At 36.6% G+C, this 104,632-nt stretch overlaps 1 protein-coding gene across 1 annotated transcript; it reads left to right on the top strand.

The window, feature by feature from the left end:
- Nucleotides 1-39,587: 39,587 nt before the first annotated feature.
- Nucleotides 39,588-96,620, top strand: LOC149083931 (uncharacterized). Its single transcript, XM_089234307.1, has 17 exons — nucleotides 39,588-41,018; nucleotides 42,407-42,497; nucleotides 52,065-52,171; nucleotides 55,074-55,157; nucleotides 63,697-63,784; nucleotides 66,379-66,528; nucleotides 77,508-77,565; nucleotides 77,663-77,734; nucleotides 78,201-78,317; nucleotides 80,771-80,801; nucleotides 83,594-83,622; nucleotides 85,656-85,715; nucleotides 86,711-86,776; nucleotides 87,621-87,651; nucleotides 88,681-88,726; nucleotides 90,027-90,104; nucleotides 92,329-96,620. The coding sequence occupies exons 1-17, from the start codon at nucleotides 40,971-40,973 to the stop codon at nucleotides 92,364-92,366; spliced, it is 1,194 nt and encodes a 397-aa protein (XP_089090433.1). The 5' UTR covers nucleotides 39,588-40,970; the 3' UTR covers nucleotides 92,367-96,620.
- The last annotated feature ends 8,012 nt before the right edge of the window (nucleotides 96,621-104,632 follow it).

Raw genomic sequence — 104,632 nt, forward strand, 5'->3', positions numbered from 1 at the left:
TGAAAGAACATTTTCTGGATATTTGGAGTGAGTGGACTACCCCCTGAAGATATCATGGAGAAGCCTAATGCTTATAATTACCTTCGAAACAAAACGAGCGAGATCCAATGTGAAAGGAAGAAGTTGCAGTCCAAGCAACATGAACCCCCTGGGTCCTGACTGCGACAAAGAGACTTTCATTCTAATCAACATGCCAATCCGGAATCGGAAGATGTAGGACGTCATCCTATCTTAAGATGTTATGGTTGTGGGGAACCTGGTGTTATCAAGTCCCGATGCCAAATTTTTAATCCTCCAATGGATAAACCTGGACCCACTGTCAACGCTTTGGACATTTACAGTTTCTCCACCAAGAGACCTCAAATAAATGCTATCGAAGTCATGATTTGTCATAGGCGTGGAGCAGTGTGTGCTGACACGGGTGAAACACATTCGGTGGCAGGGGAGAAGCTATACCATCTCCTACACGAACATGGTTTGCCCTTTTCCCACAAGACTATCGTTATCAGACTAGCAAATGGATATGCTCGTAGAACAGAAGTCCTAACTACGACTGTGGACATCAACGTCCAAGGCAAAGTGATTCTCACAGAGATGATGGTGCTACCACAGTCCAAAGAAAACCGAACCCTTCCCGTTACCGATTTTCTCAGAGATGATGGAATTGTCCTGGATGCACAGCAAAGAAAGTGGTAATTCTCTGAAGCTCCTGAGAAGCGACATCCTTTCGTCGAAAGCCCATCTGAAAGCAGTGCCCTCCTGACGCTACCTGCTGAGTCATCATCATGTCGACTTCGTGAAGATGAAGGTACCCACCCTACTTCTCAACAAAGAGAACCTATTTTTATAATATTTCCCCTATTTTTCTTCTTCTTCTATTTTTTTTATGTTTTTATGAATGGAAGAATGAAAAATGATAGAAAAAAATGAAAACAAGTTTAATTAAAATTCTTATATTAGGGAACTGTTGATAGGTTTGATACGCAATATCTACCTTTAACAATTTTAACCCCCCCCCCCTCCTTATGAAGAACACTCACGGCTTCATGCCAACTAGGTACATGCTATTTCCCGCATGTTTTGGTCGACTTAATTCGCTTAAAATTTGATTTTCGCGATGCCAGATGATGTCAACAGGATCTAGCCATGTCCAATACTTTCCTTCCTTCACCATAGTGGAAACTAGTACATCTCCTTCGTCGTGTCTCTTGCTTGGAAAAAAAACCTTCAGTCCTGGATAAAACTTTCCACAATATTTCCCAATAAAGTAAATATTTTAATCCTCTTGTTGTGCATCATCTTGTACACTCTCCTCTACATCATCAAATAAGTGGACACTCTCAACTTCATCTCGGCTTTCAACCCGATCAGAGAAAAAAAAAAAAAAAAAAGAGATAAAAGTATGAAAATTTGAAAAAAATTGGTGGCACGAAGTTGTAACACAAAGTTCTGATTATTGATAACAAGTGATACTACTGGTAAACAAAAAACATTTAGAAACACCCAATGCATCAATTTGTAGTAGATAACATAGAAACAAACATATACACTTACCAAATTTTTTCGGGCAGCTTTAAATGGTCTAACCAAAGGACTCTTTTAAATTTTTCATGAACACCAAAAACTTGCATATCACCATTAATTTTCTGATAAACACGCGGGATAACTGTGGGAAGGTTATTCTTACCCAACATTACCTCTAAGTACGAGTACCTTCCTACCAGTATTTTTCCGAACTTCTACTTTCGCAACCATTTACCGCTAGAACGCGTTGACGTTTGAAAATCGTGTGTAACCTTGGCATAAAGTTCTACCATTTTACGGTACGTATTGAGCTACTGGAGGACAAAGAACATCTAAAACGAAAGTAATCGTAAAAGTCGTAAATATTAAGATGCATTATTAGTTAGTAGTAAATAATTGTTAACATTTTCTTAATTAAGATGCGAAATTGTAACAAGTGTTGAAAAAAAAATTGATTCTGTGAGTAATATTGAAATACAATATATCATCGTTAAATTTGATTCTCAGTATCATGACAAAAATATCTTAATAATCCCAGTTTTTTTTTTAATTTATTTAAATAATAAATATTGCGTAGTTAAAATTCAATCATCTGAGCCTACCAATAATTTTATTTTCAATTAAAAATAACAATTTTATTAATAATTGGGATAAATTTTAAGAAAATTTTTATAAAAGTTTGCGAAAATAGCCAAAAAAATGTTTACACATAATTAATTCATCCATCAAGGAAATGCCTCTTCTGCTGAAAATGTTCTGTGGATTCACTGCAACTATTTTCCATTTGTGATAAAAAGTTCATTTTTGTGTTCACAGAGGCCATTAATTTCATTTTCAATACATAGACTCGCACACTGTTTCTTCATCTACAGCAAGCTCTACAGTTTTCAATATTTGATGCAAAGTGTTTCTTCAAAGGAGCAAAGTTGCCCTCATTTTGCTCAGAGTGTAACTGTCAAATTCCAATCGATCATATAATGATAAGTAGTTGGTTAATAAAGATTTAATTAATAACTGTAACAGGCAAGCTGTTGACAAGGATGTTCAGTACTTTTATTCACGAGACATGTGAGGATTAAGTTTGTATCGAGAGACGAAAACATTCTCGGGGAGTTCGATTTTAACCTTCATGGCGAAGGGTTGTCGGTTTCTCATGTGAACGTAGAGTTGTCCGGTATTAACGTATATGGAATAAAGGAATTTTCCATGTTCGCCGCTCCGTATACACCTCGCCGACCGTCACGTAATTAGTTTTTGCACATAAACAGTATTACCTCTGTGACCCCAACAGAGGACTTGTAACAGAGTGAATATTCCTTATCTATGTATTTGTGTGTTTTTTGTTTTTGTTTATGTCTTTTTCTACCAATTTTTTTATTCTTTTTTGCCTTTTGTATCAGTTTGTACTTATTGTGTTTTTGTCAAAAAAACTACCTTCTAATTAAGTTGTTGTGTTTCAGCAAACTCCCTCGAGACAAAAATTCCAGCTGAAAGCAAACCAGCATGGATATGTTTATCTAACAATATCCAAAATGGCTGAGACATCAGAAAAGCAAATATATGATACCAATAGGCTTTCTGGCTATTAATGCCGAGGTGAACAGGAAAAAAAGTGTCGTTTCTCTCCATCGGGATAGAAGCCAGGACCTCATGCATAATATCCATAAAGCCTATTGATCTCATGTATCTATTAGTCGAACGAAAAAAATTATCATCTTGAATATATGAGTTGACCTACAGTGTCTCCTTTCAGGCAGGATTAAAGTTGTATCACTACCTCTGAATAATTATATCCTTGAATAAATTACCTCGTACTCTTGAATATTTATTCCAATAGCCGCTATACGTAACGTTGATTCGTTTTTCAAGCCAAAAACCTATTTTTAAATATTTCCGTAAAAAAAAATTAAAATATAGAAAGAAAATACATTTCAATTTCTGCTAATTTAAATGCTTTTTGAAATTTAGTAACTGAAATTTCTCTGGAAGAAATTATATGTGCTTCCCCTTCCCCCTTGCGTACAAAAACTCTGCTGGGATCCCAGATTTATTCAGCGTGTAACCAAGAGCATCTGTGTCCAACTCCAAGCCCTGGTATGTATATGGCACATCACTTTCCCAGTCACGGGTAATATTTTTTTTTTCTTTACAGCCACATCGATATCACCCCCATACTCTTGAACTCGTTAAAGGTAGTTTTCGAACCAGAATCAGCCATAAGGTGTCCCATAAGTGGCCGTCCACTGCTAGGAATTTCCACGAACCTCTTACAAATGAAAATATTTATTTTTACGTTGTGGCATTCACTCGATATAAGATGTGGTGCCCTCGAGACTAAACTAGAAAATGATAGTCCTTCTTAGAAGAAGCTGACACTATTTTCCAGCCTGGTTCACAGCTATATTTCCCCGGCTTCCTCCATTGCCACGTATACACTACTTTCACCAGTGATTCCTTAAAGTGAACCACCTCACAACGCTCAACTTCTCTGGAAGCCTCCTGCTCAGAAGGAGGTCTAACTCACTGTAACCGACTGCAGCTAGTCACTCATAAAGACGCATGAATTAGGATGATATGTGCTGCTGCTGCCTCTCTTGTGCTGTAATTTATGGAAAATGCTGGTCATTCTTGTAAAATGCAACAATACGCAAGTGGTAACAATGAGTCACTTTTATTCGTATATATAAATTGTCGCCTACAGTTTCAGTTGCTCATCTTGTTATCCATTGTTATTCCTTTCGAGAACTGGCCAGTCTTCGGACGTTGGCCAATCAGTTGTCCATCTTATTAATACAAATACAAATACAACGCCACAACAGGCAAATTGCCCAACGAGGTGGCTGACTTAAGAACATCATGGATCCCCGAGCCATTTTTGGAGGCCCTACCTACTACTACTACACCACACATGCACCCCGCGCGGAACCCCCCAACGAATCGGTACATGCGGGAATGTGCGTGTACGTGTAGTGAAACCTGACGTGAAGTTTTGTTGTTTCTCTGTAATGCTTGTTATGTGTATTAATACAATACAAATACAAATACAACGCCACAACAGGCAAATTGCCCAACGAGGTGGCTGACTTAAGAACATCATGGATCCCCGAGCCATTTTTTTGGAGGCCCTACCTACTACTACTACACCCCCCCCCCCCGCGGAACCCCCAACGAATCGGTACATGCGGGAATGTGCGTGTACGTGTAGTGAAACCTGACGTGAAGTTTTGTTGTTTCTCTGTAATGCTTGATATGTGTAGTGCTACCATCTGCCACCAGTTTTTCTAACTATGAGTGAAGTGTTATGATTGAATGATTTATCGTTGTAGGACTGTTGCTCTCTGTGGCGAGACTTTTTAACGGGCAGATCGACTCGCACTTGCGCCTTGAAGTTGGGAACCACAGAAAACCAACTTCAGCCGACCACAGTATTATGTCATTATATTCCACTCTTTTTCACGTAGTCAGAAAAAAAAATCCAGATTGAGTTTTTAGCCAAACCGCATCCTTTAGCATTCCGAATGTCTACAAATTTATCCAGCTTGTTGAACAGTTTGTGGCGACGGCTGAAGTTGATTTTATGTGGTTCCCAACTTCAAGCCGCGAATTCGAGCCGATCTCCCCCTTTAAAAAGTCTCACCACAGATAGCAACAGACCTGCAAACAGTACAAATGTGATTCAATCATAACACATCCCTCCCTTTACTTCTGAAATATAGATGGCACTAAAAAAATCAAACACAACACTACATACGCACTCAGACTGTTAGGTACACGTACAGTTACACTTCCGGCACAACTCACTTGGTAGTAAATCGCCCGTAGATGGTGATAGACCTGAGTTGTGCTCAGTTTGAAAGAAAGAAAGAAAGTTCGGAACGTCTTCAGAATCAACTATACGGCTTTCATCGCAGGAGTGATTTTAAAGGGTTTTATTTATTTTTTATTTTTCGCATATGACGAATACAAATTCGGTATCTTGTTGCATTGTACCAAGGTAAATGAAATGAGAAAATAAGTCATTTCATTTCTAGTCAGTTTCTTTCGATTGAAAAGATTTTCTCAAGAGATCTATGGAACGTACCATGTGAAAACAAGTATCGCAATCCACGTTATAAAATTTTATTCTAACGGATGTGTTCTTTTAGAACATTACGTGTGTCCGAAATGAGGAGGGCGAGATGCAGCAGCACGATTGAATACTTCGCAACCATCAGGAATTTTCAGGAATTAATGGAAAAATTTCTAGAATTGCATGCAATTTTCTCAATCTTCAAAAGCCTCGTAACAGTATCAGAAAATCTGCAGGGTTTCAGATTAATTCAAAGTCCAAAAGTTCATTGGAAAAACCATGCCTATTATGATCCTTTGCGTTAAAAAAAAGAAAAAAAGAAAATGGTGCGCTGCTCCGGTAATGTGTGAAGAACAAAACACATTAGCATCTGCATTTTTCGGATGCAGTAATCAACTGGCTATTGTTATCAAAACACTGAGTTCCGATGTGATCACATTAAGCGGTGTGCAATGTATAAGAGAAGGTAGAAAGATTTCAACCTTTTTTTTTTTGGATTTGGGGAACTTTGGAAACGAGTAAAATTTGAATTTCCAAGTCAATATTCTGATGGAGAATTTCCAAACATAACAGTCAAGGACGGGCGCCGGAAGGTGATCATCAGATCATCATCATCCAACATTAAATAAGGAAACAAGCATACTACTAATTTGGAGATTCGATTAGCCCAGCGCCAAATAAACAAAGGGCCTGGTGGTCCTCCAGCGCAGAGAAACTTCGTGAAAATGATATCTGGCTAGAATTTTCCAGAGCAGCCATGTAAATTGGTAGGCAGACATTTCTAGCCTGCAGAGACCTAAGAAAAATCACTTTGTTCTGGTACCCATTATGCTCTTACTAAATTCTTGTCTATGTGGGCACCCACGTACAGTAGCATCCGATTATCCGTGCCTTGATTTACTGTGTTTAGGATTGCCCGTGGTACTTCTCATGAATTGATTATTAACCACTTTACGATCAAGGTCATAATATTGCGTCTAAACGCCAGTGGTACAATAAATTCAAACAAGTTTTCTCTGTTTTCTTTATTCTCTCCACATCTTCGCGAAGCTTTCTTGCAACCCTATAATTTTTTCTTGTTTTTTTTTTATTCCTTGATAGCGAGTTTTTTAATGTATATTTCTTAAAAGAGTGAAAGAGAACGGGTAGGGTGAGGGTGAAAAGATAAATCTACTTTGTGCCTACATTCTTATCAATTTATCTATTATACTGTTTAGCGCTTTCATTTTAATGTTGTTTTTTTTCTCTTTTTTTCCTAATGTGCGGTTAGGTTATGGCAAGGTTACCATGTTCAAAGTTATCACCGATTCGTCAAATATGGATCATCCAAATTTGCTGCCAATCGCTGCCAAGCGAAGGGATTAAAACTCAAGGGCAGTGTATAAAATTCCTTCGTCACGACGATCTGGTTCAACAAATGCCCCAGCTTATAACGAGAGCTTTACAGGTTCTAAAGGTAGAGATTTGAACCAGTGTTCCCCGAAATGGGCTATATCACCAATTCTGAAGCTGTTCATTTCAGCCTTCTGTCAATTTATGTCTTTGTTTGTAGCATTTCTTGGTGTTTTAAAAGACGTATCTTTAAATTTTGAGCCGTGTCAGGAACGAATTAAACGATTTTACATAAAAACCTATGGGAAACCGCGTTTCGGCTAACGAACGTGATTCCGGAACGAATCATCTTCATTGGCCAAGTTACCACAGTACAAATATATAATATGCAAACACGGACATATAATACACAAATGCACGCATATAATACAAGCATTTGATAGACACGACAAGAACCGTTTTTTAATAAATGCTTTTTTCTCGGCAAGTATAATAAAGCATTAGTTAACAGCAGGCGGAGCGTAAGATTCTTAACTTCAGCGTCTCCCCCGCTGGGTATTGCAAATAAGAAATGTTTTGTTTCAATGTTCGATACATTTAGAGGTCATTAAAATATCACTTTTAAGCAGAATTCTAATCCTTTTTGGGCTCCCTACCCCTTGTGAAGAAAAGTAGGCAGAGTTCTGCACCCCCCCCCCTCCCCTCTTTCCATCCGTCCGTCAGAGAAATAAGTAAACTGGGGCCCCATCTCATCTTCCGCTTATTGGAAGCACCCTAGAAAAATAGACCTGGCGAGTGAGCACCTGTACTCGAATAACGATGAAAAAGTTGGCACAGAGTATCAGAAATCAGAACTTGGGTAGTATGATCACGTTGCAACGAAAGTTAATAAAATACTGCTGCGGCCGCTCATGACGAGGTAGGAAATGGTGACTGCCAGATAAAGTGCGTGGAGTTCTTCCTACATCACACCGTATCGGCAAGGATAGTGGTGTACGGCAGTAGTTGGCGTGGGGCTGCTCTTCAGTCTACACTGAACGGGACCGTACAATGGACAGCGACAGTCAGACAATAACACTTTTCACTCAGGAAAAGCAGTCAACGTGATTTCGGTAGATTTCATGCAAAAGTTTGTCTTGGATGTACGAAACGGACATCTTTTAAACAGACGCACCCATCGTAAATCGATTTTGTTGAATTGCAAAGTTGCCGATGAAGTTTAAAAAAAAAGATTATTATTGAAGAATGTAGAATTTTCATATTTCGAAGCCAACCTCGTAGTCTTCAATATCTAAGTAAAGGCCGAAACACACTACACTGACGTGATGTGATTTCACATCATGTCAGGGACATTGTGAATTCTGATTGGTTGAAATTTTGTGACGTGGGAATTCCACGTCACATAATTTCTACGACTACATAATAACTACCTACAACTTTTTTTTTTGTTGAAATTCCAACTTCAAGAGTAGTGCGCCGTAAAGGGTTAGCATTCCGAATGTCTACAAATTTATCCAACTTACTGAACAGTTCAGAACGTCTTTAGGATCAACTGTACGGCTCTCGTCACTGGAGTGATTTTCTATACAGGGTATTCTGTTAATGGACCGACAAACTCAGAGGGTTGTTAGTAGGGATCAGGAGGAACAAAAATTGCAAAGGAACATGGTGTCGCAAACGAAGTTGAGAGGGTGGAAATCGCGAAAAACCGCATGAAGGTTTCGACGTCACGCTGAAATGACAAAAAGTACAATAACAACTACAAAAAGATTTATTTGATTAATTATTGCAAGAGTTGTTGGAAGTGGCGGCCGCTGACGTCATTGCATAGTCTACAACGACTACAAAGGCTCTGAGTCCAGAGGAGGCGAAAGGTGGATGTCAATTGATCGCTGAATGCGTTTGTGGATTCGCTCACTATATCTGACATAAGCAGCGTCGCCAAAACGGGAGATCCAATTCGACAGGAAAGCGAATGCCACAGTTTCAGCAGTCTGATCGGGTACAGGAATAGCTTCCGGCCATCTGGTGAATCGGTCACTGCAAGTCACAACGTAGCGATTTCCTTTACTTGGTGGAAGTGGACCCACGATGTCAATATGGACATGCGAGAACCTTGCGGAAGGTAATCCGAATGCACCAATAGGAGAATGTGTGTGACGACCAACTTTGGATCGCTGGCAATGGATGCAAGTTTTGCACCACTCTTTGCAGTCCCTTTCTAAAAATTTCCAGATGAATCGTCTGCGAACCATTTCAGTAGTAGCTTTGGCACCAGGGTGGGAGAGGTTGTGCACTGCATCAAAAATAGCGCGGCGAAACGTTGACGGTACGTAAGGTCTAATTGAACCAGTGGAAACATCACACTCTAGAGTGACTTCAGGAGAACCGAAAGTCATTGGTTTTAACTCGAGACCTGAGTCCATTTCACGAAGTAATCGCAATTCTTCCTCATCCTGAGCGCGAGCCATCTCGGCGAAATCGATACTAGGAGGTATTTCAATTTCCGATATTCTTGAAAATGCATCGGCTACTGCATTTCGATCGCCTGAAATGTGCTTGATACGGGTTGAAAATTGACTAATGAATTCTAGATGACGAATCTGCCTAGGTGAACATTTTTCACTTTTTTGGGAAAATGCATAGACCAATGGTTTGTGGTCTGTGAGAATTTCGAAGTCAGATCCCTCCAGCATATGTCGAAAATATTTAATTGCTGAATATATCGCTAGCAATTCTCGATCGTACGCACTGTATCTGCGTTCAGCTGAAGTTAGCTTACGCGAGAAGAATCCTAATGGCTGAGTTTGATCATTAACTGCTTGATTCAAAACTCCGCCAATCGCGAAATCAGACGCGTCGACAGCTAGAAGGAGATGCGCACTTGAAATAGGATGAGCCAATAGAGCAGCATTGGAAATCATTTCCTTGCATGACTCGAATGCAGATTTTGCTTCCTCAGACCAGACGATTTTTGTTTTATCCCGTTTTTGTTTGCCTTTAACTAGATCATGTAAACATGCTTGCGTAGAGGCAGCGTTTTTCATGAAACGATGATAAAAATTTATTAGTGCCAGAAAACGTCGCAGCTCATCGATTGTGTTGGGCAATGGATAGTCCAAAAGTGCGGTAACACGATCCGGCAACGGGGAAATGCCCTTTTCTGACACAAGATGACCTAAAAACTGAATTTCTTTGAGTCCAAATTGGCATTTGTCAGGATTGAGAACTAAACCGTATTCGCTTAGTCTCTTGAACAACACATCGAGATCTTGTTCATGCGACTTCTCATCAGCTGACGCAACAAGAATGTCGTCTAAGTAAACATAGCAGAAGTCGAGATCCGAGAGGATGCTGTCAACGAATCGTTGAAATGTTTGTGCGGCGTTCCTGAGCCCAAAGGTCATGAAAACATACTCAAAGAGACCGTGCGGTGTAATCACAGCCGTCTTGGGAATATCACTTTCTTTCACAGGAATCTGGTGGTATGCCTTTACAAGATCGAGTTTAGAAAATATTCTTTTTCCAGCCAGACCGAAAGAAAAGTCTTGAATATTGGGAATAGGATAACGATCAGGAGTAGTTACGGCATTCAACCGACGAAAATCACCACATATGCGCCAACCACCTGTCTTTTTTGGGACTAGGTGGATAGGACTAGCCCAAGGGCTTTTGCTAGGACGAATGATGCCTTGCTTCAAAAGCAAGTTAAATTCTTTCTTGACGGCAAAAAGTTTTTCAGGAGAAAGACGTCTAGCCTTTGCGAAGACGGGAGGCCCTGATGTTTCGATGAAGTGGATAATGGCATGTGGTTTGGGTTGAGAATTTAAGACCGAACCAGTGAGATTTGGGAACTTGGTCAAAATTTTATGGTATGTAGTGGCACCAGAAACTGTAGTTAGACCGAGAGAAGGACCAGTGGTAACGACACCAAGAGAGTATAGAGTTGTCAAATTATCAACCAACCGGCGATTCTTGACATCAACAAGTAAACCGAATCTCTCCAAGAAATCGGCACCCAAAATAGGACTTGTGACGTCGGCCACTAAGAAATTGAATGAGAATATTCTCCTCAGTCCGAGATCAAGTTCAAAATGCTTAGTTCCATATGTGTGAATTTTAGTGCCATTAGCCGCATATAACGAAAGGTCGTCAGGCTTGGAAACTTTGGCAAGTGATTTAGGAAAACAGCTCACAGCTGCACCACTGTCAACAAGAAAACGAATTTTCGATTTTCTATCACAAATGAATAAGCGACTTTGAAAGTGGCAATCTCCGGCCGCCGCTGTAACAGGATTGCCCACTAGTTTTCCGAGTGTTGGCAAGGTGAAATGCAACGATGTGCTTTTTCACCATATCGAGCATGATACCAGCACAATTTGCGTCGATCGGAGCGATCTGAAGATTTTTTCCGCTCACGAGTTTTCGAATTGTTTCGCGACCGACCTCTGTATTGGTTTCGAGAACGAGAGAGCTCTTCGACTCGTGTAGCGAGCGATGCAATTTCTTTTTTAAGCTCATGCAACTCTGAAGAAGGCAGAGGAGGTTGAGACACCTGAGAAACGACAGCGTTGAAACTCGAAGCTTCTAATATGCGATCAGCTATCTGAGCTAAAGAGTCAAGAGGATCCCGACAAATCGACAAAATTTGTTGAACACTGACGGGTAATCTTTGCTGCCATAATGTGCTCAAAACATCATCACTGATTGTGTTATTCGACAAGTTTCGCATCTCACAAAGTAGCTGGGACGGTTTTTTGTCGCCTAGCTCGCACTCATGAAAAAGAGATTTCAAGCGAGCAGTTTCAGATTGAGCAAATCGGGAAAGAATACGTTTCTTTAGAGTCTCATATAAATCGTGTGAGGGAGGATTACGTACTAAATCACTCACGTAAGACAAGATTTTTGTGTCGAGAACGGAAATCACCGAATGAAACTTCGTCTTATCCGCGGTAATGCCTGCCGTGATAAACTGGGATTCCACTTGAAGGAACCATAAATCAACGTCGGCTTCCCAAAATGGAGGCGCACGGAATGAAACACGTGAGACTTCGGTTCCCGAAAGGGAAAGTTCAGTCTGACTAGCAGTTGCTTGCGGATTTGCCATAGCGAAAGAATGAAGACGGCAATAGTCCTACGAAAGAGAGAAATATTCACTCACCACGAAACTGAAATTAAAATCCACATTGCAGAGAGGTATTCATGATTCGTTGTAACGAATCCGGTAGTCCTGAGTCACCAGTTTGTGGACACCATATGTAGTTGCCGGAGGTGATAATGACATTTAAATTGAAGTAGCTATTTATCCATTGTTAAATTTTATTTGACTCCACTAAGACTGTTCAATTCTAGATACGGTTAAATATACGGTTTATTAATTAGAAGAAACACACGGCACGTTAACACATATATACGAAATAATAATACACGGACACACAGTCAAAAGACATCTCTACTCTGCAAGAAACCAAAGCCTTCTATCCGAAAAGCGGAAGAGAGGCTAAGAAAAGGCGCGCGCACATAACGAGGTGTTGGCAGATTTATGCTATTCGAAACCAACACCTACACACTCTTGCCGACAGCATCGCCACATTATCATCATTTTTTTGCTTTTTCACGCTATAAATTAACTGCAGAAGGGGCCCGTTAAGAGACTGACCGAGGGGCCCGCAGAAGATCCCAGCCTAGGGGCCACGCTACAGGATGTGGGGGCCATGATCAGTCAGTTGTCTGTTTCAATGAGTATGGTGATGGCTGACTACACGAACGAGGAATACGCTGATATGCATCTGATTTACGGTCGAGCAGATGGACTGCTTAGCACATCGGATGTACCCACACCAATATCCGATGAGACGTTGTGCGCACCATGCTATCGTCGCCACGATCGATCGACAACTACGGGAAACGGGGACCTTCCACCCATCACGGCGTAATGCTGGGAGAGAGCGCAATGCGACGCCTGTGGACACACCGGAGGATCTCATGGCGCGGATTGTCGTCGCTGAGGCAGACATCAAAAGCATTTGTGGTATCTTCGAGCGCGACTGGGAATCGTTTTTACGTCGTTGTAGATTGTCCAATGACGTAGCGGACGCCACTTCCAACAGATCTTGCAATAATTAATCAAATAAATCTTTTTGTAGTTGTTATTGTACTTTTTGTCGTTCCAGCGTGATGTCGAAACCTGCATGCGTTTTCCGCGATTTTCACCCTCTCAACGTGGTTTGCGACACCATGCTCCATTGCAATTTTTGTTCCTCTTGATGTCTATTAACAACCCTTTGAGTTTGTCGGTCCATTAACGAGCACCCTGTATACTGCCAAGTAAATAACAATCACGTCATCCTAACCTTTCAAAGTAGAATTTATAATTGCTCCTTCAATTATACCAATATTTACATCAACTAGTTCTGTCGAGCCTTTGCTGCCATTTAAAGTAAAAATTGGCAGCAATTAATGAGGTATTTCACCAAGACATCAACCAAACGTCCCAATTTTCGGCATTCGAAACCTTTGTTCCGTGTTAGACACATACGAATTTTATCATTTCATCGGTCTTCATAAGAATGACTGGAATACTCTTTATTTGCGTATCCTTTGTGTTTTCTAGGATATGAAATGTAAGATGATGGTCAAGTAAAGATCTTATTTTTCCCTTTTCAATTAATTACTCGATTACCGTTGATGGAAAAAGTTTATCAAAATTATCAATTGATTCCAAAAAAATAATCACAGTAAAACTCCTCTAAGAAGGCCGCTCAGCGTTCCGCAAAAAAGTGGCCGTCTGCCGGTCCGTCTTAAGAGCATCATGGGTCCCCGGACCAACTGATTTTTCTGAGACTCTACCAGGCAAATTTTCGAAAATCTCAAAAAGATCCCATTTTTGTGAGGCCCCATTTTTCTTGAGGCCCTCGGGCCGTGCCCGGGTGGGCCCATGCCTTAAGACGGCACTGGCCGTCTGTGGAGGTGACCGTCGGATAGGGGTTGTATGACAGGAAAAGCACATTTCAGGGGGCGTGTTAAAATAACGGTTTCCAATGTCACAGAGTAATCTTATGCTCAATTTACTTATAATGCCCACAAAACAGATACATACCAACACAGATACATATCAACACAGATACATACCAACACAGATACATATCAACACAGATACATACCATACAAACGGGATAAATCCCTCTACAACGCTATTTTTTCAAATTGTATTGTTTGGAACAGCCTATAGTCTGTAATGTTAAACTTCTCTCGATACAACGATATCCTTTAGTATGATAAACCCCTCTATAATAACATTTTTTTAGGAGGACTTTGAAAAAAAACCGCTACAACTTTTATTATTTCTATTTATTTTTCGCTCGAAATATCCTTCAGTATATTTTTTTAACTCATGTCACATGTTTCAGTTCTTCTGAGGACGTCTAATAATAATATCGGTGTGTTGGGCATCACCTTATCACCGAAGGTGTTCGGTATTGGTATTTTTTATGCGATGCACCAAAGTGTATTGCGATAAACCCCTTTACACACCGAGCAATACACATCTAACTGAATTTCTCTTGTCAGCTATTAAAAATTTTGTCAGCTATATTTTATCACTTAAAATATTTTGCAGCGAATAAATACTCAAAAGTGCATTTTTTGTTGATACCGAAAACGTCAATTTAGAAAAGTTGCCAACCGCAACATAAATTTGATGACACGTGATGATTATTGTTGCCTCTCCATATAACGACAATTCCTCTACAAAGATATGTTTTCTTGGTTCGTTCGGTACCGTTATGCATATCGAAGTTTCACTGTATCAAATCCGAACTTGAAATACCAGATCATCCGATCAATTCCTGAATCTGTATATTATCCGGAATCTATTCTTTCTTTATAGCAGGTACTGTACACCAGGGGCGTAGCCAGAAATTTCGTTCGGGGGGGGGGGGGGGAGACCAAAGTGACAGAACAATAGATTTGGCCACCTTTTTTCCTTTTTTCGGCCATTTTCTCACATTTCGGGGGGGGGCAGACCCCCAATCCCCCCCCCCCCCCGCTACGCCCTTGCTGTATATATGTACACATGCTCTTTCATCACATTTCTTTTACTCCCTCACTGTTGTTCAACTGAATCTCTCAACAAAGTATCAAAGCCTCCTAGATACTACTAGGAGGCTTTGAAAGTATCCTCAAAGCCGAAACTTCCACATCTTTTTACCTATTCAGTAAAGCTGATGTATGTTGATGTATAAAGATAATAAGGTTGTACAAAGAGAACTGCCAGCTCTGAATGCACTAGGAAAAAAAAAACTTGGTTTTTTTTAAACTCTTTATCTACAAGGAATATATTTTTCTTTATATTTTATTCTATATTGTAATCTTTATTAGGTGTCGTGCCCTGTGCGGCCAAGATGTATATCGACGAGCCCTGAGCGGCTAAATCCTTTTCCATTCTTAACTTGGACAAATCCTTTCTTTTGTGATATCTTGGTGATTATATAGAGTAATCTTTCGATTAGATTTCCTTTCTTCCTTTGTATTGAAACTTCCCTCATATCAGCAATATAGGTGGAACTATAGAAATAGAGTAGACACCGTTTATATGACTTTCTTGAATATATCTTGTATGGGATTTTCACATTTATATGACGCATAGTGGGGTATTTTACACATGAAACCTGGTTTATTTACCCTGTCAACCCGGGAGCAAATTTTTAAATTGTCTCACCAGCTAGCAGAAGCCGTATAGCATTAGCGAAAACCTGGCCAAAATTATTTTTACAGTTTCAGTGCATTGTCGACTAATTTATCGTTAAAATACTAAAGAAATAATTTTGCGGGGTAAATTATATAAAATATGAACATATGGCAATATATTTTGTGGGGCCGTCATTTCAACTTTTGGGGGGGGGCGGCGGCAAAGAACATGTACTGAATGTATGTATATATATATATTTGTATATATGTATATATATATACCATTTTTAGTGTATTTTCAAAACCCGGGTATTTCAAAAGTGACCCCCCCCCCTAAAAAAAAAAAAGGCCTGATAATTTAACATAAATTATATAATTCCCTCAATGATGAGGGAAATTCCTCAATAAAGAAAAAAAATCCAATTGATGTAAAATTGTTATAAAATTCTAATAATAAATTGAGGGGGAGGGGGGGAGGTAGTCATATCTAATCTTCCTCTCTACACAAAATTATCCCTTAAAATTTTGGAGAGGAGTGAAATTACTCTTGGAAATTATTCTTTCTGATGACACTGGTCACAATTCCTCCCTGTAGATTTTAATACTAAAATTTTTCATTTATACCAAAAATAACTTCAATTATGCCGACTCTGACTGGAATGCCCACATGACTGGAGACACGGGGGGGGAGCGTGGAGGACAGTTTCCGCTCCCCCAACTTCAATGGAGGAGCTGATTTGACAAGGCACCTTTCAAGTGCATCTCCGCTTATGAACACCAAATCTTTGGAAAACAATATCAGTACTATTCATCGAATCCGCGTAATTTTTGTAGATTTTAAAATTGTTTTTCTTGCATATTGTCACTACAAACATCACAGCCGCCTGACTGGTCGTCATTCTGGAGAGGAGTGACGATAAAATCGTTCTGAGAAGGTTTAAAAAAAAATTGCAGTGGAAATTTTTAAACCTGAAAGTGATAATTATAGCAAAAACACTTGAGTTTAAACCAACGGTTACACTATTTGAATTTCCGACCCAGAGAGCACAAACGTTGGGAAGGTAGTGTTTTATTTCGTTTTAGATACTCTTTTTAACCTCAGTGAGTTCAGCCCTGGCTTTTGAGCACGGTTGAACAAGGTTCCATCTAGTTTTATTGTTCAGTTCTTCATTTAATTCATAATTTTTGAGTCCACTATTAACTGACAAATATTCAGCAAAATATTCTAAACTTCACTGATCAAGAAGTTCCATAATACACAATTTTCATAAGTTTCATTCCAACTTAGATGTTATTATTGACATGGATTTCCAAACATTAAATTTATAAGTAAAAATTAACTTTAGAATTAACTTTTGATTAAGCTTCAGTGAAAATACGGGGAACAAAACGGGACGTTTTCGTGAAAAGTCGGGATGGACAAAATTACCGAAAAATATGGAAATGTCCCGGAAAATACTAATCATGTGGTCACCATATTGTTTACACGATAAAACAAACAACTTCGCTTTACACTGGGTTGTTGACGCTGCCTTAACCTTTCACCGGCCGAATTCAGATTCCAACTGATTTTCATTATTTTTTTGTTAATTTCTCCTTCTGATTTTTTAGTTAAAATGCATAAAAAACGGGACATTTTCCAAAAAGTAGGGATGGTAAAAAGTGTGTGTGTGTGTGTAGAAGGTTTCATGGCGACCATGGAAATATTATTGAAAGTATAAATCGCGTTTTTCAACTTTACACTAATCTATAGCATATCATCAGTAGGGTAACCACTTGTCCCTTATTTTACGGGACATTCTCGTACTATCACGTAAATTTAGCCGTTCCGATCTTCTTTATACAATTTTCCTATTTATTTCAACAATGCTAAAATTTTAAATTAAAAATTTTTACTGAAATTGTGAATGAAGGTAATTTTCATAATTTATAAAATATTTTGGTAATTACGGCTATAATTATTAAATTTTTCATCTCGTGTATTTCCCATATTCAAAATTTTTCGGTTAATTAAGAGTTCAATTCGCTGCGATTTCTAGTATCCCGTCATTGATCAGAACATGCTCAAAACTGATCAAAAACATCATAAGAATGTTTGAGATTTAAGAAATGTTATGTCAATCTTAGCTCTGTGTTTCGAGTAATTCTTTTCTTGATTTTAATTTTATGAAATACGATTTTAAATTACAAAGTTTTAACTTTTGATTTTGATTTCCCTCGGGAAATTTTACGGAAGAGGAGAGGGGGGGGGGAGGGGGATCACGTTCAATTAAGTTTCAGTTATACAATTTTTGCATTTATCCAACGCTTTGACCCACTGTTTCGGCGGCGTGATTAAAACCTACGACGGGTCGTATAAATGAGGTTATGTTGCATGGGACCTGAGCCCCTCCAACATTTTCAATAACTTTACGCCTATGACGGCAGTCACGTGACACAATGTTTGCGGAGAAAAAATACGGGGTTTTTGTCCCTCTCTCTCTCTCTACCCTTATTTCTTCTATAAGGTTGCAGCCGAAAAGTTATTTAGAAAGTTAATGAAAGCGTTAGCGTCTGAATCAGCTGGCAGGGACCAGCAGTGCTCATGAAGCTGCCAGACGCTTGGGCTTACCACCATCCTCGATACGAAACATGTTTCATGGAATCCTTGACCTGTACCCGGGGCCGCAACTACTGTAGATACTTGGTCACCCTGGGCAAGTGCGCATTTTGGCGTCCCCTTGTAATGTTGGAGAGGTTTGAGAATAAAATTTGTGCTCCCCTCTGGTCCGGCGCCCGGGGTACGGGAACTGCCCCCCCCCCAGTTGTGGTCCTGCCTGTACCCATACAGATTGCAGTCGTCGTGTCATGAACTTTTACCAGCGGATACCGTACGCTAATTTCGCAAATGCACCGCTATTCCGCGATTACATGATTTCAGCTAATCACGTCTCTTCTTGGTTTACGATAATTCCCACTACCTTAATATCGTACCGTACAGAGGGAAGCATTTGCGAGGTGGACTTTCTCCAAAATCGAACAGAATCCCACCTGGGTCTTTAACATGTTATGGACAGATGAAGCTCATTTTTCGCTTCATGGCGACGTTAATACCCATAACTGTCGAGTCTGGGCGACGTCTAATCCATGTGCGTACACGCAGAAACCATTGTATCCCTCAAAAGTGACAGTGTGGTGTGAGTTCACAGGTTCGTTCATCATAGGACCTTTCTTCTTTGAAACGCAGTGCCCAGTAAATGGGAGGGAAACAGCTACGGTGAATGCGCACCTTTATTTAATGCTTCTCTGCGAGAAGGTCGTGCCATGTTTCGTGAAACAGATGCGCTTTCTACCGTCACGTTTATACAGGATGGAACAACTAGTCATACTGCTACTCCGGCCAAGGAATTCCTGATACAGACAGACAGACATGACCGCCCAGAGAGACCATCTCGGTACAGACCATCCAGATACAGTTGTTCGGGGAAGACAAAATCATTAGCAGGCGTTGTAGTTTCCCATGGTCTCCTCGGTCTCCAGATTTGACACCAGCAGACTTCTGGTAATGGGGATATGTGAAATTCCGGGTGTATCGATCCGGTACATCCATTCTGTCGGAACTGAAAGATGCGATCCGCCGAGAGGTGTCATGTATACATTTGGACCTGCTGCACTCTGCCGTTGCTGGATTTGTGACTCGCCTGCAATGTGTTATCCCCTGTGGTGGTGGCAGGGCCGTCTTAAGAGCATCATGGGCCCCCGGGCCAATTGGTTTTCCTGAGGCCCTACCTCGTAAATTCTAGAAAATTTCAACCGAATCTCCTTTTTGTGAGGCCCCTCTTCTCCTTAGGCCCCCGGGCTGTGCCCGGGTGGGCCCATGCGTTAAGACGGCACTGGATGGTGGTGGTCATGTGGAACACATATTACTGTAATAAACGATTTGGAGGCATTCTGTTCGTTATTTGCGTATCTTTTATTTGACTTTCGTACATCAGCGCCACCTATCGGCTGTTTTTGTTATTTCCCCCCGTCTTTTAAAAAAATTCTCGGGACCTAGCTATATATATATACATATATATATATATATACTAACCCCCCAAACCGTTTTTTCAGTTATTTTTCCGGTTTTTATGAATTTGTAAAGTTTTTACGGACTTTTTACCCACTCTGTATAATACTGTACTATATAATTGTTTCCAATATGTTCTAGAAGGCATATTTTTGATGATGAAATTTTATAGTTACCCCTTTATTGGGTAATGGACCAAAGTGTCAAAGAAAGGCACCATTTTTTCATGGTGAATAAGTTTACAAAATATGGACGTTTAGAGTCTGAGAATGCGTCCATGTATACAGTTTTTTTTTTGCTGAAAAAAATTTCCCTGTATAAAATAAGGCAACATGTTATTTTATCATTCCGCATAGATAACGAAATTCTGCGAGCAAAAGAAACGGATCTGTACAAGTTAAATAAAAGGCAATGTGCCCCCCTCCATCTGAAAAAAAAAATTCCTCTGTAGGCCCCCAGGTCAGACTCTTCACCCTCCCCAATATAAATTTGTAGTCTGAAAAAAAAAATAGAATCACATCTGATGAGAATTATCTCTGATCCCTGGGCTTCTGCCAGACCCACTCCCTTTGTGGGACCATGCAGTGACCTCAGTTGAATAGGAGCTTCCACGATAAGATCTGGTACAATGATTTATGACAACAAATATGTAAATTAAGAGGTGATGCCTAGGCCCTCCTTCATTTTGCCCTGCGGCTATGATGTTGTTGGGACATACTTTTTTTTAGATTAAATATACAAAAATTTGTTTGAATTCTTCTGAACAGTCTCATTGTCATCAATAGATCAGCCTCAGAACTATCAAGGGTTCCGTGAGAAACTTCACCCTGGGATAGAGAACAGATATAGGTATACAGAAATGGGCAGTCAGAACATTCTGGAGCTAAACAGCACTACACCAGACTATTCTATTATGATGTTGGTTGAAAGAGACGTTTGTCGAAAAATGAACAAGGAATTCAAACTTGTGTTGGGGGAATTCAAGTAAGGAAAGAAAAGTCAATTGGAAAAATGTTAATAAAAAGATCCTTCACTTTAAATAGAATGAACCTAAATTTTTTTCAGGAGCAAGCTTCTCTAGAGATAGGTGGCACTTTTTTGGAAGTGCAACAAAGACGTTTGTTGAGATAAATTAAGCATTGAATAGCAAAGAGTTGAATAGAATTTCAATACTGAAAAGTATTGCATTTACCTGAGCTTATTCATCCACTCGTGCTTTCCCTTCAAAATTATTTCGATGTGTAAAAATTTGAGTGAAAACACCGTCATAATAAATCCGTCATGAAAAATGCCGCCCCTGCAATCATGCCGCCCTAGGCAACCACCTCGTTGCCTCATGCCTTGACTTTAGTAAATACTATCACCATCATCTTCTATTTAAAAAAAAAAATGCAGTTTTTTTTTTCTTCATTATCATAGGTTCATTAAATCAAATTTTTATCAATTTTAGTTAGTTTTCATTTTGAACCTGCTATTCCATATTGCCTTCTAATAGCATTTTCGGCGACCCATAGGCGGTGATAGACTTGGAAGTCTGGTGGGGGGGGCCCACGATGATGCCAATTCATATATGCATTAAATCAGTCGAATGCCCCTTTAACGCTGGGGGGCAATTCCCCCACCCCCACCCCCACACGGACCCCTTCCTCCATACTTAACTGTTGTCTTATGCAGTTTCATTTCGAAATCTACTTGAAAATGTTAGTTTCCAGTAGTTCTTACATCATTCATTCAAAATAATTTGAATTATTGCTGGTGACAACCATATCACCGCCGGAGCAGTAAAATAGCGCTTGGAATTTTTTTTAAACTCCCAATCCAGCTCTATTAATTGTTTTTTTAATACGAGAGGTAAAGAGCATTTTCCCATATCTTACCAGCTAACTATCACGATGTAAATCATTGATGGTAGCATAAGTTGTTGAAAAGGCATGAACGAATGAACGCCAGAATTTTGCCACTGGACTTATCCCGGTGCCGAGATCTCTTCCAATCTAGCTTTGTGGGAGGGTCTGGGACACTAGTTTGAGTCAAAAGAAGAAAAAATTAACAAGCAGACAAACTTTTTGCAATATATTTTCCCCGGACAATTGGGTACTGCCGCGATTCACAGATTTTGTGGTGATAACAGACGAGAATGGGGTTGAGAGTTCTTGGAGAAAAGTTCCGGGATTTAAGAAAAATGAATGCATATTAATGAGAATTTATATTTTAGAAGCCATTGGTGGTAGGGGCGGGCATGCCATCTAATCTATTATCTTACACTTACCATATTATATACAAATATACAACAAACAAACGAAAGAAAATCTTATTGTATAATATATTCATCAGAGCGAGCCATCTCGCTTAACGCCTTGTTGGTGAGAGAATGGATTTGATTGGCCTTTTTAACTTGTGGGCTAGAAACCAGCATCATTTTCATTGGGTTAAGTTCACTCGTTCTGGTGAATGAAAATACAGAAAATATAAATATTGTGTGTGGGGATGTTGAAAAGGCAGTAATTGCATGGAATATTCACCAAGTCCAGCTTAAAAACGGCCGTTAAAAATATACAATCTCAATTCAATGAATGAGCGGTTTTTAGATACATTTGAACGGGAACTTGAAGGAGAAGTAACAAAAGAGACGTAGTAAACGACTAAAGACTATAATGTCTGAAAGACTAACCGAAGAACAAATCCGGTATTTCAAGGATGCTTTCGCCTTGTTCGATTATAACGGTAATGGCGAGATGTCGACCAAAGAACTGGGGTCTCTGCTACTCACAATGGGAGTACAACCTACGGAAGAGGAAATAGAACAGATGGCAAATCAAGCGGACCGTGGCAACACAGGCATTGTCACTTTTTTAGATGTCGTCACCCTAGTGAAAGACCGAACAGATTTTCGTCACGCTGCAACCTCGCATCTCGATGAGGTACTCCAAGTTGAAGAGCCAGAAATTCCAGGTTAAAGTTCATACTCATTTTCGTAAAAAAGTTTTTGACTTTTCCAAGTTTCTCATAAAATTACAGGAATTTTTGAATCAAAAATTTGATACAAATTAACAAAAAAATTAATTATAGTATAAAATTATTCACATTAATTATAAATTTAATATAATGGTAATTAATTACAATATCTTAATGGCATCATAATCGTACATCATAATCGTTTTCAAATACGCCTGATGGAAAAATGAAAAACAATTAAGGAATGAAAGATTTCCTTTTTCTGCAATTTCAATGCCCACAAGATTTAAGCCTTTACTGTAGCTTCCTTTAATTGTGACATAATTAGTCAAAGATATTGTTAATTTCACTGCATCACAATTCCTTACACTCGTTTGCACTCGCGTAAACGCTAGAACCGAGAAGTTTAGCAATCGACAGTCAGGGCCGGACTTAGGGGGTGCGAAAGGTGTGGTCGCACCGGGTCGCAAAATTTCAGGGGCCGCAAGTTTTCCAAAAGAAACCCTTTCCTTTCTCAGAAGATGTTTTGGAAATTTTTGATTAAAATTTCATTTTTTTCTCCGTTAAACTATTACTGATTTTGAAAGAAGGCTTTCAGTTTAAAGCTCCTAATAGAGTATCATTTTTCGTGTTACTAGGTATGGCATTAGCTTATTTCAAAGAGAAAAATAGTGTATATATGTAGGTGGTGGTCGCATTCTGTATCACTGAAAAAAAGTCGGCCTTACTTTTTGCGATTAAAGAATAAGACGGTTATATTAACCAAGAAAATAACATGCTTAGAGCATCAAAGGAAAGGGGACATCATAAAAGTCCCTTCGACTGTCCTGTGAAGTGATAAGGGGCCGTTCAAGCGTACGGCGTAACGCTTGAACGTTACGCAAACGTACATTATTACGTAAGCAAATTTTTAGACATTTTTGACTCCCTCCCCCCCCCCCACTTGTCAGCAAAATTTCGTCATCACTGCCCCCTAAATCCTAACGCATATTGGTGGGTGGTATGATCAGAAACGTACGCGGGAGGGGGCATTGGGGCTCGTGCGCCGTCCCCCAGACGAAAAAAAAAATATTTTTTTAATGCAAAAAATATTTGAAAAAAAATTAAAATTTCAGAAGAAAATACCTTTATATATGTTATTATAATCGATTTCTGTTAATTTCAATGCTATTTGAAGGATAAGAACTCAAAATTTTTCTTTAAAAAATTCATTGCGCGTCCCACCCTCTAAGATATACATGGTAAACCCTTGACCCGCAGACTAAATGTGGCCCTGAAGGCAGGGCCGTCTTAAGAGTATCATGGGCCCCCGGGCCAAGTGGTTTTTTGTAGGCCCTACCCGGTACGTAAGCATCATCCAAACCCCCCTCCCTCCTTGTCATCAAAAGTCAGCAAATCGGAAACCCCCCTCCCATCGATGCTGACGTAACACTTGAATGGCCCCTAAGTTGGGGAGCGACTGCATAAAATTTTTTTTTTTTGGACCGGGCCGCGAAATTCCTAAGCCCGGCCCTGTCGGCCGTTTACTGATTTCACATGCTTGGTATGGCTCTGAATAGCTTATCTGTCAATGTTGCTCAAATTGAGTTTTGCTGCAAAGCTGACACAACGCTTTACCAACACCATTTATAGAACAAGGCCTCCGCACAAAGGTCGTGACGTCACTGAAAGCCATCTTACCTGTTCATCTGTCGCTAAAGACTGGTTTTCATCGTCGATGCTTAAAAGCGGTTCCAAAAAATTTTCAAAATCTTTTGGAAACGTTTAAATGTTGATAAAAGTTTGAATTCCATAAACAATTTCATATAGGGGATACAGTAATGTAATGTATACCCCCTCGTGACTTGCAAAAGCTAAAAATTGCATTTAAAAATTTATATGCAAATAATTAAAAAAAATGAAATGTAGAAAAATGTCTATGTACTGTTTAGATTAATTTCTGTAAATTTAAAATGTTTTTGAAAGCTTGTTATGAAGGAATATTTTACCCTGTGGTCCCGGGGTCCCTAAGCCCCCGGGCCCTCTTTACTTCTCTTGTTGATCTGAAGCGACCTAGGAGAATAGATCGGGATTTCATGACATTGCACTGCTGAGGTGAGCACCTCTACAAATCAACAAAGCCATATTGCCATTATGCTTTATAATATTTTACTAACATCTTTCTAGAAAAACTAAAAATATAACTCTTTTTTTATTCCTTAATAGTGCATGTACATTTTTAATGCCCAGAAAAGCATCGATCAAGTTGGTTTCAACACCCCTTTGATCTAAACAATAATCTTCAATGCATGGTTTGCTGAGCTGTTTACTAATATGTGTAGCATATCTTAGTGTCCTGTGAGTTTCATTAAAATGTGTGGCTATCACCTTGATCTGGTCCAAGTATTAAACCATCATTTTCCAAATAACATATCAATGCTTTGATTAAAAGGTGAAGAATGATTCTATTAAAAATCGATATCAATGCAATGAACGCTCATTAACAGGAAATTGTTGATAATTATGTCTTTAGTTATATGAGATACTATATTAGATTTGGTTGGAAATAAGGACAAGGCTGCAACTGGTGGGGGAGAGAGGGGGCAGGCAGGTCTGGTGCCCCGGGTGCTGAACCAGAAGAGGCACCGAATTCACACTTTAACTGCTTCCTCTGCATGCAAGGGGAGCCAAAATTCCGGCTTGTCCTGGGTGACAAAGTATCTATTAAAAAAAAATAGTTGCGGCTCTGAATGAGGATACAAATACAACGCCACAACAGGCAAATTGCCCAACGAGGTGGCTGACTAAAGAACATCATGGATCCCCGAGCCATTTTTTGGAGGCCCTACCTACTACTGTTACACCACACCAGACTTGGCAGATATGCCCTGGTCTTCTCATTAATAAAAGTAAAATTCTAAGGATTTTAATTAATAAAAGTAAAGTCGTAGGATTTTCCCCTTTGCAAAAATGCGACATTGTGCAAGCTATTACTGATTAGTGCTAAGTCACCAACCATCTTCATACAATACCGTATGAAGAAATTCGCTCCAGAATCACTTTTGTTTGTTGAAACACAATTTCCCATAAGTTTCTATGGAGTTTCTAAGGCTCTGCTATTAGATAGCAAGAAGTCCTATGTAAGAGGCACCCCAATTTTTATGTTCATGCATCCCCTTTATTTAAGCGTAATTGCCAGTTACTTATAATTTAGAATCTTGTACGCTGTTATAAAATTAAACATAATATATTTTTTTTACAATTTTAGTCTCATTAATACAAGGTCTTACATGCGTCTGGGGCTTCCTGGTCATAACCCAGATGATGCATACATTGAGAGTAGCCATCGAGTATGGCCAATTTGACTCCAAAGTTTGCCCCTTAATTTTTTTTTATATCACAAGAAATTTCTTGGTACATATTGTCCTTTCAATTTTGTATTTTCTCTAAATTTTGAAAACTCCACTTTTTTTTCCTTATCATCAAGAAAAAAATCACAAAAGTATCAGTTTAAAATCTTTGAAAAGTGAATGCAAATTGTTTTAGATCGAATTATTTTATTCCGCTTCAATACATTTTGATATGTCCTGATCTATTTTTTGTTATTACAGTATTACTGGGATAGTTTTTAGTACAAGAAGTCTATTGCTTATCTTCGGCTGGAAGGTAAAATTAGGATAAATATAAGAAAATCCAATTAACTCATTTAAGTACTCCATGTGTAAACACTCCGGTGTTCACATCAATGGAATCAAAGGTCCAGTTACGGAAGGATGTGAATGTCACGTCATACGAGTTGATTGGGTTGATAATTAAATTATAAAAAATTAATAAATTTCCAAGATATATAAATATCTTAAAGTAATAAGTTTCAAAGACTACTCATTTGAATAAAGAGAAGTTGGTTTTATGTGCATGAGTACATCAATGGGGGAGAGGAAATAGAACGAGATCATGGCTTAATCTGTTTATCGGGTCATTTTGCTTACGGGTCTTATTTTCACTCTGTAAAGAGTGACGCATTAACAAATATTGATTGTATAAAGAAAATTTTCTTGAAAATTTAGTTCTCAAATTATTTTTATATTTAAAAAAGTGAAAATTGGTAGAGGCTGTATCACGTGACAGCCACGAGTTTTAGACTTTTCTTATAGACCTCGTTACAATATAATACAACATATTTAGAGAGATATAGATGGCTTTTTTCTCAGCCAGACATATCAAAGAAACAGTTATTTTCCGGATATTATGCTGAGGTGAGCTCGGAAAGAAAAGTCATCACGTCTCCGCCGGGACTCGAACCCAGGCCCTCTTGCATACCGGGCAAGCATGCTACCATCTACACCACTGGAGACACATGAATCTGCCTTCCAAATTTCACGCACTGTGTCATGAGGCGCTGAAGTAGAGGCATTAGTAGCCTCTCTTAACATATTTAGTCTGTAACTAAATTTAGAAGAGGAATCTTCATATGCGTAGTCTTGATTTGACATGATTTGTTTCCACGAGATCATGTTGATCTTGTACATCCTAAGATCATTGATCATTTTTGTTGCACCACGGTCATTTTCTTCACACGAGGGCTAATTAGACCGGGACCTACAATTTAATGCCGATTCCGAACGGCAGGCTTGCTTTTATACTTATCGAGAGGTTGGTGCGCTAACCCCTCGATGGGGATTCCCTGCGGTAGCAATTTTTTGCTGTGGTCAAGTCACCGTTTTTTGTTGTGCCCCTGTGTCAGGAAAGTTTCCTGACAAGGACGAACCGGGTATCGAACTCGCGACACCTCTAAACATCCTTTGGTACTTCAGGCGAGTATCTTATCGACCGGGCTACCGGCGCGGTATGACTATATATGCGGCAAAAATGATCAAAAATGATCAATGATCAAACATCCTAAGACATAGCGTATATATATAAAGCAGCGTTTCTCAATCTTTCTGTACCCAAGAAACAGTAGAATGTCTGAAACAATTTGACGGACTACTTGTGTCCCGCATTACAGAACATTCCTTTAATTTTGGTTGTTCTGATTTTTTTATACAATAAATATTGAATTTGTAACATTTACTAATTTCACACGTTTTCATAATATGTAAATTATATTGGGATATAATTATAATAACAAATATTTATGTTACATACTTTTTCGGTTCAGTATTTTTTTCGCAATGTTTCAGCAATTTTTGATAACTGATGATTGTGCCTACTGCTGGCAATATCTTTGATGCCAATTGGCGATGTCCCGTATAATACCCTATTTAAGATACCAGTTTATCAAATTTTATTTTTCTCAATGAAATATGGTCGTCTGATCATTTGAATATTTGTTCATCATGAAAAATACATTTTTTTTTCACTGCAATTTGTAGCAGTCCTTCATTCTCTCCCCTCCCTCCCCGCGCACCAATTAGCAAATTGCATTTGAGGCAATAAGTTGCTTTTAAGGTAATAAATTGAATTTTTTGACTAAATTTAGTGACACCCCGTATTTATTGCATCCCGTAGGATCTCCATTCCCAACATTTTCCAAGATGGATGATATGTTGAATCCAATTAAGAAGGTATAATTTTTATTTGAACCCATATGGAAAAACTAGCATATATGAAACTACAAAAGTTGAATAATTTTTCATTCAGTTAGAATTAAGTTTTATAAGAATTAATTTTATCAATTCTGCTTGCAGATCACCTATAGCATCTTCTCGGACCCCTCTGGTCCGCGTACCACAGATTGAGAAGCGTAAAGCAATTCCATTACAAATATGGGCAATTTCCCTGGTGCCCAGACAGGATGAGGTGTTAACCTAATTGACTCATATGATGTTCACCTGCCCTTTGTTGGCTATCCTGGAAATTACATGAAGATATACAACTTTATATTTTGACATATTTCTGAAAAAATGTTGAATGTATATTTTTTGAGGAAAATTACCCCTATTCTATTAAGTTGCAGACAGACACTGGCTACAACATTTATGAGGGCCATGAGCGACAAAAGTTTGAGAGTCACTGTTAAGCAGAATGTTAAGCAGTTTGTTATGAACTGTGGATTGTATTCCCTGTTTAGGCAAAATCAACACCGATTGATTAAAATCGTGAAATCAATACTGGTTTCATGGCAGCAGTTTTGTAATTTGTTTTCAATATAATGATTTTATTGTTATATATATTTAGATTATTATTAGATTATATATTATTTAGATTATTATTAGATTATATATTATTTAGATTATTATTAGATTATATATTATTTAGATTATTATTAGATTATATATTATTTAGATTATTATTAGATTATATATTACTTAGATTATTATTAGATTATATATTATTTAGATTATTATTAGATTATATATTATTTAGATTATTATTAGATTATATATTATTACTAGGGGGGCTCTGCCCCCCTGCCTCCTTTGGCGGCCAACCCCCCCCCCCACTTCTCTCCCGGACATATCTTGTTTAATTCGTCCCACTTCATCAGCGTGCTATGGAAAAGGGGGAAAGGGACGTGTGAAAGCACCAGCCTACTGAAGAAGCGAATTTTAATGAAAATAATAATAAAGCAACAAAAAACAAATGAGATTCATCAAGTATCCCCAGAAAACTTCCCCATGGGGGTCCCCAGATTCAATTCGCTGAATTTCAGTGGGGCCCCACACTGGATATATCTTGGGCTACCGATGTGTTGCAAATTTTACAATGTTAAACCACAAAAATCAATGAGATACATTCAGGGGCACCGAATTACAACCTGCCAACATTTCCATGAAGCCCTGACCTGCAAGCTTGTCGGACACCCCCCTGTGAGAATTTTTCATTTTTATCAATTTTACAACGAATAAAATCCAGGGCCCCACATACAGTAGCGGGGACACAATACGCAGATTTTTAGTGGGGCCCCAGACTGGCTTTATCTCGGGCTTCGGCTGTTGCAAATTCTACAACAGAAAAGAATGAGATTCATCCAGGGCCCCCAAAACGAAACCTGTAAACATAGGGCCCCCGACTTGGAAGCTTGTCGGTCATCCCCCGGAGCGAGTGCCATGAAAAATTTTCATTTGTATTCGTTTTACCAACGAATAAAATCCAGGGCCCCCAACCAATTACCCGGGACACCAATTCGCATACTTTTGGTGGGGCCCCAGACTGGCTTTATCTCGGGCTTCGGCTGTTGCAAATTCTACAACAGAAAAGAATGAGATTCATCCAGGGCCCCCAAAATGAAACCTGTAAACATAGGGCCCCCGACTTGGAAGCTTGTCGGTCATCCCCCGGAGCGAGTGCCATGAAAAATTTTCATTTGTATTTGTTTTACCAACGAATAAAATCCAGGGCCCCCAACAAATTACCCGGGACACCAATTCGCATACTTTTGGTGGGGCCCCAGACTGGCTTTATCTCGGGCTTCGGCTGTTGCAAATTCTACAACAGAAAAGAATGAGATTCATCCAGGGCCCCCAAAACGAAACCTGTAAACATAGGGCCCCCGACTTGGAAGCTTGTCGGTCATCCCCCGGTGCGAGTGCCATGAAAAATTTTCATTTGTATTCGTTTTACCAACGAATAAAATCCAGGGCCACCAACAAATTACCCGGGACACCAATTCGCATACTTTTGGTGGGGCCCCAGACTGGCTTTATCTCGGGCTTCGGCTGTTGCAAATTCTACAACAGAAAAGAATGAGATTCATCCAGGGCCCCCAAAACGAAACCTGTAAACATAGGGCCCCCGACTTGGAAGCTTGTCGGTCATCCCCCGGAGCGAGTGAAATGAAAAATTTTCATTTGTATTCGTTTTACCAACGAATAAAATCCAGGGCCCCCAACCAATTACCCGGGACACCAATTCGCATACTTTTGGTGGGGCCCCAGACTGGCTTTATCTCGGGCTTCGGCTGTTGCAAATTCTACAACAGAAAAGAATGAGATTCATCCAGGGCCCCCAAAATGAAACCTGTAAACATAGGGCCCCCGACTTGGAAGCTTGTCGGTCATCCCCCGGAGCGAGTGCCATGAAAAATTTTCATTTGTATTTGTTTTACCAACGAATAAAATCCAGGGCCCCCAACAAATTACCCGGGACACCAATTCGCATACTTTTGGTGGGGCCCCAGACTGGCTTTATCTCGGGCTTCGGCTGTTGCAAATTCTACAACAGAAAAGAATGAGATTCATCCAGGGCCCCCAAAACGAAACCTGTAAACATAGGGCCCCCGACTTGGAAGCTTGTCGGTCATCCCCCGGAGCGAGTGCCATGAAAAATTTTCATTTGTATTCGTTTTACCAACGAATAAAATCCAGGGCCCCCAACAAATTACCCGGGACACCAATTCGCATACTTTTGGTGGGGCCCCAGACTGGCTTTATCTCGGGCTTCGGCTGTTGCAAATTCTACAACAGAAAAGAATGAGATTCATCCAGGGCCCCCAAAACGAAACCTGTAAACATAGAGCCCCCGACTTGGAAGCTTGTCGGTCATCCCCCGGAGCGAGTGCCATGAAAAATTTTCATTTGTATTTGTTTTACCAACGAATAAAATCCAGGGCCCCCAACAAATTACCCGGGACACCAATTCGCATACTTTTGGTGGGGCCCCAGACTGGCTTTATCTCGGGCTTCGGCTGTTGCAAATTCTACAACAGAAAAGAATGAGATTCATCCAGGGCCCCCAAAACGAAACCTGTAAACATAGGGCCCCCGACTTGGAAGCTTGTCGGTCATCCCCCGGAGCGAGTGCCATGAAAAATTTTCATTTGTATTCGTTTTACCAACGAATAAAATCCAGGGCCCCCAACCAATTACCCGGGACACCAATTCGCATACTTTTGGTGGGGCCCCAGACTGGCTTTATCTCGGGCTTCGGCTGTTGCAAATTCTACAACAGAAAAGAATGAGATTCATCCAGGGCCCCCAAAATGAAACCTATAAACATAGGGCCCCCGACTTGGAAGCTTGTCGGTCATCCCCCGGAGCGAGTGCCATGAAAAATTTTCATTTGTATTTGTTTTACCAACGAATAAAATCCAGGGCCCCCAACAAATTACCCGGGACACCAATTCGCATACTTTTGGTGGGGCCCCAGACTGGCTTTATCTCGGGCTTCGGCTGTTGCAAATTCTACAACAGAAAAGAATGAGATTCATCCAGGGCCCCCAAAACGAAACCTGTAAACATAGGGCCCCCGACTTGGAAGCTTGTCGGTCATCCCCCGGTGCGAGTGCCATGAAAAATTTTCATTTGTATTCGTTTTACCAACGAATAAAATCCAGGGCCACCAACAAATTACCCGGGACACCAATTCGCATACTTTTGGTGGGGCCCCAGACTGGCTTTATCTCGGGCTTCGGCTGTTGCAAATTCTACAACAGAAAAGAATGAGATTCATCCAGGGCCCCCAAAACGAAACCTGTAAACATAGGGCCCCCGACTTGGAAGCTTGTCGGTCATCCCCCGGAGCGAGTGAAATGAAAAATTTTCATTTGTATTCGTTTTACCAACGAATAAAATCCAGGGCCCCCAACCAATTACCCGGGACACCAATTCGCATACTTTTGGTGGGGCCCCAGACTGGCTTTATCTCGGGCTTCGGCTGTTGCAAATTCTACAACAGAAAAGAATGAGATTCATCCAGGGCCCCCAAAATGAAACCTGTAAACATAGGGCCCCCGACTTGGAAGCTTGTCGGTCATCCCCCGGAGCGAGTGCCATGAAAAATTTTCATTTGTATTTGTTTTACCAACGAATAAAATCCAGGGCCCCCAACAAATTACCCGGGACACCAATTCGCATACTTTTGGTGGGGCCCCAGACTGGCTTTATCTCGGGCTTCGGCTGTTGCAAATTCTACAACAGAAAAGAATGAGATTCATCCAGGGCCCCCAAAACGAAACCTGTAAACATAGGGCCCCCGACTTGGAAGCTTGTCGGTCATCCCCCGGAGCGAGTGCCATGAAAAATTTTCATTTGTATTCGTTTTACCAACGAATAAAATCCAGGGCCCCCAACAAATTACCCGGGACACCAATTCGCATACTTTTGGTGGGGCCCCAGACTGGCTTTATCTCGGGCTTCGGCTGTTGCAAATTCTACAACAGAAAAGAATGAGATTCATCCAGGGCCCCCAAAACGAAACCTGTAAACATAGAGCCCCCGACTTGGAAGCTTGTCGGTCATCCCCCGGAGCGAGTGCCATGAAAAATTTTCATTTGTATTTGTTTTACCAACGAATAAAATCCAGGGCCCCCAACAAATTACCCGGGACACCAATTCGCATACTTTTGGTGGGGCCCCAGACTGGCTTTATCTCGGGCTTCGGCTGTTGCAAATTCTACAACAGAAAAGAATGAGATTCATCCAGGGCCCCCAAAACGAAACCTGTAAACATAGGGCCCCCGACTTGGAAGCTTGTCGGTCATCCCCCGGAGCGAGTGCCATGAAAAATTTTCATTTGTATTCGTTTTACCAACGAATAAAATCCAGGGCCCCCAACAAATTACCCGGGACACCAATTCGCATACTTTTGGTGGGGCCCCAGACTGGCTTTATCTCGGTCTTCCGCTGTTGCGAATTCTACTACAGAAAAGAATGAGATTCGTCCAGGGCCCCAAAATGAAACCTGTAAACATAGGGCCCCCGACTTGGAAGCTTGTCGGTCATCCCCCGGAGCGAGTGCCATGAAAAATTTTCATTTGTATTCGTTTTACCAACGAATAAAATCCAGGGCCCCCAACCAATTACCCGGGACACCAATTCGCATACTTTTGGTGGGGCCCCAGACTGGCTTTATCTCGGGCTTCGGCTGTTGCAAATTCTACAACAGAAAAGAATGAGATTCATCCAGGGCCCCCAAAACGAAACCTGTAAACATAGGGCCCCCGACTTGGAAGCTTGTCGGTCATCCCCCGGAGCGAGTGCCATGAAAAATTTTCATTTGTATTCGTTTTACCAACGAATAAAATCCAGGGCCCCCAAAATGAAACCTGTAAACATAGGGCCCCCGACTTGGAAGCTTGTCGGTCATCCCCCGGAGCGAGTGCCATGAAAAATTTTCATTTGTATTCGTTTTACCAACGAATAAAATCCAGGGCCCCAAAATGAAACCTGTAAACATGGGGCCCCCGACTTGGAAGCTTGTCGGTCATCCCCCCGGAGCGAGTGCCATGAAAAATTTTCATTTGTATTCGTTTTACCAACGAATAAAATCCAGGGCCCCAAAATGAAACCTGTAAACATGGGGCCCCCGACTTGGAAGCTTGTCGGTCATCCCCCCGGAGCGAGTGCCATGAAAAATTTTCATTTGTATTCGTTTTACCAACGAATAAAATCCAGGGCCCCAAAATGAAACCTGTAAACATGGGGCCCCCGACTTGGAAGCTTGTCGGTCATCCCCCCGGAGCGAGTGCCATGAAAAATTTTCATTTGTATTCGTTTTACCAACGAATAAAATCCAGGGCCCCCAACCAATTACCCGGGACACCAATTCGCATACTTTTGGTGGGGCCCCAGACTGGCTTTATCTCGGGCTTCGGCTGTTGCGAATTCTACAACAGAAAACAATGAGATCCATCACGGGCCCCTGGAAATGAAAACTTTTTACTTATACGTGAAATCTTCCCCGGGTACCCCGACCCTGTGTTGGGAGCACTGCTGTTGTGTGTGTATATTACACATATATATACCTCTCGGCATGGACCTCCCCCCCCCCCCACAAAGGAAGGGCTGACAGGGGCCACAACGATTCTTTTCACTTTTTGATTTTTCACGCTATAAATTAATCACAGGGGGGCCCCTGAAAAGCTGGTTTGGGGGCTCGAAATCTAAATTCCAGCCTAAGGGCTCTGCTGTAGGATGTAGGAGCCTCTTGGTACATGCACATAACATGGTCCCGATGGGTCAAATGGGTCCCGATATGTGAATATCGACCCAATATCGATATATGATATCATATCGATATATGAATGTGAATATCGATATATCAATCGAACCCACTTCCGTAACAGACTTCCGTCACTCGGTTGCTTAGCAACAGGCCCTTTTCGAGTTTGTTTGTGATTTTATATTATAGATCGATATATGAATGTGAATATCGATATATCAATCGAACCCACTTCCGTAACAGACTTCCGTCACTCGGTTGCTTAGCAACAGGCCCTTTTCGAGTTTGTTTGTGATTTTATATTATAGAATAGATATATATTGAGATTATATATCATTATATATGTTCAGATTATATATTATTAGATTATATTACGGCTGTTGAATAGTCGTTACTAGGAGAAGACCCTTCACTTGCTTCATTATGAGGACAATAAGCCTATACTCCTAGTCGATTCTTTCAATTCAATCTGCACCTTCTCATGGTGCAGCCTGTAAGTAGCCATGTTTAACCCATGGTGAACGGACGCGGATGGGCATCATCCAACCCTCACTGGCCAGCGTGGAGGATTACAGCCAAAAACCCTCTAAACAGAAGTATGAACTCTATCTGTAACATCAGACAGAGCAAAATGGAAAAATATAGAGGAGACCTTCATCCAGCAGTGGATTGAAGATGATGATGATATTTAGATTATTTTTATTGAGATGACTTTTTTTACTCATCTAGAGCCTACATTGAAAAGGAAGATGATGTCAACACCATTTGGAGCCTCTTTTCGATTTGCTGGTGATACTCATTGGCAAGTAAGATGACATTTATATCTATTCGAAAAAAATTATCATAACGCATCTTAAATTTAACTAAATTCTAATACATCACACATTACAAGCAGCAGACTGAAATCTCAGTCCGTTATATGTGAGGTCAAACAGTAGTAATATTACTGAAGTAAAGGGTGAAATTCAAAGACACAATTTTCTGAAGTATAGTAAATGCATGGCATAAGATATTGTATATTTTTTGGACAATTCATTTGGTGGGAATTCCAAAAAAAGTTTCCCAAAAATTTTGATGTAGGGTTATGATGAACAATCAAAAACACTCAGAATTATTGAAACTGGTAAATGCATAATATTAGTGGGGAGCAGGGGTCCTCAACCTTACTGACATTGTGTACCAAATAAGAAATTTCAATGATGTTGGCCAACTACAAAGTAATATTTATGGGATTGAAATATTATAAACAAACTTAAATATTAGATTAGTTTCTTCAAAGGTTGCCATTATCAGAATAGTGTTGTGTATAGTGAAAAAAAGGCATGAATTGAAGGATACCCATACAATAACCGTTATTTAGTTTATGAGTGAAAATAAATTTTGAATTAATATCCAGAGTTAACCCTTGAGTCCATGCACAAATACAAATACAAATACAAATACAAAAACAACGCCACAACAGGCAAAATGCCCAACAAGGTGGCTGAGAAAAAGATGCCCATAAAAATATGGATGTCATATATTTCAAAAATACAGCAACTCAATTAAAAATGCTATTAACACAAATTATAAACAATATATATATGCATGATAGAATACTATACAATGCCCATAAAGAATATTATGGTTGTCTTAATCTAGGAATGGATAGCTTCTCGATTTACCCCAACATGTTTATCGTTTTTCTTTTTAAACGTGTCGATTGTGTTACAATTTACTCCTCCGGGGGTAAGCTATTCCCTTAATTAACAAGCTTATTAGAGAAAAATTCCCTGCGACACCATAACCTTGCATTGTTCCTCACCAATCGATACTGGTGTCCCCTTGTAAAAGCAGTCGATTGGCGGTGTACTAAAAGTTCATGGTCCATTCCATTGAAAATTTTGAACACTTCGATCATATCTCCTCGATACCTGCGTTTATCCAATGTAAACATATTCAAAAAATGAAGTCTCTCTTCATAACGCAAGCCCTGTGTGCCAATAAGGACACGCGTAGCTCTTCTCTGCACCCCTTCAACCAAGTCTATGTCCCTCTGTAGGTATGGTCTCCAAAAGCAAGAAACAAGCAACAAATTTGCAAGAAATTCTATCAATGCTTTTTACTGCAACTAATTTGAAGATAAAAATTTAAAAAAATCCTTTGTACATAAGGTGAAGTCTGTTCATCTAATTTTATATTATTGTTAAGTCGTTGTTCACCAACAAGTCTTGGTTTAATAACCGAGATTTTAATCTAATTTCCCTCTGAAATAATCTTCCCAAAGACATTTGGCCTGAGTAATTTATATTATTACTACTTTACACTCCAATAGTACATTGCGTTGTTAAAGAAATCAATAACCACAGGCCTGTGTGAATGACGAGTCCAAAGAGACAAAGTTAAGACAATTAAACATCTTTAATTATTAGACTATTCTAAATACTGACATACATATATGATGTACATTAAAAGTTAGGATTGTGCATTAAATAATTCAATTTTGTATATGGAGAGTGATTATTTAACATTGTTTTGGAAAGGCGGAAGTGTGACTTACCCCAATTTCGGTCCAGTGCTTCTTTTTTCAAATTATTCTAACTCTCATATCGTACTTTTTGACAAACCTTCTCTAAGTTCTTACTTCTGAGCTCACTTTATCGCCCTCACTTTCTTTTTCGCACCTTCCCCCCATTTGACTCTCTTCATAACTCCTTTTAACTTTTTCTCGGCTATATATGACTACTCCTCCATATATATTCAATAAACTTCATCTCATTCACAAATTCCGATTTTCTTCTTTCCTAAATTTTCTTTACCAAACTTCTCTTCACTTTTCATTGATAGATAAAATTCTCCTACAGACGTGCTACTGCTATCCTTTTGGTTCGGTTGACGTTCCTATGCGAACTATTCCCGGACTTCACAAGTCCCCTTTTACCTATACCATCTGTTCTGGCTCCAGACTTTCTCACGCTTTAATGTGTGTACAAAATTCTGACCAGCTGCAAATATTATTGAAATATGAGTGCGGCCACTGAATTTTATTACCATATTCACCCTATACCGATTTCTTTCATAATGTCCTGCACCCTTTATACGATTTATTTCAGTCCCCATATTTATATAGATCTGTTTATCGCTACTTTTTTTATATTATTTCTTTGGTTCTGTATTCCTTACGTGCTACGTATGCGTGCGAAATATTTATAGGTTTTTTTCATGATCTACATTCTTTGGGACTCGTAACTTCTAACTATCACCTGGATAACACCTGACTGACTATTATGGCTTTGAAATACAAAATTTCAAAGTCCTATCCTTTCATACCAGTGTCCCTTGTACGTTTCTATTTTTAACTTTTGCTCATTCCTTTACAATATAACATTATTAATTTGCTGGTGATATGACAATTGACTACAACAACTCTGCTTGTTGCAGTGCCAGGTGGCCGCTACTATGTTGCTGAAGGTGGTTAGCAGCATATATAGTTTTCTCTCTTTACCGCAATATCAAAAAACCCTGAAAAAAACCCAGTGGGTTGGATTTTTCCTAAAAAAAATTTGGGAATTTGCCAACCCTGTCTGCATGCCAGAAAATAAGAGTATTCCCAGTATGCTGGAAAATGCAGAGAATACACAATTTATCTGCAGCAAAAGGTTCTAATTGATTAGTGGGTGCATAAAATTCAAACTAAATGTTCTATCCTGTAAAGTAGTTTACCGCACAACACCTTTGTGCGCCACACAGAAATTTCTGTGTAGCGCAATTATATCCAATCACCGATGGATGGCAGCATACATTTCGGAATGTGTGGGAAAAGTTTAGTCAAAAGGGAAATTTCGCTTGAGGTTACCATCACTGATGAGCTGTCAGCTGATCGTGTCAGACCAATACCTTCTAAAGCAGAAATCTTGCTCAGAGCAAGATTTCTGCTTTAGAAGGTATTGGTCTGACAGTGATGGTAACTCGTGGGAAAAATTGGGCAAAATTCACCCAAGTGGGAAATTTCTCAGCATTTGTGGGAAATTTTGAAAGTTCATCAAACAAAAGAATTTTTGCAAGAAATACAAAAATTAATACAGTGCAATACATTTCTATTGTAAAATTGTTGATTACGTATATCCCCCGCTAGATAACAGCACATTTTTCTGAATGCGTGGGAAAAATTCAGTCAAAAGGGAAATTTTTGAGGGAAATTTTACTGGAAGAGGTTACCATCCAAGGTTTCTAGAATATATACCTAGAATATTACCATCATTGCTTGCTCTAGGTGTTGGTCAGACTGTCCATTGCACCAGTGATGGTAACTCGTGGGAAATTTCACATATTCGTGGGAAAAATTGCCCAAAATTGGTCCACATGGGAAATTTCTTGGCGTTTGTGGGAAATTTCGAGAGTTCACCAAACAAAAGAATTTTTATTAAAAAAAATATATAGATGCAAAACAATGCTTCTCTATTGCAAAGTACTTGACTGCGTATTTCCACCGATAGATGGCAGGACACTTTACGAATGTGTGGGAAAAATTTAGTCAAAAGGGAAATTTTCGAGGGAAATTTTGCTTGACGAGGTTACCACAAGGTGACCATATGTCCCGTATTTCCCGGGACAGTCCACGACCACCTAGATAACCTCCTAGGTTATATAGGAGGTCGCGGACAGTCCCGGTATTTTCTGTTTTTTTGGCTGTCCCGACTTTTTGGCAAAAGTGTCCCGGTTTCTCCAGTATTTTGCACGAAGCCTACTCGAATTTTTATTCTTTATTGAAGTCAAAGATTGAAATTATTGTTCAACTCATAAATTATATTATGATAATTACAACTATAAATGAGAATATTAATCTCCCACATTTGCCTTGGTTAACGTTTTTTTTTTCGTGGAATTCATTTTAATCCACTGTGATTAGAAGTAATGCTACATTAACCGCCATTGTGATTTTTCCGTTATTTCAACAATATTTGGCAACTTTGTTCGGTTTTGGTGTCATTTTTGGCAATAATTGGCGATGCCCAGTATTTGGAATCCCATATTTCCCATATTTCTCTCTAGGAAATATGGCTTTCTATAAAAAAAAAGGTTATAGGTTATAGGTTACCATCACTGCATTGCACGGTTCCGTTCGTTATATATACGCTCTAGCGAAGGAAAATATCTCCTCTGTAGTGGTCAGTGTGTCGCAAAGCCGCTTGAAAGATGCCACTTAATGCAGCTTTGGTGTGTTGGAAATGAAGTGATGTATAATAATCGGATCGGGTGAAAGGGCCATGGAGCCGAATAAATACACAACGTTGAACGTGGGGTGGGAGCATGTTGGACGCTCTGATTTAGGCATGTATGTAAATAAATGTGAACATTGATTATTCTCGTTAGCTGTGGCATATATTGAAATCGTGATATGTCTAGGAGGCCGAGCGAAGCATGGTGGCAGCAACAGCGGACCAGGAGAAGTGCGATTTGGTTACAGCGACATTCGACGGGCATTTCTTGCCCAAGAAAAATGTATACGAGCAGGTCAAGTTCGACACTCCGGAGAATTAGTGTGGAGGAGTTCATCTCTTCTCTCCGTGTGCTAGCGGAGTCATGCGTGTATCAAGCTCTCCGAGAACATGATCCGCGACCGAAGATAGTCCGAAAAGCTTCAGTTGGAGCAAGCTACGCCCATGGCAAGACAATACGAATCGGTCAAGAAGCAGCCGGAGGAATTACATAACCCTGCGTTAAACCAGTTCAATGCTAGCCAGGAACCCGGCCAGGGTCACAGTAATCCACGGGGAAACCATGGCTCAGAGTTCACGAAACAAGAGCAATTATTGAACGAAAAGCAGGGCCAGACTCGCAGTAGGAATGAAGTTTATCCTTCTTGTTTTTGGTGCGGACGAACAAAGTTTCATGACAAGAATTCCTGCCCGGCCAAGAATGGTAATTAGGGTAAGGAAAACCACTTCGCTAGAATTTGCAAGTCAAGGGTAGCTGCAAACATTTCGTCAATAAAGTCATAAAGTCGGGGTGAAGATGTCGAAGACATTTCTTGGCAACTTGGTATCATTTGCATCATCGTGCAAAAAGATGGGAAGAAGATGTCTTAGTCTGAGATGTCCGAATTTACTTTCTGCTGGATTCAGGAACAGACATGAGAGTCATTCTAGAAAGCCTCTACAGACGGAAGAAAAACCAATTTCTCTGAAACTCAAGCCTCCTGACCAGAATCATTTGAGTCCCGGTGCATTTAACTTGAACGTCAAGGGAATGTTCGAGTGCCAGCTAACTTTCAAGTCACCCTCTACGTCGGCGAAAGTCTATGTGATCAAGGGACCCAATCGTCCACTATTGTCAAGAGAACATTGTGTTTTAACTGAAGTTGATTCAACAAAAAGTTGGTTGGAAATTGCTGTATGGCGATATATGACCGGAGTTGGTGTGCTGTGAAGTAGTAGCCTAATTCAAGTCGACTCGGAAAAAGAATTTCCACAAATTTTCGATGGGCTTGGAGAATTGAAGGGAGAATATGAAATGAAGCTGAAGTCCGGTGCCGTGCCATTTTTCAGTTCACGTTCCAAGGTGAGTTCCTGTCCCATTGATGGATAAAGTAAAACAGCATCTCGATGCGATGTTGAAGGATGAATTAATTAAATCAGTGACAGAACTGAGCGAATGGTGTGCTCCTCTGGTGTTAGCAGCAAAACCAAATGACCCAAAGCAGAATGTGCCAAAATCTGCAACGTATGTCGCAGAACAATTGCCACTACTGCAGAACAGTTTGGAAGAATTTTAAGAAAAAGTGCAAAAAACACTGTAACATGTATGGGGATTTTTACCGTATTTTCAGTCAGCCGAAGGCTTGTCACAGAACAGTCCTAAACATTCTGCTTTGGGGACCAAATGGAGATAGACTCGGCGTCGATCTGACCAATTGGCAGCTTTTTTTCCAGCAATAAGTTGCCATCGGTGGCACGCTCTGGCTCTTTGTTGTTCTGCTGGGTTGTCGTTGTTCCAGAATGTTCGAAGAATTCTGCCAGGCAGTAGCGCTGGTTGTTATTTTTCCCGTGTTCTAGCGTCCTAGCACGTCTTTCAAAGGGGGTCTTACTGCCATTTTCAAACTGGTTTTCTCTCTCTCTCTATTTTTTTTTCCAAATGACATTACTTTATAGCCGCAGCGTTTTGAAAAACCGTTGGGATAATTCATTTTCTCTTCTTTCCCCATCAAAAGTCGCCAAGGCCGTTAGACACATTACGAGCGCCAAAAAAAAAAAAAAATCGCCAGCATAGAAAACAATATGAAAAATATCATGAAACACAAGAGAAATGGAAACATAAATAAGAACTGGATTGAGCGAGCATAAAAATGCTAAAATCAACAAACATAATTACAATAAAAAAATAATTATAAATTAAAACCCGGACTCTCTTTCCGGGAATCCAGGTTCTTATAAATAAATAACGGTCTTGCATGTTGTATAAATAAATATATTCTATGTATTATAAATTAAAACCCGGACTCTCTTTCCGGGACTAGAGTCATTGAAAAAAAATGTGTTGGAAGTTAAATGAAGTGATGTATAATAATCGGATCGGGTGAAAGGCCATGCAGCCGAAAAATATACAAGGTTGTTGACTGTTGAATGTGGGAGCATGCCAAATGCTCTGGTGTAGGCGAGCATGTAAATAAATGTGAATATAGATTATTCTCGTTGGCTGTAGCATATATTGAAATCGTGATATGTCTAGGAGGCCAAGCAAAGTAGTCGGAGCACTCTTTCGGCAATCGAGGGACCTGGGTTCGACTTCCGGTAGAGGCAGAGATGGGTTTTTTTCCTTCCTTAAAAAAATCAACATCTCAAATAATAAATATCTTCACATCATCCAGTTTTCTATGTATCTTGCATTAATAAGTGGAGAGCGACATCATGTCATATAATTAAGAATTGCTGTATTTTTTTTTTTTTAAGCATAACATCGTGATTTTGGTTGATACGTGTGTTTTTCTGCATGAAAAAGGAGAAAGCACACTAAGAAAAATAAAAGAAAAGGCTCATCAAGGCAAGTTTTAATTCCTTATAATTATCCATTCTTTTTTCTAGTTTTGATCATATTGTTCAAGCTATATAATTTCATGCAGGGATGGCTTAAGCGAGGGTGGGTGCAAGAAGTGCTGTGCACCCAGGCAACAGGTTGTAAGATTACAACCTTTAGGCTTTTATACGAAAAAAATTTTTAAATTTCCAAAAGTAATAATTCACATGACATCATGCTTTTCAGTCACGAGTTTATAATGGAGGTAAACAAACTTGAGAAAAAAAAACAGGCCCTGGGACGTAATACCAGAAAAAAATATGTACTCTACCACAAAGAGCAAATGCTCTCAAGCACTAATTTTTCCAGAACAGCTAAACAAATGCAAAGAAAATAATTTGGCTATTCAATTGCCGGGGGGGGGGGTTCCTTTAGCATTAAAACACCCTTGAAATAAATTTCTTAACAGAAATCGCCTCGTTATAGGACATCTTTACAGGATAAATGTAAGTAATGATGGCTCATCAATAAGTGCTGTTCTGTGGATTGAGTTATCTGACATAATCAAGAATGGCAAAATAATTTTGGATAGAAAAAGAAAGTAAGACAACTCTGCATGTTTTTGAAAAACTCAGAGTGGGATGTATGGTAATGCACATTTTTCAGTAAACAATGATATGGGAATCTCTTCTAAATACAAATGTTAAGGTTTCACTGTTGTTTGTCAGTGAAACAATTTCTTCAATAAAAAAAATACTTGATTTTTTATCATACCGGCGCACTGTACTTTTGTTTCGAGGTTTTAATAACTCAAATAACACATAACAAAAAAAAACTCATGTACACAAAAGTTTTGTCCACGTCTGCCCCTTGGCAGATCCAGACACCAACTGTCTGTTTTCATTTGTCTCTTTTCTTTTTCCCTTAAACACACAGGGGTTCAGTTCCTTCCACAACCATCTCTCTCCTCTCCAAGGTCGGGGGAGGCTTCTTTCCCTCATATCTCACATGCCGCCACCAAGACAGAAACTTGCCTTGCAGAGGCTTGTTTCTCAAATACACCACACAAAACACAATGTGAATACACATGGTGTTTTTGTCACTCTTCCTCTCTCTCCTTTTACAATTGTAGACGGCCGGCAATGGAATTCAGACTTTTCTAAACATTTTCTGTACAGCAAGATTCTCTCATTGTGGAATTAAAAAATTGCATTTAAAATATGCACCACAATACTATCAAATCATATTCAAATTATCATTTCACTTAGACCATAATCGAGTATTAGACACAATGCAAACAGCTCAACTACACAAATTAATAACATGTAAACAATTTTTTAAAAAAAACGGAACATAGAATGCAAAACACATATAAAAATAAAATAATTTCCACATCACGATATGTCTGTCATCGCTTGAACTTAAAAGGGACTCCAATTTCTGTGACCTTCGAAAATACGCTGGCGGTGCCATCTAGCATAATTCTGGCTTCTTAAGCCTGGTAGCCATTTTTTAAATCGCCCGTCCCTATCTCCCAGACAATCATATTCAGTGTTTTTTTCTACACCATCTCGAGGAGAAAAGGGAGCTATGTTCTTTTAGCTGCCCCCCCCCCCCCCCCGTTTGCAGGTTCCTTCCTACTTGCTGAATGAGCCGATTTTGGTGCCTCTTCGGTTTTTTTTGCCGAACCCTCTTTACCAATCAAGCTCTACCACTGCTTTTCCTTGACCGTTGTATTTACCCAGGATAACTCATTTTGGAACCTTCCTTCTGGTTCTGTCAGCCCTTTCTTGCTGTTGACCCTTCCTAGCTCATTCAATGACCTCTGGGCTAGTTCTATTTTTGTTTTTTTTTATCCAGAATGTTTCTCACATCTAGAGGCAATAAAACGTCTTCCTCCAAAGTACTGGCTATTGCACACAATACTTTCTGCTGTGCCACGCTTGATTTTCTCCCACCCACCATGCCTAATGGAATGCTCACCACTGGACATTCCACTACAGGATTGAAAATTCCTCTCAACAAAATGGTCGGTCTCCCCTTCATCAGATTTCCTGGAGCTAAATCTCGTCTCACCATCATAATTTCAGTGCAAGAATCTACAAGTGCCTTGACAACTTTTCCATCTACACTAACAACTGTCCTTTTTGACTTGCTGAGGTGCACTGCTTAAAACTGTCAGAAATTCTGTTTCTGACCGAGCTAACTCTTGCAACCAATGTTATTTCCTGTTCATCTCATTTTCTTTGGCCTGAGCGGGGGTTTATGCCTATTCTCCTGCGACATTCTTTAACCTCCAGAGAGTTGTGCTTCGCAATGACTGGACAGTTGTTTTGAAAGTGAAATTTTAAGTTGCACTCAAAACAAGTAGGTTCCTTCAGCCCCTCCCTTTCACTTGCGTTTCCCTTTTATCACCTTCAAACAGCTTGTTTCATGTTTGTCTATCGTACAGTCATTCCTCCCCCAGATTCAACCGCACGTTACCCTTAAATGCGAAGAATGTCACATTCTCTCCCCAGATCCCTCTGTCTAAGAGGCCTTTCACACGGAGCTGATGCGGGTCCGGAAGAAGTTTTAACAATTAGAATATACTGAGCCTTTCAGACGAGTGGAAATATCTCCACACCTAGGAAATGTTCATGCGGGTCTGGACGCCGTCCATATGTGTCAAAACCTAAGTGCGGGCTCTGCATCCGCACGTAGAAGTTTTGGCAATTGAGTTCTTCGGGGCTATTCACACAATGTGGATGTGGAGCGAATTCGTCCGCATCTTTGGATACTTTTTAAAGATGATTTTGCACGGAATTTTTTCAATTATTTGCCATAAATACACTTAAAAACACCATATGAAGGTCCCTGTTCATCAATAGGATGTACCCACATACGTCTATCCCTCCGTTTCCTTCTGAGATATAGCAACTTTAACTGCCTTTTGTCCATACTTTACAATTTTATACAATAAAACCTGCCAATAACGGCAGGTACCAAAATTATATGCCGTTCTATAATTATACATTACGAATATTTAATTGACTACATACTTTAATAACTTTCAGATTTAATTTAAAACTTTTAATTTTTTTCTTTTTAAATTTTTAAAATTATTTAAAAAAATATAAATATTTGAAATATTAGGCCTATTTTAAATATTTGTTATTTTTTTAAATATTTAATCTGTTCATTTTTTTAAACTTTAAAAAAAATACTTTTATTAAACAACGTTATCCACATACGGTGTTCACTCAGGGCCGGATTAAGTCGCTTGAAGACCCTAGCACTTGAATATTTTTGGTGGTTCCCTCGATACCTACAAGTATATTTTACTCGATATTCAGTCTATAAACTTAAAAAAATGGAAATTTTATATTTCAGAAGTGACTAATCTAAGGATGGGATTTCACTATAAAAGGTTTATGAAAGTTATTTTATAAAACTTGAAAAAAGCAACCAAAAAATTTATCGGTTGCATTTGCTCGAATGCAATCGATAAATTTATTGATTAATTTTTTTAATATAATTATTATAAAATTTTTATAGTGTAATCCGGACTTAAGGCCTGGATTATACTATAAAGTTTTATAAAATAACTTTTATAAAAGTTGAAAAATTCAAACAGTGATCTTATTGGTTGAATTTTTCATGTTTTATCAAAGAGCTTTTACAAAACTTTTATAGTGTAATCCCGGCGTAAGGCTGGTATTACACTATAAAACTTTGATAAAAATTCTTTTATAAAACTTGAAAAATGCAACCAATAAACACATCTGTTACATTCGAGCGAACTTAGATCGGCCTATTGGTTGCATTTTTCAAGTTTTATAAACAAACTTTTATCAAAATTTTATATTGTAATCCCGGCCTAAGACAGAATTGTGATGTGAATATTTCTAAGCACAGGCATTTTGGAAGTCTCCACCCCTCCCCTTTTTTCCTACTTGCAAATTCTTTGATATCTCCTGAATTTTTTTTGGAGCATTGAATGTTTTGGATTGGATTTTTTGAACATTGGATGTTTTTGGAATTTTTCTTTCATATTTTTCCGGAAAAACAGATTTTTTTTTCAAAATCTTTTGAAAATATTTTAAGACATTTTATCCCATCGACTGCTTGTGAGGATCGGAATGAAGACATCTTTAGACCCATATTCTATGGGGCTCTAGACTAAACCACCAAAGAATGCCTTTAGGCACTGAATCAGGGGTGAAGGAGAAAAATAATTACAAAAATTGGGAAAAAATAGTTTTTATATACGAATTTCCAACTGAAGATGCGGGCGTTTTGCCCGCATCTTCAGTTGATGATGCTCGTGTGAAAGGGTATGCGGACCCGCATACGCTCCGTGTGAAGGGGCATAAGCCAGTCGAGTCCCTGCCGGCCAAATTCCAATATGGGAGGCTGTCTCCTGATCTAACATCTGGAACAATTTGTTGGCCATCACCAGTGCATTTATACCTTCAAAATCCTTGACCCTTCCCAATCTTACATATTGCTCCCATTGTAACATGAGCCTCATCGCGAATTAGGGGAAACGTCTCATCTCTGTTCCATTTTGCTTTCCAGAAGTTTTCCATGTGCGTTTGAAGAGAAGGCTGATATTCCCTCAACCCAATTGTTTTCAACTCTTCATAATCATCATATTGATCACTGCTCAAGTAGGTTAGTAAATTTGCTGCCTTTTCTTCCAACATGCAAATCAAAATCTTTGCCCTTGCTTCCGTGGACATATTTTCGCTATGTAATGCTTTTCCTAGACTGGTGAAAAAATAATTCTAGCCTTCAGGCTCTGAGGGAACTTTTACTGTCAGTATCTTTATTGCCCTCAAAACCTCATCTAGGGCCCTTGTCCATCTATTTCCCGTCTTGTTCTAATTGATCAGATTAGCTGATTCGATACTCAACTTCTCCATTACTAACCGCTTCTCGCTTTCCAGCCTAAACTGACGTTCCATCTGCTCAATCCCCCCTCTAGATTTCCTCCCTCTCTACTCTTTCACTTTTTATGGTTTCTAAAAGTTCCCTAACGGTTTCTTCCTCGTACACTTTGCTGTTAAAAATTGTTTCCTGCAAATCCAACACCTTTGCATCTGGTGCCACCTCTTCTCCTAGATCTGTAGCCAGCGCCCTAAGCTCTTCTTTCCAATACTTCAATAGGTAAGGCATACTGCTATAATATATGTATTTCTACGTATATATTTACCATTCATGTACACAAAAGAAAAGAATAATAATTTTTTTACGGCAGAAAATAATAGCCAATAAACAATCTAAATCATACGAAAACACTGTGCTTATCTAATTATAAACCAATCAAATCACTGGGGGCAAACTTTGCATTCGCCAACAATGAAAGAAACACTATCTCATTTCATAAGTGCTTATACCTGTATTACTGCTCTTACCTCATCTACATATTTCAAAAGGGGAAAAAAATCGTGCCAAAAGTCTTGTGTATATATATATATGTTATATACACAAGTCTATCTAGATATATCTTGTGTATATATTAAATATTAATTTTTTTTTACCTAAATAAAATAATAAAATGTCTGAATCCCCACTTCTAATTTCTAAGGAGAGATAGAGGGACAGAAACATAAATAACTCACTTGACCAGCATTCCTCTACTAAACATTCGCTCCTTTGTCGCCTTCAGGAACTCACTGCCATACTGACTTACTTTACCAACGTCCACACCACTGAATATTGTGAAGTTTACAAAGTTTAATGCCAAACAACTTTCACACCAATGGATACTGCGATGTTCATAAAGTCTGATGCTGAACAGTCTCTTTAGATGTGTCACCACTGTTAAGGTTTCCACTTTTGTTTGTCAGCGAAACCTTTTCTTCGATAAAAGAAAATACTCAATTTTTTATCATACCAGGGCACTGTACTATTGTTTTTGAGATTTTGATAACTCTGACAACACATAAAAAAAAAAAAAAAAACTTGTGTACAAAAACTACCAACACATTTTACCACAATTTCATTAACTATCACCTGTCTTTTTCCTTCGCCACTTCCAGTGGCCTCTCTTTTTTTGTCCACGTCTATGACAGATCCCGACACCAACTGTCTGTTTTCATTCGTCTCTTTTCTTTTCCTTTCTTTCTTCCCTTAAGCGCACAGGAGTTTAGTTCTTTCCACAACCATCTCTCCTCTCTAATGTCGGGGAGGCTTCTATCTCATGTATCTCACAACAAATTAGATTTATTCCACAGTTCCCCTGGCTTTCGCCCTGTCAGCCTACCACCAGGGTTGTCTTTAGAGGCAGCACATGGTGCTTTCCTGGGTGGCAGGTAAGCTTGAGCTGCCCCTGATTTCATGTTCACTAGGGCGCTTACAGTTTCATAACTGATTCTACATGTAGACAACTAAACTTCCATGCTTACCCGCTATAAAAGTTGTGGCATATTTACCATTGTTCATAAAATAATGCTATGAAATATGATAATAAAATCCCAAATAAATAACCATTAAACTCGTATTATGTGCATCGTTTATCATATTACCATATACCTAGGCTACTCACCATATTTGAATCCATGACAGAAAAATACGTGTCAGGAAATAGCATCGCTGACAATAAAAAAACTATCATATTTAATAAGTACACAAACACATAATTGTGTCTCGGTGTCTGTCATATAAGAAATATATAATGGGTCTTAAAGACAGACAAGAAGACCCTTAAAAGCAAGATTAAAAGAGCTTGATGTGCTATTTGTGTTAAAAATCAGGAATATGAAAAATCAATCATCGACGCTCACTGTTGGCAAGAGGGCCATAGATTTAAATTTCGGGAAGAAAGAGTTTTTCAAAAAGTTAAGTCCACAGTTGATTTAGATTTCTATGAAGGCACATATATATATATTCGGGCCTAAATATATTAGTAAACGATAATAAATCTACACCACCGATCGCAACGCCATGGCTTAAATTCATTATGAGCAGGAATTCTAAGAAAATTTGAATAGACCAATCAGATAGCTCTATTTTGCGAGCATCCAATCAGGATGCTTCATTAGTATCACACACAGGCACTTGGCTTCATTCTCACCACAACATTTGAAGTGAACAGACACATTGTACTTTCTTTTCACTGAGCAACCGAAAATAATTTGATATTCAACTCAAGTGGGATCCTCGGAAAGAGTGATTAATGATTATATATTTTTTCCTCTGAAGGTGACACACAATGTGTGCAGAAATGCATTAGGATTTTTTTGTATTTTTCATGTATTTACCTTATTTGTTGATGACATCTAAATACTAAAATACATGTAAGGAAGTCACCTTTTAAAAAATATCTTTGCCAGAGCTCTAAAAATTTTGTTTTTTCCCCCCATGGAAAAAACTATCGAGTTAAAAATAACATTGCATCAGTAAAAATATCCAATTTCAATCGTGTTGTTAACCAAGCTGTATTACAATGGTTTCATGATGAAAGGGCCAAAAATCCATTACAACAATTAATGTAACCATTTAATTTTTGACAGCATCGTAATTAAGCAAAAACTAGAAAATCACCAAAGAATTTTAAAACAGTAAAAATTTGAAAAACTTCTGGGGAAATTCAAAGGATGATTATACACAGATGGCAGAAAGGGACAATTTAATGTTTAAGATAATCCACAGAGAATCACGTTGGGTAGATGATATGATTTGTAATAAATGGTTTCATAAAACTTTAGCTCCAATTCTTAGCAAGTATAATCTGGAGGACTAACTCCCAAATGTCCATAGCTTGGTAAAACTTAGTTTTATCAAGCTTTACCAAGCTATGCCAAATGCGATTAAGCTATCCCTACTGCTGGGAGGAAAAAAGATTCATGAATTCTAGAAGAATAAAGTTTACTTAATGATGCTTTCATGTGTAAACAAAACGGGTCAAGAAAAGCTGCAGCCTCTTTTAATTGACAAAAGCAAAATATCTCAGTTATTTGATAAATGTAAAAACTACAGTTACATACACCCATTCTAAAGCATTTTGGATGACAAACATTTTCAAAAATTAGCTTATCATTACTTTTTTTCCTAGTCAGGAAAAAACGGAATAAAAAAATTGCTTTATTTATGGACACTGCAAAAATCCACAAAATTGAAGATGGTGCTATTCCGCCAACTAATATTTGAGTAGAATTTCTGCCTGACAAAATAGTTTGTGGATCTTTAACTTAAGTTTATCTCCTCCTAACCAGATCATGTCTCAAGGAAGATATAAGCATGTGGTCACTTAAGTTTACCAGATATTTTACATAAACTTCAGTCTCTGACAGAATTTCCCAAACATTTTATTCCATCGCATCCCATCTAGAGAATTTTTTTTCCTCTCATCGTCCCAAACTCAAGCCCACACATAGAATTTTATATTATTTCTGCAGCTTCAACCGTACCACCTACTGAACCATTCCATCACCCCTCCCCCAGGGGCTGATATGGCCCTCTTTGAAGGAACACTAGTCTAGGATGATTTATTCAATCGGTAGTGTTTGTTATATTTGTGCGCACTAAAACATGAAGAAAGCCAATATTGGAAGAAACATTGAAATTTTATTCATATCTCCTTCACACTTATTTTAATTCAATTTTTATGACAAAATATGTGTTGAATGTATCAAGCACTAGCAAAACTGCCAAGTAGTTACATGAAATTGAAATTTCCATTTAATTCTAGGCATTTTTTAGTTTGTTGTACCTGCTCAAAAACGAAAATACCAGTAACAAAACGACTTGACCGCAGCAAAAAATTGCTACCGCAGGGAGTCCCCCATCGAGGGGTTAGCGCGCCAACCTCTCGATGAATATAAAAAAAAACAAGCCTGCCGTTCGGAATCGGCAATAAATTGTAGGTCCCGGTCTAATTAGCCCTCGTGTGCAGAAAATGACCGTGGTGCGACAAAAATGATCAATGATCAATGAACCAGTAACAAAAGAATTTAGACACACTTTCTAAAAAAAATTTAACACTTTGACATACCTCTAGAAATAGCCTTACAATAAAACAATTACTATTCGTAAAATACCTGGAAAAAAAACAGTTATTATGAAAATATTATGAACAATATTTATTTCAAAAATTATTTTAAAAAATTGAGTAAGCTTTTAAATAAACCTTCAAAAATATGCACTTATACCGAAAATTATTTGATTTTATGCATTTATATGCATTAATGCTAAAAAAAGGCCAAAATATGGAAATGCATATGCATGTACGCATTTGTATATAATCTGGGCTCTACTCATCATGTAAGCAACGAAGTTACTTTTGCTCACGATTTTTCTTACATAGCTAAACATTAAAAGACTCGTCTATATTGATGCCTAGGTCAGAGTATATGGCTATTCCTTTTATTACACAATTATTTAGAAAATATTGACATTCGGCATTGTTGATCCCTGTTTAACACAAACGTTTTATCTATTGATAGCTAGTGAATTCTGTTTACGCCATATCAAGGGGTGATCACATGGCAGTTGAAGATTTGTTTTTAGAATATGTGTAGGAAATAAATTTTATACAGTGTATATAAATAACATGTGCAGTAATAAGCTCTCTGAAGTGTTAAACTTATTTTGATTTTTTTTTGGTAGAAAAAATTCCATTGAGGCTGGTGTTTCCGTTCATAACTTTGGATGAGCTCCAGGTATTAAAAGATTTTAAAATGCCTGGAGAAACAAATGCTGTAATTAACATCAAGGTAATTTCCTTTCAAAAATATATTCTCAAAAATTTTCATTTCCATTAACCAGTCATCTGGCTAATGACAGAATATCATGCCATGCAGATTTTTGATGTATTAGAAAACTCAGAAAACAAATTTAGGAGATTATTTTAAAAAAAAAAAAAAAAAAACATTTCCAAAATTTTTTTTTTAGAAATTTATTTTTCAACAGTTTCTGAATCTTTGTAATGAGCTCTATGGAATTATGCAACAGGCTTTATTCCAATGGAAATATTTTTGGTGAAAATTACAATGTAAAGTAGTTGTTTCTACCAAAATGGAACATATCCACTTCATTCACTTATGTATTTCTTGGTAGAACCTCTCGTTCATAAGTCATCCATGGGACCTAAAATTTTGTCCGCTAACAAAGAGTGTTAATGGGTAGTAAAATGCATTGATTCCTGTCAAAGTTTTTCATAAAAGTATCAGAAAGTATCCACTAACAAATACTTTCTGTTAGTGGAGGTGTCCACTAACAGGAGGTCCATTATGGAAGGTTGCACCGTAGAATGATAATATTTCTTATGCTAATATGAGAGGGCAGTAAGGGTACCTTTCTGGGGCTAAGTAAAACCTTGTGAAATCAACATGTGATGTAGAAATTTCTAATTTTTCAGAATTGAACTAGCTCCAATTTTAATCAAAAAAGGTATAACATTTCTATTAATTTTCTTTCAAAGAAGAGCATTTCCAAAATTCAAATATAGATACATCCTTGAATGTTGATCAAGAAACATATTTAAATATTTTTCTACTAATTCCTGCATACTTCTTGTTGGCTCCAAAGCAGAATATGCCGAAATGTGCAACGTACGTCGCAGAACAACCAGTGCTGTTGCAGAACAATCTGGAAGAATTTTAGGAAAAGTGTAGAAAAATGCTATTATGTATATGTGAATTTTTACTGCAGAATATTTTCAGTCAGCTGAGGACTCATTGCAGAACATCACAAAACATTCTGCTTTGGAGCTTGTTGGGCTATTTTCTACTTTTGTAAAGCAAACTTATTCCGGAGGAATATGTTTTTTACTTCTACTTTAAATTTAGCAAAAGTGGAAATGTTCGTTTTGAAAATAAGCTCCTCAATAAGTAATTACTTCAATTATTATAATTCTTTTGTTAATTATTAAAAAAACAAAGAACATGATGAACTAAGTTTCAAATGTATTCACAAAAATTTTTAATGGAATTTTTTTTTTACTAGCTTTATAGTTAAAAAAAAGAAATTAATTGGTCAAATGACTGATTAACAGGCAAGTTTTTTTATTAAGGGCCTATACCTCCCCACTGCTAAGAATATTATTAGCATTCCTGACATTATTTGCTTTGTTTCTACTCCTTTTTACATACACAAAAATTATATAAAAAGCTATAGAGATTGTTTAAAAAAAAAGTTGAAACAGCTCCATGCTCAAGATTAGTATTATTATTTTAATATGCTTGAATAAGGTTTTTGCCCCTATAAAATATTTTTCCAATAGTACTTCATCAATTTGGGTATCACAGTCATCATAAAACTGCCTTTCAATTAAAGGATTGAGACACTAAATTTTGAAACATGTGCTATTAAACTCATAAAGAAAATTATCCTGATTTGAAAGAATAAAAATGCAGTGAAACTCCTCTTTGCAGGCACCACTCAGATGCAGTTACCTCTCTTTTATGACCGAATAATAATTTTCCCTTGTATCATAAAGGTGAGGAAAGCATGCATTTCAAACACCTGATTAACGATCACCCTGTTTTATGGATGAATTTTCTGACCCACCGGTGTCTGCAAAAGAATGGTTTTACTGTATGAAGACAAAGGCCACAACAGGCAAATTGCCCAACGAAGTGGCTGAAAAAAGATAGCCATAAAAAATAAGGAAAAATTAGCTAGACATTTTTTAAATTATTTCTGAATAATAGCACATATTTAATCTGTATTTAAATTAAACTATGTATATTAACCCTAGCAATTGCTAAGAACCTTACAAAATGCCATATATTTTTAATGGAGTAGCTAAGCTTTTTATTCTGAATTTCAGCACTCGCAAACTAAAGGGTGTAGGGAAAAGTGTTTTATTAAAAAATCAATGTTGCAAAATATATGGGTGTGTCAATGTCAAAATAAAAGGCTTTAAAGAAGGTGAAATATCTCGTCAATGCAGCTTAACCTACTTTTGACTAACAAACATTTGCGCAACGCTTCGTATGAAAATTTTTTTCAAATACTTTACATTAAAATTTTTATATGAAATTAACATTTTTGGGAACTAAAAGGTCTAATGATTGTCAGAGTATTTTTTTAAAATTTGTTTACAATGAAATTTGATTTTTTATGATTTTTCAAAAATGAAATTTTCAGAAATTTTATTCCGATTTTCCATTTGAAATTTTTTTGTTTCTGACCATGAAGAGAAATTAATTTTTCAAGAATAGAAAAAAATAAATTTTAAATTTTTTATCAAATGGTACGTAAGGCTTTCCAAAATTTCAATTATTAATTATTTTGATTAAACTAAGATAATTTACATTAATTAAAAAGTTAATTAATAGGAAATTTACATTAATTATATAAAGAAAAACATGCTAAATTGATGTCAAATTTTCTGAAACTCAAAAAATTTGTTATTTAAGTAGCCAGTCATCATATCATGGGCGGAGATACGGGGGTGGGCAGCATCAAAGGTGGAGTCGACTGATCTAATGTATATATGTATATGTGAATTGACATAAAAAACACCTTAAAAAACATTTTTAAAAAAACCACTAGAAAAATTGAAATTTACTAGGAAAAAAATAATTAACTTGAATTATTCATGATTATTAATCCAATTAATTGGTTCAATGGAGAATTTAGTGTTTTTTTTTCTCTTTTTCTTTTTGTCAGCAAAGAACATGTAAAGATGCCTCCCACTATATATCTGAAATGCTTGAAGAAACTAAGGATTTCTTTCTTCAAACGTACAGGATGGTAAATGCTTTTTTTTTCCTTCCATCTCAGTCAGTATTAAATTCACTCTGTATGTTATTATACATGAATGGCAACACATAAAATCAAATCCTAATACCAAGAAGAACTTGTGATAAATGAATGATATTCATATAGTGTGCTGTCAAAATTTGTTAATGTGAAGAGGGAAAATATACAGTGTTTGCTCATTTCAACAATTACTCATTAAATATTTACAAGAATAAAAATAAAAACATGAATATTATCCTAGAAATTGACAAAGTCTAAACTATCATAATTACCACATAATATACCAATCAAGTGTGAAATTGCACTGCAGTGTGAATTTTTCCAATTAGTCATGCTACTATCATTACTAGAACATACATCGCCTCATAAGCATTCCTCTGTAGAATTACTAATGAATTAGTACATACCAGAAAGTGGCACACGTAAGTTACATGCATGTTTTGTGATCTTGGTGCTAACAAACAACTATCTCACAAATTAGAAGTGAAAGTGACAAATGTCTGAATTTTTTGGTTTTATAAGTATCACGTTGTAGGTATGCCAGCTCACAGTTGCAAAGGTGGATATTTGGGGGCCTACAACCCTATCTGCCAAGCCAGTTGCTACCTCCACAATGGGTTGCAACTGGACAAACCGATACTATTAAGACAAGTGAGAATGTGGATATTCTCTTTGTCAAGGAAACATTACCATTACCCGGCAAAAGCAGTCAAGCGAATCCCTCCCCCCATGCGATCAGAAGAACTGCAGGATTTCCCTCGAGGGTAGAATGTGGTCTCAAAGGAAGTCTGCAGTAGAGGCCGCCGGGTAGAACGGGCGCTCAAACCCTGTCTAACCTTCAGGGAGGCTGTCCTATCTACTAAAGAACAATCTTGCTCGTCCTGCATGTTGAGGTGATATATTAGCCCCTTGATGTTATTGCCTTCTCAATCGAACACTCATCATTTCAATAGTAACCAATTACTTTTATTCATTACTAGCTATAATACTCGCCGCTGCCCGGGTTTTCTTCAATGAAGCTTTTTGGATCACTTGATATCTCCCGCTTTCTTTGAGGAACATACAAACCATGTCTAAGTTAACAAACATGGCGACTTCTTGCGCGACTCACGAAAGAAATTAATCTAAATTTAAAGAAACATAGAAATGAATATATTTTTTCCTTTCTTAAGGGGCGCTAGGTATTTTGATTTTTTCTAGGTATTTCTGAGATGCAGAGTTAGTACTCTAGGGTAAAAAATCAATTTGAGAACTGTGTTCCACAGGTAGGTCCTACTTATGCCCCCGGGGCAGAGTATAATAATGAAAGACATTTGGCTCTCATCTTGAAAAAGCAACAACTTTTGATATGAAATCATGAACAAAGACCATCAGAATTCCTTAACTTTCCGATAAGAGGCAACTGTGTTTAATTTATTTTCAATTTTTATGGTATATCTGGGATGTCTTCACATTTTATTCTCAATGCAACCATATCAGGACAGCTTTATATCATGCAGTCAACACGCAACAGCGACTGCATATGATATATATAGTGTAGTCCCATATCCATCTTGGATCTATGGCAGCTGTAAAGTAAAGCAGAATCCAGACTATGCTGTGCCATGTTATGTCAAACCACAGTTGGGATTTTGACATGACAAACATCCAAAACTAGTTTAAACTGTCTAAAACCTAAATGAATATTTTTGGATAATGTTTTAAACACGATAGGTATATAAGATGATAAAAAACTTACTCTTTTGCATATTACAATGTTCTGTTTTTAAACGCTAATTTATTATAATAATTAAAAGAAAATATTAATTATAATTTGCAATTTAGAATTTTTTGCTATAAAAATAGTCTAGAATAAATAAAATATAATTTTATGGTTTATCTAAACTACTCATTTCTTGTGTTGAATTTGCTAAGTAGATCTGTCAATTCAAACAGGGTTAGGTTTCTGACCTCAGAAACCAACTCAGTATTAAAACAATCAAAAACTTATTGTCAATGTTGTCAAATAATTTAAAACCTTATAGATATGTTAAATGACAAAACACTTACTTTAGTGTTTTAAGTTTTGAATTGTATATAATTACTGAGAAAAAAATTTTGATACTTTAAATTTTTTAATGTCTAAAATTTTATCCCATATTATAAATTCTTGCACAGAATCTGTTAAAACAATAATTCAACTTATTTATTCTCCCCTAAAAATTTCTTAGCTTCGGTTGTATAAATTCAAAGTTTTAAAGAGTATTTTCAATCAAAGCAAAGCTGGCATGACTTGATATCCAAAGCATTGCTTTCATGTTTAGATGCAGCTTCAATTGGAAAAAAATTTCATTATATAAATGCTAGTAAATATACCATATGGTAGTCCAACTTAATTGTTCTTGTTTTTGCACTAAGAATAAGTTAGAGGAGTTTGTTATGCATAATATACAAGCAAGCACTGCCAAAATTAAAGGACAATTTAGCGCTACAATTTAGTATTTTGATTGCTGGGTAGGCTATATTCTAATGTTATGCACAATAAGGGCATTGTTTTAAGTACCAGTGATTATCTAAATAATTTAATAACTGCAGGGTCTGGAAGCTAAGGCCACAGAAGTGGTCAGCTGATGTTGGTTTACTGTGATTTTCCAATTTCCAGATACAAATGCAAGCTAATCTCCTATTTGAAAACATCTCTTCGCAGAGAGCAAACAGACTTCAGCATGACAATTCTAACATTTACCATCTTCACTTCAAAATATGGAAGCCAGATGGCAGAAGACCAGCAAGAACACAAAATAAGTTCAACATAAATACATTAGGGGCCACACACACTTAAGAGGACACATGATGTTGAAATCATCAAAAAATCGGTTTTTACTTTTAAGCTTATAAAAATAGTTCAATTTTCAAAGAATCTGACAATTCAAAACGCATCGAAATCTGTATAGTAGTTTTTTTTATAATCATCAATTTTGTGTTCGTGAAATTCTTTGTTTACATCAGTGATTCCCAATGTGGCCGTTAACACTCCTTGGGGGCGATGGAATGTTCCAGGGGGCGGTAGAAGCTACGGATATAACATAGGATCCAATGGGTTAGATTGCATTGGGGGCGATGGGAGAAAAACATTTCTGAAGAAGGGGGCGTTGGGACAAAAAAGGTTGGGAAACTGGTTTGCATCAACACTACCGGCTAAAAATCCGACATTCCCTGGTGAACTTGACCAATCACAGAGGAGTGGGAGTGAGTTAGTCTCGAACCGGTCGTTACTTCGTGTACAATACTTCGGAAACTGTTCGGAACTTACAATGCACAAGCGTGTTCTCGTAATTTTTTAATATTCTGCGCTCTTTTCTCATTTTTTTCTGGCTCTCATCTTTATTTTTTTTTCCATCAATATTTTCTACATAGTTCTTTTTTTCATCAATTTCCTGTTGGTTTGGGTTTATGTATTTGAGGTTAATTGATTTTTCTTTTATAATTATTTTTCCTACATTGTGTATAATTCTGTTTTTATTTTTCCTGCATTAAATACATTTTCCTGTTATTATTTTTCCTATGTTAAATGTGTTTTTATTTTTCCTACATTAAGTACATTTTCCTGTAATTACTTTTCCTACATTAAGTACATTTTCCTGTAATTACTTTTCCTACATTACATGTATTTTTCTGTTCTTATTTTTCCTGCATATTAGGTACATTTTCTTGTAATCATATTTTCTACAGTAATATACTTTTCTGCAAAGAAGGATAAAAAATCTGAAAACCCTCTCCTTGAGAAAATTCTACATACGCCTATGCTTTCCTGTAATTAACTATATGTTTAATTTCTGTCAACCCCTTTTAAATATGAATCAATAGAATTAAAGAAATCTTTGGGATAAAATAAAATAGAATTTACAATGTCTTAAGTCTCTTTGCGCATGCTGTTTCCATGATTTAAATTCCATTGATTGCTGTTCCATGTTGAGAAAAAAAAGGAATAAAAAAAAATAAAGCTGTCTAAATTCATTAACATTCGAGCACTTTCAAAGTGGTTTACTACAATTTCTGCTTGTATCGCTGAACTTTTGTGACAAGCTTATGACTTTTGAATTTAGAAAACTAATCATTTCCACAACCCTTAAGGTTTTTCTTGACTTGGTACACACTGTGGATACAACACATCCTCAGACCAATATTTTGGGATTAGCTCATGATTAGTGGTAAGTTATTAAAAGTACAGAGCACTATTCGAGGGACCCGGGTTCGACTCCCAGTAGAGGCAGAGATGAGTTTTTTCCTTCCTTAAAAAATTAACATCTCAAATACTAAATATCTTCACAACATCCAGTCTTCAGTATATCTTGTATTAACAAGCGGAGAGCGATGTCATATATATAGCCATCTGGTGGCTCGTCGTCCATGAGCTATTGGCTGATCGGTTCACCGTCCATTGCACGGTTCCGTTCGGCACATATATACGCTCTAGCGAAGGAAAACCTCTATCTCCTCTGTAGCTTAGTGGCAGAGCACTCGTCCGGCAATCGAGGGACCCGGGTTCGACTCTCGGTAGAGGCAGAGATGAGTTTTTTCCTTCCTTAAAAAATTAACATCTCAAATACTAAATATTTTCACAACGTCCAGTCTTCTGTATATCTTGTATTAAAAGTTGTTTTAGCCCCACTGTTTGGGATGGTCAGCTCAAGTTGATTTTTTGATTTTAAGGTGCAAATCTAAGCCAAATTCCCATTTAACCCTTTAAGTGATTTTTGAAATTTTCCTGATCAGCATTATAATTGCCACATTTGAAATTGCAAAACCTTGCCATTACGTGTGTGGCTTTCTATGAAGAGAAACCTTTTTGTATTATTTATATATTGAGCATATATTTCTCCTTTTTTCTCCTTATCTAACCTAGAACAGTAGCTAACTCTGCCCACTGACAGTTGATTGGTTGGAGGGGAATGGAAAACATTTTATTGTAAAAACAGTTTCACTGCATTTTTATAGAAGACAAAATATTTCGGGGTGACAGAAATAAAGCAGATCAGGTTTGACACGATATCTCTGGATTGCTGCTGAAAGGGTAAGAAAGGTCTCTTTGGGCAGAGCAACACGGTCTATAATATTAAAAATTTAATTCATGATCATGTTTATTTTTAATATTGTAGAATTGTGTCTGTAATGTCTTATTGATGGCCTTATCCTCTCGGCTGTTAGAATAATTATTTATTTTACAGTTTATATCTGTTTATCTACTGTATATATATGTTTATCTTCAATGTTATAGAATGTCTGTGGTCTCATATTGATTTTGATGGTCTGATCCTCTCTGCTATATTAGGAAATTGCTTATTCTATAATGTATAAAAATTCAAAACACCACGTACATCTGCACAGTATTACAGAATACTATGAAAAATAGCATTTTCAATCTATGGAAATACAAGCAACAATTTAAAAAAAATTTTAATTTCAAAATATATAAAATCATGTTTATTTCTAATTCCCTTTGGGACTATAACATAGTGTGTGCAACTTTGTTTATTTATGTTGAACATCATTCAATAACATATGACTAATAATAAAAAATTTTGTGTTCAAAATTTTTTTCCCTCTCACTGTGTATAATTATTTGTACATTTCTATTATTCTCACAACCGTTCAAATATTACGTAAGCACCAATAGGGAAAAATAGGGTTTTATATTTGCTTTTAATAGCAAGGAAGGGAGGGATTGGAATGAAGATAATCTAAGCATTTGGATGAGAACATATTGGCATCATCAGTTTATCGAGGATATATAACTACAGTACCTTGGCTAACAGTTTTTTTTTTTAGGACATACTAATTAGGTACCAAGTGAGTGAAAATTGCCTATTTAGCAAAATATCGAAAAGACAAACTCTGTCGCCTTGCCGAAGAGATGGGCGAACCTACCGAACCTGAGATGAAAGTGATACAGCTGAAGAAACTTATCACATCCAGTAAAGAATACGACGATGTCTTCGCAGAAGGACGGCTACAGGCCCTCGTAGAAGAGAGAATTCAACGGGAAGATGCCCAAGAGAAATAAGTACTTAGACGAGAAAATGCTGAAGAGAGAATTTGATGAGAAGAAGCAGAAGAAAGAATTTGACGAGAAGAAGCAGAAGAAAGAATTTGACGAAGAAGAAGTGTCCTCTGCAAGTGAAAGAAAATTTCATCGATGTATGAGCCATGTTAATCTCCGCATCGGAACTAGCTGAGAAACTCGACGCGTATGAAGATGCCAGGAGTACTTTCACAAACAAATTCAACCAGCAGAATGATGCCGAGGATCATCGAAAGCACACACAGAGGAAATATCCATGAATGTCATCAAAACCAGTGATTCCTCAGACCTTTCGTGCAGATGAACAGACACTTCCCATGATCACCCTGGATGAACAGCGACCTGTAAGCTGCTATGGATGTGATATCCCGGAGTACTTAGAGTGCATTGTCCGACCTGTAATCCTGAAACCACAGCAACAACCGCTCAGTTTGGTCAGTTGGAACTGAATTTATGCTCTTCTGTAACAAAACCTGTAGCATTGTTAAAAATTCATGTAAAGGGCAAAGTGGGAACTGCCTGTGCCGACAGTGGTGCTACGCACTGTATCACAAGTAATACTCTGCATCGTATTTTGAAAGAGCAAAACGCCAAATTCCGTCAAGAAACTATCGAGATGTGTCTTGCAAATGGACAGCAATCAACGGTGAATGTGTTGACCACAACGGTATTGGTCAACATCCAATGGAAGCGACTAAGGACGAAATTTCTGGTTCTTCCTGGAATCGTCGGTAACAGAACTCTTTTGGGAATCGACTTTCTAGAGAAAGCTGGTATCATGGATCTCAAGCGAAGGCAATGGTTCTTGGGGGAAAATACTCGGAAGCGATTTGTAGTATAGCATGTCAACTTGAATTCTTGCCAACTTCGACAAGTTGAAGGAGAGCAATGGAAACAAGTGCTGAACAGGTCGTGGAAAAAAAATGAAATTTTTCTCAGTCCAGGGGGAGGGGACACTCCCGAAGGTGAACTTCACCATGGTGATATTAACATCTGAACCTCAGCGCTGGGATCAGTCTAGACGTCTCAGGAACCAAACAGATCGCGTCCGTGACTATCCACGTCCTGCTGTCCATAGCGAAATCCACGATCCGCAAGAAGTTTCATCACCAACCGGTGCAAGGGCAACCACGAATTACTCTGACAGGCAGGCAAGTACTAGACTTACGTTTCTGCAGGAACGAACGAGTTGAACTTTCCTGTGTCAGGAGACGCAGTCCAGGATCACCAGGATATTATCACATAGGGCATCGTTGTAAAATGCCAAGCCAAACAATAACGTCTAGCAATAGCTTCCATGAGTCAAGAACCCAAACAAGTATAAGCAGTGCTGGAGAGGGGAACAATAAGTGCAGGGGGAATGGCTTTAAATATTCTGATTAAACTCTTACGCACATCGATCAGAAGGTCGCAGCCATGCCCAAAGAAGTAGTGAAAACAGGTTGACTCCCATGCGAAGTCTTACAAGAGGTTCTGTGAAGCAGAAGGTGGAACAAAAACAGAATGAACACAAAGGTTATGTTGAAATGGTCCCAGGCAGATTTTTTGAAGGAAGAACTGGTCGACAAAGTTCACGCCACAATGAGATGGACTGTACCCTGTGCTTGCTCAGAGGTCGCCTACGAGGTACATAGTCTCTGATCCGGCCAAGTCGGGTGTCATAAAAGTACACAAAACTTTACATATAACATTGATTTTCCTCAAAACAGACATTCGGGTCACTGATTGATATGGAAAAAGGCCCTTGCGCATTAGTTTTAATCATATTTTCTGGAAATTTGGTAGATTTATAGATTTTTATGTGCTTCATAACCGTAAGCATCTATTTTGCCGTGTGATTTTATTTTCATGATAATTTTGGTAAAAAAAAATTGAAAATTATGAAAAATTCGCAAATTTATGCCATAAAAACAGGTTTATATTTTTTATTCATTAATGGTTTCTCCGAATATAAAATGCATCCTACAAATCATTGATATATACCTACAGAGCAAAATAAAAAAACATTGGTGCTTTTCGATAAAATTTGAGACGCAAGGGACAAAAAAATCTCCATTTTGGCTTGGCACCTTTTTGGGTCTAAATAAGGTGCCAAGCTTGCTGAAATACATATTTTTTGAACTAAGAGACCTAAAGTTATTATTACATATGTATCAAAATGTCATTGAATCATTTTTAGTGAGAAATATACAGTAATAAGAAATTTAAATTTGAATGCTATTTGTGTCCCCTTAAAACACCCATTCCCAGCAAGTATCATTTCATGGAATTAAGTCTACGGTAATGGAATAAAATAAAATTTCTGTGATGAGTCCAGAACTATACAGGTCATTGATTTTGGTATCTAAATATCATTCATATGTACAATTAAATGTCATATATCAATATCTTGAAGCATATTTTGTGTTCAAAAGACTTAGAGAAAGAAGCAATTCTTGTATGATAAAACAGTATATTGTTATTTTATAGATGGGAGAGGAGGAAGGGGAATGGTGCAGACGTGCATTGACTATGGACGAAAGGATCATTCGAGCAGCATATCAACAGAAACGAAGAAGTATGTTTTTACTATATGTTTCAATATTTCTGATGAAGAGATAGATATGATTAATACTGTAGAACCTGTTGGACACCTTAGAGACCAAAGATTTTGTCTGCTAACAAGATGTACACTAAGGGATAGTAAAATACATTGAGACCAAAAATTAATCTAGGGACTCTCTAGGGGGATCTCATTTATCCAGAATATTGTACTTGAATCCGAGAAAGTAAGTTTTTTTTCACATATACAGTAATAATTTGATTTGTGAGCATAATTCATTCTGTAAATAGGCCCGCAATCCAAAACACTCATACATCAAAGTAAACTTGCCTTTAAGAAATAATGAAAATTGAAATAATTTGTCCCACAACATTTGTTCTCCCTCTCTCCCTCGCACCAGCTTCTTTCCCAAGATACAGTAGCAGTTGATTTTATGTGTGTAATTGTATTTTTAATTACTATATTCCCTGGCATGTTGTCAAACTTCAAGAACACCAGATTTTTGAATGTTTGAGCCCCACCATTCAAAAAAATTGACAAGTCCCTAACATCTGGGGTCTGGGCCATTCACTGGCATGATGAAGAAAGGTAAAGATTAATAAGTATCGTGGTATGCATTCAGACAATTCAATGGATTTTAATAATAAAGACATTTATTAATTCAAACATTTTCCAGACTCTGTCATTCAAATTTCTAGGCGTGCTAGGAAACACGAGTATTCCCAGCAAGCTGGTATCCCTTGATGTTTTCCTGGCATGCCAGCTAATGCAGTATTTAAGATTGAAGTATTTTTGGAATTTTTGAATTTTTCAAAATAGCAAGAGATTCTATTTCACTATGGAATCTCATATAACAGTTTGGTGCTTATAAGAGTTATTTTTCGTATTATTTAGAAACTGTAGGTTCACGGGGAAGAAAAAAAATGAATTATAGTTGATATCTCATATTATCCGATTTTGTTATAAGTGGGCTCCACAGTATATCCCCCGCTAAACCACCCGCTAGAGATCCCATATCACACACATATCTGTAGTTTATAACATATTTACAACCGACCCGCATTTCCCAACAGGGTGATATCACCCACTTTTTGAAACAGTAGCATAGATATTATGTGAACCAGTTTGCCATGAATCAAACCATTTCACAAGTCATTTTACTGTACCTACTTTTGGAAATCATTTTATGAAAGTATCTATCTAATACTATCTAAGTATCTATCTAATACTATCTAAGTATCTATCTAATACTATCTAAGTATCTATCTAATACTATCTAAGTATCTATCTAATACTATCTAAGTATCTATCTAATACTATCTAAGTATCTATCTAATACTATCTAAGTATCTATCTAATACTATCTAAGTATCTATCTAATACTATCTAAGTATCTATCTAACTATAAGTATCTATACTATAAAGTATCTATCTAATCTAGACGTGTTTCACATTGCAGGCATAAGTATGTTGTTTGATAAGAGTTGCATGGGGAAAAATTGCAAAGAAGCAATTCTTATCGGAATCACAGATGATATACTTTGGATATTGTTATCATTTTTGTAAAGTATTAAACAGTATCATAACATAGGAAAAATTTTGTTTATATAGTTATTATAATTATAGACTTTGATTTATATTTTTTTCCTTCATTAAAACATTTTTTGTGCATTCCGAAGCTAAGATTCAACCGAAATAATTTTTTTCTTTGTTAGTTATCATTATCAGCTTGCAAGACTATGTAGGAGCTTAGAGGGAGTACTCTCTGACCCCCACCCCTTGTTAATAAACATATTTGTACTCAATTAAAAATAGCCTCATCAGGCTATAGTAGCCCCTTCGATCCATGTATATGTGTAGCTACTACATCTCATAGTGAAGGCATATAAATATATGATAAAAACCTTCATTTCTTAGTATCTTTCAGTTGTCTAGATTTACAGTTTTTGTGAAAGATTTTCACAAAATATTTATCGAACGTACTGTGCATTAAAAACTATGAATATTTGCAAAACATTAAGAAGTTGCATTCTAGCTCCTCATAATGACTGAGTAAAAGAACCAAAATTTTAGCTTGCAAAAAGAAAAAATCCAGAGTAGGCCAGTTTTCACACATCCTGTTTGACTAAACTAGACATGGTCAATGTGTTGACTTCTGTGTTTCTTTCCCATATAGTTTTCAATCTGTCATTTGCTATCAGAAACCTCAAGTCCTAATGTGATCAGATTAAGTGTCATCCACTGTATTATGAACAAACAGTTTATCCTGTTCATACCGAGTGAGATATGATGATGTGTTTAATTTAAATGAAAAATTTATGGGTTTCTTTCACTTCATCAACCTCTAATGATTCATCTGAAATGGAAAATTTTGAATAAATCTTCATTAAACTTTTTCAATGCCTTGTTTTTGGCATAATCTAATCAAAAGGTCAATAATGTTTATATTATGCATTTGCTACATCATATTCATCAAGTAGAGCATTCAAACTGTTTGTAAATTGTACACTATTTTTTTTTCTTTTTTTTCTGGAATTTAAAAATTTTGCACATGCAGATTACACTTTGCTGTACATATTATATTGATGTTCGTTTGTTTCAATCAATAGGTGAGAGTGGAACGCAAGTTATTTTGCTCTCGAATGACATTTTGTGTCGAATTTTATGTTTCGCCTTTGAAGTAAATTCTCTTGACACGAATGGTATTCAGATAAGAATGAAGACCCAAGGCATGTCTCTTCATGATGTGCTTTCCCTGGGTAAGCATATGTCATTTGAATGTATTTAAAATGTACTTAAGTAGGGCCTCAATATCTCACAATGCTAAAACATTACCCTTCATTTACTAGATCGAATCAAAGTATTTTGTTCCCCTTGCTATTTAACTTTTTTTTTGGAACCTCAAGTTTTCTGTCTGCAAGGTGAAATCAATGTGAAAATTATTAATCAATAATTACTTTAACAAGAAAATTATCTTTCACATATACAGTGCACTGCGCTTAATTTGATCACATTGAGGTGTACTGAATAACAATAACCAGTATAAGAATAAACCCAAAAAACACCCTGATGCTAATAAAGATCGCTGATCAAAATTTTCACACGAAATCTGGATAGCTTCCTTTTTTGTTTTCTTACACAAAACTGGTTACAAAATGTTCAATTGTGCACTATTGTAATTGCATTCCAACTACTCATTTTCAGAAACTTCCTTCAAGCTAAGATCATGTCTTTTTCTTTTTATTCAGCCATTGTGAAGAGTTAGCCGGTTCCCGACTAAAAGGAAATCAAGGCCATGGTACCAAACCATACGGGGGGGGGGGGTGTTGAATTCACTTTTTAAATGTAGTACAGAGGTGCCCAAGCTGATCAAATACCTATTTGCAGCTAGTTAGAATAGACATGTTCAATACAGAGGTGTATGCAAGGCATAGGCGAAGATAGACTTGGAAGTCTGGGGGGGGGGCACGATGACGATGATGTCAATTCATATATACATTTATACATCAGATCAGTCGACTCCCCCTTTGACGCTGGGCTTCCCCCCCCCCCTTCTCCGCCCATGATGCAAGGTGTTGCTCAGGGTACCCCAGCCAAGCCCACCAAAAATTTAAAAAAAAAAATAGTTTTTTGGTGACAACTTTTTAATTCAGAAAGAAAATACCATTTATATACTATATTAAAAAGCGTATGTTAATTTAAATGTTTTTTTAAACGCTGGTTACTCAAAACTTCTCTCAGAAGAAAATTTTAGTGCCCCTCTCAAGCCTTTTGCACCCCTTCCAAAGGTCGATCCTGCGTACACTCAATTCAATGTATGATCCTTTTTTTTACAATACATATATATCATAAACAGGGTTGGGTTTTTGACATGACAAGCATAAAAAAAAAGTGGTTATACCATCAAAAACCTAAATGAATGCTTTTGGATAATATTTTAAACACAATAGGTTTATAACATGAAGAGAAACTTACTTTTTTGCATATTTACATTTTAAGATACTAACTTATTACAATTAAAATGCAATATTAATTATAATTTGCAATTTTGAATTTTTCAACAGACAGTCTGGAACAGATAACATATAATTTTATGGTCCATTTTATTTAAACTGCTGATTACCTGGTGTTCACTTTACTAAGTGAAATAGAGCTGTTTAGTCAAAATATATATGATAGGAAAATATCACAGGGGGTTAGGTTTTTGACTTGAGAAACTTAGTATTAAAAGTCAAAAACTTATTGTCAATGCTGTCATTCTTACTTTTGCATTTTTGCACTTAGAATAAGTTATAGGAGCCTTTCTTAAGCATCGTTATGCAATCAGTACTACCAAACTACAGGACATTTTAGTCCTACAATTTAGTATTTTGATTGGTACATTAAAAATGTATATACAGTCTGCCCCCCGTTATTCACTGGGTTTTTTCCTTTATGGAAATTTTTTTTGTAACACTCAGAAATCATCATTGATGTGTTTTGTTTACAAAACTTGAGTTGTGCGTTTTTACAATGCCTCGCTAATGACATTACTGTCATCACTAGAACCGTGGCAACTCCCAAGAGAGAAACGGTCACCTCGGGTTGAATTAACTCCTTTGGCCACAATGTGCGCTAAAGGACACAACCAATTCTACAGAGCCAACTGAAGAGACATTGTCACGTTAGCGAAACAAGTGGGTAGAGAATGGTTCAATGATATAGATATAGAAGTCCAACAGCTAATTAATAGCAGTTCAGAGGTATTGATTGAAGAGCAGTTAATACAGTTGACTGCTCCTGAAACTGAAGTGATACCAGATGAAGAAAATCAATATAAAAAAGTAGAAGACACGTTTTCACCATGAGTAACATGGCGGAAGTGCTTCGCATGCTCAAATCAGCAATAGATTGTTTTCATGGCATAGATCCCTCTATGGTACGCTCTTCACATGTAGTAAAATTGGTAGAGGAAGCGTTGTCATCATATCCAAACATACTTGATGATATGAAGAAGAAATAGAAATCGCAGTGTTCTTTCAGAAAACATTGCCAACAATTTCTGCATCCTCTTTTACATTCCCTTATACCTCTGTGTTACCCTGCTCTTCTCATGCTGTTCAAAAAATGAGATATACAAGAAAAACTATGCTTTCGGTTATTCGTGGATTTCCCGTATTCGCGGTCACCCCTGGAACGTAACCCTCGCGAATACGGGGGCCCGACTGTATATATAGTCCAAAATAATTCTGTGGAGAGGAGAAAATTATTTTACAATCATATTAAGTATTTATTTTCTGTATAACAAAGTGACTTTGAACCACCTTTCAATTAACCTTTTTCTGTGGTTCCCAACTTCGAGGCACGAATGCGAGCCAATCTTCCCTTTAAAAAGTCTCGCAACAGACCTACAAACATTACAAATATTCAATCATAGCACTTCACTTCTGAAATATAGATGACAGCACTGAAAATCAGACACATCACTAGATACTCAAACTGTTAGGTACTTACACTTCCGGCACAACTCCCTAGGTAGTAAATTGCGCATGGCAATAGACCATAGTTGTGCATGGTTTGAAAGAAAAAAAGTGACTTTGAACATTACATGCACATTTCTAATGGGAATATTTATATTAAAAGCAGTATTTGAGGTTTTTGACATGGTTTAACCCACCAACCCTGATCACAGATTCCTTGAGAAAGTCTTTCAGACAAGAAATGTGTATTTAGTCTACTGCAAGAATTGCGATGTTACACATTATGTAAAAATAAGGAATAAATGTAAAAATAGTTTGTATACATCTGTAATTAGATATATACTAATTAATATTGTTCTAATGTCATACTAACTAAAATTTAATATAAAGTTACTAACGGTGAGTTTGAGCTACTTTTAAGATGTATTAATCTGAATTTTTCTCAAAAACATTTCTGTACTTTTCATATACAGCCGATGCTCGTTATAATGACCCAATGTTATAGCAACCATTCCATTATAATGACCAGTAGGATGAGTTCCAAATGTTTTTATAGAATGACTAACATGTATGTTTAACTTTCAATATAACGACAATATAAAGGTTATGTTGAGTGTCGACAGTACTGACTTTGGCAAATGGGTACGTAGCAGGGCCGGACAAATCTATTGCCTGACATTATATCGAGCGTCAACTTTAATGTAATACCATTATCTTCTCCCATGAACAAAAATTGTGTTCAGCCAGTATATATAAATTTCTGATTTTAAAAAATGAAGGCATGAGTTTGTTGTTGAAGCCGATTTTGTTTTGCTAAAGAGTATAAGTGGGGTTTGCAGGCTAGTAAGTCATTTTTAGCAAAAACCCAATAATTCTTTGTAAGTAGGTCTGTACTTTGCATATATTAACCCATTAGCATTATAAGCACATATATGCATGGAAATTTCCTGGCCAGTATCACCAAAGCACATGTTTTTTATGCATAAGAACAGAACACTAGAGTGCATAGCCATAACACACACAGTCATGAGCAGAGATACGAGGGACATGGGGGGAGGGGCATTGCCTCTCCAGCGTCAAAGGTGGAGTCAACTGATCTAATGTATATATGAATTGACATCATCATCGTGCCCCTCAGCAATAATGACCGTGCCCCCCCCCCCCCCCAGACTTCCACCTATGCACGTAGTTAGTGGAAAGTGATGATTGCAAATGGATTAAAGTATTTTTACAGGTAAAAGCAATAATAAAAAATAGATAAAAATGGAGGAGTTTGATTTAAATAGTAGTGAAGAAGTAATTAGACCTACAAAACTTAGAGGTATTATTGCGATATCTTCTGACAATGACGATAGTGATCAAAGTGTAAGTAATTTTGAAATATCTCTAACTTTATACAATAAAAAAAATTTTAGTGATATGGGCCAATTTTCCACTTTTTCGAATGATGCAAATGGGTTAATATTAGAACAGTTGTTCTTAACCATTTTTCCATTCTGCAACCACAGTGCAATATGACTAGCCTTCCACAAATGCAGTTTTCTATTCCTTATTTTTTCCTGTAATGAATCGCACCAATAATCTATATTAACTAATTTTCATAAACACTTTTAATTACCATTTAATTTCCTTTTTTGTGGTTACTGTTAATATTTAATTTTGACTTTTTTTAAATAAATTTTTAAAAAAACATTACTTTTTAAACTTTCTTAAAATTTGGGGAAAGGTTAAATTTCAACATTTAGGTCATGCCTGTCTGTCTGTCTGTCTAAGACAGAGACACTGTATGAGATGAAAACCTGTCTTAAATGGAACAAATATATAGTCTTGTGAATAATTAATGCATTTTCAATCATAGGAAACCTCTTTAAAGGCATATTTGGTCTCTATTTGTAGATACAAAACCTGCTCAAAATGAAAATAATTTTTGGACAAGTGCAAGTTTTTGTCCTTTAGATGGAAGGAAAGTTAGGTTGTTCTGATCTCTCCTTTTGTTGGGAGAACTCTTTCAGTTGTTGGATAAATGATGAATGCTTATTACCTATCTGAACTGGTTCTTGGATCGGGATTGAGAGGAAACTGATTTACTATTCAAAATTTAGTGAAAGCTTATTTAGCATTTTATTTATGATGGAAATGGTGTCTTTTGTTAGAAAGCACTCCTATTTCTTAGAAAAAGTTTAATAATTTCGGAAGAGTAATACACGAGGGATTATTTCATTCAGCGTAGAGATGGCCATAAGAAACGTGTATTGAATTTGAACACAAAAATGCTACAGGTGTGTAGAATCTTTCTTTCACAAATATTACTGACTAGCTGATACCCAGCGACGTTGCCCGCCCTGTAAAAAATTAATACATGTATAGCTTATTAATTATTTCTTAATCAAAAAAATTTGTGCATCAAGTAAGAAAAAATTGCTTTTATTTTTAAATATTTTAATTAAAAACTTCAGGCAATCGCTTGTGGATACACAATATTTTTTTGTTTTTCCATCTGGTGTGTAGATGTACAAATTTTTGGGATTACCAACATGCAAATAGGTGACGTAAAATTGTCAGTGTGGAAAACAATGCTCAAGTAGGTTGATACCTGCCACTGCTAACGACTGGCCTTGCGCTTTGTTGATTGTCATGGCAAAAGCTAAATGAATCGGGAACTGTAATCGTTTGAAAGCGAATGGCATTTCTTCAGTGATAATTGGGATACATGGAATGAAGACGTCTTCTCCTTTGGCACATCCAGTTAGAATCATTGCTTCGATGATGCAATTGTGCAATTTCTTCACACACAGTCTGGTGCCATTGCAGAGTCTCTGTGTCTCCAAATTTCTTAGAAGCATTATAGGTGCTCCGAATTTGAGGGTCAAGTTGTGTTGTGGCACACCCGGAACATCCAAAGAGTTCAGAAATTCTGCAGGATACAGAACTGTCTGCGCTGAGTCCTTGACAGTGTCAGCTGATTTGTAAGATGTGGAGTCTCCTGAAATAATTTTTAGGATTTTTCCATTTAACTTGTTCACACTGTCATTTTTTGGTGCCAGAATTGCTCTCTCACAAAGCCACTCATGGTTTCGGTGATTTTGTTGAATGTTTGGGAAGAATTTGTCTGAAAGTTCTTGAACTGAATTTAACAACTGGAAAAATCCATTTGGGAATGTAATCAGTCCAGTGCTTGAGTCTACGGGAATTCTTCCATTGCCAAGTTTGATCTACTGATGTGAAAATGATAGCAGTGCTGAGTCATTTTGCAGTTGAACTCGCATGTTTGTGGATAATGATAATTTTTTAACTTCGCGCCAGAGTGTTGATGATTTGAGGCAAGTATTGAGTTCATCAGCTGGCGTTGAAAATTTTTATTCCTAGTTTTGTCGTCGTAGTTGTTGTTCTCTGTTGTTAGCGACGTCATACGTCCAACTTGTGCAGCGAATATTATTCAAACGCCTTTAAAGCATTTTTTTAATTGAAACTATACCTTTATGATGGGCGGTTCATGAGATAAAGGCCGCATTAGCACTTACAAGACACCCTGTATATAAGCTAGCAGAAATACCCGGCGCTTCGCGGGTTTTCTTCAATTACTGAGAGGATTGGGAAAGTGACAAACCGTTATAAAGGAATAAACTGTTATAATGACAGAATTAAAGGTGTGACAAACCATTGTAAAGGCATATATACACGTCTGAAACACACTGTTGGAAACCATGATAACTAAAGTAAACATTCCAAAAGTAATTGTTGAGGCCCCAAAACCATTTTTGCCTGACAGTTTTTTTGTCCATTTCGGGCATTTGCCCAGCTCTGACGAATTTTTAAAGTAGCCTACGGTTCAATCCAGGACCTGTTTTGTATATGTGCAAAATCTGGCGACGATCGGTATAAAACTGTAGATTTGTATAAAGAACATACATACATGCTTTCACATTTATATATAAGATTGTTGATCTCATTGTCCCTATTTTTAAAAAGTATGCAATTTCTCAATTTTTATTTTAAATACAGTGAAACCTCACTACAACGATACTCTATATAATGATATCCTTTACTATGTTAAATCCTGATATTTATTTATTTATTCACGTCTCAACAGGCAAGGATTGCCCAATTACAGAGATGAACAAGACAAGAAAAATACAAAAACACAAATACAACAATCTACAAAAAAAATGAGTGGCACAATAGAAATACATACGGAAAAGCATTATAATATGAATATTCAATACTCACACATAACTTTTAAGAAATTCTCTTATAATTGAATTGAACATATCGGGTTTTACATCACACTGATTACATATATAACACATCTCAAAAATAGGGGGCCGTCGTAGAATATTTGTTCGGGGTTTAGGGAGGCGAAAAGTTCGCCGAACAGGCCTATTTCTAATTGGCACAGAAAAATCAACAAGTTGAAGAAGGTAGCAGTCATCAATTATATTATTGACAATTTTATACAGAAAGCGATAGTTTTCTTGTATAGCTGATGACGTGGCATTTTCGAACATTGAGCTGGAAGAAATTCGCCCCACACCAATCATGGAGAGACTGTAAGTCTCTTTGTAGAGCCATGCAATCTTCCAGACTCCCAACTTCGCGATAAATTTTCACATCATCAGCATACATCAGACACTTTGATGCACTGAAGCACAGAGGAAGGTTATTCATGAATATTAAGAACAGCAATGCTCCAAGATTTGAACCCTGAAGAACACCTGATCCTCTGACATACTTTGTTGAAATTGCGTTATGCAATACAACTTGGGATGTTCTCAAATTTAGGTTGCTGGTGAACCACATGATAGAGTTCTCGGACACATTGAAAGAACAGAGTTTGTAAAGTAGTGTCTGGTGATTTATTTTGTCGAAAGCCTTAGTGAAATCCTTGTAAATGACGTCTGTTTGCTTGTTGGCGTCGATTGACTTAGCAAGATCGTGAGTGAGATAAACAAGATTTGTTTCAGTAAAGCGATTCGGCAAAAACTCATGTTGAGATGGAGATAGTTCAAGACTGATATGGTTGTACAATTTGCAATATACATTGCTGTAATGATAGTTTGCTGAAAACCATTTTGAATTTAATTTTTAACTTCATCGATTGTTGTTTTTCTTCTGAAAGCATCTGATAACATCAATATTTTGCACTAAAAAGTCACAAAATCTAAAGTAAATTATTGGTACTTTCTGTGTAAGACACGCAAAGTGCAATGCGGTAAACTTCTTTAAGGGGCAATGCATTTTAGTGAATTTTTATAATGAATTAATCAATTACAGTTTTTTTGGGACAAATAAATACATAAAAGCACATTTTCTGATGGTATTAACAATTTCGATGTAGAAAAGATGACAACAGCAGCATAAATTTCATAACCCATAAGTATAATTTTGCCTCTCAGTATAACAATAATTCCACTACAACAATATTTTTTCTTTGTTTGCAGAATATCATTATATCGAGGTTTCACTGTAGTAAAGAATTTTGGTTTTTGACAAAAGCAAGTGCCCAGTCCACTGATATTTAGGAGAACTTTTTATATCTAAGTTTAGCTATTAATGCATTAAATATGAAATTTCAAAATGTATAGTTATTTGAAACAACATGAAAAAATGCAATATAAAATAATGCATGTCTCTGTTTAGTACTCATTTGTTTATAGACGTTAGGGTGATGTTCTCAAAACTTAAGTTTTTCATAAACGATAGAAATAAATCACTGCATATATTTTCACATGCACTTCTATAAAACAGAAAGCTTTCTGAATGGGGAAAAAAAAATTCAGTGTCTTGACCTTCTGTTTTATACAGGTTTCACTGTATAGTCTTTATCTCATCAACTGTTTGTTGTAAAAAAATATGATTTCAATTTAAAAAATGCTCAAAATGTGTTCTAGATTCACTCTGTATGATTTTTGAGAATAATAATGCAGTGTGTCATAAAATAAAAAAATCAATTTGTTATGCCCCCCCCCCCCAAACTTTCAATCAGAAAGCTGTTGTCCTGCCTCTCCTGAGGCCAAAAAAATATTCAATGTTTCTAAGTGCAATATTCACTGAGATATTTGAATTCAAAAATGAGAGAAAAGTTGGGAAAGATCAGCATTAATGAGGGAAAAGAGAGTCTGTTTAAGCTGTTCTTTAACAACTTTTCTCCGATTTTTGAATTCAAATATCTCAGCAAATACTGCACTTAAACAAAAACAATTATATGTTTGTGTCTCAAAAGAGACAGAGCAACAACACAGGACATCATGTATATACAGTTGGACCCACTTATAATAAAGTCGAAAAAAAACCAGCGTATTTGTTCATTATACGCGCCTTCATTATATCCGTACTGGCTTGGAAAATGGTATGATTAAGCAAAATGGAACACTACTTATTATATTTTTAAATAATATAAGTACTTTATATAAAAAATAAATTGTTATAAAATTAATCCTGTATATTTAATTCTTTGCTGTTAGTAGGATCCTGGTCAGTGTGGAACAAACATATAGTACTTTTTTCGAACAATGCAAGAGCTGCCTCCGTATTGGTGTGAGGTCCTTCTCTTAATTTCTTCTAACAGATGTTCAGATCACCATTGGATTCTTCTCTCTCAGTTGGAATCTCTCTTCAATTCCTCTTTGCTTTTCAAAATCGTGAATAACAAACTTCGAGTAATCTTGAATTTCTTTGATACCTCTCTTTTTGTTCAGTTTTGGCATTAAGCCAACTGTATAGCTTCTATATTGAAAGCTTTAGAAAGCATATTGCGCTTGGATATTCTCAAAATTTTATCACACACAATAACATTACCACAACCAATCCCTGAATCTAGCTAAAGAGAAGCGGCCAACAGGGACGTCAAAAGTGTTTGACCTGTGGGTGCTCAGATTGAGTTTAATGTAAGAAACTTTGATTTCTGAATCAATTCTGGGGCTGCTCTAATGCGTAATAAAAATTACTGCAGAGAGCACCTACAGCATTTCAGCTCTGATGGCAAATGTAAGTATTTTGGAGGTTATCGTCTTAAGAATAAAGTAACTTTCCTCTTTTTTTTTGTCTAAGACTTTCTTCAAACAAAATAAGACTCATTGGAGAAGGGTTAAATGAAAATAATAATAAGCAAAGATTTTACAATAAATATCAAAACACACCAATAGAATGTCTTCCAGGAAGAAAAAGAACTACATTTCCAGCTGTAACTTAACTACATTGTAGAAAGGTAAATTTTTAGATAAGGCTGGCATTACACTATAAAATTTTGATAAAAGTTCTTTTATCAAACTCGAAAAATGCAACCAATAATCGCATGGGTTACATTTGAGCAAATGCAACCGGTAATCTTATTGGTTAGATTTTTCAAGTTTTATAAAATGGATTTTATCAAACTTTTATAGTGTAATACCGGCCTAAGACTTATATAGGAATACAAAGAAATTCTCAAAAATTCTTGTTTAAAACCAAATGAAAATTTGTTATAGGCATATTTTGCTGAAATTGATGTCCATTATAAGCAATCAAAATAATAGCAGTACGATATTCACAAAACGTAGAAAAATTTCGTAATGAGTGAAAATTTGTAACATCCGAGCTCTTTATAGCCAGGTATGACTGTTATTTGACACTAGATTTAATTTTCTGCCGTTTCCCATGCTCACAACATTATCAAATCTTAGCGCAATTTGCTAATAACAGGAGATACTGTAAATGGTGTTTTTTGCTTAATCGAAATGAAAATAAGTATAAACGCTAATCAAAAAAGAAACTTATGCAATGCTTAACATTTGCAAAATTTTATAATTTTTATGGTATAATATGTCATTTTTCTTTGTCCATTATGAAATAATATCTTAAGGATATCTATATGATATTTAGAGAGGAATAATAAAATTCTGACCCACCTTTGAGAGAAACAGATGTTACTAATTCTTCAGTGGTACATCAGGGTTGGGTTTGGTTTTTGAAGCTGAAGTATAAGCTGGAAAGGATGTTAAAAACTCTTGAAAATGTAGTTATTCAAGTTTATTATACCAGAGCAGCAGTCCCTGATTTGTGCTACACATAGCACTTGGAGCTCCACAAAAATAAAATAAATCATTCTTTTAGAGAGACCTCCAATGTAGAAATTAATTATAAAAACGACTTAGTGCAGCGGTTCCCAACCTTTTCGACTCACTAAGAGAGATATTTGTTATATTTTGAAATAGAAGCAACATTGTTATTTATCCAATGGCTCTTAAGCCGCAAGATGTTACAATTTTTTTTTCATTTCCCCCCCCCCCCACTTTCATTTAAAGATCCTGTTATCGAAGCTGCAGAGGTAAGCCCATCACAAGAAAAGGGTGCACAAATTTTGTAAGTACAATTCCATGCAGTTATTATTTAAACTATAAGTGCAAGAGCAAACTTTGCAAACATTTGATTGCTATGATTTCTATTCACTTCTTTGCAGACTAAGGAAAACAGTAGTACATGCTGTAAACCGATTCTTCAAAAGCTTAAAATCCACTATGTCTACAGCAGAGTAAATATTTTATAGTTTGTTATACCTCATTTTTATTGTTTTGTTATAACATCAAACATTCTTAAGTTTGAGTCCCACTAATGAATGCCTTAATTTACCATAAAATATTTTATACATAATGTTATTATGTTGTTCATTCATATGTTATATATGCTGTTTATTTATATTCATTTATTTGTTCATGCATCTCAAAACTCTGTGAAGAAAAGATCCAGAACAATACGAACTCTAGATTCTACTATTATAAATATCTTCCCATAGGTTAAATTTGTTGTATTGATTTGTAAATTTTATATGCAAATCATACAAAATAATTTTCTCTTACACTTTTACTGTTTTTCTTCAATAGCCTCATTCAAAACAATTCAACACAGTACATCGGTTTATGCTATTTTTGTAAATTATTATTACTGATGAATTGTCATGAAAAATTATAAATTTTTGTTCACATTTCACTTTTTCTTAGGTTGGCTCTGCGAACAGGTTTTGAGGATTTAAACAATGATGATTTCGAAGACGAATTAGATACACATCTGTTAGAGATGACTCTGAACATATCGAAACTGAAAGATGTGCACATGAAGTAAGCTGAATGAAAAATTTATTTTTACTTAAAAGTATTGAATGTTGATGTTAATTTTTCAATCTCCCCCCCCCCCCCATGTTTACATTATTTTTTAAATAAAATTTAAGTGGATTGATTAAAAATGACAAATTAGTCAAAACATTGCTTGAAATTGATAAGTTATTTTTAATATTCATACATATTTTGTCTATAAATTGTTACAATTCCCAATGTGAAAAAATTATGGGGATTGAGAATGTAAATTAATGTTAACTAAAACAGTGGCTCTCAACCTTTTTGGAACCGCGGCTCGGTGAATCAAATTTCTGAGTCTACGGCCCGGTCTCGAATAGCTTACTCGTTCATAAGTTAATAATTAATAAACAACCAATTATCTTTTTATTGTGAGCTAATTATTTATTTAATTAATTAAAAACCCATTAATAAATTAATTAATTGAACCCTTTAATTAAATAAATTTAAACCCTTTTAATTAATTAAAACCCATATAATGAATTGAATCCATTATCTTGTGGAGTGATGCAACATTTTTTTTCGCTAATGTATTAGTAACATGCATTAATTACCCCATATATATTGATACACTTGCATATGTTTAGATATATCACATTATACATTATATTGTATTATGTTTTTGAATGAATTTGATTGAATAAAGTTTGTGACTTCATTAAACATCCTCATTGCTTAAGCACCGGAACCTAGATGCTGAGGCTGTTTGAGCGCCCCAATATACAATGCAATGCTCCACTCCCTCTCCTGCATAAGGGATTAAACCCGTATGTATGGGACAAATAGCAACTTTCAGCCCCCTCAATATTTTCTTCATTTCGGTGCTTCTACCTCATTAAAAAATTCAATTGATCACAAATCAATCTAAACGTCTTAATATTAAATTTTATAGACTGATTTCGCAGTGTGTAAAAATACAAAGTTTTCATTCATAGTGGGCAATGGAATTTTTTTCTGCCAACATCGACACAGCACTTATTTATTAGAATTTTTAAATAACTTAATTGGTGTAAAATATATTTTACGACCGAACTTTGTGTTTAATCTTAGCTAGAAGGTAATGATATAAAAAAAAATTGTCTATATTGTAACTCATAAAAGTCCGATGAAGAGCAGAAAGTTGTCCATTTTTGGGCAAAACACTTTTTGGAATATTCACGATAGATGCTTATGTTAAATTATGTAACTTGATAAATTTCGAAACTTTGATTGTGATTTTTCTACTCTAAAACTTACACTTTTCTCTACTTTTTAACAAAAATTTAGATTTGTGAACCTATCATTTGAACAAATGAAAAATGTGACACTGGAAAAAAATAAAGATGAAAACTCTTGCAATGTAATTCACTGCATTTTTGCAAAGAAAACAGTATTCAAGTTATCACCAGTAATTATGTGCACCTTGATGACCAATTCAAAACACACTATTTTCTGTATAGTGGTGAAGCAGGTGCTTCACTGATTAGTCGCTGACATTTGCCACACATGTGTAAAATACTTTGTTCGTTTCTGAGAACACATACTAAATTATTATAATAAGACTGATAGAGGTTTTTACGACCGGCCATAAGTAACGGATCCAATGGTCGAAGGTTTTCTATATTATAAAGTTTATATTATCCCGGAAATTCCTAATCACTCACAATTCCTTTGAAGTTATGCAGCTTGGCGAGTAGCACAGATGTTTTTCCAGTCTCCAAGGAACGTGGAATACAGAGTTTTCTCGTGGCATTATTGTCTTCAGGACATTTTCTGTGGTGCCGACAATGGCAAACCGGGAACAGGGTCAATCTGGTTGTAAACAGAGCCCTGAAGCAGTAGGATATTTTCGGGGAAAAGGAACGGAGATTATGGAAAAACATTCCCCCACCCCTGCTGTATTGTTTGGGTCTCATGAAGATAGATACTCAAAAATAGGATAAGAAAAAAAAATGCAATTAAAAATACTAGTTTTGAGGGGGAGGAACAGAGATATGTTTCCCTTCCTTTGATCCTTGCAACAAAATGAAGGATTTTCAGTGCGATAAGGGGGAAGAGGGATCCTCCAAATTCTTATAATTTGCAATTGTGACTGCTGGAACTCTAGGAGGGTTTTTCATCTTTTCCCTTGTATGATTTTTAGACTGAAAAATTAAAATAATATGTACCATAATAGTGAAATAAACCAATTACTTATTTGTGGAAATGCTTTGAAAAATGAAAGGGTAATGAATACATTCTCGTGGTCCGGTACGATTGATGTCACGGCCCGACGGTTGAGAAACACTGAACTAGAGGGTGCAAGAACATATACTCAAAGTCCACTAAGGACTTGGTAAAGTAAAGAGGTTGAAAACTAACATTGAGATTTTTCTTTTTCAATAAAGAAAACCATTTTTTAATTTGGCAATATCAATGATAATATGATAGAATATAATGCGATTTCTTTTACTTTTCAGGTATTTAAATCTTGAAATGAAGAAAAACCAGGTAAAATTCCATTTCACGTGTAGGGAAATCTCATTACAACAATCTATATATATAAAATTGATTTTCTGTCTGTGTGTGTGTGTGTATGTTCTCTATAAAAAATCTACAATTTCAGATCGATCGTTGCCAAATTTTGCATATATACCTAATGGGACCCGACTTGAATGATAGGCTACTTTAAAATTTCATCAGAGCAGGGCAAATGCCCAAAACACTGTCTGGCAACAATGGTTTTTAGAGCTCAACAATCACTTTCGGAACGTTTACTTTGGTTTCCGTGGTTCCCTAGCAATGTGTTTCAGACATGTATATGCCTTTACAATGTCATTTCTTCGTCACTTCTTTAACGCTGCGAGTATATGTATAATAGTTTATGCTTTTATATATGGTGCAATTTTATAATGGTTTGCCACATTTTCAATACTCCAGTAATAAGGCTTTTTGAATAGACGTCATCATCAGCATTGCTTTGAGGGTCAGGCAAAGGGTGATCCTCATAGAAAGCAGTGTTAAAATTGCCAATTTTACTGTAGAAATGCAGGAATTTAGTGGGGTTTTCCCGCCACATCAATAATTTTAAAAATTGTATTGAATTCTTGATTTTTGAACTATTGAGTACACTTAGAGATACGAAGTCCGGCAAATTAAATATAAAGTAATTAGCCGGACCTACTTTTGATTTGGATATCCCTGCAATAACATTGATTTCAACTTTTTATTTATATCTTCTCAAGCATGAAAATTAATGTCTCCGTATCGTGTCGTATTGTGTCTTTTGATATTCAACTGCATAAACTTGTACAGTTTAGAGTCAGCGGTTCTCAACCAGTGCTCCGCGGAGCCTTTGGTGCTCCTTGTGCACTCTCCAAGGGCTCCGTGACCGCTCAAGGAAAATAAAAAAAAACAGTAAAATTTTAAAAAATAATTATAAATATTTTCAAATAGTAAAAATAAATCGGTAACTTTGATGAATAATGAAAAAAACTGGCCTACTGGCTCTGCCATAGAATTGTTTTACTTAAAAGGGCTCTGCAAGTCAAAAAAGGTTGAGAACTGCTGGTTTAGGTTGTTTTAAAACTAATTATGGGCCCATGAAGTGCATCGAAGAAATTCCACAGCTTTAATTAAGCATTTTTTGAAGCAGAAATAGGCAGATGGATAACTTTAAGTTCAGGGGGGGGGGGGAAGGAATCAAAGTACCTAGCGACCCTTTAAAAAAAAGAAAAAATATTCATTTCTATGTTTATTTACATTTAGATTTGTTTATTTCATGATTCACGCAGGAAGTCGCCATATTGGTTAACTTAGACACGGTTTGTATGTCCCTCAAAGAAAGGGAGATATCACGTGATCCAGAAAAGCCTCATTGAAGAACGCCCGGGCAGCGCCGGGTATTATAGCTAGTACTTGATATAACAATAAATCCTTCTACAATGATATTTTTCAAACCTTGTTTTTAATCACTTTTGTCTCTCTAATGTTGAACTCTTCTTGTTTCGCCATTGAGGATCAGGCAAAGGATGATCCACATAGAAATCAGTATTAAAATTGCAGATTTTACTGTAGAAATGTGGACATTTAGTGAGGGTTTCCTGCTACATCAGTATTTTCAAAATTGTATTGAATTCTTGATTTTTGAGATATTGAGTTCGCTTAGAGATATACGAAGCCCAGGATATTAAATATGCAGTAATCAGCCGGACCTTCTTTTGAGTTGGATATCCATGGGATAACATTGATTTAAACTTTTTATTTATATCTTCTCAAGCACAAAAATTAATGTCTCCGTATTGTCTTTTGATATTCAACTGCATCAATTCATGTAGGTTAAGATATTTTAAAATTAATTATGGGCCCATAAAGTACATCGAAAAAATTCCACAGCTTTAATTAAGCATTTTTGGAAGCTGAAACAGGCAGATCATTCTACAATGACATTTTTTCAAATCTTGTTTTTAATCACTTTTTGTCTCTCTAATGGTGAACTCTTCTTGTTTTCGTGATGATATCATTTGCTACAATAAATTTACCCATTTAAGAATATTTTGAAACAGCTACAACAACATTCTGCTATACATATTTCGCTCAAAATCACCTTCAATGTGTTTTTGAACATTGCACATGTTTTTCCGAGGGCATCAAAAATAATATTTTTGATATATATTATGATAGTATTTAATATATATTATGATATTATTTAATATATATTATGATAGTATTTAATATATATTATGATAGTATTTAATATATATTGTGATAGTATTTAATATATATTGTGATAGTATTTAATATATATTATGATAGTATTTAATATATATTATGATAGTTATTCCCCCCCCCCCCACTTCATCACAGACAGTATCAATGAAGTCTGCGTTGCTTCTTTCTGTGTAGTACACATAAATCTGATGCAGTAACCTATATCAGAAGGTGAAACATCTAATAATTCAATACCATCAATCACCCAATAAATTATAATTTTTTTTCATGAATAAATATTGAAATGCACATTTTCAGATCCTATTAAAAACAGCAATGCAGAAGAGATGTCAAAAACATCATTGAGTGCTGTCTGTTGATATAACAATAACTTTTTTACAATATTTTTTCTTAGTCTGCAGAGAATTGTATATCTCAGTTTCAATGTACTTATTTGTTTGCTTTAAATTTTCAACCTGTTCTTTTTTTAATTGATGTGTAATTTCAAAATGCAATATATTTGCTTAATTTTAATATGGTAAATTATTTTTTAAATGCATGTAAATCATACTTATTTTTACTTTCTTGCTTAGCTGAAAGAAATTGAAAATGTTCCAAAGAGGTAAGATTTCTTAGTTTATTACCAAATTTAAATTTAGCGTTAATCTAAATTATTTTTATACGGGATTTATCAACACAATGAAACTTCCCAACAACTGTCATTAATGAAACCAAGGAAATGTGACTGTTATTGAAATGCTACAATTATTGAAATGCTACAATTATTAAGAAGTTCGGTAGTCCTGAAAAAAATTAAAATTTTTAATTGCACACAAAATTGTAACAATTCATTATATATGTAACTGATTAAAAGAGGTTTTTTTTGTTAAAATTTATGAATGAAACTCATGTTTTTAAAAAAAACAATAAATTAAACAATAAATAAAATAAATTTATTCATTTAAAATGAAATTTATGATTTAACACTTTTTCTATTTGTTATGAAAAACTGTTTTTGCAAAAAAAACATGACAATGTCATGATGAAAATACATAGTAGGCAACTGTGTTGTACTCCTTGTATCTGGGAGCATACATGTTCAAGATCATGCTCATCTTCCAATACAATCAGCTATTTTTTGTCACTGTCTAGGGCAAAATTTTCAATTGGTATTGACCCTCACACCATTAGTCAAACAGCATGGCAACCAACAGCTCTGTGAGTTATGACATAGCCGCTCGCTATATTTTAGCCCTATTTACTTCTTTGTGTTGATTTTTGTGTTTTTTTTTAATGCACCTAGCACACTAGATAGCTTCAAACCTCAGAGACTGCAAACCATATTTTGAAAACCACAAATGCGAAGAAAAACCTATACTTGATTTCATGCTTGCAAGGTTCAAATAAAAATCCTTCACAGCAAATCTTGGGTGCTATTTTTCTTATGATGTGCATCATTTTCTTTCATTTTTATGTATAAAAGTGACTCTTATTTGGAAATCCTTGTTTGGAGGTTAACCTTAATTTTAATCCAATGGGATTCCTTCTGTTCCAAGAAAAAAATGGCTGTCCTTCAGAGATTTCACTATGTAATAATAAGATTTTATATTATTGCATGTTATTTTTTGATTTTACATCTAATTTTTTTCCTGATTTACACAATTGCATTAATTACATGCATTCCATTCATGTGTTCATAGTTATTTTCATTCTCCTTGGGAGGTTAGGCCCATATATTGTTGTGTATTTTGTCTGTATTGACTGTAAGGAATTATTATTGTTCTAGCCAAATCCTTTGCTTTTAAATATCATTATTTATAAGGCCTTTGTTATATAAGAGTTTCACTTATTTTCTCATAAAAGACTCATTTTCAGAACAACACAAGTCTGTTTTCAAGACAGAAGAAACATTTTTCTGATTGATTTTTCATACTTCCCAGCAAATGCTGCAGGAAGTTATTAAACTTATAAATGCCTTTAACGAGCTGTTTAGAACAAACCAGGCGAAAAATTGACAAGTATCCGCCTGCTTAATGCAATGCTCAGGCTTACATAGCAAATATCACCAGTGTGTTTCTCAAGACTGAAGTGGACACTTTTCCACCGTTTGCCATACAGCTCTAACCTTGCACCCGGGGGGGGAACTTTCTTTTCTTTCTTTACCTGAACAATCATTTTGAAAAATACATTCATGATGACGCAATAAAAAATTAAGATATGAGTTGAAAACTGTTACCCCGATCCCTTTACTCTGCACCAACTTCAGTCATTTATCCCCATATGGTGATTTCTAACCAGTGGAGTTGGGAGGAAAACAAAGTCGCCATCTACCAGTGATCACCTCAGGCTTGGTAGGTAAAGAACTTGTTCCTGATGTTCTTTGCCCGGATTTAAACCCATGGAACTTGACGGTAACATTCATAGTGGAAAACGAGCATCTCACCACTGCATCACTCTTATTACCCAGACTGGATAAATGTTGCAAAAATGGTGATAATTGTACAAGGAAATAATACAGAAACCAGTGAATAGTTTGCAGTAGACATTTTGTCACACAAAATGTTTTGAATGCTGAAGTCATCGTAGCATTTTTCATTTTTTGAAAACACATAATGTCTTAAATTTATCAAAATTACTTTATTTATTGTTCTTTAGGATACAGAAAAAAGAAGCTAGGAAAAGCTACTTCAATCTGCGGAACAATCTTATTCCCAGGTCAGAATTATAATATAAATAAGACTGGCTAGATGCTGATGCGCTATATATATATATATATTGCATCAAATATCAGAAGAGAATTTATAGACAGATTTATTAGTAAATACTGTATATAAAGCGCTTAACTTAATTATATTTGTTTTAAATTTGTTACACCTCAGTGTTGATATGTTTCTTTGCAACTTTTCTGTACCAATAGAATACTTAGCAATGAATGTAACTAAACCCAAATATACTCTAGTAAATTAATCTTTTTTGTCAGTAAATCTTTGGATTGAACACGTTTCCAAAAATTATTTGTTTGATTCGCAGGGGTATCTTTAAATGATGGGGGGGGGGCAATTTTTTTTTGAGAGGGGACCAACTTTCACTCAAAAATGACCCCAGATTTTGCCAATAATTAATCCAATTAGAGTGGAGCGGCATCTTTGCTACATTCATTTATATATCGGCCAATAGCTGGCACGTTTGATGTCTAAAGTCTGACCAATTCAGGTATTCAGCAAGTCATTAAGCCAGAGTCCAACAAAATAAAGCAGATTCTTGTCAATCCAAGCCTCAAAAAGTTGAGTTTATAAAAGCCCCCCCCCCCCCAACTTCCAATTAGGTGTTGCTCTCTTCTGAGCCCAACAAAAAAAACTACATGTTTTGAAGTGTAATATTTGATAATAATTCACTGAGATGTTTGAATTCAAAAAATTGCTGGAAAGGTGGGAAGAACAGCATAATGAGGTTTTCCATAAGTTTATACAGTTCTTTTCATCATTTTCAGTGATTTTTGAATTCAAATTACCTCAGCGAATATTGCTATTGGACAGAGTTGTGAACAAAATTTCTGGTTGGTTCTGTTCTCAAATTTTGGAGCCAGTTTAACAGTCCAGAAATCACTGAGTGGTTTAAATAAGTCCAGGTGTAAAAGTTCATGTGTTTGAATTTATGCATTCATCTAACTTCACTACATGAGTGAAAAAATAACAGCATTCAATTTCCAGGTTGCAAGAACAAGAAACTGCTCACATTTTTGAAGAGCTTGGTGTAAAACAAAAGCAAATTATCGAGTAAGTTTTTCATTGATTTAGAAAGTAACAGTAAAGTTTACAAAACTGTTGTAAGTAATAAGGTATGAGCGTTTTACTATTTAAATTGCCTGTTCAATTATTATCATTGTGTCATTCTATATATATTACACATTTTTTAATGTTAAGGTTTTTGCAATTATGGGCAAACTGTTAATCTTTGAGGCATACTTACAATTAGGAAATAGTATCCGAACAACGTGTGAACCTCAGATGTGCCATTCATATTGTATATATAATTATTAAAATCAAAAACAACTAAATTCTTATACGGACACCCTGTGCTCAAAATCCCAATTGGAAAGTTGTCCTGTCTCTCCTGAGGCAAACAAAAATTCCAGGTTTCTAAGTGCAAAATTTGCCGAGATATTTAAATTGAAAAAAATTGGAGAAACATTGGGAAAAAATAGCACAAACTAACAGACATTGCTTCTTTCCCTGATTTATGGTGTTCTTTTCCACCTTCCTTCATTTTTTTAAAAATTCAAATCTTCGGGATTATCGCACTTGCAAATGAAAGGGGTTTTTTGTTGGCCTCAGACTGGGCAACAACTTTCTAATTGGGTTTTTGAGCAAAGGGAGTCCTTATAAAAAGTTATTTTCTGCGTTTTAATGACTTTATACAATTCCTTGCAATATGAATGACGTATGTAAGGTCTACATGTCATTGGATACTTTACCCAAGTGGAAGTATGCTTCTAGAATCAAAGGTTCACCAGTTACTTTGTGATGTGAAGTATTAGCTATGCACCCTGCATATATATGATTTACGCAAGAAAATAATTAACTTATTTTAAAGCAAATGCATTTCTCTTTTTATTTCAAGGGCGATCAATGAAATCGACAAAAAGACCATAGTAAGTTTTTTTTCCAATTGACCTTTGTATTCAAACTTATCAGTTTTGTTACAAATTCAATGGTCCTGACTCAGCAGAATCAGATTCATCTGATCATAGAATAGGAAAGCTGAGCTCTTTTTAAACAGAATTATTCATTATTATTTTTGTGAATTATTTGAGAGTGAAAATAACAAGGATTTTTAGTAAAAATTGCCTAATATTTTTGAGCCTGAAACCTCTAATCTTTCAAGATTCTACTATAAATTCAAATAAATTTACAGCGGCGCACACAAGCAAATAATCTGTTTTGGAAATATTTTCATAATTCAAGGAATTCATATATCAAAGCAAACTTTACCATAAGAAATAACAGAAACTAAAATTTTTGTTCCCAATTGTCTTCACACACAAAATGATTCTTTTCTAAGATGACGTAGAGGTTAATATATTTTATATTGTATTTTTGCATACTGTAATTTTATTTATTTATGACAGGCATCTTCAACCCGTTGCTCACACCACTGTGCTCCTTTAAGTGTCCGATGCTCATATTCAATTTCATGCTTGCGAGCACTTGATCAACATTTCAATTAAACACCTTAGAGGAACTGCATTCAAGAAATGAAATCATAATCATTTCATGTATTTGTATGTTAAACTTGCCGTGAGGGTGCTCTTCTTTTGTTGGTAACTTTCAGTCAAAACATACAGTAATTATTATAATTTTCAACATAATTTTCATTACTTATATATTTTTAATTAAAGTGTTCCTTGCTTACTCATTCCCTCACTATTTTGCTCACTTGTTCATAGATTCTGTAGCTCACTCAGCCACTCACTCACAGACTCAGTATCTTGCTCTCCCACTCACTCGCCCAACTACTCTCATTTACCTACAGTATTTATAAACTGATTCTCAGATCCTGAATATTTATGCTATTTTTCAAGTTTTTTTCACATTTATTCAAGTTTGTATTCATAAAAACAATATTACACTATAGCTCAATAAGTAGTTCTTAAATTATTTTCATTTTTTTTTCCACCCAGGTATCTATTCCGGAATTTGAAAGGGAAAAATATTATTCCTTTGCTGGTATGTAATTTTTACATTGCATGGAAAATAGTTTGCTGTTTACTATGACCTTGATTTCACTGAATTCTGTGCTTGTTCATGAAAGAATGCTCCACCAAATCTGATTTTCTGTTTGGCCCGATCTGCAGAATCTTTCAAGTTCTTCAATTCTTCCACTGACAGATATTTTTATGGTTCAGCTATGAACTTGGGCACATGTTCATATTATTCTGAAGACCTCAGGTGTTAAATTCAAGCATTCACCATCTTTACTTCAAAATAATGAAAACATACAGTAGCACTAGCAAAACACAAAACAAGTACGATTCTGACAAGACAAATACATCAGGGCCATACATGCACTCAGAACACACATTCTGACATGTATTGATTCATTAAAACTTTTGTAGAGGAATGTTTACGAGATGCATGTATGGTTAAGTAGAAGAACACATCAACCTGAGACACCTGATGGCATCCACTGGTGTTGAGAAAATGATGAGTTTCAAATCAGAAAATTAACCCCTCATTTGACGATGGCTGCAAAAGCCTAATCACCTAAACCAGCATTTCTCAACCTATGGTCTGCAGGCAGACTTGATACAATTATTCACCCATTGCAATTGCTATTTGTAATGTTAATGTGGGTTCAAATAAAAATTTACTTAGGTTCACCATACATCAAGAAGAATACAGAAAATTGTGGTCGTAAATATGGGATATCACTAACTTTTACCTGAAATTGCTGGGTTGTGCAAATAAAGGGCTGCTACAAATCGTAATAAACAAAAATGTATTTAATAAAAAAGTATTTAGATGATTTAATGATTATTTTATTGAGAAAAATATGGTAAACTGGGTACAACGATAACTCTTAAATCTGTAAAATACAGGACATCACCAATTGTCATCAAAAAGGTTGTCAGAAGTAAGCACTATCACACCAATCATAATTAAAATTCCAAAAAAATTGCAGACAACAAATCAAACCTGGTTTAAACCTACATTAAACCTGACAAATGCGAGATGATTATTTATAATTTTTTTTACGCAATTATCATAATGTAATTTATATTATGAAAACACTGTGTATATATTCTCAACTTTAGTAAATATTATAAATTAAAATAAGTATCATTGAAAAAAAACGAGATAAATGTATAAAAAAAAATCAGAATAACAAAAATTACAGGAATGTCCACAATACAAGACACAAGGGGTCCATCAAATTGTTTCAGACATTTTACTGGTCCTGTTTTCAGAAAAATATGAGAAACACTGACCTAAACAATATTATACCCACAACATATTATTTTTTCAGAGAGAGAAGGGCTCCGCAGTAAAGATAAGGAATACCAGAGTTTGAATATTCCTGAAATAGACCCTGATAATACTGATGGTGAGTGTTTTTTCCTTTATAATGTATGTTGTTTTAAACTTATTTTCACAGCTGATATTACTTGATGCATATTATAAGTAATGGAATTGTAACAGAGGGGTGGAAAATGAAAATTTGATTTTTGTTGCGGGAAAAATTATATATATTTATACATTCTCTACACAATATCAACAAATGAGAGGCTAACATATGATATTTCAGATTTAAAAAATAATTTGAATATGAATGTTTTTAGATTTAGCTTGTAGACTTAGTAATCAGTAATTTAATAAAAAAATGACCAGAGGAAAAATTTGAAAAACACTCATTAGAAAATAATTTTTTTTTTTGCCGCTGATACAAGTCTAAAATGTGCTTTTTTTTTCTTTGTAGTTTCAAGCATTTTCGAACGTTTGATCTTTCTTCTTTTACCAGAATTTACCCATTCCATATTTAAAATGATGTGTTTCTTTTTTGAGTTCGCTCTTGATCATTACCTTCAGTTTGATAAAACATACTTTGAGATGACTTCTTTTGTTGAGTCATTCTTAGAATAATTATTGGAAATTCTTAGAAATTTAATAGAGAGGGATTAAAAACTATGGACTCAAATTATTTTTAACTTAAACTATAGTAATTGTAACTATGGAATGTAGTAATTGTAACTGTAGAGTAATGATTAAACTATTAGAAATTTAATAGAATGATTCTATTTTCACAAAAAATTCAGTCGTACATCTGTTTTTACTCCCTATTTTTCACAGATTTGTGATTGCTCCATGTATTTTATTTTCCAGCATCTTTAACAGATTTTCAGTCTCTCGTTTTGCTTTGAAGTTTTCTATTATTCATTCTCTTGATATGCCATTTCTTTTTACGCCATTCACCGGCAGGTTTAGTGTTCAACGCAAAATGGTTTTCACATAAGCATTAATTAAAATTATTTTGTCTAGATTGGTTTGAAAGGATAATGCTTGTAAGTGTTGCGCTTGTTATGCGTTCAAGTGTTGCTATCTATCTGCCAAATCAAAAATGGGAAGGAATTTTTTTCCGCAAATTTCAAGCTATGCTGTATTGGATGAAATAATTTGTAAAAACCATTGTGTAATTTCTTATTCATTTCATCTAGCTGAAACACAACTCAGGTAGTACACAATAACACATGTAAGTTTATGAAGTTGGTGAATATAAAGCCCAGGATAAGAGCTTTAAGGACTAAACTGCCTATGTTATCTTTCACTATATTACTCATGGCATATATAAATCTATGCGTTTTCTCCCAGATAATTTTACTCATGCATCTTATATGCCAGAGAGGCATCAAAATGATGTCTTGCACGGGTGAGAATTTTGTGGCAAGCCTTCCCTACTATTAATTAACATGATTGCACAGAGGCTATTATATATTTTTTAATAAAGGGACCCAATGGAAAACTCATTTTCAACCACCATCAACGCATGATCGCTGGTATCAAGAAGAGCCTGATAAGAGGTTATGGTTTTCTGGGATAAAATTGAGCACAGAAATTTGCTGGGAAAATCCAAAAATTTATTTTAAAAAATTGGTGACCTTTCTTAGTTTGTGACCTTTTTTACTCATTTCATTTTTTCTGGGATTTCATCACTTTTCCATGATTTTAATCACTCTGAATTTACTGACGGCTTTTGTGGCACAACTCCTGATGGTGAAGACAAATTCTTCAATGCTGTTTTACCAGTATGATAATATGTTCTTTTGCAAATTTTTCCATCCTGTTAAAGGATACGCAAATTTTTTGTTAAGTACAGCCAGTCAGTGAAAATAGACACTAATTTAAAAATAATTACCGTAAGGAATGTATAACTCAAAGGCGTTAACTTCTTTTCCAGAAAAAAAAAAGCTGGAAACAGCAATTGAAGGGGTTTTTTTTGTTCTGCGGATGAGCAGAAATTCACATAGTTTGACCCCATTTTACACGTTGTCAAAAGCCTAGGCACCGAATCCTGGGGAGGGGGCCTCAAGCTAATTCCATTTGTGTGTCTGCAACAAATAAAATTGCAGGGAGGACAAATGTGTCATAGAAAAATCAACCTCTATTTGACGTTGCTTCATAAGTTTCTTAAGGGAAAATATTGTTTTTGGTGCAAGATGGCACAGAATTGAATGTAGCACAAACATCAGAAATTGTAGCAGTTTATAACAGATTTTCCACCACTGTTGTAATTATAACAATACTAATGGTCTTTTTAAAATATATTTTGATAGCTGCAGCAAAGCTCAGAGCAATTCTACTGAACATGTAGAGGAGATGGCGGTGCAGCGATCGGACTGAGACAAGACGCACGAATTCCTGTTGTGCTGTGAGAGGTATACCACGGCGGTATTCAGACGAAATTCAATTCAGACGAAGCGTTTCATTAGCAACTGCATTAAACATCCTCATTGCTTAAGCACCGGAACCTAGATGCTGAGGCTGTTTGAGCGCCCCAATATACAATGCAATGCTCCACTCCCTCTCCTGCATAAGGGATTAAACCCGTATGTATGGGACAAATAGCAACTTACAGCCCCCTCAATATTTTCTTCATTTCAGTGCTTCTACCTCATTAAAAAATTCAATTGATCACAAATCAATCTAAACGTCTTAATATTAAATTTTATAGACTGATTTCGCAGTGTGTAAAAATACAAAGTTTTCATTCATAGTGGGCAATGGAATTTTTTTCTGCCAACATCGACACAGCACTTATTTATTAGAATTTTTAAATAACTTAATTGGTGTAAAATATATTTTAGGCCAGGCGATCAATTTTTTGAAAAACTTTATTTATTAGTTAATTTTTTGGGTGTGTGTGTGGATCTTGTAGTTTTTGAATATGTCTAAGCAAGTGAATGCTAGTTTTTCCCCATCCGTGTCGACTAAACGTAAAAATCTGTCCCCTATAGCCGATAATTGGAGCCTTTCACAGATGATCTCGCGGTTATCTGATGAAATAATGAACTGTAACTATAAACTTGGGACATTAGGAGTCATGCCAGAGACAGCTGAAAATACTGTCGTGGAATGTATCTAGTTTGATTTCATTGCTCGCATAGCCTGTCTACTAGTGCTAATTATAATGTTTTCTTTTTTTTGTGAAACCTGGACTGAGAGCTTGAGGCATGTGAGTACGATTTTTTTTGCTGATTTCAATCTTATTTTTAATCCGGTGGTCAGAACCTCCATTTTTGGACGTTTTAAGGGCGGATGGCTTTTGGGAGTTCAAAAAAGCATTAAATATGAAATCTTATATAAAAATTAATATTTTATATCTATTGAATGCATTGCAAACTCTAAATCCTCTAATTTAATTCTTTGTGTAATTCAATCACTCGGAGTGGGACAATATTTTGCATAACATCAATAGTTTTTTGGAATTGTATCCCCGTAGTTTTCTGATTTTGGGTGATTTTAACTCTAGAATTGGTTTTTATAACGCTGTATATGACAGATGTAACGCAGAGTTATGGGGCCATAGAAATACTCAGGATACTGCTATAAATAGTAATGACTATAAATTTATTGATTTCTGTAATTGGCATAATTTAGTCGTTCTTAATGGCAGAAAATTCAGATTCCAAGGTGGCTTGACCTTCATCTGAGGAAATGGCTCTTCTGTCATCAACCTTAGTTTTTGTCACTGGTATATTTCTCATTTGGTTAGTCATTTTGAGGTCTGTCGGGCCACAGATTCCGATCACTTTCCGATTGTAGTGGAGCTTTATGGAGAAAAAATACTCCTTAGAAAAAACGTTAAACGTAGAAGATTCTTTTAGAATAATGATCTTTGGGAGAATTACTCTGATCTCGTGCAGGCAAATGTGTAACTTCCCTAACAACATAGATTTGTCTAACTTCATAAACATTATTGAATTCTCTGCCATATCCTTGAACATGTGGTCCCCAAATAAAAAATCATTTACATGGTTTGATGACAAGTGTAGATTGGCTATTCAAAACCGCAACAGGATTCTAACTAATCTTTGGACTAGTGTTAATTTTGAGTTAACTGACACGTTTAAAAAGGCAAGAAATGAAGCAAGAGAGGAAGATCTGTCATATAAAAAAATTTATGTTTCTATGTTCAGTTTTTGAGAACCCTTCATGCTTTAACGATAGTCGGAATTTTTGGCATTTCATCAAGGGCTTTGATTCAGGAAAAGCAATCTCTAAACCATCAAATATTAACTGGGCAGGGTATTTTGGAAATATTTCTGCTGCATGAAGTACAGTCATTTCAGTATATGGAGTGTACAATCACTGCATAAACTGGGGAGATGAGACCCTCGATACACAGATAACTGAAACAGATTAGCTCAGCTTTTAAATATTCCAAGAGGGGTAAATCTCCAGAAATAGACGGAATTCCCATTGAGTTTTTTAAACATGATTTTCTTGTGCCGTATCTGGCTAAAATGTTCAATACTTTTTATGACTATGGTAATATACCAAGGGAGTGGAATGAAAGAGTGATATACCCGCTACATAAAAAGGGATCTTTAAATGATCAGGGTAGTTTTAGAGCGATTTCATTATTATGTGCCTCTTCCAGAATATACACCTCTATTCTACATTTGCGTTTATCCAAATGGATTAGCGATAGAAATGTTCTCTCCCCATACTAAACGGCTTTTCAACACTTGATAACATTTTGATCCTTGATACAGTTATACATAAGACATTAGCTAAAAAACGCCACAAATTATATGCTTTTTTCGTTGATTTTAAAGCCGCTTTCGATACAATTGACAGGGACTCCCTTCGGTCCAAGCTGTTTAAAATTGGATTGAGCTATAAGTTTGTGAATTCAATTAAAAAACTTTATGATGGCATGTATGGTCGAGTTCCTTGTGATGGAGGCCTTTCTGCACCTTTCCCCATACAGATCGGCGTGAAACAGGGTTGCAAATTAAGTCCGTTGTTTTTGAGCATATATTTAAATGATTATTTAATGGACATTTTTCTGAGTCAGATATACAGGGAGTGTCCATTGCTAATAAGGAAATCAAGGTCTTAGCTCACGCTGATGATATTGTTTTACTTTCTGATTGTAAATCTGGCCTTCAACGACTGATCAATAAGCTGGAATATTTCGTCAAGCTTTCGGGAATGAGGGTGAATTTACTGAAATCAACGATTATTGTTTTTAGAAATAAATAGCCACAAAGATTCTAAATCTGATAGGCTGTTCTTCAAAGAATCCGAAATAGAAAAATTTAATCAATATAACTACCTGGGTTACCCCTTTATTTCAATACAACGGCTCTTTCAGAAAACATATCGCCAGTTCTAAAGCTCATATAAAAATACGGATGGATAAACTTTTGATTTCGGCCCGGGTAAACTTTTAAGACTGGCTTATACGGAGGGGAGATCGTGAGCCCAAACTCGAATATGTTTGATTCTATACAATTGGCTTTTATCAAAAAATGATATAGTATACCATTTTATGTTCCATCATATTTGATTTACACTGATTTGGTAGATTGCCAGTGCAATTCACCATCGTAAAAAAAGTTATGAATTTTTTTATACTGGTTATGAGGTTAACTCGGTCGTCAAATAACGATTTAAGTACTTTTTGCCTTAATTGGAGTGTTAATCATAAAATGGGTTGGGGACTCAGTGTTGAACCCCTTCTGAATGTCATAAATGACGTTGGTTTATCTACACCCTTCTCCGAGTAGTCCAAGGGCGTCACGTACATAGTCACGGAAAATTTTATTGACAGTTTTCGAAATAGAATTGAAGAAAGCAATTTTAACCCATATTATAAACATATTAAAAATTCTTTCTTCCCGAGGAGTACCTGAATTTTCAAAGTAATCCCATATATCAGACTATTTTACTACAAGCTGGTTGTAATTTTATTAGAGGCCTAAATCGTTTTTCTAACCGATGTCAATGGTGTGATTATCGTGGAGATATTGATTTCGTACACGTCATTGCAAACTGCAGTCATTTTGCTGGCCAAGGTCTCACAGCTCTCAGTCATTATCGTTGTATGATTTATCCAATATTTTACGAGATGAAGTTATGACCATACTAAAACTTGCCACGTAATCAGAAACATCAATGGTTTATCTCATATTTATATTCTGCATGTGTGTGTGTGTGTTTTTTTCCCCCTCTGCTCTGTATTTTTTTGTTTATTTGTTTTATTTTTTTAGTTATTTATTTTTTAAGCATTTATATTACATTCTGCATCTAGGTGTTCGTCTGTGTTGTTCAACCAAGCGTTCCGTTTTTGTAATAGCTTTTTTCCATTGTGGGCTCCGGCCTAATGCACAATAAAGATATTATTATCCTCTATTGAAAATGTAAAAAGCAGAGGAAAAATGAACTTTACTGTTTCAAGTTTTTGAGATATAAAAAAAAAGAAGAAATATTTTTGTATTCAATAATAACTGCATTAATTATCGTTGTTACATATTGATATAATGCTTGCTTTCTCAAATGATATGAAGTATTCGTCGTTCTTTAATTTTTTTTGCTTTGCCAAACCAATTTTGTAGAAATAAAAAGAAAAATTTTTGCTGAACGTTGAGCTTTTATTTCAGACCTATTTTTTCTCATGTTTATAAACACTGATTGCCTGTATCACTGATAAATTGTAATTATATGATTATAAGTGTTGTATCGTCAAACCAATTTCTGACAAACATCTTTGACCTTAGTTGCAGGAAGCCTATTGATTTCTGTTTTGCCCCCCCCCCCCCCCATCACAATTGGGTCTTTGACAGGAGTGCAAATTTATTGGAAATATTGGGAAATCTCAAACCTAGTATTTCTATCATAGCTATTATGGAGATAGTAGCAGATATTGTAGGGAGCAGGGTACTTGGGCTACAGACCCAAGTGTCTATGCCTATATCCTGCATACAGGTAATTCCCCTATTTCATTAGTAAACTCATTATTTTTTAATTATTTGAGCCTGGTGTGAACCCAGTCTTGTGGGGGGGGGGGGGCATCACTGCAGTGGTATATGGCAATCCTATTGGCCTTCTTTTTATTCTCTCTCTCAAAAGCAGACAAAGGGAAAGAGAGGAAAAAAAATAGGGCTGATCCGAGATTAATCAAGTTGGTTAACTGATTAATTGTTATTAGCAATTTAAAAATTTTTAATTGAGTTAATCAACTCGATCAAAATTTGATTACAAATTTGTTTGAAAGTTTATAATTTAGCTTGATTTATTTAACTCAACTGATTAGATGTCTGATTATGGTCCTATATGTAACATTTCAGATAAGTGACCACTTTTCAAAGTATTTGAGTCAATCTTTTGATCAAATTTTTTGACATGGTGAAACAGAAGTTCTATTCAGTGAAAACTAGTGATTATTTCAGTTTGAAATCAAAAAATTTTGGAAAGCAAAGACCAAAATTTATTGTCCGTACTGTAAACAGCACTTTTCTTGTTTGGGAAGAATGAGCCCCCCTCCCCAGTACCATTCGAGAGCATTTGCAAACAAAAAAAAAGTAACTGTATGAAAATTGAAATTAGTTTCGAAATCAGTAACTAACCTAAAATAACAAATTTATGAGGAAAAGAAGACAAGATCAAAGTTATATAAGAAATTTCAGGAGATAAGAATGTTCAGCATGTTAAATAGCTTCAAGTGGACGTTCTTCATTTCTTAATCTATTTCTATATCATTTTGTTTACATCCATTCAGTAGATAGGTGCATGATCATGAAATTTGTTTTTTTGAATAGAATATATTTTTACACACAATATCAAAATTCCCATCATATAATTAACCAATATTATGTTTGCTATGAATGCTTAGCCTTTGAAAATATTTATTAAAATTTGATTGAGTCAAATAAAATTTTTATAGATGGTTAATCAATTCCCAGTCCAAGAAAAAAAATCTTAATTTGCACACTATTTCTTTCATACTGTTTTTAAAAATGTGTCAAAGGAGCTTACACTCTCAAACTTTCTGTAGCTGAAGGATGAGTTTTAAATTCCAGTCAGACAAAATTGGACAGATCTGTTCTCTACTTGTGATTTGTTAAAATGTAATAGGTAAGAAAGAAAGTACTAAATTACTAATGTATTTCTTTCAAGATAAAGTACAACAATACAATAGCACTATTAGAAAAAATACGGTACAAGAAAGTACAGTTTTAAGGTGTCATTTTTTGTTTGGTTTGTTCAAAAGGTTTTTTCGGGTTGGGCCAAATCAGACAAACCCGCCACACAAGCATGTATACCCCCCCCCCCCCCAGGTGTGCTCCTCTCAAATATGTCAAAATTTGCTGAAAGTTTTTTGTTTTCCCCCCAGCACTGTGCCTATTGTTCTGTGTGAATTTCTTGCGTACTATTTTTTGTATTTTGTTCTGCTTTACACTCCTTCCCTCTGCACACAACTTAAGCATATACTTCCTTTTGTAATGTACCCCCCACCCCCATTGGAGCTTCTCTCAAAAGTGTCGATATCTGTAAAAGTGTTTTTATTCCTCCCACCCCTATTATAGCGCCTTCCATTATCATGCCAATACTATTACTAAACCAGACATGCACCTTGTCCATACTCCTCTATGGAACCTCTAACGAATTGGTACATGTTGAAATGTGTGTGTACATGTAGTGAAAGATTGTTATGCCAATACTGCTTAGTGCCAGAAATTTCCAGTGAATAGATCTATTTATAGATATGGTAGAGGCTCTATAATATCCAGCCCATCCAATAATTCAACACTTTTAGGCAATTTTTCTTTCAGCATCAAAGAGGAAACATGTCACTACATGTCTGTGCACAAAGTTTGTTATTTAATAGACATTTTTATTTTTAATATTAACTTCTAATTCGATGATTTCGGTAATCCGGCACACCCTGGTGTTATATGTGCCAGATTAGCAAGAGTCTACTATATTACAGGTCTGGAAAAATCTATTGCCTGACTTGCCCAAGGCCTGTAAAAATTCTGCCTGGCCTATACACTGCTGGCCACCAAAATTGCAACACCAAGAAAGACAAGAGATATCGCAACAATATTTATTTTGTAGATAACATGTTGACCAAGCATCAAATGATTAAATTTATAGACTTCTGTGAAGTGTGGTTCCTGCCAAAATCAGTAGCCAGAGTAGCCGCCATTGTTGGAGATCGCCGCTGCCACACGCCTGGGCATTGATTCAAAGAGACTTTGGATGTGTTCTTGGGGTACAGCAGACCAAGCAGCTTCCACGCGTTGCCAAAGTTGATCTGGTGTGGCAGCTGGGGATGTAATCTGGGCCAGTCGTTGAGCAACCATGGACCACATGTTTTCTATCGGCGAAAGATCCGGAGAGCGAGCTGGCCAGGGAAGCAATTCAATCTGGCGATTGACGAAGAACCTTTGGACAATGCGTGCCACGTGTGGTCGCGCATTATCCTGTTGAAATATGGCTGTGGGCAAGCCCTGAAGGTAAGGAAGGACAACTGGCTCCAACACCTCGGAGATGTAGCGCTGGCTTTTTAAAGTACCGGCAATGCGTACTAGAGGAGTGCAAGAGTGATATCCAATACCGCCCCATACCATAACACCCGGTGCAGGACCAGTGTGGCGGTGCATAACGCAGCTGTTCAGCATCCTCTCTCCACGGTGTCTCCAGACTCGAATCCGACCATCGTGGTGTTGCAAACAGAAGCGTGACTCGTCAGTAAAGACAATTTCATTCCATTGTGCCGTCCACATCCTTCTTTCATCGCACCATTGGCGGCGGAGACGTCTGTGGTTCTGCGTCAAGGGTAGACGAAGCAATGGACGTCTTGCGGACAGACCACTCTGCTGTAAACGGCGTCGAATGGTACGCGCAGACACTGGATGATGCGGTACAGACTGAATGTGCTGTGCTATGGTTCGTGATGTGGCTGAGCGATCCGTCACTGCCATACGCACAATACGCCTGTCATCACGCGAAGTGGTGCACTGAGGTGGATGCGATCGAACACGTCGGTCCGTCGTACCCTCCTGCATCCAACGATCACATATCCGCATTACAGTTGTTTGGTTTCGTCCAACACGACTACCGATTTCCCTGAAAGATAATCCACAATCTCGGTAGGCCACTATCCTTCCTCTGTCGAACTCGGATACTTGATCAAAAGATGATCGCTGTTTTCTACGAGGCATAATTGATCGTTTTTTTGAAAAAACCACAAGAAAAACACAATTGCCGTACTTCAAATCGTCGAAATCTCCAAGCCTTAAATAGCGCTTTGAAGTGGCGCCACAGGCGCGCGTGATGTGCGTCTGCGCTGAAATTCTAATCATTTGCATATCTCACCTCCGCTAATGCATGTTGTAAATTTCATATTATTTGCATGCTTCCTTCAGGGTGTTGCATTTACGCTGGCCAGCAGTGTATATATAATTTTTTTTTACCACATGCCAGACATGGGTGTATGAAAAATTAAAAAAAGGAAATTTTCTGTATGGTATATGGGAAATTTTGTGAGTTCAAATGAATGAGAATGCAAAAACATATTTGTATATATATCTTTCGTTATTGCAATTCTTTGGTATTTTCATCAATTGATGGCAATGTTTTGAATGTGTGGGGAAAATGTTAAGAAAAGAGAAATTTCGTTAGGTGACACTATAAAAGTTATTTTACAAAACTTACAACTAACTGATAAGCTCATTGGGGTTATTTGCTCGAATTTAGCCGATATGCTCATTTACATTTGTCAAGGTTAGTGTAACATCAACCTCAAACTAGGCAACCATTACGGGGGAAAAATTGCACAAAATCGATCTGTGTGAGATATTTCTTAATGAAGAAAATTTTGAGATTTCATCAAACAAAGAACAATTTGAATTTTTTTAATGTAGTCATTGGGTCATCGCTATGTGCTTTGCACAATTCAGCTGACACAAGAAAACTCATTAATACCATATACTAGACTTGCTCGATTCCTTATGATCTGACGTTCTCTTAAAGGCGCGTATACACTAGCGCGCGGATCATGCAATGAAAGCATTCGCAATTGGTCGTTCAGTAATTTGTACGGTGTTGCGAACGATTCTTGAGCTGTTTTCACCGGACCCACCTGGAATCGGTTTTTTCAACGAACACACTGTTCCACCCGTGTAAGGCATACATAGACAAGTTCTGGGGGAAGGGCGCGAAGACATGCAATATATAATGGTCGCCATGGCCCCGCAAGGTTAGGTAGGGCCCGGGACAATCATTTCCCTTCATGCTACAAATTCACTGTTGAGGGGCCCATGAAAAGTCTGGTCTGCGGGCCCACAAAATATCCCAGCCTAGGGGCATTGCTTCAGGTTGTGGGCGCCATGATGGTTCATAATCACCGGATTTATTACATTTACGGTAACTTAAACAAAAAATGTTAGGTTACCCCCCATCCTTCAGCTGGGATCTTTGGCGTCCCATCCCCCCCAGTAAATTTGTTCTGTGAAAAATATAAAAAAGTTAAAAGAATCATCCTGAGCTCTGTCAGACCCGTAATTGTGGGTGGACATGGGTCACCAGCATAGGCGGAGATAGACTTGAACATCTGGGGGAACACGATGACGTCAATTCATATATTATATATATATGTGCCTACGGCTGGGATCTCAGGGCCGCAACCACGGCCCCCACATGGGCAGGGCTGATAGGGCTCTAGCTCAGCCCGAGACAATCCTCATAATTTTTTGCTTTTTCACGCTATAAATTAACCATAGAAGGACCCGTGGAAAGTTGCCCCGGGCGCTGAACCAGAAGGGGGCACCGAATTCACCTTTTAACTGTTTCTTCTAAATCAAGGGCCGCCAAATTGCCGGCTTGCCCCGGATGACAAAGTATCCAGTTGCGGCTCTGCTCGGGGTATATACCCCAGGAACCAACTTTTGCAAGGGCCCTGGGAATGGCCCCCAACAAGGGTGGGGCTGACAGATCTCCAGCCTTGGGGCCCAGGAATATGGAGATGGCCTGGGACGCTTCTCAGTATTTTTCACGTTATAAATTCATCATATAGGGGGCCCGTGAAAGATCCCAGCCTAGGGAGCCCTGCTCCAGGATGTGAGGGCCTTAGGCAAAGCAGACATTAAATAACCCCCACCCCTCAACTTGGGGGAGGAAATTTTTTTTTCACATTATATAATCTGCACCAATAAATCCGCGTGAACCGAATAGGACCATTTCCGGTCGGCAGAAATGTAAAAAAACTTGATTATGCTAGGTGTTTGTATTTTCCTAGCGTGGCAAATCTGTTCCATCGTTTGCATATCCACATATTTTTGCCTTTTTACACAATAAAGAAGGAAGAGAAAAAGCGATGAAATGGAAAAAAAAAATGATTTCTTGAAATTAATATTCATATCACAAAAAATCCAATGGAAAAGGGGGCGGGGCGGCTTTTCTTTTCAATATTTTCGATTCCGCTTCAAGTATTTTTTTCCCGTTTTATTTATGGTAGGATGTTTGCTAATGTTATTATTTTGTCGCCAACGATAAATGGCCAGGCCTGACCACCCTGTACTAAATTAACCAATCAGGGAACAGAATACGGGCTCCCGAATATTTTGTCTGTAGATATCGTGAACATGCGTCACCTTCTAGGCTGACCATATTTCCTCGACAGAAATACGGGACATTGGGATTCCAAATACGGGAAAATACTGGACATCGCCAATTATCGCCAAAAAATACGCCGAAACCGAACAAAGTCGCCAAATATTGTTGAAATAACGGAGAAATCACAATGGCGGGAAATGCAGCATTACTGCTAATTGCAGTGGATTAAAATGAATTCCACGAAAAAAAAATTTCACTAAGACAAATATGGGAGATTCATATACTCATTTATAGTTGTAGTTATCATAATATAATTTATAAGTTGAAAATAATTTCAATCTTTGACTTCAATAAAGAATAAAAATTCAAGTAGGCTTCGTGCAAAATACGGGAAAAACCAGGACACTTTTGCTAAACAGTCGGGATAGCCAAAAAAACAGAAAATACCGGGACTGTCCCGGGAAATACGGGACGTATGGTCACCCTAGTCACCTCCTGTTCATTCTTTCCTTCATGGCTGCCAATGTACATGGAGGAAAGAATAACAGGAGGTGACGCGACCAGCCACGACCACCTAGATAACCTGTTATATAGGAGGTCGTGGACCAGCGCGTCCGTTGGGAAACTACTAGCGGCTAAAAATCCGACATTCCCTACTGAACTCGACCAATCACAGAGGAGCGGGAATGAGTTACTCTCGAACCGTAAATTTAGCGGCGTAAACACTGTAAGAGAAGTGTAAACAACAGATTGAAACCTTCGGAGCTGGAGAAAAGTTAAAATAGTTCCATAATAATCGTAACTATAAACCGTTCAAGTATTACTTAAGCAAAATTTTATGGGTTTTTACCCCTCCCCAACTCCACTTGTCAGCAAAATCAAGTAAACTGGACCAAAACCTTCTAGATTAGTACCGTTATTAACCAAGGAGGCTGCCCTCCCCATTCTCGAGAGATATGCGGGTGGGGGGGTATAATAATATATTGTATAATGTATACCCCCCTCGTGACCTCCAAGAAATGAAAATTGAATTTAAAAATTTAAATTCAAATAATTTTAATGAAATATTGTATAAAAATATCTGTACTGTTTTCACTAATTTCTGTAAATTTAAAATGTTTTTTGAAAGCTTGTGATGAGAGGAAATATTTTACCCTGCACCCCCTCCCCCCACCACCTTAAAGGTAGGTCCTGTGTAAGGCCCCGGGGGCCCTCTTTACTTCTCTTGTTGATCTGAAGCAACCTAGTAGAATAGATCGGGATTTCAGGACATTGCACTGCTGAGGTGAGCACCTCTACCAATCAACAAAACAACCATCAATTGCCATTGTGCTTTATAATATTTTACTAGCATCTTGTGTGCCAGTGAAACTAAAAATATATTTTTTTGATTCCTTAATAGTGCATGTACATTTTGAATGCCCAGAAGAGCATCGATCAAGTTGGTTTGAAAACCCCTTTCACCTAAACAATAATCTTCAATGCATGGTTTGCTGAGCTGTTTACTAATACGTGTAGTATATCTAAGTGCCCTGTGAGTTTCATTTCATTAAAATGTCAAATGTGGTCAAAATCTGGTCCAAGTACTGATGCATCATTTTCCAAATCACATATCAATGCTTTGATTTAAAGGATGAAAAATGATTCTATTAAAAATCTATATCAGTGCAATGAATGCTCAATTAAGAGGAAATTTTTGATAATCATGTCTTTAGTAGTATGAGATACTGTATTAGATTTGGTTGGAAATGAGGACAGGCGGGTCTGGTGCTGAACCAGAAGGGGCGCCAAATTCACTCTTTAACTGTTTCCTCTACATGCAAGGGGCGCCAAAATTCCAGCTTGCCCTGGGTGACAGAGTATCTAGTTGCAGCTTTGAATGAGAATACAGTACTGTATGAAGAAATTCCCTCCAGAATCACTTTTGTTTGTTGAAACACAATTTCCCATAAGTTTCTATGGAATATTATTTGATTTATTCCAGGTATGGCTCAAAATTTAAAATACCAA

This window comes from Pholcus phalangioides, unplaced genomic scaffold, assembly GCF_987345545.1.
Source record: "Pholcus phalangioides strain wild (caught in Gottingen) unplaced genomic scaffold, Ppha-v1.0 ptg000008l_1, whole genome shotgun sequence".
NCBI lineage: Eukaryota > Metazoa > Arthropoda > Arachnida > Araneae > Pholcidae > Pholcus > Pholcus phalangioides.

Coding starts and splice junctions, on each gene's coding strand:
- LOC149083931 (XM_089234307.1), top strand. CDS start 40,971: ATGAAGCTGAAGTCCGGTGCCGTGCCATTTTTCAGTTCACGTTCCAAG. Junction 55,158..63,696: donor TTCTTCAAACGTACAGGATG/GTAAATGCTTTT, acceptor GTTATTTTATAG/ATGGGAGAGGAGGAAGGGGA. Junction 85,716..86,710: donor CGGAACAATCTTATTCCCAG/GTCAGAATTATA, acceptor TTCAATTTCCAG/GTTGCAAGAACAAGAAACTG.